General features: G+C 41.6%; 2 protein-coding genes and 3 non-coding genes across 5 annotated transcripts; all 5 read right to left on the reverse strand.

Annotated features, from left to right (window-relative positions):
* Nucleotides 1-265: 265 nt before the first annotated feature.
* Nucleotides 266-26,672, reverse strand: Etf1 (eukaryotic translation termination factor 1). Its single transcript, XM_047555605.1, has 11 exons — nucleotides 26,523-26,672; nucleotides 26,260-26,363; nucleotides 9,611-9,786; nucleotides 9,152-9,291; nucleotides 5,366-5,504; nucleotides 4,965-5,155; nucleotides 3,775-3,904; nucleotides 3,036-3,191; nucleotides 2,505-2,569; nucleotides 1,628-1,775; nucleotides 266-1,201 (listed from the first exon to the last, which is right to left on the reverse strand). The coding sequence occupies exons 2-11, from the start codon at nucleotides 26,343-26,345 to the stop codon at nucleotides 1,119-1,121; spliced, it is 1,314 nt and encodes a 437-aa protein (XP_047411561.1). The 5' UTR covers nucleotides 26,346-26,363; nucleotides 26,523-26,672; the 3' UTR covers nucleotides 266-1,118.
* Nucleotides 26,673-36,554: 9,882 nt separating this feature from the next.
* Hspa9 (heat shock protein family A (Hsp70) member 9) lies at nucleotides 36,555-51,960 on the reverse strand. Its single transcript, XM_047555597.1, has 17 exons — nucleotides 51,765-51,960; nucleotides 50,372-50,430; nucleotides 50,048-50,135; nucleotides 48,879-49,060; nucleotides 47,932-48,056; nucleotides 47,387-47,460; nucleotides 47,193-47,299; nucleotides 46,349-46,511; nucleotides 45,811-45,903; nucleotides 42,083-42,292; nucleotides 40,682-40,909; nucleotides 39,613-39,717; nucleotides 38,926-39,043; nucleotides 38,521-38,615; nucleotides 37,907-37,999; nucleotides 37,595-37,735; nucleotides 36,555-37,316 (listed from the first exon to the last, which is right to left on the reverse strand). The coding sequence occupies exons 1-17, from the start codon at nucleotides 51,843-51,845 to the stop codon at nucleotides 37,239-37,241; spliced, it is 2,040 nt and encodes a 679-aa protein (XP_047411553.1). The 5' UTR covers nucleotides 51,846-51,960; the 3' UTR covers nucleotides 36,555-37,238.
* Nucleotides 40,007-40,076, reverse strand: LOC124987737 (small nucleolar RNA SNORD63). The gene has a single exon (XR_007109253.1). It is a non-coding gene; the product is annotated as a small nucleolar RNA SNORD63 (small nucleolar RNA).
* Nucleotides 41,708-41,782, reverse strand: LOC124987736 (small nucleolar RNA SNORD63). Its single transcript, XR_007109252.1, has one exon. It is a non-coding gene; the product is annotated as a small nucleolar RNA SNORD63 (small nucleolar RNA).
* Nucleotides 51,961-126,846: 74,886 nt separating the features above from the next.
* Nucleotides 126,847-126,950, reverse strand: LOC124987810 (U6 spliceosomal RNA). The gene has a single exon (XR_007109318.1). It is a non-coding gene; the product is annotated as a U6 spliceosomal RNA (small nuclear RNA).
* Nucleotides 126,951-144,179: the final 17,229 nt, after the last annotated feature.

A 144,179-nucleotide genomic window follows, 5' to 3' on the forward strand; every position in this document is an offset into this window, starting at 1 on the left:
TTTCTCATCTGAGAGGTGCTTGTAAGTCCCACATTTGAAACAGATGCTCCAACCCCACCAGGGGTTTATAATAACATGCACAGTCATACATGTCTTGTCTGTTGTTCCTGTGAAAAATCTTGCAGTTCATTAAAAAAAAAAAAAAAAAAAAAAAATCAAAACATTCACATAATCTCATGCCACCCAACACAAGGAAACACGACCACCTCCCTTTTTTATCAAGGATAGACCCAAGCAAAATAAAATAATCTCTAAATTTCTTTGCTTCCACTAAAATTGTATGTTTTATTTCTCCCAATCCCAGCAATAGCACAGAAGCCCCATCATATCCATCCCAAACTGATTTCTAGTAGGCTAAGGGGACCCTTGTTAAAGCAAGTGATACAAAGGGCTCCCAAACGCTGGGCACAAATGCGTCTGCCAAAGAGATGAAAGTAAACAGTGCACTGGCCTCAATGCTTCGTGAGTCAGTTTGACTTTACAATGCAATCTGCATCCTTGAAACTGACAGTCTGGGGAGTGGGTGTGAGGGAGTGAGGTTGAAACTGCCTCCTACTAGCTCACCCTTTCAACATTAAACAGAGACCAAGAAAGAAATGGTTCCAACATTTCACCACATGTATTTCTTCTTATGCAGTCTAAGCTGAGAATGCCATGTAAATGGGTCACTGCGAAATGCAGCAATTTAATTTTTCTCCAATCAAAATAAGAAACAAACCAGTATGATCTCACTTCTATTAACTTTTGAAGGTTTACAGCAGTTAAAGTATTTTTGCTTCTATGTATGAAGGTTAAAAAAATCATTTTTTTTCATAAAATACAAGAGCAACCAATTCCACCATCGAGTAAAAGTAAAAACTGGGATTCTTTTTTAAATTAGTCCAAAGTGGCATTTAGGAACTTAGTTGTAGGCTGCTGCGCTGACACCATGACAAACCAATGTACAGGGTTGGGTCTGGTTTTGTTTCGGTTTTCTTTTCAGTATCCAATGCTCATGGATTAAGTTCTGGAAATGTTCCAATTGTAAGGCAGGGATCTGTTTGGATTCCACCACGGGTATGCTCCTTGGGTTGGATGCTGGAGGGTGAGGCACGTTTTGCCGGACCCATGTCGACTACCTAGTAGTCATCAAGGTCAAAAAATTCATCGTCTCCTCCTTGGTATTCCATTCCCTGGAAATCTACTCGGTACCGCAAGATACCTGGAGAAAGAAACCAAAGGTAAGTACCTGTGTTCATGGAACAGGGAGGGGTCATTCTGTAAGGGAAGTTCATTGTCTTGCAGAATTATAGAAAACAAAGAGTTTCTGATTAAAAATCGTTCTAGTGGGTGTGGTGGGGCACACTTGTATTCCTATTGACTTGGGAGGCTGAGGAAGAACTGCCAAGTTTGAAGTCAGCATCAATAACTTAATGAGACCTCATCTCAAAATAAAAAGGACTGTGTGAGCCTCTAGGTTCATTCCCAGTACAGGAGGTGGGGAAAAAATCCAAATCAAGTTATGCAGTCTCCTGCCTCAAGTAGATTCTGAGGACACCTCACCTGAAATTACTTAATTCAAGTTAGCCAGGAGAGGCCCTGGCCTGAAACCCTTGTTTTAAGTTCTGTTTGCTGATTTGCTACTCACCTCCAATTCCACCAAATCCTTTCACAAATTGGGATCCTTCTTGTGACTTATCTGTGACAATTTCCAATGTAGCTCCAAATTTTTTATAGTTATTAGCAAACCATTCCAAGAGGGGCATGCTCTCAATCAGCTCATGTTCCTGTCCTGTCTACAGATGTGACCATGAGAAACAAACAAAAAGATTATACACAATGAAGTTTATCTCACCTATCTCAATCCCCCTTTCCACCACTCTCATTCTCCTACTCATTATGCATATGCATAAATGTGTGTAAAATGAAGTGAATTCTGGTTTCTGATAACAGAAATGAAACAGCAGAGAAATTCTGATTAACACTTCTCAGGCTCTAGTCTCTAATGAAACATTAGTAGACAGTCTTCAACTTATGATTCCTACTGTTGACTCCAGAAATCAGGTTGTTGTAGAGTCTATATGCAACACTCATTCGACACCCCAGAAGAAGCATGCCACAAATGCTTTTGGGAGCAGCTTCATAAAGGACCAAATCCTCCAACTCACTATTTTAAACTGGTGATGCATTTAGACCAAACACAGAGAAGCCACTGCAGTTGAAGAACTGATAAAAGCAAAGAAAGCAGCACAGGTTCACAGTGTAGGAGAAACACTATTCAAATGATTTCAAAGACAAAAATGTTTTCTTGATTGCTTAATTACTTAAAAAAGATATTCAGTAACTATGACTAGGCCTGCTTCCTTATCAGATCAGCACATGGCAAATGGAAACTGACCCCTTCCTGTTGACTCCATAACTAGTATGAGGTTTGGTTTCCCAAGGCTGATAGTCTATGCTGCCAGTGCTCTAACACATGGACTTGTGCTACCTTGCATTTATCACCAAAGAAAACAATCACGTACCTCTTTGTCTGTGAAATGAGATTTATCCTTCTCTTGTTCTGGAGTTAAATAGAGAATTTTCTCCTCTGTAGTATTAAAAGGAAAAAACAAAAACAAAAAAAAGCAAAAATAAATAGAAACATACAACAACAACAACAACAAAAGAACGTGTTAACCTGGCTCTCAGGTACTAATAGGCATGAGCCCCATGAGGTGAGATGAGAAAAAGTCTACTGGATTCATTGTATGAACTTCCTTTCCTACTGAGCTTAGCATACACTCAGAATCTGCCAGGTACACTACTTCTACCATAAGGAAACATCAAAGACATTTAAGATACAATACTGGTTCTCACCAAATTTAATAACTCTGAGCAGACATTAAACAGTTCAGCACAAAAATCCATGCAGTTATGTGCTACAGACCAAAAGACTGGGGTACAACTGCCTTAAGGTGCTTCTGAAATCAGTCATTTCTCCCAAATGTCCACCCCAGATTTCCAAAACACACAAGAAACTAACAAATAGCAATCTTATTTTCTAATTCTCTTACCTTCTGTGCCTTGGCAATGAAGAACGTATCTCATTATATCCAGATTTTCATAGACTATTAGAATCTCTACAGCGCCCATTTCCAAAGCCTTTAGTGTATCTTCAACACCAAAGCAGTACTTGCCCGTGTCCTGACTAATTTCATCAAAGTATCGTCCTGTGGATTATGGATAGGACAATAAAACATACAGTTGGCTTAACTGTATCCACAAATTCAATGAACTTCAGGTTGAAAACATTCAGGAAAAAAAGTTACATTTTGCTTATGTGTATTAAGTAGTTAGATCTATGAGATGGATCCATCTGTACTGAACACTTTTTCTTGACATTGGTCCCTAAACAATACAGCATAACAATTATTTACATAGCTCTTATGTTGTGTTGGGTATACATAACCTAGAGATAATTTAAAATATACAGGAGAATGTGTGTAGGTTATATGCAAATACTAAATCATTATAAGGAACTTGAGCATTCGAGGATTTTGGTTATCTAGTGTCCTAAAATGAATCTTCTGCAGATACTCAGGGATGATCATATATTACATTTTCTCTTGTTGCTACAAACACACTTATTAGACCTAATAACTAAGGAAGATTGAAAATGATTCCATGAAGGCAGAAATTTTACAAAAATGCTAAATCTTCTATATTTTCAGTGCCGTTTCATACATACAGTTATGTACGTACCTACATTTACACACAAATACAATGAGCAAAATAGTTGCATTTCATTGATACCTATTAATTTCTTCTCTTGAATGAATTTCACGTTGGAGAGGACTTCAGTAGATAACTCAATAGCTTGGTTGAATCCATTTTCACCACCATAGGATATATCAACTAATTTTAAAACTTTTGATTGCAACCTCTGATACAATTAAAAACAAAAACAAAAACATTAGCGCTTCAAAATACCTTTACAAAGACTCTTTTACCAGGGATTGAACCCAGAGGTGCTTAACCTCTGAGTCATATCCCCAGCCCTTTTTATTTTTTGAGACAGGTCTTGCTAAATTGCTTAAGCTACCTTTGAACTTTCAATCTTCCTGCTCAGCCTCCCGAGCTGCTGGGATTACAGGCATGCACCACTGTGCCTGGCTAGCTCTCACTCTAGATGGCAGTCAAGCTCAGCATTATAATTACTTAAGTTTAAATTATGAGGAAAGAGCTCAATTTGAATCCCTATCATTAACCAAAAAATCCTCTGGGTTTAAATGCTTTGGTCTATTTTTTTTTTTTGGGGGGGCGGGGGGGAGAGGATACCAAGGCATTGAACCCAGGGATGCCCAACCACTGAGACACATCCCCAGTTCTTTATATTTTATTTAGAGTCAGATTCTTGCTACGTTATTGAGGCTGGCTGAACTCACAATCTTCCTGCCTCACCCTCCTGAGGCACTGGGATTATAGGTGGGCCACCACAACCGGCCATGCTTTGGTCTCAATATAAAGTTTATCATATTCCTAAATTTCACTGTTTTATTTACATGCAAGAATAACTCAGCAAAACATGGTTAAAAAAAAAAAAAAAAAAAAAAAAAAGAGTTGCTAGTTTCTCTGAAATGGAACCATTTTAAAGCTAATTATGGCAACCTGCCTAAAAATGATTTCAACAGAGAAAGTGCCTAGAAAAGAAGGAGGGAATGTTTCCTAATAAATGCCTATAAATCTGCTACTGTTTAACTCAGAGTTAAGTGTTTTTTGTTTTTTTCTTTGCAGTGCTACTGATTAAACCTAGGGCCACATGCATGCTGTACAAGCACTCTACAACTAAGGTACATCTCCAGCTCTCAAAGCGAGGTTTTTAAAGCCAGGGACTATATTCCTGTAAATTCAAAAAGATATGCATGTCCCAGGGTAAATATAGAGGACTTACCTATTCCTACTTAGAGACTTACATAATAATTGATCATCTACCTCTCACTTACCTGATCAAACATATCAGATTGACTTAGTTCAGTTTTAAAGTCAGCTGATCCAGCTAAAACGAGACCAGCCACATTCACTTTGTCCCCAGAAATAAACAGCTGCACAGCAGTCTCTGCTACTTTCCGAACATAGTTATGTCGTTTTTCCATTCTTAAACGGGCAAAACGCAAGGCTGACTGACCTCCTCTACCTATGACACAAAAAGTGGAAAGGAAAAAAGGCCAATCATTGAGAAGTTATCCAAACACAAGAAGTGAAAGTAAAACAGAAAAACAAACAAAATAATCTACTAAATAAACAGAAATATAAATGTCACTATTCCCTTAACCCACATGTTTAGTAGCATAAAATGCTTCTTGTTTCAGAGACTGACTTTCTTGTTAAAGGGTTCATGTATTACCATGTTTCTTTGGGAGATCCACAGTGAATTTGTGCAAGACTTCTCTTGTGTTTCCTTGGAGTGTGCCAAAAAGTGCACCACTGCCATCTATTACAATGAAGCCAAATTTGCTGTCATCTGAAAGTAGTGCTGTAAGAGCCTGAAAAACAAACATAAGTACCACACAATAAACTCTATAGCTTTGCTAAGGTCAATAAAAAACCCAAAAGGACATATGAGCCCTTTTACCCCACTAGCTTTCATATGAATACTACAGTAAAACCATTTTATGGAATAATTTGTAGACTTTAGCTATAAATCTGTAACTTATGTAAAATGGTGGTTGCCAAGGACTGCAGAGAAGGGGAGAGTCATTTCTTGTTTAATGGTTATAGAGTTTTACAAGATGAAAAGAACTCTAGAGATGGATATAGTAAGGGTTGTACAACATTATGTGTATTTAATACCACTAAACTGTACACTTAAATGGTTATGATAAATTTTATGTGTGCTTTTCCACAATAAAAACATGGAAAGGTGGCACATTCCTGTAATTGCAGCAGCTTGGGAGACTGAGACCCTAAGCAACTCAGTGGGACCCTATCTCTAAATAAAATATAAAAAAGGGCTGGGGATGTGGCTCAGTGGTTAAGCACCCCTGGCTCAATACTTGGTATCAAAAACAAAACAAAACAAAACAAAAACCAAAAAACCCCACACAAACAAAAATGTCATACAAAACCAAAACTCAAGAGTTAATCGACTCAACTTCTTCCTATTCCTTGATTTCATTTAGATAGTTTTTGGAGCATAACATTCAAATCTACCTTCCAAAAGTTGGATTTTTTTCCCCCTGGGAGTAGTGCTAGGGATCAAACCTTACACATGCTACACATGCTAAGCAAGCTATCTACCAGAACCCCAAACCCCAAAAGTTGACTTCTTGTTACCATTAACAATCCCAGCATTACTAGGCAGGATATATCATGACAAATAAGACTATACTGTACAATAACTCTAAAGTAGAAGTAATAAGCACAAAACTCATAAACAGTCTGTAATAATAGTTTCGAAATGTTTAATTCCTATGGTTTTGAGCAACATTAATGTTACTTGGAAAAAATTTAAAAATAGGTTCAAGGCTAACAATTCTGAATTTAATGGGGAAAGCTTCTGGGTTAGTATTAAATCTCCATATCCCTATCTCTCCAAAGAGAAAATGTTTATATAGTCCTAAAACCCACATAAGCCATGTTTGCATGATGGACTGTCCACCTCACCCCTCCAGTACTGGAGACTGAGCCCAGGGGTGTTCTACCACTGAGCTACATCCCTAGTCCTGTTAAAAATGTTTTAAAATTGTTAAAGGTAGGCCTTGAATTTGCAATCCTCCTGCCTCAGCCTCAAGAGTAGCCAGAAATACAGTGGTGTGCCACTGTATCTGGTCTTCACAGTGGATATTTGAATACTACAGGCTTGGCAGATCACTAATTGCCAGGTAGCAATCTATTTAGAACTAAGGAATTATTATCCATTCCATTTTAACTAAGGAAGAAAATAGCTTCTTCAAAGGAATGTCTAGAAAGTGAATTAACCAAGGATCTATCTTCAACCACACCATGCTTAATAATTAGCATTAAGACATGAATACTGCATGCTAAAAATAGGCTAAGGTTGTATCTTAGTGGGAGAGTACATGTATAGCATGCACAATGTCCTGGGTTCAACCCCCAGTACCCAAAACCAAAAATAGCCTTGTATCATAATCATCTGTTAGCTTAATTAAGATTTTCAACAAATCTGCTCATCAGGGAATATACATTTTATTATTTTTTTTTTTTCAGTATGGAAGGGACTGAACTCAGAGCCTTCTGCAAGCTACTTAAAAGAATATATATATATATATAATTACTATATTAAAGAGGACACAAATTGCAACATATAACTTACCTCAATCATTTCTAGTTATGACATCATATCAGTTAGAGCCCAAATATACAAAGCCAGTAAGATTAAACAGTATCTTAAAAGAGGAATTGAGGTTTAGAAAAATTAATGAGAAGACTAACTTGATAAGTGAGCTAAAAGCCAGGCAACATAGGTACCATATACTATTTAAATCAATAACGATCAAAATCCACTTTCATCAACCCAGATACAGGTAAATGGGACAGAGTGGCTAAGAGTTTCTTCAATGAAGCCTCTGTCAGAAGGAGACTGTGGTAGCTAAGGGGAAAAAAAAAAAAAGTCTGGATTATCTATGCAGTCAAACAAGATTCAACTGGAACTGGACTTCCTGTCAAGTCAGCAAAAATCATCTATTGTAAACAGTGCCGACAAATGTCAGTTCTAATTCCTCCACTGTAGAGGTTTTTCCCTAGGTCAATGAAAGGAAAGAGAATAAACTGGGAGCCAGCTGTGAATTCCTGATTGTTCTACTGTTGACTGATTTAGGTCACTCTAATGAGGTTTCTTTTCCACCATTAAAGTTCATCTTACGGGGGCTGGAGTTATGGCTCAGTGGTAGAGCGCTTGCCTGGCATTTGCAAGGCCCTGGGTTCGATACTCAGCACCACATATAAATAAATAAAATAAAAGATCCGTTGACAACTCTTAAAAAAAAAAAAGTTCATCCTTCAGCAGCTCAGTCACTCAAAAGTTTCATAGGGAGAGGAAAAGCAAAAAAACAAACAAAACCCAAAAATAAAACTATAAAAAACTTCTGTTAATAAAAATTATAAAACTTAGCTGGTAAATGCCTATAATCTCAGCAGCTCAGAAGGCTGAGGCAGGAGGATTGTGAACTAGCCTTAACAATTTAGGGAGGTGCTAAGCAACTCAGTGAGACCCTGTCTCTAAATAAAATTCAAAATAGGGCTGGGGGTCTAGGGAGATAGCTCAGTTGGCAGAGTGCTTGCCTGTCAAGCACGAGGCCCTGTGTTCAATCCCCAGCACTGCAAAAAAAAAAAAAACAGGCTGGGGATGTGGCTCAGTGGTTGAGTGTCCTGAGTTCAATCCCAGGTACCCCAAAAAAACAAAACAAACAAAAAACCCCAACAAACAAAACCAAAAAACAAAAACAAAAAAAACCCCAAAATAAACAAACAAAAAACTTGTCAGCGGAAAATTGAGGGTGTAGAGAATATAGGAAAGTATCACTGTAAATAGGAAGATAGAGATTAACTAGCCCATTATTTGTCTCTAATAAAGTTCTCCAAATCCAGTTTAGCACATTCTTTAAACATGAAGAATGACTAGTGTCATAATAAATGTGAGTTATTTTATTTTTTGAAAATAGCCAGCTGTGTAAAATGTACCATTTTCCATCATGGTTTGGAAAACTAACAACTTCTCAAAAGATTAACATAGTTACTATATGACCTAGCAATTTCATTCTTAGATATAAAATGAAGTAAAATGTAACATGATCACACAAAAACAGTAAATGAATTTTCCTAGCAACATACTTATAACAGCCAAACATGGAAAACAACCCAAATGTTCATCAACCGATGAATACATAAAAAAAAATACATAGATTATTTGATAATAAAAAGGAATGAAATAGTATTAATAAATGCTACCAGATGGATAAATCCTGAAAATATAAAGCTAAGTGAAAGATAGTCACTAAAGGGCCCAAGTTGTATGATTCCATTGTATAAAGTGTCTAGCACATGTAATTGTATGAACAGAAAACAGATTAGTGGTTTCCTAGACCTGAGAAAGGTTAGGGGAAGATGGGGTGACTAGTGATTATGAGGTTTCCCTTGTAATGACGAAAATGTTCTGTGCTCAAACTCTTACCTCTGTGTGGAATTTGTTGTCACACAAATACAATGATGTATTAATTGGTTTGAAAGGTTCAAAATCAATGTTGACTTTCTTTTCCTTTCCTTCTTCTGTTACAATTGTTCCACAGTAAACAACCAGACCATTTGGAGGTACTGCAAACAACATAAACAATTTCTCTACTTTAAATGTTCCCAGTCATAAATTTAAATAAAGCAGAAACATTCTTAAATCTCTTAGAATTCTCTCCCTAAATTAAAAACTTCTGAGATGTTTCAGTAGAATTTATTCCTTCAAGTAAAGTTAACTTTCTATAAATAAAAAAGTTAAATATCAATGTTGGTAATACCAATGTGGTAACAATGATGATGGCTGGCTGTAGGAAACCCTAGTGAATAAATCACCATGTCAGGATCTGAGTGGAAAATGTGACCAAGACAAAGTAGAGAACAAAATGATCCACTTCCAGATTACCTTTGTTATAAAGTTTGAGTCTTTGTTGTACAGATGTAATGGCTCCCAGGACTGAAAGGCGGTTTACTCGTGACTTAATGTTAGATGCAGTTCCAAACTCATCTGCTAACATTTTTGCCACTCGTGAAATCTGGTCTTTGGGAGGAATGATCAATGATATCATGCTGGTGCCATTGCTGTGGAAGAAAGAATAACTCATTAGAGGTTCAAAGACCACTAAGCAGAGAGTTTACATGAACTAGGGTAAGCTTATTCTCAAAGTGACAAGGACTACACTAGTAATGTACTGGTTCACTGAACTATACACAGAACTCGAAGTGTTCAATGAATACTGAGTAAGATTAGTCATGTAAAGAAGGTACTTGAAGGAATGCTTGGCAAACAATTCATTCTAAGATGAAGAAAAAAGCTATAAGAAGGGCCAACAGGAAGAAATGTGGCAGTGAGTAGGCCTATACATGGCACAGACTTAGAATGTGGGGGCTCTTCAGGGGGAGATGATATGCCAGAACAGTACAATAAGCCTTTCCAAAGTCTAGACAAAATTCCACTTGTTATCACCCTTTAAATTCCAAATTTCTAAACACTGATTTAGCACCCTAAGTGCTTTGATGACAGCATTAGAATTCACACAAATATCCAAATGATGAGAACAATCTCTCCTCTCTCTCTAAACAGCAATTTATTTTATGTGTTAAGTGCAGTAATGTGATTAAAGAGCTAGGCATCAGTGCCTGATCAACCCTGGGGATGTGGCTCAGTAGTGAAGTGCCAAAGACAAAATACAAAATGGGAGAAAATATTTGCAAACCAAAACAAACCACAAAAGGGCTAGGATGTAGCTTGGTGCTGCTGGGTTACAATCCTTGGTTTAAAAAAAAAAAAAAAAAAAAAAAAAAAAAAAAAAAGCTATGGAGAAACTGAAACCCTTATCACAAATGTAAACTGGTATGATCTTTTTGGAAAACAGCCTGGCAGTTCTTTAAGAGTTTAAACATAGTTAACACATGACCTAGTCATTCCATTCTTAGGTAAATATCCAAGAGAAAAAAAACATGTAACACAATGTGTGCTTGAAAATTCACTGAGGCATTACTCTTAACAGTAAAAAGTAGAAACAACCCATAAATCCGAAGAATGAATGGATAAAAAAAAAAAGTGGTCTAAACATAAAATGGATTATTATTCAGCAGCAAAAAGATCAATATATAATTTTATTTATATTATACTAAGTAAAACCTACCACAAAAGACCACATATTGCACAGTTCTATGTATACACGTAAAGTCCAGAACAGGCAATCTAGATACAAAAAGTAGATTAGTGGTTGCCAAGGGATGGGGAGAGAAAGGAACAGGGAGTGATTATTAAAGGATATATGTATGTGGTTTCTTTCCAGGTCGATGGAAATATTTTTAAATTAATGGTGATAGTTGTACAACTCTGATCAGTGCATTAAAAATTTTAAAGGGGGTAAATTTTATGGCATGTAAATTAAATCTCAATAAAACTACAAAAAAAATATCTATGTACAAACAGTACGTAATAGGACATTCCTCTTAAAAAGTCTTTTAACCTAACCTTACAACTTAGTCTAGAAAAGTCAAAGTTTAGTCTAAAAATGTGTTCTGACTAAATTATCAATACTGTATATAAATAAAACTAGATAACATTGAAAATTAAAAGTCCCAATGCTGCTCTGCCCAGAAAAAAGAGGCTGGCTTTATCACAATAGCTATTAGTATAAATTGAGGTGCTTTACACTTTGACAGCATCAAGTCTGATCTGATATAAACCAAAGCATGTTAAAAAATGTGGCATCATTTTACAAACTGTGATACTAGAGTCTGACTCTATAAGAACGTTACTTCTTAAGATCCTTACAGATCAGGCCCTTAAGGACTATAACAAGTTTTATAGTCATAATTATTTTAGTATCAAGGGAGAATTGGTAGGGTCAAATCAAGACACATTAAATTGGGAAGACTGCCAGAATGTTTAAGCTTTGTCACTAATAACTGAGCTTGTGTATTTTCACAGTGGCCCAACATGCCAGTTTTGACAGAAATTTCACATATCCAGAATCCAATGGAAGCTGGCAAGAAAAAATTTACAAAGTTAGGGCCATCATGTCAAATGGGCTTATGTGTAAAGAGACTACTAATAAAATAAAAGGGAAGAGTGACTGTGAGGAGGGTGGGAAGGGAATAAAAACAAAAAGGAAACACTGGTTCTTTCTCCTTTTTTTTTTTTTTTTTTTTGCTGGGGATTGGACCTAGGGGCGCTCAACCACTGAGCCACACCCCCCTAACCACCCCACCATGTCCCCTTTTCAGATGGTGTCTCACTGAGCTGCTTAGGGCCTACTTAAGTTGCTGAGGCTGAACTTGAAATTATTCTGCCTCAGCCTCCTGAGCAGCTGGGACTACACGGGTGTGCGCCACTGCACAGGGCTCTCTCGCTTTTGCTGAGACTGGCTTTGAATTCCTGATCCTCCTGCCTCAGCCTCCTGAGCTGCTGGGATTATAGGTGTGAGCCACCGCGCCCTGCTTCTCTCTTTTAAATAGTACTCTGGATTGAATCCAGGCACTCTCCCACTGAGCTACAATCCCAGTTCTTTATTTATTTATTCTATTTTGAGACAGGGTCTTGCTAAATTGCCCAGACTGACCTTGAATTTGTGATCTTCCTACTTCAGTCTCTGGAATAGCCATCATGCCTGGCTCCCTTATTTACCTTTGTTACTGCAGTTGTTTGAAACCTAAAAATATCTGAAATCAGGTCCTAGGAAATGGATTTTCATATAATTAAAATTAACTTCATTAATGTGCACCACAGTGCTTTCCCTCAGTAACTGTATTAGAAAAGAAATGCAGCTGGGTGTGGTGGCACATGCCTATAATCCCAGCAGCTCAGGAGGCTGAGGCAGGAGGATCAGGAATTCAAAGCCAGCCTCAGCAAAAGCAAGGTGCTAAAGCAATTCAGTGAGCCTGTCTCTAAATAAAATACAAAATAGGGCTGGGGATGTGACTCAGTGGTTGAGTGCCCCTAAATTCAATCCCTGGTACTCCCTCCCCCCTTTGCCCTCCAAAGGGGGCATTTCCAGAAGACCTTCCCCAGGGTGTTTTTTCCCAGTAGTAAATTCTACAAGTCCTCTAGATAGTTTTCCTTACAACCAGATAGTCTGTTTATCAAATCCTTTTCACTATCAAAAATGGTTACTCCCAGATTGTGAGTTCAAGCTACATCTCCAAAACCAGCAGTTTCTGTTAGTTTGCTTAAAACCAAGAAGGCTTGTTTATAATAAGTTTTGTGAAAAATTTCCCAAGAAGCAAAAGTTGAATAAAAGCCAGTAAATGTGGAGTATGGTGTGTACTTTGCTGCCACCCCTTGGACAGGGGAGCAAGTATTCTAGCCAAATCAGGGAATCAAGGAAATCTATGATAAGTAGCTTCAGCTGTCATCAAAACTTCTAAAACCAAATTGCCAAAAACACTTTCTATAGTTTTATGTCAAACTCCACAGAGTAAGGAGGAGAAAAGGAGTTTGCTGAGAGGCTGGAAATACTGGACAAATTTAACTTCAAAAAGTGGTCTGGGGAGCCAGGTGTGGTGATGTAATTCCCAGTGACTTGGGAGACTGATGCAGGAGAATCAAGTTTAAGATCAGCCTCATAAACTGAGTGAAGCCTAACCTCAAAATAAATAAATAAATAAACAAATAAATAAAAGGAATGTGGATTAGTGCTAAAGTGCCTGGTCCAATTCCCAATACCAAAAAAGTCTGGTCTGGGGGCTGGGGGTGTAAGTAGCTCAGTGGCAGAGTGTATGCTTGGCATGGGTGAAGCTTGGGTTCAATTCTCAACACCAAAATAACAGGAACAACAACCAAACCAGCCTAGGCTGTAAGTGTCACTTATCTTCTGTGGGGGTCAACTTATAAAAATGAAGAACATGAAAATATACAAGATGGGAAAATGAGAGGGCAAAAAAGTTTTAATATCAGTTTTACTAGCTTGTGCTTGTTTTCTGATAAAAGATTCTAAAGGGGGCATACATTTCCACCCTAGGAGCTCTTAGAAACTTTAGGGACCAAGGGGATTCTTAAAAGAAGGGCTCAGGTTTTTTTTTTTTTTTTTAAGCTAACATTCTCTGATTTACAGAGTAGTTTCCTAGGAGATGGAACTGGCAAAGAGGCAATCAATGGGGAATGGAATAAGAAGGGGCTTTAAGAATAGCAGGGGTGAAGGCTCACAGCTGAGGCGAGAACAGGCACCAAAGGATTGGAAACTTTGAGGCTTAAGAGAAGGTTGGGACAAATTAACTGAGTGAACCCAAAATGCCTAGAGGCAATCCTTAAAGCAAGATAAAGATGTGGAGGGCATAGCAATGACCTTAAGATAAGCAGTTATTTACTTCCCACTGCAGATAGGTTAAGAAGATAAACATTCATTAGCAACTTTACTGTATAACATAGTTGGGAGGCCATATATTTACATCCAAAAAACATTTCAGAGAGAACAAAGTAGTGAATACACCTAAGGACATGATCTTGTTATAGATTCCATTTTGAAAAAAATGGATTTGGAAACGTAGCTAATAAGAGAACATTTTTGGTAGGTTTTTACCAAGTTGTTAAACCTGAAACACTACTTAAAAGTCTTGAACTATAACTCCTTTTGAATTTTAGGACAAAATTACCTTTCATTACTTTCCCTACTCTGTGTTGAAAACCTTAAATTTCTGAATTAACTTGTATTATAAGAGGGGAAATGCAGATTATTAAATACATGGTTTCCATTTAAAAATTTAAAGGCAATTTAAATAACATCTAATGTTTATATTTTAGTTTTAATACAAGAAGATTAAAGTTTTCTCAGGAAAGTTTTCAAACAAGATAAACATGCATTATCCTCCAGGCAAGCCAATCAAAGTTGTTAAACCAGTTTGTGTAAACACAAAAATAAAGTCAAGGAAGTTGAATATTTCAGGTTAAAGTAAGTAGAGTCAGTACCTCTCAGGGAGAAATATATAAAGCTCTAAAGAGTTGCTTGCTACAAAGGCAGACTGCAACCATCTTTAAGTTTTCCTCCACTTTTTCCTGTCTTTATTTTCCTTTTCCAAAATCCAAAGACTCTCACCAAGGAGTCAGTTAATCATGAGATATAGCAATGACTCATACACAGGCAGTAAAAACTCTTATGAAACACAACATACAACAACACATCATACACAGCTCCCAGGGGCCCCTGCTCTCAGATTCCTTCTTTTTCTCATTGGTTTAGGGGCACTTTCCCTTATCAAAGAAATTTTCATCAATGCCACAGAGGATTAGCTAAAAAATCAAATAACTGAAAAACAGGAGAAGTATCTGAAAATAAAAACAGAAAGTAATTAGAACGAGACAAAATAAATTAAAACGAAAACCAAAACCTGAAACAAAAGTCAGGAAGGAAAAAAGATTTAAACAGTTGCATTCTCAAGAAGAGGATGCTGATGAAGATAAGTTTCTTTTCCTAAGACAGGAGGATAGGGTAGTACCCGTCTCTAGAATTCATGGTACTTGAGCACTGCAGATAGTCACTAAACTGCCAGGGCCAAAAGATCTCTAAGGGAGAAGAAAACTCAAGGCAAACTGAACAAATCCTGGGTCACGCTGGGCATAGGGATGTGTTTAATTAAGGTCCCAGTCTTTGGATTCAAGAAAACTTCTAATATACATAGTCAAAAGAGCAACAGGCAAACAAAGTCTAGTCACCTTTTGACCTGTAAAGATTTGATCAATGTTCACCACCATTAATATTGCTCAAGAACATTTTAGAAAGGTAAGTAAAAAAATGTTATTCCTACAAACTTAAACACGGAGCAGTTTGTACCAGAACTCCAGAATCTATGAAGAGCTTTCTTAAAAAGCAAAGTGTGGCTGGGTATGCAGCAAAAAAGTAGACTGCTTAACTAGCATGCATGGGGCTGATCCCCAGTACCACATACACAAAACAAAATCAGTAACAAAAAAAAAAGGTAAAATTTGAGTGGAGTGGTAACTGTGGGTAAGACAGTCTCAATTTTCCAAAGAACTAGGATTAAGAATCACTGTTCCCCTGGGTACAGGTGGTATTTACTTATAATCACAGCAGCCCAGGAGGCTAAGGCAGGAGGGTCACAAGTTCAAATCCAGCCTCAGCATCTTGGCAAGATCCTGTCTCATAGTAAAAAATTTCAAGGGCTGGGGATGTGCCTCAGTATTTAAGGGCCTCTTGGTTCAATTCCTGGTACCAAAAAAACAATCACTTTTTGTGGCTTGTTTTCTGTACCTCCAAGAGTCTCCAGAAACACTACTGACTTTTAAGAGGAACCCGAAGAGCTCACTTGCTGCACTTACCCTATGCTATGGTTTGAATATGTGCTCTAAAATTTGTGTGTTGGAAACTTATCCCCAATGATGCCAAGCACCTAAGGCACTACCTTGGGCGACCCTTCCTAGACACCAAAACCAGATGGTACTTTATGAGTTTAGACTTCTTAAATTCCAGAACTATGGGAAACAAGTTTCTCTTCTTTATAATTTACCCAAACTGTGGTATTCTGTTATAGCAACAGATTAAGATATCCTACCTGTAACACAGTGACACTGAGTAACAGTTGAGAGATGCTTGACTTTTACCAGTCAGAATACCCATGCCCCACCAAATATCATACCATTCAGTTCATCAAGTCTAAGTAATAGAATTACTCCCAGATTAGGGACCAGGAACATTTTAGAGAGCCTTACTCAAATCCCAAGTTAAGATTTAGAGTAGATGCATCCTAAGAAACTTTCATCCCAGTGTTCAATAGTTCTGTTGTGCCCAGGATATGGATGAACAAGGTTTTCACCATCCCCCCCTTCCAAACTCACATTTACTCGCCTCACAAAGCTCAACTCAAAACTCAGTGAGCTCTTTTCTGGGAAAGCCACTAAGTGGTATTATATGGATCACCAGGTGAAAATCAATCAATCCTCTCCAATTTCTACTCCATTTTCAAGCTGTCCTTATTTGATTCACTACAGGTTTTCTATCTTTTTTCCTCTTCTCCCAATTGTGCAAAACTAAGTTTAAACTTTTAAACCAAGACAATATTTTTATGTGGTGCTAGATCAAACCCAGTGCCTCACATGTAAGGCAAGTGCTCTACCACTGAGCTACAGTCCTAGCCCAAGACAGTTTTTTTCAATATAGGTTAGATATGGGAACAGACTAGGAATAATACAGGTTTTAGAATCATGAACATTCAGACTCAAGTCCTATTGTTATTCTGTGACTTAAAGCAAATCATAAATCCTATGGGTCTCTACCTACTTATTTCACAGTCATAAAATTCTACATGGTGACCATATTTGCAATCCCAGCTTTGAGGGCAGCTCTAGACAACTTTTTGTTTTGTCTCAAAACAAAACAAAAAAATTAAACAAAATGGCAGGGACAGAGCTTAGTAGCAGAGTGCTTACCTGGGATGTATGAGGTCTTGGTTTCAATCCTCAATAATGCAAAAAAGAAAAACAAGGTTGGGTGCAGTGGTGCATACCTGTAACCCTAATGAGTTGGGAGGCTGAGGCAGGAGGATCACAAGTTCAAGGCTAGCCTCAGCAACTCAGTGAGACCCTGTCTAAAAATAAAAAGGGCTGGGGTATTGCTCAATGGTAGAGCACCCCTCGGTTAAATCCCTAGTACCTCTTCACAAATATGTGTATGTGTTTGTCAATCATGTATCTTGTCTAACAAGCAGATACTAAGTGATCACTAAATGCAACAAGATGGATCTCTAGCTCTTTACCTCCCTTACCCAGCCTGGTAACAAAGTCAAAAAGAAATATCACTACACAACTAGAAATGGAGGAAGAGGAGAATGATGTCAGGTGGTTCTGAAGTCTTATTTGAATTTGAGTAAGCCCAAAGAGGCAAGAGTTGACTTTGTGGTAGACACCCACCTTTATGGGTTGGGATAACAAGAGAGATTTCTTTTCCTTTAAATAGCTATATCATAAAATCTTCAGTGGCTTTATTCTATGTTTATGACCTGGTCTCAGTATTTTAATATAACCAAGGGCCAGTTACTTCTATCTGGGTATCAGTTACTTCAAAGAGGCCTGATAATTGTTTTCTTTTCCATCAAGTACCAAAGAATGAAAAAACATATTGCACCAGACATGTGATGCACTCCTATAATCCCAGTGACTCAGGAGGCTGAGGTAGGAGGATCACAAGTTCAAGGCCAGCTTCTGCAAATTAATGAGGCCCTAAGCAACTTAGTGAGACCCTGTCTCAAAAATGAACATTATCAAGGGCTGGGGATTTGGCTCAGTCGTTAAGAGCCCCTGGGTTCAATTCCCTATACAAACAACATCAATATCAACAACAAAACAAAAGGAACATTGCTCTACTGTATCTATACAAGCTTCTAGAGGGCAGAAATTTTAGGACATAGTGGAGCTCAAACATATGAAGAATAAATAAGTGGTTAATTTCTAACTAGGGTCTTCTCTATATACTCTTTTATAAGCAGACCCCAGAGAATTTACTTTAAACTACCAAACAAATACCAGTTAAAAATTTGCCATTCCATGCTGCGTGTGGTGGCGCATACCTATAATCCCAACTCCTTGGAAGTTGAGAGAGAACTGCAAGTTCAAGACAAACTCAAGCAACACAGTGAGAACAGGACATAAACAAAAACAAACCCCCTTGAAAGGAACACACATGTGTCTTAAAATAACATTGTCAGTGCAGGCCATATAGCCCATCTCGTAGAGTATCTGCCTCTCATGCTGGAGGCACGGGTTCGAGTCCCCGGCACTCTGGGTTTCTGCAAATTACCAACAAAATAACATTGCCTCCAGCTTCACTTTACTAAAAAGCTCAAATCATCACTTCTAATAGTATTTTTTATTTTGCTGATTTTTACTGTAATGTAACCCCACCCCCACTGCTCCTACCATCAATGAAGCAGGTCAGGAGGTGGACGGGGCTACCTTTTATAAAAGAACTTGGTTAAAACAGCAAGTAGGAGGGAGGATTCTGTTCCTGTTCTAGTAAAGTTATCTGAAATTGATTTGACAATTGAGCAGATACTACCACCAGCTGGGAGAAATATCTAAATTGGAACTTCCTGAAACATTAAAGCAGCCTCTGTCCCAGGTACAGAATAGCTCAAATTTCCCAATGTTTCAGCAGAAAGTGTGCAAATGCCATTTTAGTGTTCTATCCCCCCCAAAACAAAGATTACTCAGTCATCTAAAATAAAAATGTAACATCTGGCAGAGTATTACTTTTTATACAGTTATAGGCATTTACTAAAAGAATTTCATAAAACTAACCTAGTGAAATATTCCACCAGGGAGCAGCAGAAGCTGAAAATTTTCTTTAGTTTTCTCACAACAGTGCAAAGCTAGGAGATAGCAATCACAGTGTTAGGGACTTACTACCAGTGTTCTAGGCTGGACCCTATATTAAAGTCATTTTTTTCTTGACAACTACAGAAGTACTTTTCAAATAAACCAAAAATTGTAGTCTTCCCATTAATCACCTTTTTAATACACAAATAAGTTTCCAGGGAAGGATTTAGGAACAAGTTATTTCCCTCACCACCAATGCTCATTAAGAGTAAACATGTTTGGTACTCAAGTTCTTCCTAGGGAAGATGTGCAAATGGCATGCCTGTTTTCCTTTTATCTTTGTTCCTGGATCTCAGTACACCTGCTCCCTCTAGAAAAATACAAATCTCCTTGGACAAGAGTCCTCCTTTCAAAAGAGAATGGGAGATGTTTCTATTCACCAGAAGAAATACTAAACAAAGAACAAGGCAGTGTGGTATAACAGGAGCACAGGTTTTGAAATCAGAAAAGTGGGAACAGAATCTGCTACTGCCTCTTACTAGACTGCGAAATTAGGCAGCTGCTTACTCTCTCCAGTTTCTCCATCCATGAAACAGCAACAGCTTCCCTCATACTCCTCAAGGAGTAAAATTTGCTTATTCCCCCACCCCTGAGAATTGAACCCAGGGGTGCATAATCACTGAGCTACATCCCCAAGCCCAATTTTGAGATGGTCTTAAGTTGCTTAGTTAGGACCTTGCTAAATTGCACAGGTTAGCTCTGAACTTGAAATCCTCCTGCCTCAGCCTCCCAAGCTGCTGGAATCACAGGCGTACACTGTGGCACCTGGCTCATTTACATATCTTTGGGAAACTAGCTTTATTACCTGATTAAAACATATATGAGGGCTGTGGGTATAGCTTAGTGGTACAGTGTACGCTTGGCATGTGCAAGGTTCAATCCCCAGCACAAAAACACATCTCAAGCTAAATATCTAAACCAGTATCTTTCCTCAACCAGAGTTAGAAAGACCCTAAAATACTGCAAATACCAGAATTTGGGTAGCCCAAAGCTCTTCAGTAAAAAACTAAAACATCAGAAACATTAGTGCCAGGCACAGTGGCAATGACTATAATCCTAGCTACTCAGAAGGCTGTGGCAGAAGGATCACAAGTTCATGACCAGCCTGGGCAACTTAGACCCTCTCTCAAAGTAAAAAATAAAAAGGGCTGGGGTGTGCTCAACTGCAGAACATGTGCTTATTAGCAAGCTCTGGGTACACCACCAGGACCAAAAAAAAGAATTACAATTTTAAAGTTGCAAATCAAGTATAGCTCTACTTTACTACTGTTTATCAAAGATACTGTATCAGTCCAGTAATACTAACACCTACGTAACATTCTTTGTCACTTGCTGTACCTAGGAAATTGTTAAATTTTGCCTAAGTAGTTACACAGTCTCTCTTTTCCTCTTTGACAATATCTAATACCTCATTCAAGACCCTAATCATTTGCTTGCACTAAACCCCTTCTCATCATGTACTGTGGTATTCTGCACTTATTAATATGGGGTAGTAAATGGTTATATCATCACTACAGGGATGTGTGGCAAACCATGTTCTCATTTTATTACACATTTCTTCCAAAATGTCTAGCCCAACTCACAGCAGATGTTTGATGAGGCTTGTTGTCTCACTGGTTAGTAGTAAAAATATATTTATGGTGCTGAGCTTGGTGGCACATGCCTGTAATCCCAAAGACTCAGGAGGCTGAGGCAGGAAGATTCCAAGTTCAAAACCAGCCTTAGCAACTTGGTGAGGTCCTGTCTCAAAATCCTGGGTTTGATCCCCAGCACTGTAAAGACAAACCAAGACATAGCAGAAAAAAGAATCTTTTACTTTGACTATGATCATTTTTTCTAAAGGAGAAATTAGAAGATCAAATGAAAATATGAAATGAGTACAGTTCTAACATATAAGTTATTTGCATGATAAGAATCAATTGCCAGGCACCTAAAAATGTCAAGTCTTAAGTATGTCAAATAGCGTAAGATAAAGCTGACATCAGAGGCATCATGCTGAGGACAGGGCCCAACTGAGAAACCTCATGCTCATAATTTCTAACATGCTGAAAAAATCTTAATCTCTTCTTATCCTAAGACAGTAGGCTGAAAAAGGGAGAGACACCTACAGAATGTATCCTAGGAGAAGGTTCTATTCTGAGATCCCTGGAGAATAGGCTGGACTCAGAAAAAACTTCTGTTGTCCAAGTTCTCAGTTGGATAGGTCCAGCAGTGGGAAGGCAATTTTCTCCTTCCTACTCTTCAAATAGGATCTAATATCATTTAGCCTTCAAATGGCTCAAAATTTAAGTTTTTTTCATAACCACATATCTGTGCTGAGCATAACTTGGATCTCAAATTAGGAGAAAAAGAGCATCCCCTGAGAAGCGTCCAACTGGTGGAGGCAGGGGACAGGACAAACCTATAACCTACAATGCACTCTGCTTTAAATGGCATTCTAATTTGTTATTCTTGCTTACCTAGGACTGGGTCCAGAGAAAGTCTTCCTTCCCTGGGAAGGATATGTATATCTGCTATTACAATGAGAAGTTTGTCAAGACTTGAAATTCAAAGAGTGATTGTTCATTAGGACCACAGTGCACAGAACACCATGCCAGACTACAGTTGTTATGACTAGTTCTGAGTTGAGACAGGAAGCCTATGGTACTTGGTGAGGACTGAGGAATATTAACACTTCCTTTTATATATACTCCAATCTCCCTCTTCCCTTAATCACCTCTATTCTCATGGTTCAGATCTGTTGGTGATATAATGATTCTGTCAGAATCTTTTTCTGGTTCTGGGAAATAAATCAAGGGGGTATCTACTATGGGGTTACATCCCTAGTCCTTTTCTTTTTTTTTGGGGGGGGGGGGGGACCAGGGATTGAACCCAGGGGCACTCAACCACTGAGTCACACCCCTAGACCTTTTTGGTATTTTATTCTGAGACAAGGTGTCCATAGTTATATGTGTGGAAACCAAAGCTTTGAGAGAATAATTTGCCATAGGTCAAACAGGTAGTTGCCACTAAGACTTCTGTAGTTAGTTGTTCTATACTTATCACTTCCAGAGAAACTTAAATATTCTAATTATTTAGTTTTCTTTCTCTCAATGGTCTTTTATCATCTTAATCATCAGAGATGGGGGTGGAAAGGGGGGTAGCAAGAACTGAAGATAAAAAAAAGTCTTCTTGCCAGGTTCAGTGGCACATGCCTGCAATCTCAGAGGTTCTAGGACACAGAAGGAAGAGTTGAAATCTTCGTTAAGCCAGGTGTGGTGGTTCATGCCTATAATCACAGCAACTCAAAGAGGCTGAGGTGGGAGGACTGAACCCCTGGGTTCTTCAATCCCCACCACACAACAAAAACTTCTTTAAAAAACTAAACCTTGCTTTGCATAGTGATGCACATGCCTATAATCTAAGCAACTCAGGAGGCTGAGGCAGGAGGATCACAATTTGAGACCAACCTCAGCAACTTAGTGAGGCCCTAAGAACTTAACAAGACCCTGTCTGAAAAAAAAAACTTAAAAGGGCTGGGGATGTGGGTCAGTGGTTAAGCACCCCTGGGTTCAATCCCTGGTACCAAAAAAAATTAAAAACCTGAATTTTGAATAGTTCAGTTATCCATATGAAAGACTACAAGGTATCACTTAAAGGATATAATTTTTGGCAGTGCTGGGACTGTATCAAACTAAGGGCCTTCTGTATGCTCTGCATGTACTCTATTACTAAGCTGCACCCCTAGCCCAAGGTATTGCTTTAGTTAAAATCAGCTCTCCAAGAATATTGAGGAATAAAGAAAAACTAAAGGTACTTGAAATTCAGTTGTTTGGAAATATTCCCTTTATCATAGACTAGGTGATGATGAATCAATAATGCCAAGTTGGAGAAAGTACTAAGACACTTTTAACATGTTATTCAAATTATGCATCAACAAGTTTATACTTGGAATATACAAGAATTCTTAGTGAGGATAAGTGAAAAATATTCTAAGACCTACAGACATAACCCAAACTAACACTGTATTTTCCCTTGTCACATCCATCATGGTCCCTGACTAGACAGGTTTTGGTTATTTTGTTATCTGAAAACTATTAAGCTTCCAACACCATTTCTGGAGCTACCACTTGCTCAGAAAACATTAGGAGAAACAAACAAAAAACAACTAAAAATCCCTACCTAACTTTCTTGTAACATGTTCACCTGCTTTAGAGTTCCTTATTTGAAACCAATGACAGTTCAACTCACATGGCCCTAGTCACAGCTATGTACACAGTTTTCCTCATAAGCCAACTGTGAAGAATACACCAGGAACAATCATAAATAGGGATGAACTACTGTCAAATTTAAGTGAGGCTTATGTTTAGGAAAAGAGCTGGCTAGTTATTTTATTTGCCCATATAGACTAACATTCAACCATACATACACGAAACCAAAATAGCCTATGTTCCACCCAACTTAAAAAAAATTAGAAGATTAAGTATGATATTGGTTAGAATGTTACCAAAGTTCCCCATTTGGAAATGTGGCCTTTATAAATGTTCTTTCACAGGCAAAACACAGTCTATTATATTTCAGATTGTGTTGAATAAATCCAGACTTGCATATTTTGGAAAACACAAAATATATCCAGTAGAGCACAATGGTACAAGTGCTGGATTATTCCACATCATTACTCTATGACATTATGGACAGCAAGTTATCTAACTTCTCAATTACAGTTTTCTTGTCTATCAAATGGCGGCAGTATTTATTATTATGAATGACACACTGTATTGTTTTAAAAAGTAACATACTAAATGTTCAATAAATTATTTTATCTAGATACCTCATTCTGCTCAAATGTATTTTACTATTAAGACCATTTTGCAGGTGGTTCTTTTTAAGCTACACTACATTTGGTTCATGTATCAAAAGATAATCATTTATTATCTAACAGACTAACTCTTATACCTTAGAAAGAAATGTTAAAAATGAAACAATTCTTGATTCTCACATCCAGAATTCTACACTGCTGGAGAAGTCACTTTTTCATTTCTGAAACAATTCTGTTAATCCACCACCAAAATTCACTGTCTTGTACTAATAATCATGCTTTAACACAATCCATTTTCTACTGGAAGCTACATAGCAGCTCCACATATACCAGCACACATGGATTCATTCAGTTTGTCTTTAAAGCTCATTACAATTATCCAAAAAATATTTTAGCTTCAGGTAAAGAAAGAAAAACATTTCTCACTGTACACTATGAAAACCTAGAGTCTGACTTTAATACAACACAGTATTGACAATAAAATCTTGTTGTTTCCCAAAAGAAAATGACGTGTATCAGGAAACTTCTGAGTCACAGAATAAACCTGACTCCCTAACCAACACTAGAAATAGCTAAGATTTTAAGTTTTCATGGAATTGAGATGTAACCAAAGCCTGACCGGAAGCAAACAGGACATGATTATTAACCACATTGTTTAAAGGAGGAGTCCCTACTATTTTAGACAGTTTAATCAGGTCTAAAATGTTCAAACTATCACTTGGAAGACAAGCTATGCCTAATAGCTTCATTTTTTAGCATGCTTAAAACTTTATTAAACAAAGAGATAAAGTCTTCAAAAGCTTTAAAAGGAGAGGCTTATAACTTTCAAGCAGCTAGGTGACATGCCTAGGAACAAATTTAATAAGCTTCCTTCAACAAACAGTAGAAAGGAATATTGTTGCTTATTAAGCACGGTTATCAATGTTACTCAGACAACAGGCAGATTGGAAATAAAATCATATTTTAGACTGCTTCAGAGAATATAATGCGAACTTGCCTCCAAAGAGAACAAATTCACAGATTACATCTAACTTTAAACAACAAATACAAAAGTCAATATACAACTGAAGGCTTCAAGTAACATGACAGAAAATCCTAGTGAAACAAAAGTACCTGGCATCACAATGGTTCATGATCTACCTTACCCTTCCTTTACAGTACTCTCACATTTTGGGTTTTCCCTTCTATTATGTGGCACAAGTTCTTGTAAAATTAATAAGTAGATCTGATATTCACCCTATCACTGCAAGTCCAAAGCCAATGACAACGTGAGCTGAAAACCAGAATGTCCAATTCTTGTGCTGAAATCAACTTTACAAAGTCCTGGGACAAGCCAGTCTGCTAATCTAAGAATGCACAGACATAAGAATATGTAATGTTCCATTTTTGGGGGCCACTTCTGCTAAGTAAAAAGTTTCGATGACTGGAAAGGAGCGAAATTATGTAATAAAGTAAGGAACAGCAATACTCTGGCACACCTTCCTCAAATGAGCAACATTAAAAAGGAGGGGGGGTGCTAATTTAAATCTAGTTTATTCTTCCCAGAATGGATACCCCTACAGTTTCTTATCAAAACTACAACAGGAGACTTGAAGTTCACTTAATTCAGTTCTGAATTTCAACAAGCACCCTCTATAGTGATATCATAAGAAGTTCCACCGGAAGGTCAACAGGAACTCTATTATCATAGTTCATATCAAACAACCCAATTATGCAGATTTCTCCTGGATATACATATAGGTTTGTCAACCAAAAGCAGCCCTCACCCCCCATGTCGCACACGTTGGCATTTTCAGTTTATAGGCGGGTCCTGGAACAGCTAAAAACCAGGAAGCTCCAGGATAATTAGAGAACTTGAGGGAACTCATCCTGGGAGAGGTGGGAGACCCTGAGAAATCACAGGGAGCCAGAATGATAACGTCCCTGTCCACCTCTCCTTCCCGCCCCATCCAAACTTCACCCACCCGGGCCTTAGAACTTCAGAAGGGGGAGGCCATTTTAATAGGGCCTGGTTGAAGAACGTGAAGGGAGGAAACCAAGGAAGGACGTTCAGAAAGGAAAGCCAAGTACTTTTCCCCAAAAGCTGTCGAGTCGGGTGTCAGCACCTGGAGCCCGAAGAGTGAAGAGCAGGACTTAAGGCACTGAGAGGGGTACAAAAGTAGTGGTGGCTTATCACGAGGGGGGTCGCATGGTCTGAGCCCACGAAGCGCAGGCCCCTTACCCCCAAGTGGGGGAAAGACCCCTTCTCCGGCAAACAGCTCCGACCCTCGCCCCTGAGTCAGAAGCTACTACCCAGAGGTCCAGAAGGCGGGAGTTGGCTAGTGCCGGGTTCTCCTCATCCGGCCATGCGGCGCGGGGGCGGCCATCCTGAGGGGTCCGGGATCCAAGAGGGCACGGGGGGGCCGGACGCGGCGCTCACCCGCGGGCCGCCTCCAAGCTCTTAATGAGCTTCTTGATCTTCCAGATCTCCACGTTCCTGTCGGCAGCACTGGGGTCGTCCGCCATCTTCTCGCCTCCTCCTCCCTAGAGCGGCCCGGCGGGGCCCGGAGACACCAAGACCACAGAGTTAGCGCCGCCGCTGGGGCAGAGCGGCCCCCTTCCTTGCCACCCCGAAAGGCCCTCCTCTCCCCGCCCCGCGCGGTCCGCCGGATAGGTCGCTGGCCTTTCCCTCCCATGTCTTACCTAAAGGCCCAGTCCTGGGCGGCAGCGGCTGCTCCTCCCCGGCGGCGGCTCCGCGGCGGCGGCGGCTCTGACGTAGGACACCGGCTCCCTCTCTCCAGGCAGCTGCATGTGTTGCAATCCGCTCACATGGGGCCTGTGATATCACTTCCTCCGCCAGGGGCGGAGTGGAAGGCGGCGGGCGGAAGGGAGGGGGGCTGGTTCTGGTGAAGAGAAGCTCTGCGCGCGCCGCGACTTCCCATTGGCCCTTTGTGCCGCGGCCTACAACGGGCCCGGTGATTGGTCACAGCTGGGGCCTCACTGCCTTGTGAGGTAGAGGCAGGGGGCGGGAAGTACTGCTTTCCTTCCGGCCCGGCAGGCCGAGAGTAGGAAGTAGGCGGAAGCCAGCGGCTCTCGCGACGATTTACACAGAGCTCAATCAGGCTCCGTTGGGGGTGACTCTTAAAGGGCGAGGCACAGGGGTCTCTTTTGCTTTCTCTTGCGTGAACAGATTGGGCACCCGAAGCTCTGAGACACAAGACAGGAGCTCGGGGCTCGACGCGCATGTTCATTGTTGCTTGAGAAGCTTCTGCGAAAGTCTTGGGTTAAGCGACTTCACTGACGAAGTGTTGCGGCCTGTGTGCGTCACTGTTTCGAGGACGAGTGTTCAGAATCCTGGTCAGTGGGCCTGGATCAGGAGCCTGCCCAAGCTGGTCCGGGATCTTCATCCACAGGAGCGAAGGAGGCACGTTCCCTGTCGCTCTGTGCTAGTATGGGTTCGCTCTGGTCTTGGAACTATGTGAGGTTGAAGAAAGCAGGAGTGCTTGAGATTGGAGACCTGCAGTATCTGACTACACGTATATAGTTTGGTCTGAGCTGTTTAGTCTGACTTATGAATGTTTGGTCTGGAGCAAAACTGGTAGCTGTATATGTTAGAACTTTTTTCTATTTGAGCTAAAATTTTTTAGTTGGCCACTTGGTCCCTCTCATCTCAGTTAGGTTCATGCAAATATTTGAGCACAGACCGTGTGCTACATTCTGTTTTCCTGAGGATCCCGGAGTGCATCAGACAGGTAACAGTGCTTACCCTAATGGAACTTACTGTCTAGTTGGGTTTATAATAGTTTGTGATTTTAATACTTGGTATAATAAACTAATTGTACAAAAAAATGTAATTCAGGTTGCTCTAAGTGTGGATGATGGGGGACCCAACTTTGAAATGAGGCGTAAAAGTGAGTAGAAATTGTTCAGTGGGAGCATAGCACATTTGAGGAACTTTGTGTGCTAGAGCAAGGGCATGATTGGGGAGTGTAATTTGAGGAAGCAGCAGGGGAAGAAGTCATGTAGTCGCTTTTTAAGCTATGTTTGGCTTTTAAATACAGTGAGTAAAAGTCTTTAGAGCACTTGCTTGGGTTGGAGAGGGCAAAAGGGGAAACCCTTAAAGACCATTTTGGTCACTTCAGTATGATGTGAAAGATGATTATAGTTTAGAAGAGGGTGGTGGCAGTGCAGACGTAAGTGAATGGATAACTCTGTAGGGATTGGACCCATACGATGATATTTACTGAGGTAGGAAAGATGAGGAACAGGTTTTGGGGGATGATTGAGAAATTCACATTAGCTCTATTAAGTTTAAGATGGTTGGGGCCTGGATTGCAGCTCAATGGCAGAGCATTCGCCTAGCATGTAAGAGAATGTGGGTTCAGTCCCCAGCACCACAAAACAACTATTGGTAAGTTTGAAATTGCTTCTAAGATGTCAATCATGCAGTTGGATTTATTTGGACTTTGCATACTTTTGGCATGTTTTCTTAACTTTGTCTATTCTACACTTTGGAAATGAGAGTATCACACCCATTGCATGCATGGGAAAACTGAGGTAAAGAAAGGTGAAAAGGTCTTGCTCAGTCACACAGCTAGTTTATGCTTTCCCAGCTCCATGTTCATTATCCAGTGCATAATATCAATGAACCCATTACCTACCTACCTCTCAATAGGGTGAGAATACTGACTTCTATGGGCAAGCTCTCTCTTCCCCTAAAACAATCTCTTTAGGTTCCATTTTTTAATTTCCAGCATGTTGTCACTCATTATATAACATTGTACCCCAGCTCTGCCTGTTATTCGTTGTGCTTAGTAGTAAGGTCTTCTTAAATAGTTATTCTGTTTACTGACCAGGAGTCTACTGTGTCCCAAGCTTTTCTCTACTTCATTCCATTTGCCCCACTTTCCACTTTCTATATTAGGTTGTCTTACTTTACCTTCTCTTTGTTATGTTTATACTGTGGCTTTGAAGACTTTCCAAGCTTTCTAGATCAACTCTTGGTTTCATCTGGTCACATCTCATTCAAATATTTGAGCACAGACTGTGTGTTACATTCTGTTTTCCTGAGGATCCCAGAGAGCATCAGATAGGTAACAGTGCCTACCCTAAGGGAACTTACTGTCTAATTGGGTCACTACTGTCTAGTAGTTGTCAACCTTTGAATTCTTGAAATGTGTTTCTTACAATATTACTGACCCAGGCAGTTTAACTGTAGCCCCAAAAGCTCATTTGCCTAGTTGCTGCAAATTCACCATCTCTGCAATTTAAAATTGGTTATCAGTACATTAAAGGCAAAGGCTCTGACAGTTTTCTAGCAGAAGAGATTTGGAAGGCATGGAACAGGAAGCTAGTCCCTTCAGGTTTTTTGTTTTGTTTTGTTTTAGTTGTAGATGGACACAATACCTTTATCTTATTTATTTTTATGGGGTGCTGAGAATCGAACCCAGGGCCTCATGCATGTGAGACAAGCACTCCACTGCTGAGTCCCAGCCCCAGCCCAAAATGAAGGCTTTTTAAATGAAACTATGATCGATCATTCAGGGTTGAGAAGGAACTTTTTGTGATAATGGGTGATGCTGATTTTTCAAACTGCAATAGAGGGAGAAGAATTTTTTTTTTTTTTTTTTTTTTTTTTTTTTTTTTTTGTGGTGCTGGGGATTGAACCCAGGGCCTTGTGCTTGCAATGCAAGCACTCTACCAACTGAGCTATATCCCCAGCCCAGAAGAATATATAACCTCTGATTCTCTGTATAATGAAGGAACTGTTAATGATCAAATCTTGTTCAAGAGCTTTTATAGAGCTTACTATAGATTACTCTCTAGAACCTAGCTGGGTGTGTTGCAGCACTTCTGTAATCCCAGCTACTAAGGATACCGAGATAGGAGGACTGCAAGTTCAAGGCCAGCCTGGGTCACTTAGTGAGACCCAGTCTTAAAATAAAAAGGGCTGGGGATGTAGCACAGTGGTAGAGTGACCCTGGGTTCAATCCCTAATACTCCCTACGCCCCAACTCTTTAGAACCTCTCCTTTCTTCCCAGAGGTCTTTGCACAGGCTGTAAGTTCCAGCTCTCCTAAGTGCCCAAACTCAACATAAATTCAGGTCAGAAGAGGCTCATTATGAATAGCAAATGACACTAGAAAATTCCAAGGATTCAGGAGCTGTCACAGGAACTTAGAACTTCACAGTATACCACAGGTAGGGTATATAAAAACTCAATATTTTAAATGCAATTCTGAAAGACTCTGAATTCCTAGCAGTTATTAACACATCAGTCACTTATGTAGGATGAAAGATCCCACATACCCATTCTACAGACTCCCTCTTTCCACCAGGAGAAACAAATCTCCAGGAAGTGTACTTTGCTCCATCTTAGTATCATAACTGTTTTATGCCACAGATATGATAGTTTCTGAGTCGGTGAAGCTAGTTTGAGCTAGGAAGATTTTGTATCCCAACTCTAAACAAATTACTCAACTAAGGATGCTCCTGAACCTCATTCTGTATACTTCTTCATTCGGCTGTCCTAATATCCTTTGTAATGAATGGCTAAATTGAAGTAAAGTTTCTGTGAATTCTCTGATCCACCATCATAGCAAATTACCCAACCCAAGGAGTAAGGGTTAAAGGATCCTTGATTTTATAGCCAGTTGGTCAAAAGCAGGTCACAATCTGGGACTTGTGATTGGCATCAGAAGTGGGGGTAGTAAGACAGAGCCCTTAATTTGTGGGATCTGATGCAAATTCCAGCTAGATATCAAAAGTTAAATTGAATCATAGGATACCCAGCTGGTGTGCAGAAAATTGGAGAAATGCTTGGTGTGGAAAAAACCCACCATTTGACCATGACCACAAAAGCATTGTGTTGAGAGTGTAGAGAAGTAGTTTGTATTTCTTCATTTATATAAATTAATTAAATGAATGACATTTTCCTAGGTGTCTTAATATTTCCTAGGTGTCTTAATAAGTACATGTCTGTCTTCTCTGCCCCTGATCAGAGAGTTCTATATTAAGGGCTGGGGTATACTCAGTGGTAGAGCACTTGTCTAGCATGCACAAGACCCTGCGTTTGATCCCCAGACCTGCAAAAAAAGGAAACATAGAAAAAATAAAAGTTTCTATATGTAGGGAAAAAAATAGTTTTAAAAGTTTTGGATTAGGTTATCTCTAAGGCACTTACAACTTCATGAAGTAGATAGAAAATTATTAAAAGAGCATCTAGTTGGCCCTCAAGTTCCTTGCTGCATAGTTTTCTTTATAGAGGAGCAAGCATCTTTATATGTGAATTAGTAGTCTTTTTAAATTAAGTAGCTATTGGTCATTAAATGCTTTACTCTGTAATATCTTCCTCTAAGAAAGTTAAGACCCGGGGCTGGGGTTGTGGCTCAGTGGTAGAGCACTTGTCCAGCATGTGTGAGGCACTGGGTTCAATTCTCAGTACCACGTATAAAGAAAGAAAAATAAAGGTCCATTGACAACTTAAAAATTTTTTTAAAAAAAAGAAAGTAAGGCCAGCAGGGTGTGGTGGCACACACTTGTAATCCTAGCAGTTTGGGAGGCTGAGCAGGAAGATCCTAATGTTGACTGTATCCTGGGCAATTTTTGAGACCATATCTCAAAAAACAAAACAACAAAAGGCAATGAATTGAAATGAAAAAGTAAGTCAGAATTTGAGTTCACAAGGACCTCCAAGAAACTTCATTTCCTTAACTTGGATTAATATTAAAAGCCCTTGGTGGTAGTGCTTGCTTAGCATATGCAAGACCCTGGGTTTGGGCCTCAGCACTGCAAAAACACCAAAAGAACAAAACAAAAAAAAGCACCAAAAAAGGAAAAAAAAAAAAAAGCAAAGAAAAAGTCAGTTAATTTCCCTAGAAAAATTAATAATTAGTGCCTTATTGACTGCCTGAGGTTCATCCAGGTGGACTCCAACCCATAGCCCATCACCACAGATGCCAGTCTCTCTCCTGGGTCAGAGATTCCAAGAGCTTCAGTTTAAGAGTATGTGATTTAGGTACAACATTTCCCCACCTTCTGATGAAGTGTTGCTGGTAATTATTAAAGGCTGGTCTGTGTTTAACTGCAATTTTCTGTTCATTGATTTGTTTCCTTAACTTCTATAGCATGAATGGGTTTGTTTATAGCTTATTAGGTTTAACCCTGTGAAATTGCTGATACTAAACTGTTTACTTGACCTATTTCAATGTCTGTTTTAGTCTCTTTTTTTTTGGGTAGTAGGGATTGAACTCAGTGGTGCTTGACCACTGAGCTACATCCCCAGTCCTATTTTTTGACAGGTCTCGCTAAGTTGCTGAGGCTGACCTCCAATTTGGCAGTCCTCCTGCCTCAGCCTCCCAAGTAGGTGTCATTACAGGTTTGTGCCACCAAACCCGGTGCTGTTTTTTTGGTACCCAGCATTGAATCCACAGGCACTTTCCCACTGAGCCACTTTCCCAGCCCTTTTTGAGACTGTCTCGCTAAGTTGTGGAGAGGCTGGCTGAATTTTCTCCTGCCTCAGCCTCCTGAGCTGCTGGGAATACCGGCCTGCACCACTGCGCCAGGCTTTTATTTTTCTGCTAAAATTACCTCCTGCATGCTGTTCAGAGCGATAGGTCATCCTATTTCTCCTGTATGTTTCTAGGACTTTTACTCATTTTGATAGTCTTCTGATGTTAGAAGCCAGAGGAAGGAAGAGACAAAGCCCTTACGATGCAGCTTTGTGACTGGAGAATGTAATGGAGTTGGGAATGGTATATGAAATGGTGAAGGGTCTTTCCATAAAATGATGTTATTTCTAAATTTTGGGTTGAGCCGAGCATGGTGTCACATGCCACCGTTTCCAAATTTCCAGCTATATGGGAGGCTGAGGCAGGAGGACTGCAAGTTTGAGGACAGCCTGGGCAATTTAATGAAGCTGTATCAAAGTAAACAGAAAGGGCTGGGGATTGTAGCTCAGTAGTAGAGCACCCCTGGGTCCATTCCCTAACTCATTAAAAGATACAATTTGGATTGCTGGCTCACACCTGGACTTCTGTACCATCTGTAAGAACTTATTTTTAAATTCTCCTGCTGACATACTGTAGGATCTCTACTATAAATACTATAAAAATTGGGCTGGGGTTGTGGCTCAGTGGTAGAGTGCTTGAGTAGCATGTGTGAAGCACTAGGTTCAACTCTCAGCACCACATATAAATAAAAGTCCATTAACTAAAAAATAAAATTTTAGCCACCCCTACAGATTATCTAAGTGGAACACACCAACATTCTGAGAATTGGTATATGGATAACAACACATCTATGCAGGAGTCTAATATGTGTACTACAAGGAAATAATCAGGTGAATCCAAACCATTGACATTTGTAAAAACTAATGTCTGATGTCAGTGTCACAAAGGGACACGAGGCAAAGGAACGAGTTTTTCTGTGGTACTTGGCTTGAACCAAGGGCCTCACTAGGCAAGCACTCTACCAAGCTACATTCTTTTTAGTTTGAGACAGGATTTTAAGTTGCCTAGGCAGGACTCAAATTTGGGATCCTTGGGTCTCAGCCTCCTGAGTAGGTTTTTGCCACTGCACTCAGCTAAATGACAAATGAATCACAATTGGCCAATCTATGTAAAAGGCATGTGTTCTTTATACTTTTTTTTGGGGGGTGGTGGTAAATGGTACCATTGAGCTACATCCCCAGCCTTTTAAATTTTAAGACAGGGACTCACTAAGTTGCTAAGGCTGGTTTCGAACTTGCAATCCTCCTGCCTCAGCCTCCTGAACCACTGGGACTATAGGTGTGCACCACCGTGCCCAGGCATCACAATCTTTTCCCAAGAATAGGTTTGAAATTTAAAAGAAAAAATCTGCTGAGGCAAGTAAAAATTTTTCAAGATCATGTAAGGGAAGTGCGCATGGCTCCACCCTCATGGACTAATGCTAATTTTAAGAGAATGAAGCTGCAAGTTCAATCTTTTCCTCTCTTGCCTACTGCCCTTCTGTTTGTGATTACACAATGCTTTTTTCTGTTTGGTGATACTGAGGAAAGAACCTAGGGATACTGAGGAAAGAACCTAGATAGGAAAGCACTATATTCCTGAGCTACACCCAGGACACTTTTTAATAATTTAGAACAGGGTTTCACTAAATTGTCCAGGCTGGCCTCAACCTCTCTAGTAGCCAGGATTATAGGCATGCACCATCACACTTGGTGTCAGCAAGAAGGCTATTCTTGGATTTCTCAGCCTGTAGAATTGAGCCAATATATTCATAATTACCCAGTGGCCAAGTATTGTTATAACAGCACAAAATGGACTGAGATAGGATTGACATTTATTCTGGTCATTCCCATTCTGCGTGCTATTCAGGGAAACCTCAGGCCACACATTTGGTTTTAATCAGTTTCTCCTTGACTCCTTGTTTTATCTTGTTGGGCACAGTGACACATGCTTGTAGTTCCAGCTAGAGGCTGGTGTAGGATTACCAAGGCTCATAATTTTGACAACACCCTGGGCAATGTGGGAGACCCCCATTTCATATGAATGCAAATTCATCTTTTATCTTGGCCTGGAGATGCAGGGTATGTCTAGCATATATGAATGCATAAATTTGATCCCCAGCCCATATCAATAGTTTGGTATAAGCTCCCCCCATTGTAAGCTGACAAACAATGATGTAATTTCTATAAAATGTAAATGTCAAACCACCCAGAATTTTAGACAGTAGGGGTGATTTGAAATATTTGTGTTTATGTGGTAGGAATTGTCCTAGGTGTAGAGATTGTCAATGAACAGTTTCTGGGGTTATGGAGCTTACACTTTAGTGGGAAAAGGACAGATTTGAGTAGTAATGATAAGAGGAGGGTAGGAATAGGCAATGATAAGACTTGAAGGGGCTATTTTCCTGTTTAAAAAAAAAAAAGTGATGGGTGAGCCAAATGGAAATTTTGAGAATTGTTCCCAAAACCTCATTAAGATTGAAAGGGGAAAAAGAGTAATCATGTGAAGCCTATAGCAGGGGAGTGCCATCTCATTGCTGTGGGAAAACACCAAGGTAGCAATGGTTTAAGTAGATAGACTGGTCAAAACTTGGAATGATCCAAGTGGTAATTTATAATAAAAATAGTAGAGATGGTGATTCTCTATATACTTTGCTAAAATTTGTTGACTGTAGGTTTTGGTTTGAGCAATTTTAAGAAACAAATACTTGGAACTGCCAAGACCAAATTAAGGAAGGAATGAATAATAGAAAAATTACAAGTTACCCTTGGGATCTAGTCAAATACTTATAACCACAAAAGGGAGACTTTAAAGTAAAACAGTTTGCCCTTTCCAACATGTGTGAAACATCAAAGGGCCCTAATAGGATTTAAAAGGTAGAGGAAAACTGGACTTCTCTACTTGATTTAGCTGATGCATTCATCTTGGAGAAACCATTAGTATTAGTATTCTCCAGTTTGCATATAGCAGACAGGATTTCTGGATATCTGTAATTATGAGCTAATTTATTGTAAACCTCAGTCTACATAATGTCCTAGTGGTTTTGTATCTCTGGGGGAACTCTAATGAAACTTTTGTGTTTTATACTATTACAGCTTTATAAAGGTAGGTAAATGAAATGTGTTACTCCTACCCATAGGGCACCTTAAGACAGGAGCTGTGGGTATCTACCCAAACACCCTTTTCAGTAGAACCCAGATTCTGCTCAGGGGATGCTTCAATCCCAAGGATGAACCTTAATTAATACATGCTAGTAATTATCTATCAAGGTACTTTGGAAATCTTGGAGATAGTATAGCTACCATTCTGATATGGATACAATAGAGGCCAACCAGAAATGCTAAATGTCTTCCAACATACCACAAAACATCTTTTGTGACAGAATCACTATATATTCCTATCAGGTGTTTATGTGGCTGAAAACCTGAGTAGCATCTATTCAAATGAATCCCAATAATTTTTCATTGTGTGTAAATAAGCATTGAATTTTCTAGGAATGTAATTAATGTATACATTATACTTCCTCCACACTAAAGCATTACACTACTTTCTCGTATTAACCTTAAAAAACAGAACTTCTGCCAGGCATGGTGTTACATGCCTGTGTTCCCAGGAAGCCAAGACTCTAAGCAACTCATTGACACCCTATTTTGAAATAAAAACATAAAAACATAGCTCAGTGGTAAAGCATCCCTGGGCTCAACCCACAACCGCCCCCCCAAACCCTACATTTCTAAATACCATTACATAAAATTATAAAGGAAATATGCCACATGGTATAAGTTCTCTCTAGTATCCATGAAATTCAAAGGGAAATATGCTTAAAGATATGGGAAATAATTCTACTTAATGAGACACAAGAACAATGTACTCTTATGGTTTTAAGTCATTGGCATGTGATATTTTAAACTACATCAATATTTGGGACAAGCCAATACACTGAGGATGGTAAAGCAAAACAAAGAATCTGGGTTCCTGTTAATTTTTGAATCACTGAAAAATATACCTTAGGACCTTGTACTTGTACTAGGTATCAATTTTTTTTAATGTAAGCCAGGCTTTGTTGTATATTTTGCTAAAGTAGAGGGCAACCTGAATATAAGTCCTGGTTGTTGTGCCAGATATCTAAAACTTATACCAGTGTTAGAAAAATCCTATTTCCTTCCTTGGGAAATATGGGAAGTATGATCTGTCATAGTTCTGAAGCTAAATTGCAGGTCCTCGCACCTTAAAAACAAGAAATCGAGATGTTTTTCATATTTATTTTTTTAAAAATCCAGAATGGATCAAAAAGAACAATCATTAAGAATGTAGGTGCCAGACGGGCCAGAGGCCAGCTAGAAAAGTATGCCTTAGGAACATCAGGGATTTAAGAACTACCTTATTTAAAAAGCTACCTAACATAAATAGCTTAGTTTTCCATTGACCCAGCTTCCTCTGTCCCACTTACTACAAACACGGTACAGCTAGCTGTCTTGCATTGCAAGGCCTCAGCTGAAGGACCCCATGTTTTATAGCAGTGCTCTTGACCAGACCAACTAGGATCTTCATCCCCATTATGGTCTCATTGCAGGTCATGGTGCATCTCCTTCATCGTGTATGATATAGTTTCACCCCTTGAAAATATTGCCACTTCAGCACGAACCAACAGGAAGTCTTTATAATGATTAGTAAATCAACTACCCCCAACCCTTTCACATGCAGCTGAAAATTAACAGGCTAGGGAGAGAACATTGTGAACTTTGTACTGTGTAGAATTATCGCCCATTAAATGTTCATCAGCTAATGGTCACTAAATTTACATATTAAGGAAATTATATATTGAATACTGCAAAAACACAGTAAAGACTGAAGGTTGCCCATTTCTGCTCAGGAAGTTCCTTCACTCCTAAGCTTCATATAGAATGTGTTTTTTTTGGCTCCAAGTACTATTACTGTTTCTCCTCCTTTTGATCTTCCTTTTGTTCCCCAGTGCCAGAACTTCCAGAGCCTTCTCTCTCAGATGCCATCTGTTAAGAAAACATTTGATACCCACTCAGAATATTAAGCTAACAGTTTGTGCCCTGTTTAACACCAAAACAAAGGAGTCACATACACCTCTCATCCTGTGCACTCCCCTTTCCCATCCCCTAACACTACTGCTTGCCCGTGATTCCTCTGACATTCTCATCAATCCCAAAGTAGAATCAAGAGGGCAGGAGTTATTTCTAAATACCATTTTTCAATTCCATAAATGACAATGGAAGGAGACAGCAATTAGAATCAAAACACCCTTCAGCCCTTGTACCTTTTTGTATGCCATTTCAAAAAGCTTCAGTGATGCCTGCTGAAGGGAGGATGCTGCCTGCCTAATGTTTTCTCCTGTTTCGCTGTCTTTTCGAGCCAGGAGCTCCCTCATTTTGGAAATCTCTTCTTTTAGTTTGTTGCACTTAAAAAAAGACAAAAATTTTCATTTTCCCAGGTCTTCTGTTCCATTATGGTAGCAGTAATATTCAGAACATTTGAAAAACTGAATCCCAATAATCATGATACACAGAAAAACAAACTTCACTCAGTGGCGACAATGCCCAACTTCTTCAGTTGTCTGAAAACAGCTTACCTCATCAGCAGGCAATTGGTCCTTGAATTCTTCCATCTTGGTTTCTGTGTCATGAATGATTCCTTCAGCCATGTTAACTGCTTCAACTCGTTCCTTAGAGAAATTAGAAGTTTAACATAAATGCTTTTCTAATCAAAGCTTTAGAGAGATTTGAGCTGGACTCTTCATGAAAATTTTGATAGGGGAAGACTAAGAAAAACATTTCAAGCAGGGTGTGGTCATGCACACCTGTAATCACAGCTACTCAGGTGCATAAGGTAAGAATATTATGTGACCCCAGGAGTTTGGGACCATCATGGGCAACATAAAAAGATCCTATCTGAAAGCAAAAGACATCTAAGTAGTAAGAAAAGGGGAAGATGGTGGTAAAAGAGGTTAGAAGTTCAGCCACATGTTCACCTTTCATTCCTCAGCTTTACTAGGATTAAGAACTAAGATGATGGGCTGGGGTTGTAGCTCAGGGTGGAATGCTTGCCTAGCATGTATTGGGTTTGATCCTCAGCACCGCATAAAAATAGAATAAAATAAAATAAAGGTATTGTGTTCCATCTATGACTAAAAATATGAAAAAAACAACAAAAAAATACAGCAGCCAAGAGGAAAAACAAAAGTACCTTCTTTCGTCGGTCTTCTTCAGCATACTTCTCTGCATTTTTAACCATATTTTCAATATCATCTTTACTCAATCCACCAGAAGATTGAATTACAACTGTGTGTGGGGGGGAAAAACCAAAAACTATCTAATTAGCTCTTTGGTAAAATTACATACCTCTTCTTCTACCCAAGGTCAACTGATCAACTTTCCTACTTAAAATTCACCAGAGGGTTAACTGCTTACCTGTTTGCCCCCCATTCCCTGAAAAACATTACATTTGTAAAAGCAAAAAAGGTAACTCAAAAGTGACAAAGAGGACTCATTCTCCCCTCAGGACAGAGGAGAAAAGATGCATATGTTACAAAAGGGTGTAATTCCCAACAGAGATCCCTCTCCTCACTCTTATCATTTGATAAGGACTTACTCTGCTGCTCACGTCCAGTGCCCTTATCTTTTGCAGAAACATGTACAATCCCATTGGCATCAATGTCAAATGTAACTTCAATCTGAGGGACTCCACGAGGGGCTGGGGGAATTCCAATCTAAAGTAAGAAATATCCAGAGTTAAGATCCTTTAACAGAGAGGTCCAGTGCTACTATTTTCAAAACTATATGATCATTAGGTAAACAAATTACTTGCTTCCTGGAAGAAAGCAATGCACAAAAAGAGGAGTTTATAAAAGTGAGGGTGTGGCTTTCATTGCTGCCCGTGATCAACAGGGCTTTATATATGTGAAGTTTCGTTATAGCTACAGTGAATAACCATAATGGCTTATTTATCTGAGGACATGGTCAACAAGGGAAACCTCTCCACTATAGTTCATATCACCAAGAACCAACAAACAATGCTGATCAGAAGCCAATAACAAATGACTCTTAAATGATTAGAAGACATAAGGAATTCCTCTGAGTTAGCATTGTTTTGGAACATTTTATAAAGTACTTAATGAAATTTCTAAGGCTCTGATAAACACCAAAGCCATGGGTTGCAGAATTCATCCACACAACTTCTTTGAAGATAATACAGTACATCTGTGTATGTCAGCAGTTACTATCTAACTTTAGAGTGAAGCAACCGTAGAACACAATATTCAGATTTTTCAATACCTACCAAAGTAAACTGTCCAAGAAGTTTGTTGTCTCCAGCCATCTCTCTCTCACCTTGACACACTTTAATTTCCACTTGAGTCTGTCCATCAGCAGCAGTAGAAAACACCTGGGAGCCAAGGTATCAAAGGCTGGGCAATCTGATTAAACCACTCTCCTTATACAGAAAATAAATTCACACACCAATACTGGAAGGATCCCAATGTACACTATCCTCAGAACAAAGGCCTTTGACTTTTTAGGGAATAGGAGTAGGATTAGTATAGCAAAATGGCATAAATAGTGATTGTTCAAATTAAGCAAATGCACTGTACAAAGATACAGCATTAGCAAAGGCAGCATCAAGATGAGGAGCTAAAATGTTGAAGCATGCTAATCTGGGGAAATCAGATGTATTATGTGCTCAGTCATAGGACGTCATCACATACTTTCCTTCAGAATGATGTGTTGACAAAAACATCATTGCACAAATCCAGCAATAGCCAGTTTTTCACAAATACAGAGATAAAGTGAGAAAATAATTGTTAATTTAAGACCAGGCCATACTCAAATAGTCTGGCCTGGTATTTCAGTTGCCCATCATCCTCCTCGGCATTATTTACCCAAAAGACAAACACAGTCTCCTATCCCCAGCCAGGTTATTCTCTCTCTCTTTTTAAATATTTCTATTATTTGTTGATGAACCTTTATTTTTTTTATGTGATGCTGAGGATCGAACCCAGTGCCTCACACATGCTAGGCAAGTGCTCTGCCACTGAGCTACAACCCTAGCCCAGATTATTCTTTTTCTGCCCTCGAGAATATTACAGGTAATTCCATACCAAATGAGGAGACTTTTATTTTTTTATTTTTTTTTTAAGATGAGACTATCATTGTCTTCCCTATAGTCATCAGTACTGTTGTAAGAATTTTCCAGGAACAAGTAAGGATAAAAGATTCTAAGCACCCATCCAATTAATCTATACTGCAAAACAGTTTTTGTTTTTTAGAAAAAGTTCACAAAAAGTGGCTGCAATCACATCACTCACAAAACTTAATACTTGTGATGAAGCAGAGAAAAGGGCAGCTCTTACCTGGCTCTTCTTGGTTGGAATAGTGGTGTTCCTATTAATAAGTTTGGTAAAGACACCTCCCAGAGTCTCAATGCCCAGAGATAAAGGAGTAACATCCAAGAGCAACACATCTGTGACATCACCAGCCAATACACCTCCCTGAATGGCAGCTCCAATGGCCACAGCTTCATCAGGATTAACAGCTTTACTCGGGGCTCGGCCAAAAAGATCTTGCACAGTTTGCTGAACCTGAGCATGGAGAAGGAAAATATCACCCAATATTCAGTGCATGAGTGAGACAGAAAACTTAAGATGGAGAACTTAATTGGAGAACACAATATTCTCCAATTATATTAAAACAAATTTAATTTGGTAGGAACTGAAAATCTGAATATGTTCTCCAGTTAAGCCAATCAGATCTAAAGACAGGTTATTTGGACGCAAGAATGTTACTAAAATTATTTCAAAGTTGAATTCTTGTGTTTTTTTTGTGGTGCTGGGGATTAAACCCAGGGCCTTGTGCATGCAAGGCAAGCACTCTACCCACGAGCTACATCCCCTACATCCCCAGTTCCTTGAATTCTTGTTAATGAGTTCTTTAATCAGAGTCATCTCACTCATTGCCCTTTTACATTTGGGAAGAACTTGCTTTAGTTTTATTACTTGGTCTCTTGAACATTAATGAAATCATTTTAAACTAATGTTTTTATTAAGGCAAGAGGACTTAAAATTTTGTTATCTAAGTCCTACCATCAACTGAAGACCAAATAATGGAAGCAGTAGTAATAATACTGTTGCTAACATGGGGCATATTCTTCCTTTCTGTTTATGAGGACTAACAAAGAGTACAACTAGAAGAGGATCTTGGATAATTTGTTAAAATCTGGGACTCCTCCTGACCCAGAACTCCCCCACCATTAATTCTCTGCTCTTTTCCTGAACTCAAATACTACAACAGAAAAACTAAGAAAATACCAAGATCACCAATTCAGAATCCAGAATAATTCTACTTTAGACTATCGAGGAAGAATGCACCTTTAATAGGTCTGTGCTCAGTCATTATTTTTCCACACATCTATGCTTTCAGATTGATGTGTTGATGAATAAAATGTATCACTGCACAAATCTTTGTAGAAAAGATGCAAAAAACTCTATGCACTAAGCTGTAAAACTATATATTGGCAGGTGTGGTGGTGCATGCCTGTAATTCCAGCCATCTGGGAGGCTGAGGTAGGAGGATTGCTAGTTCAAAGCCAGCCTCAGAACTCAGTGACACCCTGTCTCTAATATTTAAAAAAGGGCTGGGATGTGGTTCAGTAGTTAAGTTCCCCTGGGTTCAATCCCTGGAAAAAAAAACAAAAACAAAAACAAAAGACATATCCGAAAGACCCCCTAGGGACTGGTTAAGGTTAGGGTTCATACCTTGGGCATTCTAGTCATACCACCAACAAGAATCACTTCTCCTATATCACTCTTGCTGACTTCTGCATCCTGCATAGCTTTTTGACATGGAGCAATGGTCCTCTTGATTAAATCAGTGACGATCCCCTCAAATTGAGCCCGGGTCAGCTTCATATTCAAATGTTTGGGTCCAGAAGCATCCATTGTAAGATATGGTAAATTGATGTCAGTCTGCAAAGAATGTTTAATTTGCATGTTATAAGGTTTAATGTTTTCTCGTACGTAGAGGCTAGAGTAAAATAAAGGAGAGGAGGAGGGAATGATAGGAAAAAGAGAGAGATCAGTAATGTAGGAGGAGATCAAGAGGCAGAATGGAAGGATGGGTAAGGAGAGGCGATGCAGAATGAATTCTCAGAAGGTAGCTGGGCACAGTGTGTTGGGAGGCCAAAGCAGGAGGATTGCAAATTCAAAGTTGGTCTCAGCAATTTAGCAAGACCCTGTTTCAAATTTTTAAAAACGGGCTGGGGTGTTGCTCAGTGGTCAAGTGCCCCTGGTTCAATCCCTGCATCCCCCAAATCACATTATGTGCATACATAAATACATGACAGTGAACCTCACTTTTATGTGTAGGTAGAAAGAACCAATCAAATATAAATAGATGAGCAAAAGGAAGTCTATTAGAGGAAGGAGAATGCGAGAGAGGATGGGGCGAAAAAAAAATGGGGGATCATGAACTGAAATTGAATTCCATACATGTATGAGTTTGTTGCGATGAACCCAACTATGTGTAAGTATAAAGCTCCAATAAAAAAAAAAAATGCATGTTAGTGGGGAGATCAATTGTAATTAAGTCTAATACTCTAAGAGAACACAAAACTTGCAATACCACAGAAAGGGTCAAACTCACTTTAAATGATTAGTAAAGGCAATGACTCTTAAGGTGCAACTTCTCTCTGGACACAAATACTACAAAAGTCTTCTTAATGTGGGTCTATACATGTTAACATGAATGGAGTAGACAAGGAAATCCCTGTTCAGAAGAACTGTTCTGCCACTTAATGTTTAAAATCACACTACTTTGTCCCCCCCCCCCTTTTGTAGTATTAGACAGTGAACCTAGGGCACTGAACATTACATTGCCCACAAACCTTTTTTACATTTTCAGACAGGGTCTCACCAGGTTGCCCAGGCTGGTCTCAAAATTGCAATCCTGCTGGCCTCAGTCTCCCACATAACTATGATTACAGATATGTATAGATATGTGCCACTGTGCCCCATTCACAATTTTTTTAAACTAAGTTTTAAAAATATTCCTTTGTACATGAATATCTGAAGTTTGCTCTCAAATAACCTAAGCTTTGTACATTCCAGAAAGTGTATGTTAATACAGCTACAGAAATGCTCTAATTAGATTAACAGGATTGACTTATATTGCCATTACATCCATGCAGAGCAGTGAGTAGTTCCACTGTGTAACGTTCAGTATTTAATAAATCCCAAATCAGGCATGAGATCTTAATAATGTGTTACTAAGAATATTTAGGTTGACAAAATGCAAAAAATTTCCTGTGAAGTATTCCAGAATGAATCCTCAAGAATAAAATTCCCTATGGCCAGGCATAGTGGCACATACCTGTAATCCTAGAGACTCAGAAGGCTAAGGCAGGAGGATTCTAAGTTCAAGACCAACCTCAACAACTTAGTGAGGCCTTAAGCAACCTAGCTAGACCCCATCTTAAAAGGGGCTGGAGATGTAGCTCAGTGGTAGAGCGCTTGCCTTAGCATGTGTGAGGCACTGGGTTTGATCCTCAGCACCACATAAAAATAAATATATAAACATATTTTAAAAATAAGAAGGGGTTGGGGTGTATGTACTCCATCCAATAAAGGCCAGCAGGATATATAACTGAAAGGATCGAGTCCTTATGAGAAAGTGCCCTAGACGTTTAAATAATGAGAATTACACCATCTATAGAAAAAGTGATGTTGAATATTGCTTTAAAGAATACTGTTGATCTTTTTTTTTTTTTTTACAAAATGTTAATAAGTCACTGGGATTATAGGCATGCACTATCATGCCTAGCAATAATAGACTTTTATTACTGAAACCAATGCTACCTGATAGCACTTTGTGATAATGGAAATGTTCTTTAATTAATTCAAGTATACACATGTGGCTACTGTACTACTGTATTAAATTTACATTAATCTACACACGTACAAGGATTCTCAATACATTTTGCTGTAAGAGCTAATTGTTAGAAAATAATTCAAATGACTACCAATGGGCTAGTCACATTAAAACCAGTCTCTTCCAACACTCTGCCGTTCAAAGTGTCCTGGGAAGAATTAGAGGGCAGTATTACATATTTTAACCCTACCTCATATTTAATCATCATATTGTGAAGTTCTGCCATACTACCTGAAGCAGAGATGAAACGACATTTTCAACATTAAGGATGACTGTGCACAACTTTGTTACTCCTTACAGCCACTTAAAAATCCAGATTTGGGTCAGGAGTGGTGGTGCACGCCTGTAATCCCAGTAGCTCCGGAGACTGAGGCAGGAGAACCACGAGTTCAAGGCCAGCCTCAGCAACTTAGCAAAGGCCCTAAGGAACTTGTGAGACCCTGTCTCTAAATAAAATACAAAAAGTGCTGGGGATGTGGCTCAGGGGTTAAGCACCCCTGGATTCACTCCCCAGTACAAAAAAAAAAAAAAAAAAGAAACCACACCAAAAACCAAAACAATAAGAACAACAACAAAAAAAACAGATTTGGGGGGCTACCTTGGTGGTAAAGCACATGCGTAGCATGCACAAGGCTTTGGGTTCAATCTCCAGTGAAGTGAGAATTCAGGTTGGAGTACAGGTTAATGAGCAACAATCATTTTATCAACAGGATGATCAACTAACTAGTCACTGCTCTGCTTTTCCTGCAGTCAATCAAGAACCCAGAAATAGATCACAGGACTTTGATCTTGGTGGGTGTGCAACCCAGATCTAACAGGATAGTAAAGTCAAAGTAAAGTTTCACCTCCCAAAACTAAAGCCAAATGAGCAAACAACTTAAACAGATGCTGAGCAAATTTGATACTCAGAGGGAAATTCATAGATGTATATGCCTCAGACTTGGAACCAGGTTTCTTTCATAGCACATTTTCTAGACTGATGATCCAAATTATTAAATGAGAAGCAATTAGATTCACATAAGAGTTACAAGGACATGTATTCAATTAAGTAAAAACAGCAATTTTTCCAGGCTACTGATTCTAATTCCGCGTACTGCTAGGTTAGCTTTTTAAATCAATGCATTCGACTGGGAAATCACTCAATGGTAGAATACTTGCCCTAGGTTCCACCCCAGCACAAAAAAAACACAAAACAAACAAACAAACAAACAAACAAAAAACCCCAAAACAAACTGCAAAATATCAATTTTGGGAAGGGGAGAGGAAATCAAATTGGGGCTTTGTACATGCTAGGCAAGTGCTCTACCACTGAGCTACATCCCCAGCCCTAAAATAATTTAAAGGTAAATAAATGTATGTGCTGTTATTGTACATACAATCTCTTATTTTGGTGGCTAAAAAATTTTAGCTCATCCATAAAAAAACAGATGATTGCACTGCTACTTTGTCCATGAAGGTTTTACCAATCAGAGAGACTACACCATTATTGGGAAAATTAGAATATGCTCTTCAAATAAATGTAGTCTAATAAACACCACTGGATTTTCCCATGAATCACCTGCACAGATGAGGAGAGTTCACACTTAGCCTTCTCAGCAGCTTCTCGTACCCTCTGAAGTGCCATGTTGTCTTTGGTCAAATCAACCCCTGTCTATAAATTAAAAACACAATTTTCCCATTAGTGAGGTGATGAATGCTATTTAAGTTGCAGTAACAATGTAGAATAACACAAAATGCCACCATCTTTATAAGCAAACATAAATTACTTTTCATTAACCTTAAAAATTTTTAGGGAAAAATAACCTATTCTCAAAAGGGTATCTGCCTAAAGTCAGGAGACTGCAATGAATGATGTTCAGCTCTTTCCGGCTCCAGAATTCTAGTTCAAAGGAGTTCCCTAAATTCCTTTCCAAGAACTCTATACTGAATGACCTTATTCCAGTTCTAAAGTTACAATAACCAGAATAGTTCAATTTGCCCGTGAAAGTGAAATGCAATTATTTCAGTGCTATATTAAGGACAAAAAGTTGTATAAAAAGCCAAGAGCAAATTCTCAACTTCCAAATGTTCACACATTAATCACAATGGTAACCAACCTCTCTCTTGAACTCCTTCACAATGTGTCGTAACAAGGCCTGGTCGAAGTCTTCACCACCTAAGAAAGTGTCCCCATTGGTGGATTTCACCTCAAACACACCCTTCTGTATTTCCAGGATAGAAATATCAAAAGTTCCACCACCTAAATCATACACAGCAATGCTAGAAAGAAAAAGAAAGCCTTAAAGAACAGAACTTATCACAAGGGACTGCTTTAAATGAAGTTAATCTTAGCTATTTTCCTAAGGTGTAATTATGGTAAATGCCTAAGTGACATTTAAGCACACATTAACATAAGGCCCTGATAAATAACATGGAAAGTATACAGGGGTGAAATGAACTCCATTTTTTTTTTTTTGGTACAGGGAATTTAACTTGGGGGCATTCAAACACTGAGCCACATCCCCAGTCCTTTTTTGTACTTTATTAGAGACAGTGTCTCATTGAGTTGCTTAGTGCCTCACTTTGGCTGAGGTTGATTTTGAACTATTGATCCTCCTGCCTCAGTCTCCCGAGCCCCTGGAATTACAGACATTCGCCACCGTGCCCGGCTGAAATGAACTCAATTTTTAACAATAAGACTGACAGCATTCAACCCTGGTTTTGAAGAAATACTTGTCAACATGATACCAACAGAAAGAAAAATTATCAAGGCCCCAACGTAAATAGTAGGATGGTCTTAAAATGAGAAAAAAAACATAAGACTTGAAGGTAAAGGAAGCCCGTTTTTACACTAAATACAAAGCTCAATCAATAAGAAAAAAAAGATGATTCAGAATGAGTCTCATGGCTACATAACCTTAGTTTCACGCATCCAGGCTGGACCTTACAACACAAACTTACATTTTGTCTTCAGATTTGTCTAAACCATAGGCCAGAGCAGCAGCTGTGGGTTCATTAATCACTCGAAGCACATTCAGTCCAGATATCTGGCCAGCATCCTTAGTAGCCTAGAGAAAACAAAGATAAAAGCATTTTCCCCCCCAACTTGTGTCCCAGGCAACATTTTTGTAAATAAGAAAGCTAACTGATCTCACCTGCCTCTGTGAGTCATTGAAATAAGCAGGGACTGTGATTACAGCATTTTTTGCTGTGTGACCCAAGTAATTTTCTGGAAAAGAATCAAAAAAATAAATTCAATCATAGTATTATACCACAAAAAACAGTTAAGAGAATTATTGTAGTCTCACAACTTGTGTTGTTCTTTTATAGCCAAAGACAACAGAGAACACTGGTTAGTAACTTAACATGGAGACTGACCTTGTAGGAAATACTCCAAAATTAAAGATATTGGCTAAAAACTCAATAATCTCACCTTTAGTATGTTAGTGAAGGTTCACCAAATCACAGTGACCTTTAGACTTAAAACAACCACTAGTACTTTCAATATAGAACACTAACCTCTACAACACAAAAGCAGCAAGCCCACATACTATTAGAAAATCTTGAAATTAGAAGATTCGTAAAGTGAATAATCCTTTCCTAGGTTTTATGTACAAAAGGCATGATTCATCTGTAGGAGTGGGTAGTATTTCAGATAAATCATCAAGATATTCAAACTTTTCTAGATGTGAACACTCACCTGCAGTTTCTTTCATCTTCATCAACACAAACGCTCCAATCTGACTTGGAGAGTACAGTTTTCCATAAGCCTCAACCCAAGCATCACCATTGGAGGCACGGACAATTTTGAAGGGAACGTTTTTACTGAAAGTCACAGAAATTATGTGAGAAAACCGTCTAGTGCAACCTACCATTAACAAAGTTATCACAAGCCATGCATATCCACTCTTCACCCCAGAAGAGACCCATGGCCAACAAAGGATAATTTCATTTAATGAAAATCTTTAGATAAGAATCAGTAATAAAAATATGTACACAAATGCTTAAAGTAACATTATGAGAGCCAAAAAGTGGAAATAACACAAATGTCCATTAACTGACAAATGGTTAAACAAAATTGTATATATCCATATAGAATATTATTTGGTCACTAAAAGAAATGAAGACTGATACAAGTCACAAGGTAAGGATGAACCTTCCTTACTGGAAGAAATCAGTCACAGAAACCCAATAATTCCTATGGAAATGACACTCCATGAGTTCATCAATCCAGTTTAAAAGATTATAGGGAAACGGTACCTGTGTGTCTAAAATTTTTAACCTGAAATGAAAGCAAACCCAAGTGTGCCCCCACTGCTGCCCCATGTCTATATATATGTGATAAACACATAATGGAACCTATGCCATTAACTTTCTATGTATTCAACACTGATTCACATAGTTCAGGAATATCACACAAACCTTCATATATAAGATCAAAACATAGCAAAGACCAAATCTGAGAAGGCAAAAATGAAGTTTTTGTTTTAAGAAAGGATATACCCCTTCTTCAGGGGTATAGATTCTCTTCCCATTGCTCAACAACATGTAAAACCACTAAAGAAAGGTGCTTGAGGATCTTGCTCAAAGTGCTAGGAGTCTTCTGTGTGGCCCTTGCAAATAATTGTGCTTTTTGCTATTACTCACATGTCTTTCTGTACTTCAGGGTCATCATAGCGCCGGCCAATGAGACGCTTAGTGGCATAGAATGTATTGTTTGGGTTAGTGACAGCCTGTCGCTTAGCTGGCATCCCAACAAGTCTTTCACCATCGGCTGTAAAGGCAACAACGGAAGGGGTGGTTCTGGCACCTTCAGCATTTTCCAGCACCTAAAATCCCCGAAATAAGAAAGAAAAAGATCCTAGTCACCACCAGCATCTTTTTTTTTTTTTTTTTAAAGTTGCAGATGGACACAATACCTTTATTTTTTAAAATTTATTTTTATGTGGTGCTGATGATTGGACCCCGTGCCTCACGAGTGCTAGGGAAGCACTCTATCACTGAGCCCACCACCAGTATTTTAACAGCAACTGTTTAAAGCAAAAAACAAGTCACAAAACAAAGGCTTAAGTATAGTATTAACTGGCATGCTTTACTACTGTGAATTCTAACTCAGTTAATACTTTCTATTTAAAGCAGCAATATTTAACACAGTTTGGTATCTTTAGTCCTTTATCCTGAAACAACGCACAACTAATATCAAAAAGTGGGACAAAAACTATTCATCAGGTTTTTCAAACTCAGTGCTGAAAAAGAACCTCTCCTTCCACATGGAAGGGATTACCGGTATCAAACAAATGGAGAAATACACCTCTAGATGGTCTGTTTTAAACAAGGAAGGACATGAAGGAAAAAGCGGAAAAGCCCATGTTGGAAGAGGCAAGATTCTAGAATCTCAGGTGCCCTAAATCTTGGTAAGAACCCAGAGGGAATAAAAATGTTACATGCAAAGAGCAGGCTTCAGAGTAACAGCCTCTATGCAGTAAGATCTTGCATGTGCAACTCCATTTGCTTCCAGCCTGCAACCTCTAACTTTGGTTCAAACAGATTTACAAAACTGCTGCACTATTATACTGCAAGCCATTCCACCTCCTTATAAATTAGTCTGGCCTCTATCCCAGGTGAATGTATTTCAATCCCAACCTAGGAAGCCAGTCTCATTCAATTATCAGCATCTCAAAAAGTCTCACCTCACAAATCTTAAGAAACCAAAAGCAGCCTTTAAAATGCACATCAAGTTTCAGAATTCCTATCTAAGCCCAAAAGTACATAATTCTGGAGTGAACACTAACTACAGAGCTTCTAATCATGCTTACCTTTGCTTGTTTACCCTCCATAACTGCCACACAGGAGTTGGTAGTACCCAAATCAATACCAACAACTGCACCCTTGATTGCTTCTGATCTGTAAGACATTTAAAACAATGCCAGTTATTACCTTATTAGCAGTCTCCAAAATAATAGAAGGAAACACAAATATATGATATGGAAGTGAATGGCAGCACACTATATAATCTATAAACAAGTAGGTTTAAGTGGTGGCTTTTCACCAGGATGGGTAATTAAAAAAAGAATAGTTAATCATAAATGTAGAGACCACTAATATGTACCCTCTGTCAAAGGAAATGAAGTTATACTTACGCATAATCCCTCCTTGAAACAAACCTAAAAGCCTCATGGCTAAGGCCATTCCAGCCATCCTAAAAAAGAAAAAAGTTGCACCAGTCATCCACTACATAAGAAAACTTGGGCTTCTAATTATTCTAAGGAAAACAAAGTTTCACCCCGCTGAATAACTATCCTGTATAAAAGCACAAAATGAAAAAGTGCTTAGTACTTAAAGACATTATGCACTAAAAGGGCAACCTAATATTGTGGTTTCCAAATAAGCAAACAAAATTATCCCAAATTAAATTATAATAGGGTTTTTGAACCTTGGCTTTATTGATCTTGAGCCGAATTTTCTTTTCTTTTTTTCTTTTTGGTGGGGGGAACTGTTCTGTGCATTACAGGATGCTTAGGGACTATCCCTGGCATCTGCACGTGAAGAAGCCAATAAGTATCCCTCAGTTGGTTGACAACCCACATCTCCAGGGTCGACAGACCTCCCCTAGGGATAAAGTGCCCCTGGTTGAAAGCCACTGCATGAGGAGACACTACCATTCAACTTTCCTTTAAGAGTTTACACATTAGTCTGAATATCTGTACACTTAAGTGCAGACTTGTACACTTAAGTGTACAAATATCTGTACACTTAAGTGCAGACTTAAGTCAAAGATTTGTGCTAACCTCGTCAGTTATTAATGCTGTGGAGACCTTAAAAAAAAAAAAGGTGGGGGAGTTAGGTAGCAGCATTCCATCAGGATAAAAGATGTTTTATAACTTTGTTAAAACCTAATCTCAGGCTACTTCCAAGCCTTCCATTAAACCCACACCTGAGTGGATAGCTTCGAGTCCCATTCTCCAAATTTGGACACTTTTCATTTTAAATAAAGAGCAACCACATCCTTTTCCCCGTCATTTTCTTAAGTACAAACGAGTAAAATGTCACACATGATTTTGAGGTGTTCCTAAACCCGAAAACTGGAGCTGGAATTTGATTTTGGACTTCTTTAGGCGTTTCTCTTCCTTTATCACACCAACAGGATCCTACACACACTATTTTGCACAAAGCAAAACCTCTCCTTCGACTCGTTGGAAAATGAAACCCATACTAGTGGCTCCCTCCCAACAGGCTGCATCCCTCGCCCCAGAGGCGAAACCTATCCAGGCAGACAAACGGACTGTTAAGACCACTACCTCGTAATTCACGGGATAAGAGACTACATCACGAGTAGTGTGACTCAGCAGGACCACAAGGTCAGAGAAAGAGGACCCTGAACAAGGCCTTAAACCGGCAGCGCTAACTACTGAAAAACCGTTACTTTCTTTCCCTCTTGATTTCCAAGTGAGGAGTCTGACCCTGAAGGGCGCGGCCTGCCCGACTGAGGCCTGAGGCCGTGAGCCACCTCGGGAAGGCCCGGCAGTTTCTTACCTGATGACGGGCGGCCGTGGGGCCCCGGGAAGCGGCGGCGCCCACGAGACGAGCTGCTGCGGCTCTGCTGGCGCTTATCATGGCGGATAAACCTAGGGAGTAATGAGAAGCAAAGAAGCGCCCCGGTGGCAGGGAGCTGCGCTGCGCGGCGCGGCGCGGTGGTGGCAGCGATTCTGGAAACCTCCAACCACGTGGGGTGGTGGGCGGAGATTGGGCACTGAGGCCCAGAAAGCCACTCTCCCACGGAGGCGTCGCCCGCGCCGCCTGACCAGAAACTACCCGACTGCCGCTCCCGGAAAGAGGGCGTGCTCATAACGTGCTCCGAAGCATGACTGTTGAAAAAACTTTGCCCTCTAGTACCGGCCACAGCTGTTGAGAGAATAGTGAGACGCGAAGGGATGGAGAGGGATATTCAGGCAGCGCTTCAGACAGCCCCGGTCCTCAGCTTCAGGAAAGACTCAAGGTCACACGGGATAAATCGCGAACCGATTACAGTCTTCTTGCGTCAGTTGCGCGGAGGGAGGAGCTTTTTGCACCTACGCAGGTAGCCTTCGGCTAAGGGTCGAGAACGCATGTGCGCAGAGACTGGCGGAAAACGGAGCGGGAGATTAACTGTGTTTATTGGACGCACCCGCGCGCGTGCGCGTTTGTCCCGAGTATCGCTGAGGGCGAGCCCTTGCGCGCGCACTGTGCGCGGGAACGTTTTTCCCCCTCCCGCCCCTCTAAGTAGGGCACCATCTTGTTCTGGAGCTTTGTTTTGTTTTTTGGTACTGAGGATGGAACCCAGGGCGCATAACCATTCAGCCACATTCCTGGCCTTTTTTTGTACGTGTTTTGTTTTGAGACAGGGTCGCGCTAAGTTGCTTAGGGCCTTGCCAAGTTGCTGAGGCTGGATTTGAACTCCCTATCGTCCTACCTCAGCCTCCTGAGCCACTGGGAGTACAGGCATGCGCCGCAGATTGTTCATAATTTAAAATACACCTGGGTATGGAGACCGTAGACAAAATTTTTGCTGTATTTTACCACAGGAGTCTGGGGTTTCCAGCCTCTAATGCCAGCGTTTCGTTCAGAGTTTTGGGTTGCCTTAAAACTAATTACCGTGAAACGATCAAGAGAAAAACTACTTGTGCTCAGATTCTTCTCACTGTGCTGTCCGAAGGCCTCCTTTGACCCTTTTCAAACCTTGTGCTGGTTGTAAAATGTCAGGTTGTTTTTGTTTTTTTTTTGTGTGTGTGTGACAAGTTTCACACACAAAAAAGATTTTTTACAAAAGGAATTTGATTCCACAAACCGTCAGGCCCTTTTCTAGGTGGTGGGAATACAATAAAAGCAAAACATGAGCTCGCTGATGAGAGGACAGTGAGATTAAACTTGATTTTGTTGTCTTTGAAGTCCTCTTTCAAAAGAGAAAAATGCCTAAGTTCCCCCCTACTTTAAGGTAAATAAGTACTGTATTATTAAGTGAACATCACTGTGATGAATTGTGAAGGAAACGTGGAAAAACTGGGAAGGAAACAAGATAAATGAATAGTTCACATTCTGAGGGAAAGGAAATGAAGTAAAATAGAAAAGTCAAACATAACTTTGGTCATAGATTATGCAGGTTCTAAGATTTTTTTTAAAAACCTCCCACGCCCTATTTTCTAAATATTAACTATTACTATCCTCACAAGTGTACTTAAAAACTCTCTTTTTAAAAATTCCTTCAGAGGTAGGCTTTCTTCAGACTATCAAAGCTATAGGCTCATAAACTATTTGTAGAGATTTACATTCTAAAACAGTATAACAACGAAAGGGAACATAGGAATGAAATAATACTAAGCATTGAAGCAAAATAGAAACATTACATCTTTATGCTGTATATGACAGGGAGGGAGAGACTGTGTTCTCAGTTCCTTCTGCTGTCAAAGAGTTCTAAAAATTTGCTTTTCTTTTTATTCCATACACTTAAAAGCCACAAAGTATTAATCAAAAGGGTCCTGGAATCAAATTATGTTTTCTAAAGGGTATCTGAGACCGCAATTGTGTGGGTATGACTTTCGTGGTTTCTCCAGGCGTCTTGCAAATATTCTCCATAACCACAAGGGGGATGTTGTAGTGCTATGAACCTGAGAATGAGGGCTTTTAATATTTGCCAGTATGAAAGACAGGCTTCTGCACTGCTTTGCAAATTACCATGGCCTACAGTCTGAAGACTGGAAGAAATGAATCTGAACCTAAGAAAACATAAGTGTTCAAATGAATAGAATCAACAGATCCACAGCCAAGTAGTGTACAGCACAGAACTGTATTGAGATTGGCATCTCACTGTCACATTGGGAAGCGGAAGGAGCTGGTGCATAAATTGCTTGAGTGTAAATGTTTACTAAACAGAACAAGTGGTTGTTCACAATATACTTTTTTTTTTTTTTTTTGGTTCCAGGGTTTGAACCCAGGGACACTTATCTACATCCCCATCCCCAGCCTGTTTCTTTTAATTTTTAATTTTGAGACAGGGTCTCACTAAGTTGCTCAGGGCCTTGCCAATTTGCTGATACTGGCCTTGAACTTGGAATCCTGCCTCAGCCTCCCCAGTCACTGGGATTACAGGCATGCACCACTGCACCCAGCATATTGTACTTTTAATAATATTCTGGGACAACACCCAGCCATTAATAGGAATTGTCACTAGAATAGTAATTAATAGTAGTTGTTGAGTGTTTACTTAAAGTGCCACAAACTGCTCTAGATTCATGTACATTTTATAGTGGTATGTTAACAACATGACCTAAGTAAATATTGATATTCTCATTTTGGAGATGTAGAATCTGAAGCTTAAGAGTGATTAAATATGTTACCTGGAATGTAACATATTTACAGGAATTGAATGGTAAAGCCAGAATTTGAGTCAGTCAGTCTGACTCCAGAATCTACACAACAACCACTAGGTTCTGCTGCCTCATAACCAAACAGGATCTGATCCTTCACTTCCACATTCATGTTTACAGAATATGAGTTTTATAATACTGGCTTAATCCATTATTAACAGCAGTTACTCTGACAGTGGAATAAAAAATTAGAAATACTTTAAATTTCTTTAAATGTAGTTTAGGTTCCAAGACAACCATAAAGAAAATTTGGAGCTAACCAGTTGGGGTAGCTCATGCCTGTGTGAACAATAAAGTAAAAAGATCTGGGCATGTAGCTCAGAGGCCAGCCCCTGGGTTCAATCCCCAGGAACATCGCCCCCCCTACACAAAAGAAAAGAAGAAAGAAAATTCCAGGTTAGGGATGTAGTTCAATGGTGGAATGTCTGCCTAGCCAGTGGGACGCCCTGGTTTGAACCCCAGTATTGTACAAGCAACAATAAAAAAAGGTTGGAAGAAAATTTAGTCTGTAATATAACTCATAGGATCAAATTTGTATTTCTAAAGCAAAGTCTCTAAACTGATGTCTCGAGACATTTTATTCAGTCTCCTCAAAGATGATTGTCATGCTGTGGTAACTTACATCTTCAGAAAATAAGAATGAGGCATGCTGCAAGGATTTGTCACTTGTTCTTGGATTTTTCATACACTGCAGCAGATTTTAGGAAATCGTTCCCACCTTTCTTCTTTGGCATCACTGTGAGAATGTCTTATGCAATGTTGCTCCTCTCAAGCCTGGTTTAGCAGAGCTTATCCCAGTGAAGCGTAGGAAGTATTATGTTGGGTGATGTCTCTGTCCCCAGGGGTGATGACAATTAGTAGGTTTCATTCTCTGCTGAATGCCTAGTAACCACCAACCCACCTGCTTTCTGGTGGGAGAAGGGAAGAAAAAGAATGACCATGAAGGAAAAGTAGGGGAACAATAAATCAAAATAAGATGTCACTTTGATTAGATAGGACATTTATATTCTAGTGACAATTCAGTCACATTGCACAAGGTAGAAAATGATCAGTGTCATTCTGGATATTTATTCAGGTATAGGACAGATCAAGGATCCATGCAAGAAGCCCTACTTGAGGAAAGGGTAGGACTGGCAAAACCAGAGACTTGCTCATCATAAAGATCCATTTAATGTTTAATTTTTAAGACTGCAGGGACATTTTCTAAATTTTTTAATTTAAAGAGCCAGCATGGTATAGTTAAAGAAGTTTTAATAAAAAAAAAAAAAAAAAAAAAAAAAAAAAAAAAGAAGAAGTTTTAAGGTAGGAGTTGAGCCAGAGCTTGGCTTCTAGAAACACCTAAAGGACCTTAAGTAACATATAAATACTAAAGAGAAGCAATGAATTGCAGAGTGTCACACAGCTTCTGCTCTACAACCTCCTTTGTTTCTTGGCATGCTTTTTAGAAATCAATCACGTTATTTCAGATTAAATATTTAATTAGTACAGGACCTTTTCAAATGTTGACAGATAATGTGGTTCACATACCACTTCCTCACTCCTTAAGGCACATTGTTAGTGAAATTAGGTCAACTGTTTTTTTCAATTTGCATGGATTACATGCTCTATGTGAGGGCCTGTTGGTTTCTGTTTTGGATTGAACATTTGTGTCTCCACAAAATTCATATGATAAAACCTTAATCACCAGCATAATATTATTTGGAGGTGTATCCTTTGGAAGGTAATTGGATCATGAGGATGGACCTTCATAATGAATTAGTCCCCTTATAAAAAGAGACGTGAGATTTCCTTTGACCGTGAGGAGAACTCTTAGGAGAACCCAGCCATATGTTATACTGGATGTCCGATTCTGAAACTGTAAGAAGTAAATTTCTGTTGTTTCAGCCACCCAATCTGTAATGTTTTGTTATAACCTGAGTTGACCAAGATAGTTTCTAAGCTTTCCCACCCCTGCTTCTCAACTGTCAGTAGAGCAAATTCTTAGATTTCTATAGGTGACGAGGGTCTAAAGGGAAGACTAGTTGGGAAAGTACAGACATAGTCTCAATACTCATATACCTAGAGTTCTGAAAGAACAGAGAAGGTGACTTCTCCTCCTTGGTGGGACCAGCAGTGGCTATACTGGCCAGTCACCCATTTCCTCTCAGAAATGGGCTCCTGGACTGAGTGTGGTGGTGCACACCTATAATCCCAGCTACTTGGAAGGCTGAAGCAGGGATTGCAAATGTGAGACCAGCCTGGGCAATTAAGTGACAGCCTGTCTTTAAACAAATAAAAAGTGCTAGGGGTGTAGCTTGGTAGTAGAGCACCTCTGAGTTCAATCCCCAATACCAAGAAAAGAAATGGGCTCCTGGTGTTTTGTCAGTACTGACTCAGCATTTTTGGTTTTTTTTTGTTTTGTGGTGCTGCGGTTTAAACCCAGGGCCTTTTGCATACGAGGCAAGCACTCCACCAGGAAATTAGCCCCCACCAGCCCCAGCTCAGCTTCTTCATGTCTTCTCTAATTCTGCTGCAGTCATCCTCAAACTTCAGTAGAAGTCAGAAGCTTGTTAAGTGTGGACAGCACTAGCACCCTACCATTGTCATGGACATTCAGGCACTGTTGGTATGAGATGGATCAAAGAATCTGCATATTTAACAAGTTCCACAGGAAGGAGGGGAGGGGAGGTGAAAATACTGGGGAATGATTGGCCAAATTGTATTGTTATATCATGTGCATGTATGAATATTTAGCAGGGAGTCCCACCATTATGTATAATTATAATGTACCAATAAAAATATGGGGAAAAAAGTTCTTCAGAGGATTTTGATGGAAGTGGATATTAAAGGCCATACCTTATTTAGAAACATCTCAAGCACCATGATATCTTCTCATTTCTAAACTTTTTCATTACATATCCCTAGTAGAAAAATACATATGAAGATGGGAGTGTTGCTCAGTGGTAGAGCACATGCTTAGTATGTGCATAGACCCTGGATTCCATCTCTAGCACCACAAAAAAAAAAAAAAAAAGAGCATTTTTTTTTGTATTTATAAACTTTTTTTGTGTATTTATAAACTACCTACATGGAGACAGACAGTATTACCCTATGTATATGTATGATTATATGAATGGTGTGAATCTACATTGTGTACAACCATAGAAATTAAAAGTTGTACCCTATTTGTGTACAATGAATCAAAATGCAGTCTGTAAAAATAAAAAAAAAAAATTAAATAAAAAAAACTACCTACATGTATATAGAGCCATTATTAAACATACATGAAAATGGAAAATATAAATATAAATATATTTGAACATTTCCTGTACCCCAATGTATCTCCTGGGTTACTTGTGCCACTCTTGCTACACCACCCTTGAATTATACCATCCTGTATGGAATGACTTTATTAGGCAGAGTAGAGACCCAGTTAAGTTCCAAGTTGTTTCAAGGATCCCTGGTTCAACCTTAGCCCAGACTTTGGTTTAAGTGCCAATTTCTTGTTTATATAGGTAGGGGGTGGGGTGAGGAGAGGAGCTGTGTGTGTGCATGCCTGCATGCCATAACCTGAAGGAAGCCAGTTTATCTGGAAGGAACCCTATGACCACTTCTTGGGAGTTGAGGAAGATATGTGAGCATCCTAAGTATCAAGGGTCTCATGAACACCTCTCCTCTATGGGTAATGAACTGATCTATCTTTCTTTCTTTCCCTTTTTTTTTTTTTTTTTTTTAGCAGGGCAGGGATACTGGGAACTGAACCCAGGGGTTCTCTACCACTGAGCTACATCCTCAACCTATTTTACTTTATTTTGAGAAAGAGTCTTGTTAAGTTGCTAAGACTGGCCTTGAATTTGGGATCCTTCTACCTCAGCCTTCCGAGTTTCTGGGATTACAGGCATGTTCCACCACACCCAGGTTTTTTTTTTTTTTTTTTTTCTTCCATTTTTTGAAAGAATAATTTTACTTTGTTGTCCAATAGCTAGGGCACAGGCATGTGCTGTGGCATCCAGCTATTGGCAGAATGAAACTCCACAGAGGTTGTGGATGTGTCTAACTCGCTGCACAATTTCCCAGAAGGAAGCCTCTTCTGCCCTGGCTTGTGTTGAGGAGGCCTGCCTTTGTATGTGTGTATGGTGCTGGCCCACTTCTCTCATTATGGTGTAACTATGACCTGAGCTGAGGAGTTCACTCTCAGAATTAAAGGCAGTCAACAGAACACCAGCACCCAGAATCTTGGAGAATAGCATCTGTGTTTGAGTGGTCAAGTGTCAACAGGGAGCTTAAGAAGTGGTAACTAAGTCCCTGAAGCCAAATGCATCCTCCCCTGGGATCTGTCTGCAGATCTGTTCTGCTCTCAGATGTGCTGCCAATTGTTAAAGGAGCTTCATTTCTCCTGGTGCATAATTTGTGTTTCTTTGATATTGTTCTCTTGTTTTAGGTCACCATTTTGAGAGAGGTACATCATTACCATGAATTAGAGTAACTGCATTGAGACAAGACACAAGGCATTGCTAGAGCACAAAGTCAGACCTGGGCAAATATGATGCATTATTTAAATTTGGAAGTAGGTTCCCTACTTTTTTTTTTTTTTTTTTTCCCACATGCTGGGGATTGAAACCAGGACCTCACACATGCTAAACATGAGCTCTGTTACTGAGCTATTCTCCTAGCCCCACTTTCTCTTTTTTCAAGTAATTTTCCTACTGGAACTTTTGTTTTTTCAGCTTGCTTCTTTGCACTTAGGTATTTGAGTACTGGTGGTTCTATATTCTTGAAGGTCAGAGAGGAAAGAACACTGTTTATATAACCGTGCAAAGGAGGTAGGAATAGGTTGCTTCTTGCATTCAGGACAGTTAGCAACCATGTATACGTGTCTATTTCCTGATTGATCCGGAGGTTTGAAAATAAATACTTTCATTGTTTTCACTTAACTTTATACTATCAAAAATCTCTAGGATGGAAACACTTTTTTCTATCACTTTGTATTCTGCTTTTTTGCTTAACATTATCTTGTCTGAAGATTTCTACATGTCAGCCTGATCCCATATACTTGTCATTTTTAATGGCTATCTATATAATCTTATTCTTTCTTGAGATACATAAGTTTATTTCACTGAATCTCCTGTACTTCCTTATGTTCCCCTCCCCCCAGGGTATAGGGAGAGATCTGCTGCATTTCTTTTCTTTTTCAAACTGCTGTTTGTTATTTATTTATTGTGATTCTGGGGATTGATCCCAGGGGCACTCTACCACTGAGCTACATCCCCAGTCCTTTTTTAATTTTTTTTTTTTTTTTTTTTTTTTTTGGTACTGGTTGAACCCAGGGTGCTTTACCACTAGCTACACCTCTAACCCTTTTATTTATTTTTTATTTTATTTTATTTTTTGGTACCAGGGATTGAACCCAGGGGCACTTAACCACTAAGTCACATCCTCAGGTCTTTTTATGTTTTATTTTGAGACAGGGTCTCACCAAGTTGCTTAGGGCCTTGCTTTTGCTGAGGCTGTCTTTGAACTCATGGTCCTCCTGCCTCAGCCTCCTGAGCCGCTGGGATTACAGGCGTGTTCCACCATGCCTGGCCTTTATTTTTTATTTTGATACAGGGTCTTACTAAGTTGCCAGTGCTGTCTTTGCACTTGTACTACTCCTGCCTCAGTCTCCCAAGTTTCTGGGATAACAGGTATGTGCCACCATACCCAAGGGATCTGCATTTCTAAAATATCTCTGAAAAAAGGCTGCATTCAGAATCCAAATCAGTGTTTGATTTGCTTTTAAGGGTGTACACAGGAAACCATTGTATACAACAAGGTATCGAATTGTCTTCTCTGGAGTCTACCTCTGTGGATCTGGCAGTACCACTTCATGAGAAATCTCAGCAAGAGGGCTCAGACACCATACTGAGGAAAAAATTAAACTGACATAGTGCTTGATATTTTGAAGGAATCACTGAGGTTCTGTCTATTACTGCAGCGTTCAAAACATAGACATAGTTCAATGCTGTGATTAAAGTGACTTTTGCTGTTAGCCTCTTTGTTCATAAGATATAGTGGTGGACTGTAGCCATTTCATCATTCGAGGGTATAATGGTTAGCTAAAGCTATTTTTATCCAAAGGGCAGGTTATTTCTTTAGTTTTTCTCCAAAACTTCAGCTTCAGCAGTAAGTAACCATAAATTCTGTGACATAGCTGCCTTCTTATCTATCTTGGGAGTTATAGACTATATATATAAGACAATTCATGTACCTCTGCATAATGAGGTGAGTTTTATAAATCATAAATCTTCGCTTAACATGCAGGTGGTGTTGGGTGCCAGGTTTAGGAAAACTAATGTAGTTTCCAAGTTCATGAATGTCATAAATCATTCATGCTAAGGTAGCCCAGAATCATGCTGTCCTCTGAGGCAGACTAATTTCAAGGTGGTTGTTAAACACAAAAATGAGAGTCTCCATGATTGTTTTTCAAAATCAAATGCACTTTTTATTTGCAGATTAAAACAAAATTATCTTTCTTTTTTTTAGTTGAAGTCAGTTTTTTGACAGTTTCCTTACTCTCAAATAATCAATAATGTCTTTTCTTCCTTGGTCCCTGAATTCTTTCAGAAATACATCACAAAATACATTACCTGTACATTTGCAATCCAGATCTTTAATGTGCTGCAAATGAGATTTAGACATTTCAATAAATCTTGAGGCACATTATTAGAAAAAACCCTCTGGAGTTTTGGGGGTTATTTTCTTCTTGTTCTATATTTTATATGAAGTTGCCAGAATTAAAGACATACCAAGGAGGTGAGTATAACCTTCTTGACACTACCTGCCTCTCCCAGGCAAAGGAAGGGAAGTAGTAGGACTTAAAGAGATGTGATCCCAAGGACAACATACTCAAGGCTGTGCAGTATGGATGTGTCCCTCTAAGTTCTAGACTTTATCCAGACTCCTGAAACATGCACATTAAAATAAAGTGTATTTTCTTGAAAGTTCCTCACTTGGCAGATGAAAAAAGCTATGAGGTTGGCTATTACTGAGGAAGGAAAACCTTCTAGAACTTTTGTGAGAAGCACTCAATGAGAAAAACAAATAGAAAATTGGTTTTGAATGAGGCTATAAGGTTTTTGTTTGTTCGTTTTTGCAGTACTGGGGAATGAACAAAGGGGCACTCTATGACTGAGTCACATCCTGCTGCAATAATCCCACTTACTTTTTAAATCCCAACTCTGAGGCTTGGAAATAGCTCCTTCCTACTTACGAATTTGCAAAATCATACATGTGATCTTTGTAATTGAATTAACCTTATGAAAACACTGGGAAACTCATTTCTTGCCAACTTCTTCACCCCTCATTTCTCTATTTTCCACTCCAAGCTCACCATTTCTTTATACCTCTATGCTTTTCCCAGCTATCTGGAATGTTCTCTTTCTTATCCAAATGTTGAACTTCTACTCATCCTGTAAAACCCACTTAAATTTCACCTTCTCTGTAAAGTCTTCTCTGGCCTCCTGAGGCAGAGCTTAACACTTGATCTTCTGTGCTCTAGAGCATTTATCCACAGTGTTGTCAGACACATTACAGGGGTTTTAATCCTTTGTTGTCATATCCATCCCCCTCATCAATGATGAGCATTTCAAGGACAGGAACAGAGATTTTAGTAACCTCAGTATTGTCAGTACTCATCTTATATGACATGAAGTGGAAACTCAGCAATTATATTTCCTCTATTTTTGTATTAGTCTGTTTACCTGAGCACTAACATATAGCCTTGGTAGAGAACAAAGCCTTTTAAAGTTACATTTCATAATTTTTAGATGCTAAGACTAAATCATAAAGCATTTACTTGAGTCCCCTATACGAATGCCTACAGGTGGAAAGAACAGAGGCAAGGAGAAACTTCCTGTATTTTCTGTGTGTCTTGGAATTTTCTGTATTCTGGGTAGATCAAGACTTGTTCTTTATTTCTGAATCTTATTAATAGAACTTTATGCCTTTGTTTTCCCATTGCAGTCATTCTTGTCTAAATGTCATTCTTTCACACTTGAACTTTAGCAATTATAGCAGGTATAATTCTTGGTTTATGAATTCATGCATGTAAGAAGTACCACATTTATTTATATTCTTAAATAAAGGTAAATTCCAATTATATGCCCAGATCCCTTCTGAGTGGTGGGAAATTTGACCTCATTTATTTATTTTTTTGGGGGGGTACAGGGAATTGAATGCAGGGGCACTTGACCACTGAGCCACAGCCTCAGCCTTATTTTGTATTTTGTTTAGAGACAAGGTCTCACTGAGTTGCTTAGTGCCTCACTTTTGCTGAGGCTGGCTTTGAACTTGTGATCCTCCTGCCTCAGTCTCCTGAGCCACTGGTGTTATAGGCATGAACCACTGTGCCCAGCTTAACCTTACTTATTTTTGGTCTTCAGGCTTGAATTCCGGGATCTTTTTTTTTTTTTTTTTTTTTGCGGTGCTGGGGATTGAACCCAGGGCTTTGTGTTTGCAAGGCAAGCACTCTACCAACTGAGCTATCTCCCCAGCCCCGAATTCCGGGATCTTATATTTTGCATGAGATTGGAGGAAGCTTTGAGTTGCTGGTTATTGCTGAGACACCTGCTGTCCCATCATTTGTACCATTTCTTCTGGTACAAATGCTCTTCACCCTTGTCTTAAAAGTACCATTTGCAAGGCTGTGAATCCTGCTGCCTGGAGTCTTGTCTCCTAGCAGACCTCTCCAGAGTTGTGTGCTCTCCTCAGGTGCTTCTAGGAAGCAAGACCTGGTTCCCCCTTTCAGGCTCTATGAGCCATCATCATTCCCAGCCCTGGAGAATCTCTTGCTAGTCTGTATTGAGTACCTTCCTGTATCATGGTACTCTGAGATCAATTTCCTAAAGATCTAACTTTTCTCTTATTGTTCTACAGTAGCCTTTGGTGGTCTTTTAGATACTGAAACCCCTATCACTACACTATATAACAGCACTGATTTACTTTCTAATGTCTGTTTTTACCTTCCTCATCTAGATTTGTGAACTTCTCAAGTGCAGAGATCTCCATGTTCTTGTATCCTGAGCCATCACAAGGCCCTTCATAGCATGGAGTACTTATGAAATGCTGGTGAATGATGATGATCACATGGACATGGGAGCCTTCCTGAGAATACCCAGCTCTGTAATACAGTGAAAATTAAGAAAATGAAGGGAGAAGGAGGCCAGGTTTCATTATTGCTTTATAATCATGAGTGTTTCACTGGTTTGTATCATGGAGTGGTAGCCTCCTTGTCCTGCTGCCAGCACAGGAAGAGGCATTTACCCTAATAATGATGTAAAAGTTCCATTTATTAGAGTATATGGACAAGAGCTCCTCTGGGTAGGGGTCACTCTGGTTTTGCTCTCCTTGGTTTATTTGCAGGCTGCTTGACTTGTCCAGCCCTCAACAAAGGTTCTCTGTTACAAATACAAACTAGCCAAACCCCTCTTGAAAAATCAACCTCCTTGATATTTGCTCAAAGTAGTCATTCTTTCAACATGAATGATTGTTATCCACTTTTTGGCAATTCTGAGAGGGTGTCTTCATGCAGATAGTCAGGCTAAACAGAAGACCAGTTTTAACTCACACTCTGGGATCAGAGAAATAGAATCAAAAACGTTTGCTTCAACTCTGAGACTTAATGGGTACTTCACCAGCATCTTTACATCAGTCTCCTATGACCTTATGCCAACCCTTTCTGGCTCCATTTGTATTCATCCAATGGTAGAGAATGGGCAGAGAGGATTCCAGCATCATCTGGACTACTGAATTAGCTTCATATTCAGTGAATCTTTGATCTGTAATTTTCACTTCTTTGTTCTAATCAACATTAAAAATCCCCCAGCCCCAACTCTCTACTGATCCTTTCTAACTCCTCACCTTGATTCTTTATCCCCCTTGATAGACTTACTCCTGTCACCCAGGCCTTCTTTCAGTTCCTTGAATGTGTTACTTTTGCATTCTCAAATGCCCTGTCTTTTCCCTAGATTCCTGCCAGCCAAGTGTCCAACCCTACTTAGGCTTCAGGCCTCTCTCACTCTCTCTTTCTCTTGGGTTTTGGTATTTTGGTGGTGCCTGAAATTGAACTCAGGGCCTTGCCCATGCTAGGCAAGTATTTCTACCACTGAGCTAAAACACCAGGTCTCAGTTTATATGTCACTTGTGTAAGCAAGCTTCTGTGGCACCCTAATGCCTAGACCAGTCCTGCGTATTATCTTTCATCACACTTTCTAAACTTATATTCATTAAAATCATTTTTAGTAAAAAATTGTTTAGTATTTATTTTCTCAGTGTTTTAAATCTCCATTTGTTCAGGGACTATGACTGTTTTGTTAAAAAATCTTATTGGGGGCTGGGGCTGTAGCTCAGTAGTAAAGTGCTTGGCTCACACATGCAAGGCACTGGGTTTAATCCTCAGCACCACATAAAAATAAATAAAGATATTTTGTCCATCTACAACTAAAAAATAATTAAAAAGAAAAACAACTTATTGTGAGAGTAATAAGTGGCACATGCCTATAATCTCAGCTACTTGGGAGACTGAGGTGGGAGGATTATGAATTTGAGGTCAGCCTGGTTAATTTAGGGGAGTCCTGTTCCCGGTCAAAAATTTATTGGCAGTACCTAGCCCAACACTTAACTGTTGTAAGCATTCATTGCCTGACTAACTCTGCTTCTCAATCATGTATTTTCCCTGTTGTTCATTCATAGATTGATTTAATGCTGCTTTCTGCTATTTATGTTTATGCTCATCAATTTAATGGTAGCTGTCTTAAGTTGTACATTCTGGGGGCAGAGAAACCATGTGTATAATTTTCTTTGTACAGTGCTTTGTATGTGGGTGTATGTGTATCACATCCTGTAACTGTAGGGAAGGAATGAGGAGGTACCATTAAAAAAGTGACTGTAAAGTGTTACCATGGAAGAGATTCTGAAAGTCTGTTGGAATAAATTCTGAGTTGCTCTGTCATCCCTGAGGATGGGCAGGATGCAAGGGGCAGCACATAGGGCAAGATTGTGACAGCACAGGAGATTCTAGGACCAAAAAACACTGCTTTTGGAACTGGGTTCATACTGCAGGGTAACAAAAGGAGGGAAGAAAGGAGGCTTCAGTAAGTTAAGAAGGAAGGGAAGAAGTGGGCAGAACTTGAAGCCATAGACCTTATTTTCTACCAGTACATAGAACTCTGTTAAGCCAGGGAGAAACATTAGATCTGACAACAGCTCCTCTCATTAGGACCCATTTAATGGCATATTTATTTATTTATTGCAATACTGGGGATGGAGCCCAGGGGGACACTATCATTGAGTTACATCCCCAGCCCTTTTTATTTTTTATTTTTTATTTTTTTGGTACCAGAGATTGAACCTAAGGGCACTAAACCACTGAGACTCATCCAGAGTCCTTTTTTAAAATTTTGAGAAAGGGTCTCACTAGATTGCTTATAGCCTCACTAAGTTGCTGAGGCTGGCTTCAAACCTGTGATCCTCCTGCCTCAGCTTCCTGAGCTGCTTACAGACAGGTATGTAACACTACACCTGGCCTTATTTTTTTTTTTTTTTTTTTTTGAAATAGGGTCTTGCTAAGTTACTAGGCTAGCCTCAAACTTGAGATCTTCCTGCCTCAGCCTCCCAAGTTGCTGGGTTTACAGGTTGCACCACCATGCCTGGCTATTATTTTTTAAAATAAAGTTTAAAGAACAACTTCTAGAATTATAACTAGAACAATGACAAATAGGACTTATGGGGTGTAATCATAAGGGTTTTGGTTCCTCATCTGTCCTCTTGGTGGTGCTGGGAATTAAACCCAGTTTCCCATGTTAGGTAAGCATTCTTAACATTGAGCTACATCCCTAGTCTGTTGTTTCTTTAAACTGCTCAGTAGTGATGGTCCTAACTTCACTCCTGGTCAAATACTTTTCTGGATCCCTTGTAGGTGTTCAGAAACTTCACTTAGACACTTAAAATGTTCAGCCTGGTATTGGCAATGTTTCTAGTTATTTTATCTATTAAGTTATTTTTCTCCCCCACCTCGAGCCTGCTGCAAGTGAAAAGAGGGGATGTAGTCTTTCTTGACATTTCTGACCCTTTCAGGGAAGGAAATATTGCACTTGTGTCACATTGTCAATACTGGCTTTGCACTCTCCAGGTGTGGCCAGCATTTAAATCTGGTTTTCTCCTGGTGCACTTTTGTGGGTTATTCAGAGATCTGAATATGTACGTATGCATATATGTACAAGCACTAACAGGACTTAGGAGGGTGTGGTGTCCTCTGTTATGCACCTAATAATTCAACAGTTCATTTTTGGTGTCTCTTCTGTAGAGTTCTGTTTGTGCACTGATAGTCATATTGGGCAGGGTCTAAGAGAATCTACAAGCCATTCCCCAAAGTATGTGGGATCAGTCAGAAACAGGTTCTTTGCCCATACAAGCCCTGAGTACATATTCTGGTCCTTAAGTTTCATGGGCTGGAGTCAGAAATTAATCCACTCTTTCTCCATAACTGCAGGAGACACATATCAAGCTCTCTGAGGGATCCCCTTAAGTCTTCACATTAGGCTTGTGGTGAAACACAGGCATCTCTTTCTTTGGAGTGGGGTGTCCATAGCATTCCAATACCTCTAATCAAACAAACCCTTTAAAAATTTTTCTCTTGGTTTCACCTTTATGTATATGTAGAAAGTACCAAACAAATGAAGGAATGAAAGGAAGATAATAGAGGAGGGAGAGGGGACTGGGGTATAACTCAGTTGGTAGAATGCTTGCCTAGCATGAAAAAGGCCCTGGGTTCAATTCCCAGCACCACCACCAAAAAAAAAAAAAAAAATATATATATATATATATAATATATATATATATATAGTATATATTTTTATATATATATTATATATAAATATATACATATACAAGAGAGAGAGGAGGGAGAAAGGAGGAAGGAGGAGGGAAGGAACAGAATGGGGATTGAAATCAAATGTATAATTTTGTCTAAATGAACCCAAACACTATGTATAATTATAATGCTCTAATAAAAAAATATTCTCTTGGGCATGCATATTACTCAGTGGTAGAACACTTGCCTAGCATACACAATTTCTTGGATTCAATTCCTAGCACCACCAAAAGGAAAGGAAAATACTATCTTAATATGCAATAACTTCTTTTTACCCTTAACATGGGTGAATGTTTTAGAGTTTTTTGAGTATTTTCTATGAAATATGCATTTTCGTTGGCACCTCATTTTGTTATGACATAGATAGTGCATATGGGAATCTCTGCAGAAACTTTCAAATAACAGTGTAGTTATTATAGTTAAATAAGGAATTTCAGGTATGAAGTAATTAATTTCTGAGTAGGGGTAGGTAATAACATTGTTCTGTTGAGGAAGTGTAATTATCCTTATCTGTAAAGTACACTTCCCATTCTTTCCTTGCCTCAGTCAAAGTGGATATATAAGAAGTTGTGAGTATAAAGATGACTCTGACTGGGCAACAGGCCCTGTAAAAAGGGAATAGTTAAATAATCTATAGAGGATGTCTTTTTCATAAAGGCAACCAGTGGAGATGAAGGACTTGATGGAACGAAGAAATGCTAACTTTGTCAGTGTTTTTCTAAATTTCATCCTAAACCCTCCCATTTCCACCTTACTTTGGAGCTGTCTACTTCCTGTATGCAGATCTCTATTATAGCCACACAACAATGCTTACCCAAAGCAGGTCCTTCTCCAGGTTCTGTTTATCAGCTATATTTATGTCTGTGATTCTGGGTTTAAGGTAGGAGGGATAGATGTCATCACCTTTGATAAAATGACTGATATTTTTATCATGATAAAAAGACATCTTGATATTCTGTTTCAGAACCAGAAACTGCCTTGCAAGAAATTAAAGACTTCAATCTGAAACTGCTGTCAAGCCAGCAGATGGAGTAGCAGTCCTTTTGTGTGTAGGCCTGGCCCACTTGGGCTGGTATGCTGGGTGATGCTTGGACCAGTTTTGTGGTCAGAGGGAACAGGGAAGTGAATGACAATGATTGTACCACATTGCCACAACTACTGTCCTGTCTGTAAAGGAGTTTGCTAAAATATGATCCTGGGGACGTTGTTTTCATGTGCCTCTATGTAATTACTGCAGAAGCAATTGTAAGGAGTGGGTGCTTGTATGCTTGAGATTATTGTAGGGCATCAAAGAAGGGAATGTATAGAGATGATAGAATCAAGTCCTGGGCAGTGGAAGGACTTGGCATGATTTTCTCTTACCTGGAAAACCTAGGGGGTTATTCAGAAATATGACCAGTGGCCCTTGGTGGGAAAGGGCAGCTGTAATAGGAAAGTTTGGACAATGAAGCTGAATTACCATTATCCAAACTCATTCTTCTCTGACAGGCACTGGAGGACCTCTTATTAAAATCTGTAGACAGCTTAAGAAATTGACTTTGGGGCTAGTAGAATTTAAACTTCCCAGAAATAATTTCTTTCTATTTTCTAAGCATCTACCACATAGATGGATAAATAGCTGCTCTTAATATATATGATAGGTATGAATGGTGTTTTCACTGAAAATTGCCTATCTCTAGCCAAATAGGACATATTTCTATGAATTAGAGAATCCTTTCCCATCCTCATATCTTCATAATGGAGCAGCAGCAGTGAATGTGTTCCTACTCTCTCAGGGTAGGACCTGTGACTCTCCTGTTTGACTTTCTCTATCAAAATAATCCAAATTCAGAAGTCAGGTGGACTGAGGTGATCAGCAGGATCACCTCCATAACCCAGGGCCTAACCCCTGTAGACTGTCCAAGAAGCCAGAGAGAAAATGGGCCTTTTGGCTGGTCCTTGCTCAATCCTGAAGTCTGTGAGTGGAATAAGGGTACTTGGAGTCTCAGCTGAAGAGCAGGTGCCACAACGTTCTCTTCATTGGAAACCTAGAGGTATCTGTCAAAACTCTTGACCACAGGCCTCCCTGGGGTCCAGAGCTCTTTGAAGAGAAGAAAAGGTTCTAGGAACAAGGAAACTGTTGCAGCTGATGAAAAAGTTGCATGGGAAGAAAATGAGACTAACAAGAACTGAAGGGAACTGTCTGTACACTGAAGAGAATGTTAATGGCTTTGCTCTCAAACTTCACAGTCTGAGCTGGGTAGGAGTACATATAGATGCCTCACCTACAGAGTACTTTCCAAGGACTGAGGCTTGCAAATAATCACAGCTCGATTTTCCTGGATCAAGAAGCAGTATCTATTGGGTGTAATGGGGCATACTTGTAATCCCAGCTATTTGAGAGGCTGAGGTAGGAGGATCCCAAATTTTAGGCCAGACTTGGCAACTTAGTGAGACCATGTCTCATAATAAAATTAAAAAGGACTGATGATGTAACTCAGTGGTAGATCATCCTAGGTTCAATCCCCAGTGTCTGTCTGTCTCTGTCTCCATCTCTGTCTCTCTCTCATACACACACACACACACACACACACACACACACACACACACAGTAGGATAGGCTGAGACAGAGGAAAGAAAAATTGTTGGGAGATTCATCCTAGACCTGACCCAGCTCCTGCAAGACTAACTTTTCTGTTCATCTTGACATGGCTCCCCGGTTGCCGCACAGTCAATTTACTGGTCCCTGCTTAAAAGCAGCAGCAGAGGAGTAGAGCAGTAGAACAGTGGAATGGCAGCCTGGGTGGGCTAGGGTGTGAGAGACAAGTGTGAAACCTACCATGCAAAGTGAGCCAAGGTGCGGTAACCTGTCATCCTTCAGCAGCCAGACCTGGGCACTGTCCCGAGCCTGCTGCAGAAACCTACTCCATGAAGCAGTGCAGCCGCATTCAAGGACCTCAACCTGCTTCCTGACCTGCAAGGAGAAAATAAAAGTGAAGAACTGATCAATAATGTTAGTATTTTCCAAACCCTAATTAGAATAAATTTGGACCAATACCAGTGAACCCCTAGATGAGCACACCGTCAGAAAAGCTGGTATTGGTTTCCCTCTTGTCTTGTAAGAGTTCTGATCCTTTTTCTATTCTTCAGAAACTCCTACTGTTTGTTTGTTTGTTTATTGGTACTGGGGTTTAAACCCAGAGGCACTTAACCACTGAGCCACATCCCCAGCCCATTTTATGTTTTATTTTGCAACAGGGTATCACTAAGTTGCTTAGAAACTCTCTAAATTGCTGAGACTGGCTTTGAACTCATGATCTGCCTTGCTGTGATTTTAGGCGTGCACCACCATGCCAGGCTAAATGCTACTCTTATACTCACTGTAATCCTGTAATCCTGTAATCCTGATCTGTGGATTTCATTCTTAAGAACACCGAAGGAAGAAATTGAAGATGAGCTGCTGGGGTCTGTTGCAACGCTGGAAGTCATGGCCTTCCATTAAGAGCTGCAACATGCTGGGTGCAGTGGCGCACACGTGCACTTCCAGTGGCTTGGGAGGCTGAGGCAGGAGGATTGTGAGTGCAAAGCCAGCCTCAGCAAAAGCAAGGCGCTAAGCAACTCAATGAGATTCTGTCTCTAAAATACAAAATAAAATTAAAAAAATAGGGTTGGGATGTGGCCCAGTGGTTGAATGCCCCAGAGTTCAATCCTCAGTAACCCCCCTACACCAAGAAAATAAAAGAGCTGCAACATGCTGGGCGCAGTGGTGCATGTGTGTAATCCCAGCAGCTCGGGAGACTGAGGCAGGAAGATCATGAGTTCAAAGCCATCTTCAGCAATTCAGCAAGGCCCTAAGCAACTCAGTGAGACCCTCTCTAGGCTGCAGAGGCCTGAAGCTTGTACAGACCCCACCTGCCTGCAGAAGCAGTGAAATGAGTTTCATCTCAAAACTCCAGTTTTAATATCAGTCAATAAATGGGATTCCTAAAATTTAGGTGCAAAGAAAATAGTTAGCAAGTTGAAATCACCCTCTCTAAACAAATTTGGCTAATACTTCTGTTTTCCCTGCTTATAAAATGGTAGCTATTATGGACTAAATTTATGTGCTCCAAAATTCATCTGTTGAAACCCTAACCCCCACTTTGATAATATTGGGAGGTGGAGCCCTTGGGAAGAGATTTGACTTTAATCAAGTGAATGTGGGGCTCTCATGATGGGATTAGTGTCCTTATGAGAAGAAACACCAGAGAGTATACACTTGCATGCTCTCTCTCGCTTGTTCTCTAATTGCCCCACACCCTTACATCAGACTTCCACTTTCCTGAACTGTGAGAAAATACATTTCTGTTGTTAAAGTTACCCACTCTGATGTTGTGTTATAATAGCCCAAGCCTAGTAATGCAGTAACTATAGTAGATGCTGTTGGTATTCTGTTCTAATTTCTTTTAACATCCTGACTTCAAGAACACTTGAACCAGGATGAGATGGCAGAGTTAGTTGGGTACCACATCAGTGTATCCCAGGTGCTATGCTGGGTTCCCCACTTCTCCAGATAATTACTCCCAGTGAATGGGAGACCCCTCCACTCCTCCCTTCAACTTCCAGCTAAGGGGGTGCAAATACCAGCCCTTCTTCCTCAAGGAAGGATCAGTTTTTTGGTGACTTCATACTCCTGAGTCCCCTCCTACCCTCATGGGATCAGGTTGAGGCCAGACAGAAAGCTGAAACACATCGTTCTTTCCTACCCTTTTCTGCTTCTTTCCCTCTTCTTAGGTCACACCTCAATAATTATATGACCTGAATTCTGGATTAGGCTCCAATTCTAAGGAATTTGATCTAAGACAATCACTCTCCACATGTTCTGGTGTTCTGGCAATAGATGGCTCTTTCCATAAGCATCTGATAGTTGTGTTAGCAAGGGAGTGAATAGCCTTGTTAGAATAGACTTACAGGCTGAGGCTCCATGGTCTTTACCAGTAAAGGAAGCATCCTGACTTCAAGAACCCTTGAACTTGGGCTGGGGTTGTAGCTCAGTGGTAGAGCATTTGCCTAGCATGTGTGAAGCACTAGGTTTGATCCTTAACACCACTTAAAAATAAATAAAAATAAAGGTATAAAAAAACCCTCCTTGAACCATGATGAGATGGCAGAATCAGTTGGGCAGCTGTTATCTGATTGTGTCCTGAGCTCCATACTCAGGACACATACTCCATACTCAGGACAGGGTACAGAGTTTCCTGAGAGGAGAAGCCCAGCACCTACCTGTCCAGGAAACCACCTGCTCTGATGAGGGACTTCTGGTACATGAGTCCTGTTGCCTGCCTACTATGCTTTGCTCAGCCTATTGCTTCTTTATGATACTGCTTTACTCTTGGAGAATTTAATTTTCACTCATTTTGAAATAGTTCCCTTTGATTTTTCTTCCTTTTCCTTTCTAGCCCTGTTTCCTCTCTGAGTGTGGGCTTCTTCATTAGGGACTGTGAGAGCTGGATCAGGCTCCATCTTGGGAGGATGAGGGTGGATCCTTATCCTTTCATGAAAACCTCTCAAGTCAATCCTTTATTGCTTCTGATCACCTCTCAGACTTTAAATTCAGTGCACTATTATGTTGAAAGATGCCCTTCACACTAGCAGTGAGGAAGGAGAGGAATGGAGTGGGCAAAGGAGTAGGATTCTTTCCTATCACACCCCTAGATTGTACCTTGGTCTACCTATTTTTATAGTGGTCCCCAGGAAAACTATGAGAGAGCATAGTAGATGCTTATCAACTGCTTCAAAGATTTAGGGACATACCTCAAATAGCCCTAATCTCTTCAGCAAGCACTTTAGTTGACTATTTCTAGAATGAGAATAGCTCCTGGTCCTTGTTCTCAAGAGATCTGGAATCTTTTGTTTAGTCCGAGAGGTGAAAGAGATAATTTTAAACAACTCTTACCCATTTCTATAACATTTCTCCCACGTATTTTGTGGGGGAAAATAAAATAGCAATAGTAGAAGGACCTTACCCCAGAAAGAACTGAAAGGTAGGTATCTGTTTTCTTCCAAAACCTCTCCAACAAAGGCAGACTTGCTTTGGGAAGAACAAATCCATGAGTTTAAACAATGCATCAGGGAATAGACTACCTGTATTAGTTGGTTTTGCCTCCTTCTCAGACAGTATATCTACCCATGGCAGCCAGATTGCCATCAGCAGCCCCAAACCAGTGCTATTCTTAGAACACATCATTCCAAAGGGAGAGAATATGTATTTTCCCCCATAGTTCCGGTAAAAGTCCAGAGAGGAGACCATAATTGATCTGGTTTGAGTTGTATGTCTTTCTCTGAACCAGTTGCAGTGCCCAGAGGTGTTGAGTAATCTAATGGGCTAGGCCTGGCTCATGTCTTTACCCTTGAAGTAGCTGGGGGATGGCGGCCGGGGTGGGAGGTGGGGGCGAGGGGGGAGGATCTTGCTGCTCCAGAACCATATGGTATTGGGATAATTAGAGACTGATTCCCTAAGGAAGTGATGCTTGGGAGGAATATGTGTCCATAACAGCATGCATTGTCTATTCATTGTTTTGACTGTAGCTCATTCAAATGAAATTGCTTAAGAAACACAAATTATGGGTTCAGTAGTCAATTATGAATAGTACTTTCTAGACTGGGATATGAAGAAAGGCAAGTCCAATATAAGAAAGTATTAAGTCACTCCAGCTATTTTGGGGAGTCTTCTGGTCCTATGGCTCAGGGAACAAGCTAGGAATGTTGGAAAACCACAAGGATCTGGCAATCTTACCATGAACCCAAGGGATGGGTAACCTGGCACATGGTAGTACTCAGTTAATGTTTATGGAATAGTGTCTCAGAGAATCAGAGATCAAAGAGAAAACTGGAAGAGGCAGGAAGATCCAAGAATTAAATACAGGTTCCTGTGCTCATGCTGTTTATTTTTTGACCAAGCCATGTTCCCACATTTTACTAGTTTGTACACAGACCATAAACTACGATTTTCCAATACTGTCATTAAAATTGTTTTGTCGTCTTCATCCTAAAAAATTAGTAAACATGATTTTCTAACTCATGATGGAGGAAAAAGCAGGCAAATGACAGGCAGGTACTGGTCCCAGGACCAGAGTCTTCAGAAACAGACAATCTTCTTCCTAAAAGGGGCTTTTAGATTTTGTGTCCTTGTAGTAAACTGTCAAAATTATAACCAATCGTCACAGAGAAAGATTTCACAATCACAGCTTTTGTTTTCTTTTTCCTGTGGTGCTGGGGATCAAACCCAGGGCTTCATGCATGCTAGGCAAGAGCTCTACCACTGAACTACATTCCCTAGTGCAATCAGGGTTTTTAAAGTAGCAGTTTCTTGGACTTTGGAATATGTGTGCTGATTTACCCTCCCCACCATCTTTCCTCCTATGTTTCCAAGCACTGCCTTTGTGGCTGGTAGACAGGCAGACATCAGTGTGGACTGCAGGGAAGCATATGGGTTCTCAGACCAGGAGTTGCCATTCAGTGACCTGGTCCAAGCACAATGTGAAATGAAAAGATAAAAACCTTAGATATGTGATGGGGGCTGCAGTTTGGAATAAATGGGTTCAGGCCCTCTGCCCAGTCAGCCTAATGCTCTGGCAGCTGCTGTAGTTAATGGCCAACTCCATTAACTTCTCCCTCGATGACTCCATTAGCATCTCCCTTAAGGCGGGGGAGGAGTAGATATAGAGGAGTGTGTGTGTGTGTGTGTGTGTGTGTGTGTGTGTGTAGAAACTAAAAAGTGTTTGGAGCTTTCCTCTGCATTCTCTTTGAGTCTCTATTTACAATTCTAAATCTGTTGAGTTGGCTCTTTTTGTTCCCTGAGGGAATTTTGTGGTTCCCTTAGTTTGTGTGCTATCACTGGCTTTGGCAGCTGAGGTGGAGCTGGGAAGGGTAACAATTTAGATAGGGTAGAAAGGGGACTCAGATAACTTGCCTTCTAGCCCCATGGGCTAGAGAGGATGAGAAGTTTATTCTTTCCTCTTGTACTAAAGAAATTGTTGGTCCTAGAATCTGGAAGATAAAAACATGAGCGACGTGCTGGGGATGTAGTTCAGTGGTATGGTGTTCGCCTAGCATGTATGAGACTCTGGATTGAATCAGCGTATGTGAGATGCTGGGTGTCATCCCTAGCACTGCAAAACAAATAAACAAACATGGGGAACTTTGAGGTGTTCTCAGAGATTCTGTGACAATGCAGGTGGTTGAGGAGAGGTAGCCCAGTCCCAGGATTCAGAAAGGGGGTTGTGAGTGAGAAGAAACTGGTTGAAAAAAACAATGCAGACAGATCAATTACCTGAGAGTACTTAGGTTTAAGCCCTCTCTGGAGGCAAGGAGGCTAATGAATTAAACTCAAAGCCTTATCAGATAACTGTGATGCCTGAGACTCTCCAAGTCCCGGGTATGAAGAGAACTCACAAGGTAGTAACTAGAAGCCACATTTCCACTGAGGGATTTTCAGTTGTAGTATCTTCCCACTCCAGCCTTTTAGCTTCTGTCAAACCACATTAGGGCAGAATAGTGAATCCGACCCATATCACAGCTGCTAGGGATTTCCCCAGAGGAGAGTGTGTGACAAGAACAGGCAGAGCCACTCTGATCCAAGACTTTGCTCCTGGCATAGCTGAATGCCCTCCCTAGCTCTCCACCTCTCAAAAGTCACTTCTAGACTCTAAGCTAGGTACCAGAACTAAGTATGACCTGCTTAGAGACAAGTTCTTAGTTAAGAGTATGATTCTTGGGTATACTGGCCTGACCTTATATAAGTCCCAGGTTGAGGAGGCCAGGGTGGAGAGTACAGTGGACAGTTAGGCCCTTCGCTTAGAGGTGAAAAGGGCAGGATTCAGGTCCTGATTCTCTACCTCACAGCTATGTGATCTTGAACTATTTCTAAAGTCCTCTAAGCTTTAGGGTTTTTTATCTCTAAAATGAGAATAATAATGATGTCTTTCTCAGAGTGTTGTTTTCAAAATCAGATGAGAGAATACTTTGTAGAATGCTGTATTGGTGGAAGGAATTATTTCCTTCATTCCTTCATTCTATCTCTTGAATCCAAAGTCCTATCTTTGGAATGTTGTGAATATTCTTGGATTACATACTCTGAATCCCATCTTGGTTCAGCATAAGCATCTGGAAAAGTTTTTTTTTTTTTTTTTTTTTTTTTTTGTGCTGAGAACAAGGAGAGAGGAAGGGAGAGTAGAAGATATGGGGAAGTGGTATTCTCTGCCATCATGGAGGACAGGGCATATACTTCTTACTCATATAATAAGAGTCTATAGACACTCACTGAGTTGGTACCACAACCGGAAAGCTACTAGCTTGAAATATCTGAGGAACTGAGGCTGCTCTGATAAAGGGAGAGCAAATAGGGTGCTATGGTTTGAATGTGCATTCCCCTGGCAAAAACATGTGATGGAAACTTTTTTTTTTTGCAGTGCTGGGGATTGAACCCAGGGCCTTGTACTTGTGAGGCAAGCACTCTACCAACTGAGCTATATCCCCAGCCCATGTGGTGGGAACTTAATCTCCAATGAAACAGTATTGGGCAGTGAGGCCTAATGGAAGGTGTTTAGGTCATGAGGTCCTCACCCTCATGATTGGATTACTACCGATTACAAAAGGACTTGATGTTACAAATTCAATCTCTCCCTCTCTTATGTATACTGTCTTATACTTCTGCCTTCTGCCATGAGATGATGCAGCAAGAAGGCCCTCCGCAGATGTATGCCTCTTGATCATGGATTTTCCAGCCTCCAAACTGTAAGAAATAAATCTTTTTTTTTTTTTTTAAACCCAGTCTCAGGTATTCTGTTATAGCAGCACAAAATGGAAAAAGACACCAGGATGGCCAGAAAATGGAACTCTGGGCGTGGAGAAAGAGGGGTGGGTTATGGACTAAATTGCTCATTATGACTCTGCATATCTTCAATCATGTATTCCAGCACCTCATTCTATACATCTTTATAGCTTTCATTCCCACCACTAGTCATTTGGCCCTGGGTTCCATTCTTAATTCACCAAAGAGAATCTGAGTCTCCTCATATTTTCATACCAGCCCTCACCAGGTTGCCCTGGTTCAGAGCTCAGGCTGGAGGGCTTGGGCTTTTATCATAGAACACATAGGTGCATCAGATAAAAATAGTAGCTCACCTTCACTGAGGAATTCCTATGCACCAGGTACACTGTAAAATGCTCTTCATGGCTTAACTCACTAATATAATCCTCTCAATGAATCCTATTGAAGTAGGCTCTAATATTTTTCCTTTTGTGTAGATAAGCAAACTGAAGCACAGTCTTCGTAACTATTAAGTAGTAGAGCTAGGATTTGAATGCAGGCAGACTGGCTTTAGAGCTGGGGCTCATAAGTAGCTTCCATACTGCTTCTGAGTAGTGTTGTGAGTGAAACTACTCCTCTAAGCAAGAGTGGGAGGCATGTAGGCAGTGTACTTGACATATGTAGTCCAGATGTAACCGGCAGGAGGCAAGGCAAACAAACTTGATTCCAGAATCTTCCAGCTGTTTTGTAGGTGCTCTTTTTGGAACTGCAAATGGGTGTGGCATGAAAAAGACTCCATCTCCATTTGAAGGTGATAACTACTGAGGGGAAGCATATATGACCCTTTCGATATATTCTAATCAAGAACATTTTCCCCTCCCACTTTACACCACTCAGCTCTTGAGTAATGACAGCACCCTGGATAATAGCTTTCTGCAAAGCACAAAGAACTCTGTGGCCAGTCAGTTCAGATGGCACCCACTGGATGCTAATTAAACAAGGTTGGGCAGCAGCTGACATTCCTAGTCTGCTTGAAGAGGCCATCCAACAGAGTTGGGTGGTTTACTTCTTGCATTCATTTACCCCATCATTGTTCTTGTCTAGACCCTTTACATGTCAAGTTTGGGCTGTCAAAACAGTCTCCTGACTAATCTCCCTGCCTGCTGGTTTTCCCTTAGTCCATCCTGCACACCTGGCCAGATCTGTCTTCCTAAAGCTGTGCTTTGAATATGCCACACTCTTGGCTCAAATGTATTAATTCAGCTTTTGAGACTGTCCTGGATGGCACTGGCCTACCTTTTGTGATTCCTCTATATGCCCTACATTGTAGATGAAACTGAATCATCCCAGAGTCTCTCTGTGCTCTACACATGCTCTTCCTCCAGCCAGTGCTTAAAAAGCTCTCTCCTGCTACCATTTCCTCCTGTGACAGTTTCCTGTTCTCATTTGTTCTCTTATCCATTCAACAAGCATTTAGGTTATGCCTATGTGTCAGGTCCTAGGCTGAAATAAGATACTCTCCTTAACCTCAAGGAGCTAATACAAACAGATGAATCTACAACTGGAATGATATAGTGTTTTGTTGTTGCTGCTGTTTTCGTTGTTGTTGTTTGTTTTTGCAGTGCTGGCAACTGAACCCAGGCCTTGCACATTCTAGGAGGAGTGATATTATTATGCTAGAGTGACACAGGGTTTCAAGGCAGGGGCGCTTATCCCTTCCTAGAGCACAATGGGCAAGTTGGGATAGGTAGGCATTCTGGGGAAAGAGTGTTGAAGCCTACAAGATGGAATGGTATTAGTCATTTGAGAGCATATGATGTGCCAAGAACAGGCCGAGGATGTGAAGGGGGTATGGATATTTGCTGTAGGCTAAACAGAACAGGTTCTCCCCAGCCTCACTCCTCAGAGAGAATCCCCAGAGAATGCTGTTGACCTGGAGAAGTCAGGTGAGGTGACAACACTTGTACTCATCAGGAGAGTAGGGTCTAGGTCTGGGAAGAAGAAACGAGCACAAGGACTGCTCCTGCCTCTAGTTCAGGGATTGCTCCCCTTCTCTCCAGCTTCCAGGCTCCTCTAAGAGATACAGACATTCAGGCAGTTTGGTTGCCAGGGGCAACCCCAGAAGGCAAGTATCATTCCAAAGGCAGACACTGAAGCCCCCTACCTGTGACCTCACAGTCTGTCTCTGCTAGACAACAGGTAGGTGGCTGAACCCAGACAGTTCCCTCTGGGAAGCAACAGAGCAGAGCCAACATGCTCAGGTGGGTTTGAGTAGAGGGAAGAAAAGAGAACACTTTCATTCAGCAGGGTCCTGGGAAAAGAAAGGAGACCTGCAAAACAGTAGATGGCATTTTTAATCCACACGAATACTTAATACTTAATATGAGTAACATGACCTTGTTTTTCTGAGATACCGCCTAATTTATTTCAGGCCTCAGGCTTAGTAACTTACCAATGACAACCTGCAGGTCTGATGTATGTGTATGTGGATCTGCAGTGCTAATGAATTTAGAAGTGGTGGATTTCTCTTGCTCACTGCTTTCCTACTCTGTTGAGGTTGTCAACCAATAAGTTTCTCCTTTTCCTGAGCTAGGACCTATGATCTGGGAATATGGGCACTAACTAGAGAAGGCAGAGTACAGGCTCCTTTCAAGAGAGAGTGTTCCCGGTGCCACTGAGATGTAATTGGATTTTCCAAGGCTCCCAGCTTCTTTTCTCTTATTCCTACTGTTCTGTCTACTTGAATTGCCTACTGCTTCCCCACAAAAAGGGAAGCCTATGCTATGTACATTCAGAACACCTAGGTTTCATTTTTTGCCCTGTAACTTTGCCATTGTACTTAATCATTCTGAGCCTCAATTTCTTTACTTATGAAATGGAAACAGTACCATCTGCCCTGCCCAGGCAGGATTATCGTACATATCAAATGAGAGAATTTATGAGAAAGAGTTTTGTAAACTGTAACACAAAAAGGAAGAGGAGAAGCTACAACTGCAACCTGTTGAGTGGTTACTGTGTCAATTGCTGTCTTCTTTATTTGTATGACCTCTTTCTAATGGAGATATCATTACTTTTATTAGACCTTTCCTACCCTTAAGGTAGTTCACTATTCACCTTCCTATGAACTCTTCTTTGAGCTCTTGATCATGTTGATTCCCATCTTCCCTGAACTAGTTTGCCCCTTTTAGGTTAACTCACCATTATTTCACAAGTTCAAGTTCTCTTTCTTCAGCTGAATTATAAACTCTTTCAGGATAGGGACTAGGTGCTCTGTTTCACTTGATTTCTCCAACATACTAAACACATATTTGGTATAATAGAAAACTTGAGGTTGGAAATGTCTAGCCACATAATTATTGCATAAATTGAGACTATCCCACACTTTTCTAAGCAAAGCCCTGAGTGGAGAGCTAATTATGCCTCTTGGTTTTTGCTGTTAGGCATGTACCCATCTGCTCGATTTGGGTTGATGATTTGTATCTTTGCAAAGCCTTTACCAGGTTCCTGGATTGGTAATTCTGATTGTAGGACCTGCCTCTAGAAGTGCTAATCACGTTACCCCTAAGCCCCCTTCTAGCTCTTGTCCTGCCCCATACCTTTTCTGTATTCACACAAATATATACAGATATACAGATAAATGGTATCTTTAAAAGATAGAGTGGCCCCTACTTAAGACTAAAAAGGAATAGCAGGGAAAACTAGTGTTAGATGTCAGGAATGACTTCCCTTCCACCGCAGAGTCCTCAGGAGCAGGGATAAATAAGCACAATGAAGCCTCTAAGGGGAGAATCTTACTGCTTCCTAATTGATCTCCAATCTCTGTTTTCTGGCCTAGTGTGCCCCAAAACACGGATCTCTTTTCTCATCTCTGGACCTGCTAAATCAAGACCAGCTTAGGGCCTTTCTTTACACTGACTGTTTCCACAGCCTAGAAGCTGCTGCTCGGAGATCTTTGCCTGACTGGCACCTTCTTATCATTCAAATTTTTAGCCAAAATCACAAGTCTTCCCTGATCTCCCAATTTTAAATAGTTTTCTTGGGAACAAAGTGTATACTACACACAAGTACTGCTTTTGAATGAATAAATTTCTCTGGAAAAATGTACAAGAAATTCATGTTTGTTGAATATAGGAAAGGAAATTTGATAGCTGGGAAATAGAGCCTGGAGAGACACTTCTTTGCCAATCCTTTGCTACTTAAAAAAAAAAAATATTCAAAAATTAATTTAAAAATATATACTCAAAAATTAATTTAAAAAATAAAGTAGACCCCTGCTAAGCATTCTTCATTTACTTTATAAATTTTATTTACAAAACAGGTGATGGACCAATTTGGCCCATGGGCCATAGTTTGCTGATCTGATCCCTGCTCTAGCATATCATCTTGGATTCATCCTGGCACTGATTTTTGTTTACTTGTTTCTCATCTGCCCTCCAGCACTACAATGCAAGCTCCATGAGTATAGTGTGATTTTCTGTCTTGTTACCACCGCATCCTTGCACCTGGCTCAGTTTCTGGTTCATAAAAACTCAATAAATGTGTGAATATCTTAATGAATTGTGTTTGGGATAAAGGGAAGAGCAGCCCTATATAGGAGATAAGATAAGGTATATTTTGGTGGCAGTCCCTCTGGGAAGAATAACCTCTACTTTGGTCATTTTTAAGCAAGTTTTACCCTTAGTTCTTGCCTCAGGAGAAATTGCTCATATTTGCTTCATGAGAGCAGACATGGAACTGAGTACCTAATCTCATAAGATACATTCCAGAAGGTAAAGAAATCAATGGATTTGTGTGTGTGTGTGTGTGTGTGTGTGTTGCTTGCACATGCTAGGCAAATGTTTACCATCAGGCTATATCCTCAGTTCCATCTTTGGTTTAAGAAGAACTGCTCCCTCCCTCCCACCTGCTCCTTACGCACGTGGCCTAGGAGAGACCTCTGAGCCCGGAGAATCTGTTCAGTTGGCAAGTTGAACTTTGCAGACTAATAGTAACCTAGCCTGAGGGAATGAGGGAATGGACTCTTGCTGCCAGAATGACATGGGTAACAGCCAAGACCCGGGAAAGGAGAGGAGCTGTGGGGAGTGGGAGGGGAGAGTTTGGCAATTCTAACACAGGCAGCACATTGCCCTGAACAAACAACATACATCACCATGTGCTTATTAATTTAAAAAATGTTTCTGAATCAATACATTCTTTGTATATCCGGGACTGGGCTTTTTACAATGACCAAGAAAGTGTGGGGTCCTGAAGGAAAAACAGAAGCATGACCCTTACCACTGGGCACAGCTTACCTAGGCCAGAGGGCAGTCCCATCACACAATGCTTGGAAGATGAGCAGAATCCAGAGACCTAGGCGGTGCTACTTTCTCCCTTGGAAGAAGGTCAACAGACAGGTGTCTCCTCCTTTGCCTCCCCCAACACTATCTTCACCACCAGATACATTCTTCTGCTTGCTCAGAGCAAGGAAAGAGGGCTACCACTGGCATGGAAAGGGCAAAGATTCCACATTACCCACAACATTTTCTTTTTGCCACACTGGAGATTGAACCTGTGGCTTCAGGACCTTTTGCGTGTTAGGCAAGTGTTCTGCCACTGAGCTACATTCCCAGCACTTTTCTTAAAATCTTATTTTGAAACAGAGTTCATTAAGTTATCCAGGATGGCCTCAAACTTGTGATCCTCTTGCCTCAGCGTCCTAAGTAGTTGGGATTACAGGCATGCACCACAGTCCCTTGCTCTAGTTTTATAATCTTGATCGAGTCATGTAAAATCCCTGAACCATGAACTTCTCTCTTCAACAATACCTTGTGGAATTATTTAAATTAAAATAATAAACATAAAGTACAAGGACTAGTGTATATTCCTGATAAAGAAAAGGACTTAGGGAAGTAGGGAATGTCTTTAGACTTTCCTGACCCCGTTCCAGTTTGGTAATGTTGGATCCTCTTATATTCAGGTATATCCCCTGGCTTTCATTCACTGCTTCTCCTGGAGCTTTATGAGATCATTGAATCCTTCCTCTTTCCTTCATGAGGCCTTTCCCTCAGACAATCTGTGATCACTCTGCCATCTGCTGAGCCTGAGGGGAGTGAGGCCACAGTCTATGGGCCCTTCCTCTGTCCCTTGACTGGGCCTTGTGTCTGTGCTTTGCAAGGCATGCTGCTGGAGCATTTGGTGGGAGCCCTAGAGTCCTCTGTGCAAAGGCTACTGTGAAGGGGATTGGGCAGTCTACTGGTGCTGCCCCTGGTGTCCTCTGCTTGATGTGCCAGGTGATAATGGAATCCAGGCACTCAACATTCACTGTTCTCTTAAGTGGCAAGAACGCCCAGCACCCAATGGCATTCTCTGGCTCATCAGAAGGGAAAGAGATCAGAGGAGGCAGGTTTTGGACATCAGTTCCCTGGGCAGATTCATGCCAGTGTGATATGAGATTTCCTGCCTAAGTGTTATTGTCTGCAGGGCTGTGTCTGCCCAGCTCCAGTCCTGCATGTGTGTACATGTGTCCACGTGGGCAGGTGTGGGGGCAGTGCAATGATCCATGTGTATACACATGCTGTGAGTATGTAGGAGGGTCATCAGTAGGGGGCTTCCAGAGTTTGTCTATAGCCTCATCTTGCCTCTTGCTGCTCCTGGAGGGGGAGCTATAACTCAGCTCTGAGGCTACCTAGCTGCATTCTCCACCCCCAACCACCAGCCTCTCACTCTGTCACAACAAGGAGCTTTGGCAGAAAGGGAGGGAGCGTGGGTGCCGTAGAGAGAAAAACACCCCAAAGTTTCAGTAAAATGGCAGGAGAGATGCCAGCACACAGGGAGCAGGAGCCTTCTGCTTCTCACAGCCTGCACTACTGGCCGGGGGTATATACCATAATTTCCTTTCTTTCCTTCCTTCTCTCCCTTCCGGCCACACCCTGTGACATTCAGGAAATGGAAACCTACAGTGAGGGGAACAAAGAGATGCTATTCTGAGAAACTACTGGATTTTTCTGCAATTACCAGGACAGGCAATTCTGGGTTCTGTTTGCTTTGGGCAAAGTGGTGTGTTTGTGTGTGGTGGTGTGTGTGTGGTGGGGAGGGATGTGGATGTGAGTGTGAGTGGTGAGTGTGTCTGGGAGTGTGTCATTATATATGAGTACCTATTAATATTTGAATATGGGGCTGGGGTTGTGGCTCAGTGGTAGAGCGCTTGCCTAGTACTTGTGAGGCACTGGGTTCGACCCTCAGCACCACATAAAAATAAATAGAAAAAACCTATTGTGTCCATCTACAGCTAAAAATATATTTTTTAAAATATTTAAATATGTGTGCATCTATGTGAGTGTGTGTGGTGTGTATTGGGGAGCAGTAAAGGTTAAAGGATGGATAGAACAGAAAGAAGCGAACACAGGATTGGTTAGATATCTGCCATGGATAATCCACACATGAATAATTGAAAATTAACTATATTTGTGCAATAAATTAACCATTACTCAATATTTTGCAACATTGGAATAAAGATGGGCAAAATGAAAAACCTCATTTTTTTTCCTTGTGCTTTTGAAATTAGGGAATGTTATGGGCCATAGCTCCTTGTCTAAATGTTACAAGCCTCAATTATTCAAAGCTCAAAATATAGTTTTGTGATCATTTCACCTAAATAAAGTCTGGAGTTTATCATAGTTCTATTTGCTTACAAAATATTTGAGTTTGTAAACAAGATCCCAAGGGGAGTGTTTATCTCACTCAAGAAAACAAGTTACTTTTCACCTCTTTGAAGTATCTATTTGCGTTCCAACAATATGGTAATTATAAATTACTTCTTTCTAGCAATTCATTAAAGCAACTCCTAGAGGCAATGCTTTTAAATAGGTTATATTTCTTTATTTAAAATTTATAATGAATTTTAAAAGTTTATCTGACTTACTAAAGTTTATTCATATATGATCCTAATTTCCAGCATTTATTGTATCTTCATCATGTAGCAAGCATTGCATTAAATGTTTTATATACATGTTTGCAGTTGGTCCTTCAAACCAGAGAGGTATTGTTATTTTACAACTAAGTTGTGGATAGGTTAAGTAGTCTAACCAAGGTCATGTAGGCAAATAAGTGTCAGAGCAGACTTAAATTCTGATTTTGACACCAAAGGCTCATCCCACATGCTCAGTTGCATTCCTTTATATTTTATTGCCCAAGGATGTCAAAGCATTCAGCAAGAGGAATGACTACTCAGATGCATATAGAGAGTTGTCTCTACAAAAATCTTGGCTCCTATTCTAGAACCTTGGCATTAAGGGTCAGTTCAGATCTGAAACTGTAATTGCTGTTGTTGGGATAGGGGAAGATAACAGATGTTACAGTAACTGAATCTCCTTTGGATTTTAAAATTTTCTTTGGGACAGCAGATTTTTGTAGGGTTATCCCTGATAGAAATACACCTGAAACATGGGCATGAGGAAATCTGGGAGTACAAAGCATTTCATGAAGTATTTATTTAGCACTATGATGAACAGATCAGCTAAAAATGAGCTCAGAAGGTTCTTGGAAGAGTGTAGGACTCTGAAAAAGGGCAGTGACCTTGAACTTGCTGTGGAAGGGGTGAGGGAGAGGAGGCAGAGGGAGAAAAGGAAGGTGATTGGAAGAGGTTGAGGAAGGGGCATGCAGGCTGTGTGTAACTGGGAGGAAGCATGCAACTGGATGAGTAATGAAGAACAGTTTTATTACTTGGGCTTTTTTGAAATAAGAACTAGCTTATGAAGATGGGAAGGGAGCAGCCTGGGAATAAATTAAATGAGAAAGGAAATTGAAGCCATCATTTCTGGCCTGCTGATGAGCAGATGTCAGCATGCCCCTTGCTGTATTCAGTACTTTCCTAGAGATAAATGGTGGAGCTCAAAGAGGTTCCAACAAGGCTGTACTGAAAACTCAGAAGCCCTCGGGTATTTTAGTCACAAGAAAAGAGGAGGGGAAGTTGGGGACCAAGCTTCTAGTTTCTGAGAATTTTTTTTTTATATGAGCTACTTTACTATTACCACAGGATTTAACTACAAAACTGAAAGGAGATCAGGTAAGAATTTATAAAAGAGAAAATTATAAGATTCTGGGATCCCTACCAAGGTGACTCTAAGGATTTGTTGAGGGTTCTAGAAGGGAAATACCCTCACCAAGCCATTGAAAAACTTTGCAGAATGCTTGAAGCATTCCTGCCTTAGAGCTCTTCCTTAAAAGAAGCCAGGCCAGAGGGCAGGGGAGACAGGCGGTTAGGTCAATAGCTGACTGAAGAGGATAAACGGAGCCTGGTTCAGGGACCTAACCTGGGAAAGCAGGCTCCTGCTGAATGTAAAAGTTCTCTGTGAAAGCTCACTTCATGCAAGAAGGGACAGGCAGGGTGTAGGGCAAACACCAGACACCTGGCATCCTCATCATGAACTCTTTGGAATCTCTTCTGCATCCAACCAAAGGGAGTTATTTGCTAACAGTTGGAAGAAAGGGGCAGAAATCAAAACATGATGGCTTTACCAGGCATGGTGGGGCACACCTGTAATTCCAGTGACTTGGGAGACTGAGGCAGGAGGATCACAAGTTCAAATCCAGCCTCAGCAACTTAGCAAGGCCCTAGGTAACTTATTGAGACCCTGTCTCACAGTAAAAAACAAAAAGGGCTTGGGCTGTGGCTCAGTGGTTAAGTGTCCCTGGGTTCAATCCCCAGTACCAAAACAAACAAACAAAAAACCCCAGAAACTCAAAAAACCATGATGGGCTAACCAAAGTCTGTGTTTTCCTTTTGGGTGTACAGACATAGTTCAGGAAGTAGTTTTGCCTGTAAGAGCTGATTCTGCTGACTCAAAGCCTACACAGCCTGAAATCCTGACTCTAAAAGATAAGGTGGAGAGCCTGGGATGGAAAGAGAACTTGGAGGATGCCATGAAAGTCGGAATCCCAGTCCTAGGATTCTGGTCCATAAATAGCACCGGAATCAACAAATACTTACTGAACACTTTGGGGCGTAACATGGGGGATGCAAAAATAAACAAATGAATACATAAATAAATGTAAAAGACGACTACTATTCTTGAGGAAATGAATGTGTCTTCTAATGGGATTGACCCCTTCATTATGCTTCTTTGCTTCTTCATTGTTTTCACATGTGTAATCATTTACCTCTACATGTTTCCTCCTCTTTTCTTGCCATCTTCCTTCTTTGGCCCTTTCCTGTTTCCTTTGGTCATTTTCCTCTCTAAATATTTTTTCTTTTCTCTCTCCTATTTGGTCTTCTCTAACCTCCATGTACTTTATCTCATGGTTTTCCTGACTCCTTTCCTGCCCTAGGCTGATAATAACTAGCTACACCACAGGCTCCAGGGAAGGTTAAAATTCAATTGATGAATGGATAAAGAAACTGTGATATATATATATATATATATACAATGGAATATTACTCAGCCATAAAGAATGATAAAATTATGGCATTTGCAGGCAAATGGATGAAATTGGAGAATATCATGCTAAGTGAGATAAGCCAATCTCAAAAAACCAAAGGACAAATGACCTCGCTGATAAGCGGATGATGACACATAATGGGGGGTGAGAGGGGGGCAAGAATGGAGGAAGGAGGGACCGTATAGAGGGAAAAGAGGGGTGGGAATGGTGGAGGGGAAGGGAAAAATAACAGAAAGAATCAAACACCATTACCCTATGTAAATGTATGATTACACAAATGGTATGCCTTTACTTCATGTACAAACAGAGAAACAACATGTATCCCATTTGTTTACAATAAAAATAAATTTTAAAAAATTCTGTGACCCTGGACTTGGATGGTCACAGGTATCTCTGATGTCCTAGAACTTGGAAAGTGTTCAGATGAGCAATTCATAAGGGAAGAGACACTTTCCCTCTATTCTTTGAGGATTCAGTGATTGAATCTATGAAATAAAATGGCAGAAGGCAGACTGATAAGGGAAAATGTTTACAAATTTATAAGGGCATCACATGAAGGAAAAGTAAATGCCCCAAAACCCCATGAGATCTAGAAGCATATATACCCTCTTCACAGGGGACATAGAGGCAACTTAGGGGAGAACAAGTGATTTTGGGCAAAGATGAATGGATCTTCAGAATACCTGGTTGGGGGGAAGGGGTTAGTGTTAGGGTTAGAGTTAGGGTTAGGGAGGGGGGCAAGAATGGAGAAAGAAAGGACTGTATAGAGGGAAAAGAGGGGTGGGAGGGGTGGGGGGAAGGGAAAAAATAACAAAATGAATCAAACAGCATTACCCTATGTAAATTTATGATTGTACAAACAGAGAAACAACATGTATCCCATTTGTTTATAATAAAAAAAAAAAGAAATGGGTTAAATAAATTACCTAGCTTGTGTCTGAAATGTCAGTTAATTTAAATAAAAGACTGACATCTTTGATGCAAAAAAAAAAAAAAAAAAAAAAAAAGAAGAATACCTGGTAGCTTATAACATCTCTGTCTGGGTGTGGTGTCAACCTCTAGTATCCTCTCCTGTGATATGACTTTAATCTCTGGTTGATGAGGTTCCTGGAGAGGGGATTCATGGCAATGAAAACCCTTCTCTACTTTTGCTATTCTCTAATTACCCTCAGTTTAAAGTCCAAAGTAGCATATTTTTGGGTGGTGCTATGGTTTGTTTGTTGATTTATTTATTTATTTTGCTGTGCTGGGATCGAGTTCAGGGCCTCACAAATGCTAGGCAGATATTCTACCACTGAGCTACATCTCCAGTCCAGTGCTATGGTTTGTCCCCACCAAAACTCAATGTGGAAGCATGCATGAGAATCTGAATTTGATCTCAAACACCACAAAACAAAACAAAAACAAATAAACAAAACCCTTCAATGTTGAGGGATATTGGGGTCTTTAAGAGGTGATTAGGTGTTGAGAGGAATTGATCCTTTTTTCCAGGGAAGGAATGAGTTCTGACTCACCAGGACTACATTGGTTACTAAGAGAGTGGGTTGTTATAAAGGGCTCACATGGACTTGGCCCTTCTGCACACAGTCATTTTCCCTTCTGATTTTCTGCCATTGAGCAGCACAAGGCCATATCCAGAAACCAAGCAGATTCTGGCTCCATATTTTTGGACCTCTGAACTATAAACTAAACAAATGTCTTTTCTTTATCAATCATCCAGCCTCAGACATTTTGTTATAGTAACAGAAAACAGAATAAGACAGGTAGCATTTCTTGCTATCAGAAATCTGTCAGAAAGCAGGTGGAGGGCTAGGGAGATAGCTCAGTTGGTAGAGTGCTTGCCTTGCAAGCACAACGCCCTGGGTTCAATCCCCAGCACCGCAGAAAAAAAAAAAAAAAAAGAAAAGAAAAAAAAGAAAGAAAGCAGGTGGAACCTGAATCAGGGAGTCTTAGCCATGCTCAAGTTATATTAAAGTAGTGAGTCAAGAAGCACAACCTGCCCCACTTCTAGTATAATGGCTCAAAGATATGGAAAAACTAATGTGGAACTGATGGGGGAGGACTCATTAAAATGATAATAATAATTAGAAAAAAGCAGAAAAAAAAACATAGGAAAATATAGTTTCATGGGCAAGCAGATATTGTGTTTTCCTACGTTTTATATTTGGCGAGCATGTAGGAATTATCAGCACACCCAGACTCTGCTTACTCTTTTTTTAAATTATTTAAAAATTTTTTATTTTAGTTGTAGGTGAACACAATACCTTTATTTTATGTATTTGTTTTTTATGTGATGTTGAGATTCAAACCCAGTGCCTCACACGTGCTAGGCGAGTGCTCTATCACTGAGCTACAACTCCAGTCTTCCACTTACTTTTTAACTACATTTCTTTTTCAACAAAAACTTAATCTGAAGCCCTCAAACCAGCCTCTTTACTTTCACTGAGTGCTAAGATTCCCCTTTGTACTCTAGGCATTTGTTGCTTCAAGACAGAAGCAATGGGTTAGTACAAGTGATTCTGGGTGAAATGGCACCTGGATTTTCTTTGGCCTCAGCAATGCCTCAGGCATTAAAAATAATGAAGGCAACCTTAGGATTTTGATCAGGGAGTAAAGTTGTCTCAGTCTTCCTTTTATACTCTATGAGAGAAAGAGCATAATTTTATTCCCTTAATCCACAGTTGCCTATTAACTCTAGACTTCTCAGAAAGGAGGTTAGATAGTTGGTCACTTCATTGTTTTTTTTTTTTTTTTTTTTTTTTCCGGTGGTGCTGGGAATCGAACCTGCAGCCTTATGCTTGCAAGGCAAGCACTTTACCAACTGAGCTATCTCCCCAGCCCACTTCATTGGTTTTTGATTGTCTTTTTAGTCATTTATTCACAAACAATGCCAAACACTGGTGATAGGAGAATGGAAAAAGTCATGGTACTCACCCTTCAAGAGCCACAGTCTTGGCTGAGTTTGGTGGCACACACCTGCAATCCCAGTGATTCAGGGGGCTGAGGCAGAAGGATCACAAATTCCAAGCCAGCCTGAGAAAATGAGACACACCCTTTTACAAAACAAAAAATAAAACCAGTACAAAAAGAAAAAAAAAAAAAGAAGCCACCGTCTTGTAGAAGAGACCTGTAGGAAATCACAGTACAGGATGATAATTGCTTTTGTATAGGTATACAGGTACTATTGGATCTTGGAGGGGGAACACTAGCTAAGATTAAGGAAGGAGGGAAAGAAGCACTTAAAATAGATCTTTAAAGGATGAGCTGGGAGTTAACCAATTCAAAAGGAGCAATAAAGCAGTTTCCAGGCAGGGGCAAAGGACACAAAGACCCTGGGGGAACAGGGAGAATGGGGAGTTTTACTTGAGCAGAGGTAAGGAGAATCTTGAGGGAGAATCTGAAAAGGAAACTAGAAAGGTAGGCAGGAGATCAATTGGGAAAGGAGTAGTTGTGTACTCTGCTAAGAAATATGGGCTGGGAGCACAGCTCAGGGGTAGAGCTCATGCCTGGCATGCCCTTGGCTCTCAGTTTCATCCCCAGCGGCAGGATTAGGGTAGGGGCACTGGCTTGTATTGTGTAGGCAGTGGGTAACTATTGAAGAGTGAGCAGGAGTATCAGATCTTTATAAAGAGGTCACACTGTAGAATTCAATGGAGACAATTTGTTCCAGGGTCCCAAGTACAACAGGGCTTGATCTGTTTCTATCCTGGTCTTCAAAAGGAGATTCTTTTTATCCTTCCTTCTCCCTTCTCCTCCTTTTTCCACAAATTAAAGTAATAAGCACTTAGTCTCTGTGTTAGGCCCGGGAACACATAAATAAATACCACTCACTGACGAGAGGAGCTCACAGGCTAGTTTTGTGCTTCGCAAACTCCACATTAAAAGCATTCATTGGTCTATATCCCTATTCCCATGAAATGAGAGAAATAAGAACAATGTAGTGAGTGTTTAATTAAATAAATTTTAATATATTCAACATTGTAGTATTTAAATAAAGTTTAGTATATTCAACATAAAACTTTTCCTCTTCAGTTTACATATATATATATATATATATATATATATATATATATATATATATATTTTTTTTTTTTTTTTTTTTTTTTTTTATTGAGACAGGGTCTTGGTGGAGGTTGACCTCAACTTGTGACCCTCCTGCCTCGACCTCCTAAATAGCTGGAATTATAGGTATTTGCCACCAGACCCGGCTTACTTTATATTCTCATATGTGTTCTTTCCTCAAAAGATGTTGATAGCAGCTGGTCATGGTGATGCACTCCTGTAATCCCAGTTACTCAGGAGGTTGAGGCAGGAAGATTGCAAGTTTGAGGACAGCTTCTGCCACTTAGTGAGATCTTATCTCACAAAGAAAAAAAAAAAGAAAAGAAAAAGAAGAAGGGATGTTGACAGTAGATGATAGTTGTCATTTTTTAAAATATCCTTGGTAAAATGAGAATTAAATAATCCTTTATCATATCCCAAAATGTGTGTGTGTGTGTGTGTGTGTGTGCGTGTGTGTGTGTGTGTGTGTGTTTTAACTGGTTATTTATTTCTTCATTCCAAAGGCAGAACTAAGAGCAGGCCTTTCTCATTCAACATAACTGAGACTAAGGCAGGATCTCTTGCTATATCCTACCCTCCCTCTATTCAGAGGGGCACTAAGGGAGATTTCTAGGCCCAAGAGAATTAGGATTCAGCAATCCCTTTGCTTGACAAGGGCAGCTCCTCCTGACAACACACAGGAGATGGCTGGTGTTTCAGGAGTCTATAGGTCCAGAAGCCCTGGGCTCATCTCATCTGATTGGGGAAAGAACAGCAATTCTACAGAGGGATGCAGCAGGCATAACAGGAAAGGCTGGTGAAACAGGAACAGCAGGAACAGGCTGCCTCAGAGAGAAGAGCCTCAGGGTCTGTCTTTTATGGCATAATAATTGGTCACCAGCTTTTACCAAAATTAGTCTTGCACTCAGAATTTCCATGACTCAGGCACAAATAACCTACCCACCAGTACCTTCAAATTATCAATAATAGCTGCTATCAATAGCTTCAATAGCTGCTATCAACATCTTTTGAGGAAAGAACATATATTGGCCAGTCACAGGCCTGTTCCATACATTAGCACCAAAACTCAGACTACAATAACAAGACTGTACCATCCTGCTTATCACTGAAGACTTGTGGGCTTAAACTAATTTAGGAGTCCATATGGGAACCAAAGGGAGAAAGTATTATAAAGTGGCAACTTGCTTAAGGAAGAGGACGCATATGAAATCCTAAGGTTGAGGAAGCACTATTCTCATGGAAGAGATAAACATGTAAAATGTTTACAAAATGTAAGCAATTTCTTTCAATTCAGTATAATAAATGTAGGTACAAAGATACAAAGAATGATGGAGTAGGGAAAGAATGGGGATTTCAGTATGAGTAGTGATAAGACACATTTATCTGGTGTAAGTGTCTGAAAAGGACTAGAAAGGGAGGGTGGGGGTGCTGGGAATAGAGCTCAGTAGTAGAGGGCTTCCTCGAACACATGAGACCCTGGGTTTGATTCCCCAGTACTAAAAAAGAAAGAAAAAAAGAAAGGGAGGTTGGGGCCAAGCCAGGAGTGGATTCTTAGGAAGCAGAGGGGAGAGCTGCTGACCAACACACTAGGGAAACTGGGAGAGGTTTTCCCAAGGAGCTGACACCTGAAATGGGTCTCTTACCCCATCCCCTACTTTATGGCTCTCCTTTCTCCTTTCTTTCCCCCTGCCCCACATTTCCTTTGCACGCTGGCCCGGAACATCCTCACAGGCTGCTGCTCTAATTACTTCATCCCATTTTAATTCTGCTGAGTTAGGAGCCTGTGAACTCAAGAGGAAATTCATGCAAAATACCCAACAAATTGAATGTGCTGGCGTTTCAGGAACAAGTCTGACCCTAACTGCCCCCTTCATCCTCCCTTCCTTTAGCACTGCTTCTGACCCATCTCAACTTGAAAAATCCAGGGGCGAATGTGTTTATGGGAATAGAGTGTGGTTTTGATGGAGTGAGATCTTGGATTTAACTGAATCGTTTGAACCATATCTGGGGAGAAGAGAGGATAGGCTGTGGCTTTCTGGTAGAGGAGCTTCTGTGACCCTTTTTGGAACTGATGGAGTCCATTTCTGCAGCTCCAAAATGTTGTATTTTGTGAGTTGTGAGTTTCTTCATCCCTTGAGATATTTACAAATTAAGAAAGGTTTCTTATTCTAAGCTTTCTGTCCATGGTGGAGAGAATAACCTCTCAAAATGAAGGGATTTAAAAATTTTTTTGTACTGACGATTGAACCCAGGGCCCCATGCATACTGGAAAAGTGTTCTAATACTGAGCTATATCATCAGTCCTTTTTATTTTATTTTGAGATGGAGTATCATTAAGTTGCCCAGGCTGGCCTTGAACTTTCAGCCTCCAAAGTAACTGTGATTATAGGTATGTACCACCACACCCAGATGGGATGGCAGAATTTTTTTTAATTTTTAATTTTTTACTGCATTATATATATGATATATATATATATATCATATAGATAATAGCAGGGTTCATTTTGACATATTTGGGATGACAGTTTTTAAATCAGCAGTTCTCAATTTTTTTTTGGTTCCAAGATTCTTTTACACTCTTAAAAATTATTGAGGACTTGTAAGAGTTTTTGTTTATGTGGTTATATCTATTGGTATTTACTGTATTAAGAATGAAAACTGGGCTGGGGTTGTGGCTCAGTGGTAGAGCACTTGCCTAGCACATGTGAGGCACTTGGTTCGGTCCTAAGCACCACATAAAAATAAATAAAGGTTTTGGGCCCATCTACAACTGAAAAAAAGTTTAAAAAAAAGAATGAAAACTAAGAAGTTTAAAGAACATTTATTAATCTACTTAAAATGAAAGTAATAAATCACTGTATGTTAACATAAGTAGCCCATTTTGATGAAAAAGAGAACTGTGCTCACCCCCACAAACAGTGATAAGATTGGCATGTTTTACAGTTTTATAAATCTCTTTAATATTTGACTTAATAGAAGATACCTGAATTCTCATTTCTACTTCTACACTCAATCAGTTACAATATATTGTTTTGGTTGAGGTATATGAAGAAAGTCTGGTCTCACAGAGTTGGAAAAGTAGGCAGTATTTTAGTTTTCAGATAATTGTGATAAGAATTTGGTACACAGTTTGATAAGAATTTGACACACTGTTTTGTAAAGGACAATTGCAATGTGGATTCTAAAGCCCTATCAACTAATTCCTCTTCAATTACATTAAAATCTCTTGGTTTCTCTTGAATTTTGAAGAGATTTTGTAACAGGATGCAATGGTCATTTGGAAAATACAGGTCAGTCGAATTATACAGATCTTCCAAATGTTGATGCATTTCATTACACAGTTATTTTAAAAAACATTCAGGATATCACCATCAGTTTCATCAGAAAAGTTTTTAAGTATTAGGAAGCTTTCAAGTTCATGTTGGCAGATACAAATGTTCCAAAATTCTAATTTTTCACTTGAAAGTTTGAATTTTATCATTGGCAACAAATACTGTCAGTTGTCTTCACTGAAGTGGCAGGCTCTCTTTGTTCATTTTGGGAAACTATCTGCCAAACATTCAAATCTGAATAATCAAAGTTTGTCTCTCAGTCTTCCTTTCAAGTAAAAATGGTGCTCCACGAAAAAAAAAGAGACTAGTGCAGCTTGAGATTAAAAGTGCAGAAGAACCTATCCTGGAGACAATCATTGTACTTTGGGATATAGCAGAAATGCTTTATGTGTGCTTCCTGTTTTGTCAGACAAACTATTGAAAAGATGTAGTCAGGGTAGAGATTTAGTAGACAGCAATAATTTTTACTGTTTCATCAAGGATATTTCTAAATGAACTTGAAATATTTTTTAGTGTACACACATAACTGTGAAGAGTCCCATGATTACGAGGACAGTTTAGCACCACTGCTTTGATCCATGCTTAGGTACAGGCTTTTTTTTTTTTTTAACTCACAATTGCATTTGCACCATCAGTGCAAATGTCAGCATAATGAAAAAGGCAAATAATATACATTATGAAAATAGTTTTAACCTTACCGGACTCTTGAGAATGTCTTAGAGACACCTGAGGGTTCCACACTTTGAGAACTATGGCCCTCAGTGACATGTCTGAATTTCTCAGGGATTGGCACTAGGCCCTCTTTTCATGTGCCCATTTATTAAATGGGTTATTTGGTGTTAAGTTTTTTGAGTTCTTTATATATTCTGAATATTAATTCTCTGTCAGAAGAGTAGCTGGCAAAGATTTTCTTCTACTTTGCAGGTTCTCTCTTCACATCATTAACTATTTCCTTTGCTGTGCAGAAACTTTTTAATTTGATGTCATCCCATTTATCAATTCTAGTTTTTATTTTCCTGTGCTTAGGAGACTTATTGAGGAAGTCTATGACTGCACCTATAGGTTAGAGTGTTGACCCTAAATTTTCTTCTAGTAGTTGCAAATATTCTTGTCTAATTCTTAGGTCTTTGATTCACTTCAAGTTGACTTTTGCTCAGGGTGAGAGAGGGGGATCTGGCTGGGCATGCTGGCATATACTATAAACCCAACAATCTGAGAGGCTGAGGCCACAAGATCGCAAGACCCTGTCTCAAAATAAAAAAATAAAAAATAAAAAGGGATGAGGATGTACTTCAGTGACAGAGGGCCCTGGGTTCAATCCCCAGTACTGCAAAAAAATTTTAATTTAATTTAAAGATAAATAAAGTATTCAATTCATACCTCTACATATGGATATCCAGCTTCCCAGCACCATTTTGTAAAAAAGTCTGTTTTTTCTCCAACATGTTTTCAGATGACTGTATTTGTGTAAGTTTGTGTCTGGGTCTTCTAATATATCCCATTGATCTATGTGTCTGTTTTTATGCCAGTGCCATACTGCTTTTGTTACCATAGCTTTAGAGTGTAATTTGAAATCAGGTATTGTTATGTCTCCAGTATTGCTCTTTTCGCTTAGAATTTCTTTGGCTATTATAAGTCTTTTGTTCTTCCATAAAAATTTTAGGATTTTTTTTTTTTGGTTTTGTGAAAATTGTCCTTAGTATTTTGGTGGGGATCACATTAGATGTGTAGATTGCTTTTGAAAACACACAGGCCCTCTTTTCTTTGCACTCTCTATTCTCTCTTTAGATAAACTCATTTACTGCCTTTGAACTACCTGGGAGCAAATGACACACATATTTATCATTTCCATTCTGACCTCTCCCTGGAGCTCCAGACCATTGTATCAAGTTGCCAATTCAATTTTGGCACTTGCATGTCTCAGAAGCACCTTGAGGGCAACATGTTTAAGACTTCACCTGTGGTCTTCCATCCAGATATACAAGCCATAATTATTGTTATCATCAAGATCCTCCTCACCCCATATCCAGTCAATCATCAAGTACTATAAATGTTGTTTCTTTAATCCATAACTCTCTCTCTGTCTCTCTACTACCACCACAGTTACCAAAGCCAGACACAATTACCTCTGACCAAATGATCACAATGTCTCCCTTCAATTTTTTCTCATTGTAGCGGGACTAATATTTGCAAAAGACAAATCTGATCATTCCCAAACCTTGTTTATGCCCTTCAATAACCTCCCATTGCTCTCAAGATGAAGGTCAAAACTCTTTGACATGGTCTGTCTCCCCAGTCTGGATCAGATATTTTGTTAAAAATTCTGGAACTGGGATGTAACTCTGTTATGGAGAACTGTCCTAGCATGTGCAAGGCCCTGGGTTTAATCCTTAGCACTGCAAAAAAAAAAAGGTTTTACATAGTCATGCTCTTTTTCTTCATAACACTCATCATAGGTTTGTACTTATAGTATATTTATTAGCAGGACTATTTGATTACTATTTCTCCCTGATAAGATTATAAGTTCCATGAGAGCAGAGACAACCACATAGTAAACATTTTACAAATATTTGTTGAGTCAATGATTGAATGAGGCCTAGGACAATGCCTCTGAGCATGGATTAATGGTTGAAAATAAGTCTTCTGCCCTAGGCCCTCAAGTTGGGGGAAGACCTATTTTTATTTTTTATTGTGTCATAGCTTTTCAAAGAAAAATGCTGCCTTGTCCTAGGCATTCCATCAAAGTGTCCTCCTAAGCATGAGGGCACATTTATCTTCCTTTCGACATAGGAGTCTCTTTGCTCCCCATCACTCATTCTGGCAGTAGCTCTTGAAGAGGGTTAGCTAGTAATACTGGCCCTTAAGGATTGTGAGAGAAGACCTCATCTTTCTCTCCAGCTAGGTGCTTGGCCAGGAGGCCCATTTCAGCAAGACAGAACAAAATATATAAGACAGAAGTGTGAACAAGAGAAAATCAAATATGGCCTTTCATTAAAGAAGGGAAAGGAAACCAATGTTTATTCATCATCAGGGGTGCCAGACACTTTGACTTTTCTTCTCTCATTTAACCTTTACAACAACTTTATAAAGTAGGAATTATTATCCCATTTGTATAGATGAGAAAACAACTGAGGCCCAGAAAGTTCAAGTAATTTGCATAAAGCAATGCATTATAGTACAATAGATCTGTTTTCTTACCCACCTCACAGACCCCTCAAATGGATTTGATATTTGTCAAAACTTTGTAGCAGGCCATATAATATATCATATGACACCAGCCCATCCCCCCCCCCCCTTTTTTTTTTCCAGGTACCTGGGATTGAACTCAGGGGCACTCAACCACTGAGCCACATCCCTGCCTCCTTTTGTATTTAATTAGAGACAGGGTCTCACTGAGTTGCTTAGGTCTTTGCTAAGTTGCTGAGGTTGACTTTGAACTCATGATCCTCCTGCCTCACCTTCTCAAACCACTGGGATTACAGGTGTGCACCGCTGTGCTGGGGTCCCATCCCATTTTTCTTTTAAACCACCACTTATCTCCCCCTACTCTCTTTTGCTGAGGTGATTAAACCAGAGGGAGGTTCTGACCTATGGCCTCTTAGTCCATGAGATGGCCAGTCATCTCTAACTAATGACTCTTATGACTTGGTACATAAAAGATAAGCGGGCCAATAGGATTCCTTCTCTTAGAAACCTCAACCTAGACTAAGAGTTCCCCAGCATAGAGCAGAGTAGACACCTAGAAGAGAAGCTGGCATCTTGAGTGTGGTTAATTCATGTTAAGGGCAGATGGAGCCAGAGGAGGAAGAGTCAAGACTTCTAGTCATTGAGCACTGAAGAGTCTTTTGTGTGTGTGTGTGTGTGTATGTGGGGTAGGGGAGTGTACTAGGGATTGAACACAGGGGTATTCTACCACTGAGGTCCATCTTCAGTTCTTTTTTTTTTTTTTTTTTTTTTTAATTTTTAAATCTTAAAACAGGGTCCTGCTTAGTTGCCCAGGCTGGTCTGGAACTTGTGATCCTTCTGCCTCTGCCTCCCAAAAAGCTGATATTAAAGGCATGTGACATCACACATGCCCACTGAGGAGTCTTAAATCCAGATAACTCCCCAGCTTTAGCACCTTCCCTGGAGTCTTCTGAGAGGCCCCATGTGGTTCCTCATGTATTTTATACTAACCTTCTGTGCTTGAGCTAACCTGAAGGGCCTCCTGTCTCACAAGCATCAGACTCAAATGTTTATGGAATGATGGAGTCAGTATTCAAACCCAAGCCTGTCTGATTGCATGGCCCATGTTCCTTTGATTACTCCATGCCACAGAAGGTGAGTCCCTGAGCAATGTCAAGGACCCATTACCCTGGGAATGAACACAGTTTTGGAGAGAGTACCAATATAAAGCAGGATGTACAAGAAACGCTCTCCTCCAGGCTGCTGTGAGATGGTCAAAAGACTGGCTAATAGTGCTTGGTCTTGCTTTGGGAAGCAGCAAACTATTTTGTGTACCCTCCCACTTTAGGCCACAGTTTGATGTGTGACATCACTAGTCATAAGTGATATCACTCTGGGCTATTTCCATAATGGCCCTAACCTTGTGTAGATCAGGGTGGTGAAATATGAATATGAGAATAAAGGAAAAGATACTGAGTCTCAAAGGAAACACCATTGAACCACTGAGATGCAAAAAGCACCCATAAATAATTGTAACTCTTGAGCAACGTGCGTGCCCTTGGCCCTTGCCCATAACTCATGCCCTTCTAACAAGAGTAATGTGCAATTACAGGGAAAACTGGTACAAAATTGTGTAACTCCACCCTGCTTCTGCCTCTAATCCAGCTCCTAGCAACTGTCCCTCTATAAATATCAACACCCTACACCAACAGGTTGCTGCCTCTTCCTCTGGAGATAGCCCACATTCTCCTTTGAATTCATATTCCTTGCTTTATCCCAAAGGCGTCTCTCTTGAGATTGCCCCTTTTCTCTCTTGACTGTGTATCTACTTTCCGTGTATATCTTTGGCAAATGCTGAAATTCTTTTCCTTCATGTACGCTAAGAACCCTGCTGATCCTGAGTCAAGTTCCCCTTTTTCTTTGGGAACTCCTGGGATGCTTCTTCAGAGGCATGTCTCCCACGACAGTAGGAAACTACGAAGAGCACAAACTTAGGAATCAGGTAAACTGGTTTGAATTCTTCTTCCTGATTGTCCTTGAGAAGTGCAGAACTGCTTTCTCTATCTGCTCCTCAAGTGTTCTCAGCTATAAAGATAGGGATAACTTCTACCTCACAGTAAGGATTGAAAGAGATAATATATACAAGACCCTATATTGAGGGGAGTTAATGGATACACAGTTTTAGCAGGGGAAGATGAAAAATTCTGGAGATGCCATGCAGTATGGTACATACCTGTAATCCCAGCAATTTGGGAGGCTGACGCAGGAGGATCACAAGCTTGAGGCCAGCCTGGGCAACTCAGCAAGACCCTCAGCTACATAGTGAGATCCTGTCTCAAAATAAAAAGGACTAGAGATGTAGTTCAGTGGTAAAGTGCCCCTAGGTTCAATCCTCACTAGCGAAAAACAAAACATGTTCTGGAGGTGAATGGTGATGATGGTTATACAACATTATGAATATATTTAATGCCACAGAACTGTACACTAAAAACGGCTAAAATGATAAATGTGTGTGTGTGTGTGTGTGTGTGTGTGTGTGTGTGTGTATTTTTTTAACAACATCAGCAACTAAAAAATCTTACCTTGGGCCTCCTATGTAGCATGTTTCTTATAAATGCTGATTTTCTATCTTTATCCCCTGTAGCAGAAGCCAAGGTCAAGTAATTCTGGGTTTCCTAAATATAAGACGACAATCTGATCTCTCCTCCAAGACCCTAAGGCATAGTGTCTCCCATCGCTCCCTGCCCCAGAGAACTGAAGGCTCATCCAGACAATAAGATTATGTTCCCAGATCTGGAAGAACAAGCATTTTCCAGGCAAGAGGCCAGGACTTGGGGCTGTTTGGATAGAGGAGAGCTGAGCCCAAGTCTTGACCAGGCCCAGCCCCACGATGCCGGGCCATGGGGCAGTGTCTAAGGGCTTTGCTGCTGAGGCTCCCTCATCTGGAGACAAGCACACTAGGCAGGTGTGCCTTATTGCAGAAGAGTGGATGATTGAGCCACATCTCCGCTGGAAATTCCAGAGCTTGTCTGGGAGGGTTCCTTACTCTCCAGTCATCAGTTTTCTGATTGCACTGCTAGCATGCTTGTGTACAGTGTGGAGCTGACCTGTTTTCCCCATCTCTTCCTCACAGAATGTGCCCCCATCCACTGCTGCCAGTGCCTGTGTTAATATGATAATGTTCAGGAGATGTCTTCAGCTAACTGATTAGGCCTTCTGGAGTGGCGTCTGAGACCCAGGCTTATTTCTCTCTGGCAAGGAGGCAGTACACCAGTGGCCCAGGGCTGGAGTACAAGGTACTGGCTGGGAAATTGCATCTGGGAAAGCACTGAGGGGGAAAATTGGAAGCTTCAGAATTTCCCAGGTTGCTATTCCAGAGGGACAAAACATCGTAAGTAGCAACACTAATTATGATCCAGGAGAGTCAGACCTGGCTGCCTAGCCTGCCAAGGCAGTCCTTGAGAGTGGCTTGGGAGCTACTAGGGCAGAAGAAGATCCACAGGGAGTCCAGGACTATAGCAGGGAGATTTGGGGCAGGAGAGACTGCAGGGTCATTCAGATATATGGGAAAGGGGAGCTGGATAGGTTTAGTTGCTGGGTATCCTCAAGTTCTTTAGAAAGTTCGGAACTGTCATAAGAAGGGTAGAAGTTTTAATGATTTCTAGCTGCCAGGATTTCAGAGTTGTCTCTATGTTTTTCTCCTTTCTCTCTTCCCATTCTTTCTTGTACTCAATACTACATGAAAAGTTTGTCAGTATCACCAGTGACATTCATTTTGCTAATCTCAGATTTCTTAGTCCTCACCTTACTTATCCTAGCAGCGGGATTTGACATGGATGCTCACTTATTCCTTCTTAAAACACTTTCTTCATTTGACCTCCATGACACTCCTTTCTCCCTTCTCCTTCGTCCATAGTCTTCTTGGCTAGCTCCTTGTCTTCTGTATCTCTTGGATGCTCCAAGACTATCCTCACACTGTTCTTTTTTATCCATTCCTATTCCCTAAATATCCCAACTATCTCAAGAATTTAAAGTCAGCAATGGGGAATGGGGTTGTAGCTCAATGGGAGAGAATGTCTTACTGTGCACAAGACTCTGGGCTCAATCCCCATCACCAAAAAATGAATGAATTAATTAAAATGAAAATGAAAAAATAAAGCCATCTCTGTTCTTTTTTTTTTAATATTTTTTTTTAGTTGTAGATGGACACAAGACCTTTGTTTTATTTATTTATTTTTATGTGGTGCTGAGGGTTAAACCCAGTGCCACATGTGCTAGGCGCACGCTCTACCGCTGAGCCACAACAGCAGCCCCACCATCTCTGTTCTTAAATCTCAGCTTCTACTTGCCATCTGTATGTGAATATCTCCCATAGTACTCTTAAATTCAATGTTCCCCAATCTTCCCCATTGCAATAAATGCCACTCTATTCTAGGCCCCAAACCTTGGAGTCCTTCCTGGTTCTTTTTTTTTCACATCCCCTTATCCAATTCCTCAGAAAATGCTGCCAATTCTACCCTTTACAGAATCTGGCGTTTTATCTCCAGTTACACCACTACCTCTCTCATCAGAGCTATCCACCAACATTGCTTGCTTGAGTATTTGCAGTAGTTTCTGAATTAGTTAAAATACACATTAAAATTTTTTTTTCAAGGATTAATTGACTGAAAATTGGAAAAAAAAAAATACACCTTAGGTTGTGCTACCAGAGCCCCCCAAACACAGTGTTGTACACAAAATGAAAGATCACTTTTTCCTCATGTATGAGCCTGTGTAGAAGCAGTCCGGGGTGAATGCAATCACTCCACAATGTCATAGACCCTGGTTCCCTCTGGCTTACTGCTCATCTTCAATATGTAACTTCCATGTTCTGGCCTAAGATGACTGCTTTTGCTGCCACCATCATGCCGTGAGATACCACCCTGAAGAAAGGAAAGAAGGAAGATGTTGAGGGAAGGTTTGCTTTTTTTTTGGTCTGGGGCTGGCACCCAGAGGTACTCTACCACTGAGTTATATCTCCCAGTCCTTTTATTTTTTATCTTGTAACAGGGTGTCCTGAAATTGCCCAGGATGACTTCCGACTTGCCATCCTTCTGCCTCAGTCTCCTGAGTCCCTAGGATTACAGGTGATGGATCCTGTGCCTAGCAATTTTTTTTTTAATTTTTTAATTTTTTTTTTTTAGTTTTAGGAACATGACCTGAAAAAGATAACTGTGTGATGGACATGTTAATTAGTTCATGGTAATCATTTCATAATTTATATGAATACCAAACATTATACTTTACATATATATGTGTTTTTTTTTTCACTGATTATACCTCAATAAAGCTGGGGGTGGAGACCGAAAGCAGAGTCCCCGGCTGTCCTGAGCCCTCAAGAACAAGATTTGAAAGTTGAGGATACTGTCTTTGCTCACATTCTATTGGCTGGCCTTTTGTCACATGGCTGGCCTTAGCTGTAAGCAAGGCAGGGAAACGTCCTTTTTCTGAGTGACCATCCTCTCAGCTAAAACACATTTTAAAATAGTGAATTTGAGGAGAAATCCTGGCTCTGCTATTGTCTCCTAAGTGGTTTTTCTGCTTCTGCTCTGCCCTCTGTGAGTTATTCTCAACATAGCAGTCAGAGTGGTTTTGTCAAACCAGAACATCACTCCTCTGTGCACAACCTTCTGCTCAGAGAGAAATCTAAAATTACAATGTCTACAAGGCCCTGCATAATTTCAGCACCAGTTTCTCTCTGATCTTAACTCCTACTCATCTCCCACTTTCTCACTCTACTCTAGACTGGCTGGACTCCTTGCAAAATGCCCCACTTCAGGACTTGAGCAGTTGCTACTCCCTCTCCCTGAAACACTGTTCCTCCGGGTAGCTGCAAGTCTAATTCCCTCACTTCCTTCAGGTATCTTCTCCAAAGCCATCGCCTCAGAGGGCTTTTCTGGACCCCTAGTCCAACCATCCCTGGCTCCCTTACTGTACCTTGTTTTCTCCACAGTAGCTAATACCACCTGAAATATTATGTTTACCTGAAATGAAATAGAATCATAGTAACGCCATTTTGTTCTGACCTGACTCCATTTTATACTTGATTATAATGTTTTCTTTTCAGCCTCCACAGTTGTGTCTATGTTGACAGTACAGTAGGACCTTCCCACGTCCCTGACTGTGGTCCTGATGTATAACAAAATGACTCTGAAATGTATAATTAAACAATTATTTCATATAATCAAAATATCTGTCTCAACAGGGTCTGTCTTTCTGACCTACATGTGCCTCAATTGTTCTTCTTTATAAAGGTTTTTGCCTTTATAAACTCTGTACTTCCAAAATTCAGGTGCTCAGAGTTTTCTGAGGTGTTAGCCTGTTCCCAGCTGCTTGCCTGGCATGCTCATTAAAAGACCTTTTTCCCCTTTTGATTTGGCTCAGTATGCATGGTGGTTTGTAATTCTTGTGCACTCCATAATAACTTACATTATATTTGTTATTATTATTTTGGTACTGGGGATTGAACTCTGGGGCACTTTACTACTGAGCGGTCCCTCAAGCACTTTTTAAAAAATATTTTGAGACAGGGCCTCACTAAGTTTCTAAGGCTGGCCTCAAACTTTTGGCCCTTCTGACAGTTTCCTGAGTCACTGGGATTATAGTGCTACACCTGGCATGTTTACTTACTTTATATCTGTTTCTCCCCACAGGAATGCATGATCATGGGTTCACATGTAGCAAGTATTCTATACTTGTTGAATGAAGGAATGAAGATGGCATACATGGTACAAAGGCTTCTTTAATCATTTCAGGAGGACCCATTTCTTGATTTCTGTTGTGGTTCCAGTTTGGAAACAGACTTCTTAGTTTCTTGCTTCTGGAGTCTCCCTTTCATTCATTTTATCAAAGATTCATTAGGCATCTACTATGCTAATATGATAGATATAGAATAAAAATTAACTATAGGCCAGTAATGACTCTCAGGAAATGTATGGATTTGTCAGAAGCATAGATTTTATTTATTTATTTATTTTTTCTTTTCACATATGACCAGACGTGATATAAAAAATCAGGGAAAGAACAGAGAGTGGTGGCCTATGCTTATAATCCCAGCTATTTGGGAAACTGAGGCAGGAGGGTGGCAAATTTGAAGTCAATCTGGGCAAGACTTTGTCTCAAAATAAAAATTTGAAAAACAGGTGGGAATATAGCTCAGTGGTAGAGCATCCCTGGGTTCAATCCCCAGTAGCACTCAGTCATCCCCACACACGCAGACACAAAAGATTAGGGAAAGTGGCTACTCTTTATGGTAGCACCACCAACTGGTGTGGCCTGGGTGTGAGGGAGAGGATAGCATATGAAGAGAGGCTGCCCTGTTAAAAGTGATAGTCCTGGGGGGTGTAGGTCAGTGCTAGAGTGCTTGCCTAACATATGTGAGGCCCCTGAGTTGGATCCCCAGCATTGCAGAAAAACAAAAGAAGGGATAAAGGTTATAGTTCTAGCTTATAGTGGACTTCTTTCTCTTATTCTCTCTCGAGTAGGACCTCACTCACTGCTGGACTGCTTAAGAACCTCATTCTTGTTCAATGAATGAGGGGGGAAAATTAAGATGGGTAGCATGGCCAGAGGGCCAGGAGAAATGAAGGATAGAGATAAAGGGGAGAGCAAGGAGTGTCAGGGGGATCCAGCTGGAGGGAAAGGTAGTTGAGAAAAGCTGGGACTGAACAGAAGATAAATTTCCCGAAAGATTGTTCCATTATCCTTCCTGCTCTGGGCAAAATGCAAAAGGTCACAGTGGTTGTTCTCTCCAGACTTCTCCTCACCGGGCCACTTAGACACTGCTCTGTCATTTACACCTAGAGAAGATCAAAGGCCTTCTCTGAGGCCTGGTTCTCCATTTCCACATGGGAAAAGTTACACACACACACATCCTGCCCCCACTTTGGATGTGGTTGCTTGTTGCATCCCCTCCTAATTCTTCCTTCTCTTGATATTCCCCTTCCATTTGGAAGGTAGAGCCAAAGTTCTCAAACTTTAAAGTGCATGTGAACTATTTGGAGAACTTGTCAAAACAGGCCTGCCTGTTTCCACCCTGTTTCTGATTTAGTATGTCTAGGGTGGGACCTTGGAGTTTACTTTCCTGGCAAGTTCCCAACTGATGCTGATACTGCTTGCCACATTGGGATAATCACTGGCCTAGGGCAAATAATCTGAGTCCCATCCTGATCTTTGGTCCTTTCTCTTCACTCCCCGACCAAGGAGCAGTAGGCTTGGATTATCAAAGACTCATTTAAATTACATGTCGAATGCTTCCTGCCATCAGGATTATTGATGAAGGCAATTCCTGAACTCCCCCTTCCTGTAAATCTCTTCCATTCCCATATGTATGGATGAGTAAAGACCTGTCCCTTCTCTGGTCAGGGAATCCCTAGACCTAAGAAGTTTAAAAACTGTTGCAGTTGGAGGAGAGAACAATAGATGCAGAGTAAGCAGAGGAAACTCCCTGCGCTCCTACACTTCTATTTCTTTGAGATTAAAATATTTGTGTCTTCCTAACTGATGTCTGGGAAACCATTTATGCTTAATGTCCCCAACCCATTAGCAGCCCCGCATGGGGGCTCTGCTAATCAGGCTCCTTAATAGCAGCCCTGTGAAGAGTGAGGTTGTGAATGTTTGTACCAGCATTCCAGCCTCAGCTGGAGAGGAAGTGTCTAGACAAAGATCAGGGTGCAGCTAGGCTCAGAGGTGGCCTGAGAATGATTCACGCCTGTTTAGGGACCATGTAATGATACTTGTCCACTACTGCATTTTGGTAGTGATGCCAAACTAGGTTCTCTGGTCTCTTTGGCTGAAGTAACAAACCACCACCACCACCACCACAACAACACACACACACACACACACACACACACAGAAAGGTTTTTTCCCCTCTCTCTTTACATTACAGAACATCGGCCTTCTTTGGAGCATATTCCTATTCCAGTGGTCCTCATTCAGCATTTATCAAGCACCTCTATGTTCAAAAAATCTCTCTGCATCACTGGTTTCCCCCTTCAAAATCCAAAAGCCCACACATTAGCCGGTCAGCAGATAGGTGGTGAGGGCCTTAGGCCTGGAATCTAGGGGATGCTTATAGATCCTTTATCTCTAAGATTTTGTGATTCTGTGTTGGCTACTACTTGTGCAGACACTCTTGAAGACTTTGGGTTCTGTTCCTCTACAGAGTATATGAATGTACCCAGAGGAAGTATTCCTACTCCCTTATGTAAGAGTGATCGGAGACAAGGTCAATACTGAGGTATTTGTCTCTTGCTTCTTTTGACATTTCATCATGTATTTGGTCCCTGTTGTGGACTAAAGGTTAATGTTCTCTCAAAATTCAAGTGTTGAAACTCTACCCTCAATGTGATATTAGGAGGTGGGGCCTGTCAAAAGACAAAATGACAACAAATTTACACACATCTTAATTGGCTTTTATTGGAAATTCTAGACTTGGGCAATAATTCATTCCATAATATAGAGTGTTTTGATGAGCTGAGCAGAGGAGGTTGGTTTTATAGACATAGAAAGCTGAGGAAAGCAGAAACAGAACAAAAGCAGATTGGTTGTTTCAAAGTTACTTTCTTTTGTAAAGGTTGAAATAGAGGCATTTCCATGTCATGTCAATCAGAACTGGCTTGTTTGGGGAATTGGTTATTATCTTTTACTCCTAATTTCTTGGAAGGTCAAGATAACAACTTAGTTTTGGTGTGGTGATAACTTAGTTTTGGCATGGTGACTTGGAAGTATGGCATGAGGGACTCCCATTTTGGTTTGGCTGGCTGGTCCCGTGGCAAGAGATCACTCCAAACCAGTCATCTCCTATAAATTTTATTTAACAGACCTTTGGGAATTAGTTAGGATTCAATGAGGTCATAAGTATAGAACCCTCATGAAGGTGGGAGAAGGAAAAATAACAGAATGAATCAAACACCATTACCCTATGTAAATGTATGATTACACAAATGGTACACCTCTACTTCATGTACAACCAGAGAAAGAAGTTGTACCCCATTTGTTTACAATAAAAAAAGGAAAAGAAAAAAAAAAAAAAGAACCCTCATGAATGGGATTAGTCCCTTGTATGAGTCATGAGAGAGAGCTTACTTCTCTATGCTCATTCACATGAGAATACAATAAAAGGTTGGCCATCTGCATCCCAGAAAAGGGATCGCACCAGAATTTGACCATGCTGCTGGCCTTCTGATCTTGGACTTCCAGAATATTAGAAATAGATTTATTCATTCAGTTCTTCCTCCCTCCTTTCTTTTCTTTTTCTTTCTTTCTTTTCTTTTTTTTTTTTTTTTTCCTGGCACTAGCGATATAACCCAGGGGCACTTTACCACTAAGCTAATCCCAGCCCTTTTTATTTTGAGACAGGGTTTCACTAAGTTGCTGAGGCTGGCCTCAAACTTGCAATCTTCCTGCCTTAGCCTCCCAAGTCACTGTGATTACAGGTGTGCACACTGCACTTGGCTTCCCCTTCCCCTTCCTCTCTCTCTCTTTCCCCAAGTACTAGGGAATGAACTCAGGGGGTGTTCTACCACTGAGCTATATCCTCAACCCTCCACCATTAAAAAATTTTATTTCGAGACAGGGTGTCACTGAATTGACAAGGCTGTCCTCCAACTTGTGATCTTCTTGCCTCTGCCTTCCAAGTAGTTGAGATTAGGGCATGCGTCAGTGTACCTGGCTGAGCAATAGATTTCTGTTGTTATAAGCTACCCAGCTTGTTGTTATAGCAGGCTGACTGACTGAGACAGTTCCACTACACAAATCCAACCACCAGCAAATGTGCAAGATACTCTGCCCTCACCCCCAACTCAGTGAACACTTGAGAGAGAAGGTGAGTCTCTTTTACTTATAGACTTGGAGGCCAGAAGAAATCCATAAAGGCCAGTGACTGGTTCCTACTCACCTTCTGCACATTTCTAGGAACTTCAGGGCCTGAAAGAGGCAGAGCCTGGCAGCCATCAGAATCACTGGATAATACTGACTTTTCTCTTTCCAGGCAGGGAGAGTTCATTTGGACATCTGAATTCCAGGCTACCCACAAGCCAACTGGTTGGCCAAGAGCTCAGGGCCCTCCTCTTTTCTGCTATTCCATTCTGGCTCCTTAGTCTCAGGCCTGAGCCATGGGGAGCCCTCTCCAATCTGCTAAACTAGAACATCACAAACTGCTCTTTTTGTGGTCTGACCACCAGCTCCTCAGCCTGCTGCTGCTTGAAGAAGGCCATGATGCCTATAATCAGATCACAGCATCCCTCCACATGCCAGTCCCTTTATGGAAGGAGGGTGCCCATTTGGAAAGAATCACATCTGAAGCAGGCAATTTGGAGAAAGATGGGGAGAAAGGAGGAAGTGAGATGGGTTTAGATGGCCAATTAGACAAAGCCAGACCACATTATGCCTCACGCTTTTTCCCTCGCCCAGCCTTTCCACATGGCCAGCTCAGGCCCATCTGCCCAGCTTCCTTCCCCTCAACTGCTCCCAGGCCCTGCAGAAATGCCAGCTCCTCCCTCTTCTGTCCCTTCTGTCTTCTAGGCCTCACCTAGCCCATTCCCAAGATGTATAAACCTCCCAACTGGAGACTGACTTGGTGGCAAGCAGCAGGGGCAGGACAAGAGATAGAATTTTAAATTTGAGCTGATGAACATGTATCCTAGAGTTAAGTGTAGGTGGGCACACTTAGCAACTGGAATGTCACCTGCTTCCTGGCCCCCTCCCCACTAGTATGTGATCACCCAGAAAGCAGACTTTGGGAGTGGAAGAACTGTGCTTAACTCTGATCTGTCCCTTTCTAGTTAGTACCTTTAGGCTTGTCAGCCCCTTTGAGTCTCCACTCCCTCATCTGTAAAATGAGAGCAGTAATTAGGGTAATTTAAAAAGGAATGAGTAAACCTGAACTGCATACAGATTATGGTTACCTTTCTCTTGCCTGCCCCTGGGTCCTCCTGGGTGCTGGTCCCCAGGAGATGCTCTCTTGGCTGCCAGAAGGGTCAGGATACTCCTAGGAGGCAGCCCCACCCTGCTTAGGAGCAGCCAGGGCCCCCAAACCAGGAAGAACGGATGAACCCATAACTCTGCTTTTTTTTTTTTTTTCTTTTTTTTTCCAACCCAAGGAAGTGGGTGGATTAGGTCAGAGGAAGCACTGGGGGATGGTAGCTGGAGTGAGACCTGTTACTATGGCTTTGCCCAGAAATCCCCCTTGTACTGGATGTTTCTCTTGCCTGGCACTGGCCAAGCTTGAAGTAGGAATCCCTGCTGGAGATTGATGCCACAGACTTGCCTTCCCCTCCCCAACCTCATCCTTGGTGATTTACAGGAATTATTTGAACATAGGAGTTAATGAAAGTAGGCTGCCAGTGTGTGGGCGAATTCATCACTGTCTCTCTGTATTCCAAGAGTGAATCTGTCTTTCAGGGTGAGATATCCTGGAGTGACTTCCTGAGGCCTGAAAAATATCTCTGGAGGGCATGGCTGGGAACAGCCTGGGCAGGGATTTTAAAAGCTTGTGTGACTGCGAAGTGGCTATAGGGATTGGCTGGGAGGGCTTTCCCTTCTGTTTCTTTAATTATGGGGGAAGGGAGGCAGAGGGTATCAGCATCTATGGAGCTGCTGCTACTCAAGGCCTCCCTCCTCCCCTACCACCAAACTGTCTCCTGGGAAAAAGGGACGTCCCTGCAACCCACTGCTCAGGGTGGGGAGAGCTCTTTTGCAGCAGTCAGTGGCAATGAAGAAAGAGGGGCTGTTTGATGTGATGAGGTAGTGATCTGGAGGAAAGAAGACTAGCTCCCCTGGGCTCCAGTCCCCCGTTCTATCAGTTTTGCATGTTCTGGAGGTGGCGCTCAGGGAAGGAAGGAACTGGTTCGAAAACACAAAGACCTAGTATTAGAAGGTTTGGAGGCAGGGTTAGGGGAGGTGTGACAAGAAGACAATAATTTTGCATATGGGTGTGGAACTCATTGAGGCAAGAGAGGACAGCTGCCCCCTTCAATCTCACACATGCCAGGCCTTCTCCACAGTCTTAAGTATGTGGTGTGTGTGTGTGTGTCTGTGTGTGTGTGTGTGTGTGTGTCCATACAACCAAAAACTGCTAAGGGAGAGAATGACCAGCAACAATGCTGAAGCCTGTTCCCCTCCTCTCCAGCCAGTCAGAGGCTTTCTCTAAGATTTTTACTTAGGTCTTATCTCTTGAAACCCCTCCCTCCCCATCTCTTTTTGGCAGTACTGGAGATTGAACTGAGGGGTATTCTACCACTGAGCTACATCTCAGACGTTTTTATTTTTAATTTGAGATGGAGTCTTGCTAAGTTGCTGAGGTTGACCACAAACTTGTGGTCCTGCTGCCTCAGTTTCCTGAGTTGCTGGGATTATAGGTTTGCGCCACCATGCCGGCTCCAAACCTCATTCTTGCTTCTTCTTTCTCTTATCTTAGTTTCTCAGCATCCTCTATTTTTCCCTCTTCCTCCCTCCCTCTCTCTTTCTCTGATCTTGGAAATGGAGTTTGTTAGAAGACCCTCCCCTCTAGCTGCCATTATTTAAGATGCAGCAAGATGGATTGAAATCAGATTGATATTGGGCATGGTAGCACATGCCTGTAATCCCAGGGACTCGGGAGGCTGAGACAGAAGGATCACAAGTTCAAGGCCAGCTTCAGCGATTTAGCAAGGCCTTAAGCAACTTAATGAGACCCTACTTTAAAACAAAAATTAAAAAGGACTGGGGGATGTAGCTCTGTGGTAAAGCACTCCTGGGTTAAGTCCTCAACACACCCCTTTAAAAAAAAAAAAAAAATCAGATTGATGAAAGAACAAGGATTGGAAGAGAGTAGGTCCTGAAGAGAAGGTAGGCAACCCCAGGGGTGGAATGTGGAATCCCATAAACTCAAAGAACGTAAAAACTAAAGACCTTAGGAATCTACGATCTTTCCTGGGCTTACAGACAAGGACTCTGGAGGTCTTTTTGCAAATAAATATTATTATCTACCAGTGTAACTGTGGACGCGTCCCACTGGCTCCTGAGGGAGTTGCTGGGGAGAAGCAGGGTCTCTTCTCCTGTGCTACCCTATGCAGATGCCCCACCACATATTCATAGCTCTGAGATCATCACTAAGTGTCTCAGCTTCTACTTTCTTAGGCCTAGAAGACACAGTTTTGCCAAATAGACTATGGTATTTCTTCTGAAGTTGGAAACATCTGCTAGTTGGACAGCCCTCCTCAGAGATCTGAGCCTGTGCCCAGAGACCAGGCTGCGGGGCCTGGGGTGTGACAATCTAGGCATCCTTCTCTCATGTCCACTGTACTCTCCATATTTCTCTTCCTTATCCCTGTCTGCCCTGGGGAAGTCTAGCTCAGACTCAGAATCTGGCAGTATATAGAGGGGCAGCCCAAAGCCAGGTCCTTTCTGGTGGGGCCTCATGCAGAAGTAGCACTACAACTAGAACCTACTCCAACAGTCCTTCCTTCCCCACCCCCCAACTGGCTTCAATCAAGTCAGTCAGCAGGGGGCGCTCCTTGGTCACCCCAGGAGAGAATTCTGGCCTGTTTTTACCCTGAAGCAGAGAAAGTAAGAAATTTTGTCTGTACATATATCAATGTGAAGGTAAGCAGGATAGACCATTGAAGAACTGGACTGGAGCTGGGTGCCATGGTGCACCTGTAACTCAAACAACTGGGGAAACTGGCAGGAGGATTTCAAGATCAAGGTCAGCCTCTGCAACTTGGCAAGACCCTGTCTTGAAATAAAATTAAAAGGGATAGGGATATAGCTTAGTGAGAGAGCTTCCCTGAGTTCCCAGTCTGGGCAGGGTCAGTGAGGGCAGGGATGGGGTGGCATGCAGAGGTGGGGGTTGGGGAGGGGAAAAGATGCAAAAAACTGGCATGCAGAGACAGATACTTGAGAGAAAACTGGCTTTTCTAACTTGTCTGGCGTCTCCTTGGACTGGAACCTGACATCTACCTCTGGGAGATCAGCTTTGGGGCAAGTTTCCATGTATGAGGCATGGCCAAGTCTGGTTCTGTCCTACTTTGTTGACAGTGTAACTCCTGACCCTTTGCCAGTCCCTAGCAGCTGATCCTATCTCAATTTTCTTCAGAATTTCATATTAATCTGTGTGGTGATTACCCATGTCCTGCCCACTAGATTCTCCTTCTGAACCACTATATTCTTGGTGGGTAGGGAATGACTTTTTCTCTCCCAGACCCAACACAAGCCTCTGTGACCTTGTTTGGACTTATCTGGGAGTCCGGTGGTGATGGGCTGAGGCAGGGCGTGCTGAGAAGGTCCATAAGGGTGGCACTTTTCTGAGCTGGAGTCCACACACCTGGGGATTTTTTTTCCCTCCCCTTCCCTCCCCTCCCTTCCTTTTCTTTTCTTTAGTATTGGGGAATTAGAGATTGAATCCAGGGGTGCTCTACCACTGAGCAACACCCTCAGCCCTTTTTATTTTTATTTTGAAACAGGGTCTCTCTAAGTTGTCTAGGCTGACCTCAAACTTGTGATTCTCCTGCCTCAGCCTCCCAAGTAACTGGAATTACAGATGTGTGCTACCACTCCTGTGGGCTGGGGCTTTCTGGGCAGCAGCTTTCAGTGAAGGAAAGCCCAGAAGGGGAAGGCTTCCCAAGGCCCTCTCCTGTTTTCTTTCCAGTTGTCTTCCTCAGCTTCTTCACCACTTACCCCATCACTCCTCAAAGCCACTTGACCCTCAGAATGCCTCTTTTCCAGTAAAAGGGTCTGTGTGTGCATTTATTTATGAGTGTATAAAGGATAAGAAGCTTCTGTCATGTTACATAGCAAAAGAAGAAAAGACTGGCCTTTTGACTTTTAGTACCTCCAAATTCCCCTTCTATGGTGACTGGTGTGGAAAAGGAACCTCTGGGCCAGAGAAAAAGGCTTTGTTGCTCACAGACTTGAGTGCACAGGACTGAGCCTGTGAATTTGTTCTAGGGAAGTCATCCTCAAATCTGATCCCTTCCATCCAACCCCAGTCACCAGTCACCCACTCTCCCAAGTCTGGCTTTGCAGGAACTCCCAGGCCTTCAGGAATTTATCTCACCCCACAGGGTCACAGGGTTGAATGGGGTTGGGGTGGGGTTACCCACCCTCCTCAAAAGCCCTAGGGTCCCAACAACACCGAGGCATTGATTCTTAAGCTCTCTCAGGCAGGAGGGAGGAAGAATGAGTGCTCATTTGGAGGCAAACCTGAAGAGAAACAAATTCCATAGGCCTATAAGCCTGTAGCATTTCCCTTGTGTCTCTCAGCTCTTTCAACCAGAACATTTTCCCTGAAGTTTCATCCATGTTCTTCCAGCTGAAGTTTTAGTCCACACTGTAGTGTATGGCGCACACAGCAAATCCTGGGACACCTACTTGTGCAATTGGACTAGTGAGATACAGAGCCATGGAAAGGGCCAAGGATGAGGGAGACAGCATTAGTTCCAAAGCCCAAAATTGGTCTCAAAAGTCTAAAGTGTGACTGGAACTAGAGGGAGAAAGTGAGGATTTGAGAGCAGTCTCTCTGAAATGATCAGCCATGTCTGAAATGGGGCCTCAACTGAATCGACAAAAGACAAGGACCTTATGCATCTTTCAGAGGTGCTAGACCTTATCCATTCCCTTGTGTCCCCTCCCCTAGTCTGACCCTCTGTATAGTGACAAAACCTTTTTCCATTCTAAATAGCCACTTACCCCTTTTCTCCAGGCTGCTTAGCATTAGTTGGACATCAACCTGCTTAAGAACTTCAGGCTCCTGAAAAGGAAGTGAGGGAAGGCAGAGAAGTTCATTCCTGGTCTGGAAGCGAGGTGGAAGTTCACTGACGCTGCACTGCACTCACTACCCCTTAAGCTTCAGAAGTCTCACTTCTCTCTCTCTCTCTCTCTCTCTCTCTCTCTCTCTCTCTCTCTCTCTCTGTGTGTGTCTCTTGTGTGTGTGTGTGTGTGCGTGTGTGTGTGTGTGCTGGGAATTACATGCATGCTATGCACATGCTCTACCACTAAACTATAGTCCCAGTCCCAGAAGCCACTTAGGAAGCTGGGAATTTGGGTCAAATTTGTGATGGCTCCCCAGTACATAATCTTAAGACCTGAGGATAAGGGCAGAGAGGAATGAAATACAGAGATGGCTTCCATTCATTGAGCATTTCAGACAGCTAAGTGTTGGTCTAAGCATTTTACAAGTTTTCTCTCATGTCAACTGCAAACCACTTTGAATTAGATCTAATTGTGATTTTTTTTTTGTACATTTTCTTTGTACTAAGGTTTGAACCACTCCGGGTTGTAGCTTAGCTGAGCTACGTCCTCAGCTCTTTTGATTTTTGATCTTGACACAGGGTCTTACTGCATACGCTGACCTTGAACTTGAAATCCTCCTTCTGGGGGCTGGGGATATAGCTCAGTTGGTAGAGTGCCTGCCTCGCAAGCACAAGACCCTGGGTTCAATCCTCAGCACCGCCCAAAAAAAAAAAGAAATCCTCCTTCTGCAGCCTCCTGAACATCTGGGCCTAGAGGCCTGTGCCACTGCCCATCTTGTGATTCCTATCTTATGGAGAATAAGTGGTGATACACACTTAGTGATAATAAAAATCAAAATGGAAATGATGATGATAAAATTTAAAATAATACTGAAGCCCTGTGCAAACACATTTTATATGTGTGGTATTATTAAATGCTGGGAATTTATCATATTATCCCCATTTTCAGCTAAGAAAACTGATACCGAGAGAGAAGTAACTTCCCCAAGCTCATGGAGTCTTAGCACAAGGCCCTGGGTTCGATCCCTAGCACCGAAAAAAAAAAAAAAAAAAAAAAAAGAAAACGACCAACCCACAAGCCAAGTCCACTTCTGTCTGATTTCACCACAGCCAGTGTTCATGATCCCTTAGCATCACAACCTCTGAGGGGGCCATCATGGAGAGCAGGTAGAAGAAAATCCCGCTGCCCTTTAAAAGCAAGAGCAGCCTTGGCCGGCAGGCTGAACCAGAAGTTGAATGTCTGCCATGCTGGGAGGCTGTAGAGGAGCCCTCCCCTGCACCAACCCCACTCCACCTGACTGGGAAGGAAGATTTGTTGCTGTCTTTACACCCACATGGGACTGGGCATGTGAAACAAGCTTACAGTTTGCAGGAAAATAGAGCCTTGACTGAACAGGGAGGGGTTACTACTTGGTCTGGCCCCAAACCTCTGCCTGCCTTTTACCCTTGGTTGTGTATCCCCACCCTGGCATCCTGTCTGGGGCTCCTGTCAGTCTCTGCTCTCTCCAATATCACTGTGAAGCTTGCAGGGTTGTGGTTGCCTTGGTAACTTGATGGGAAGCTCTTGAGGTTTTCTGGCAAAAGAGAGAGCTGTGGGGGGTGAGACCAGATTCTGTTGGGCTGCTGGTCACAAAAGGGAAGGAACCACTCCAGTGCTCACTGCTCCTATAAGCCAGCCAGTCCTTCCCTGGGTCTGATCTCAGTCTCTTCTCTTGCATCTGCAGTAGCTTTTGTTGTTGTTGATGGTGGTGGTGGGGTGTCTCTGCGGTTAGGCCTTGGAGGAGGGAGCTGTCAGGTATTGCTCTGTCCTTGGCGTTGGCTCCCACGGTCTCCAGAGCTGCTGGACTCCTGCTTGCTCCTATGCCCTGGCCCTGCAGTCTTAATTGGTTTTATGAAGTTCAATGCCTGTTTTTTATGGGACAGATAATTACAGTGAGGGGAGGTCAGGCCCTCCTCTGCTGGACTTGGCCTGGTCTCCAGAATTGCTGACTCTCCAATCAGCACCAAACAGATGGGATCAGGTTGGGCAGGGTCAGTCAGACCTGTGGGATACTCTCCATGGGAGGAGGGCTGAGTCTCCAACTTCCAGTTTTTCTGATGGGATCAGGGAGGAAAATGTGTATCCTCTGCCTCTTGAAGGAACCTTCACCTGCGAGGGGAGCCCCTGCAGATTCTGCCCCTCTCGGGGTGAGGAAGAGAAGGTGGCAGGGTTAGGAGGTGGGGTTCTCTTTCTAGGGTCTGGGGCAGCTCTCTCAGGTCTCCTGGGGGAATCCTCCTTGTGGTTTGACTGTATCACAGGGAGACATCCTTAATCTTTGACATGGCTGGCACCCTGTGGAGCTGTTTCTTCCTCCCTCTCTCCTTCTAGCCTACCTCCTTTCCTTTCTCAAACAGTCTCAGTCAAAATACAGTTTATTTTCTCCCTCTGTCAGTTCTCCATACCCAGTCTGCTTTTCTCTTGGTCTTTCTTCTCAGTCCCAGGCCTGGAAGGATCGCTCTCTCCCTCCCTGCTCCCCAGGTGGGAATTGACTTGCTGCCTGCCTGCTGGAGTGCAGTTCCTCTCGCTGTATCACCACTGGCAGCCGCAGAGTCTGAGGATAGTGGGGATAGACTTGGGGGATGAGGAATACACAGACATTCAGCTGAAGCTGGCATGGCTTCCCTCCCACCCTCATGGGTGGGAGGAGCATAGGGTATAGAGGATTTCATGCTCCTCTCCAGACTGGGAGCTACTGTCCAGGATTGTGACTTTCAGGCAAAGTGAGAGGTAGGTTGGTCCCAGTCCCTAGACCAGGCTGAACAACTGTGTGCCCTGGTCCCTCTAGTCCTCTGGGAAGAAACCTTGACATCTGCCCTGATTCTAGTTACTGTCTGTCCTCATCTTCTCCAAAGGAAGCGAAGGTCAATGACCCATTCACGGCAGACACAAAACTATATTTTCAAACTGAGCCTAGTTGTTGGGTATGGCTGGCTATGGGATAGAATGGTCCTTACCTACTCTGCATATTAACAAACTCCTCCCTTCCCCTGCTTTCTGACTCAGTGGTCAACTCTCCAGGAGTTGCTTGTTTAGAGCAAGTCCAGTCTTGCAGGAAAAAAGGGAGAAGTGAGATGAGCTGCCCAGGCCAGAAGCCCGTAGTCCCTCACTATCCCAACCAGACCCCTGTCGTCATCATCCTCCTCCTCCTCCTCCATTTAATTAGCTAATGTCTGTAAAGGGCCGGTGGTGGAAAAGCCCTATACAAATGTTGAACACAATTTCATTTCCAAGACTAGCCAAGAATATATTTGCAGACTTGAGCAAAAGGTCACTAAGCCTGCTTGGGACAAAGAGAAGATTCCCTGCAGGGCCCAGAGGGAGGATGACCCTGGGATCTTGGGATAAGGGAAAAAGAGGCCATGTGAGAACCACAGTGGGGACTAGGGTACCTGCCTCCTTAATCTTCAAGCTGAGCATTTTGACATCATGCCTACTTCACACTGTTCCTCACTCCCCAATTCCCAAGGTCCTAGAAGCTGAGCCCTTTCTTCAGGGACTACCCTCAGAGACCTTCCACCAGGGATTATGCTAATATTCACAACAGCTAATATTTATTGAACTCTTACTGTGTGCCAGGCTGTGCTAAGGAACCAGAGCTCTCCAGTTTGTGGGGAGGTAGCTGCCCTGCCGTGGGGCACAGGAGCTTTTCCTCTGCACAAAAATCTCTTTGAACTCCTGGAGAGGAGTCTATCACTAAGCTTCACTGATCAATGATGGGTTCCTGCTTTGTGATCTCCAAGTCCTTCTAGTGACAAAGTTTCCTGAGCTTCTGAAATCTCCTCTCCTTTCCCTAGTGACCACTCACCTAAATCCAGTGTGAAAAAACCTCGAGGCCCAGCTAGGGGTGTAGCTTAGTGGTGGAATACCCTAGCACCACAAAAAAAAAAAAAAAAAAAAAAACCTAAAGAAAAGAAAAAACAATTAACCTTTCCAAAGGGCAGCTTTTCAGTTTTTGGTGCTCCAAGACCTTCTCCAGTCACCTATATATCCCTGCCTGGTCAGAATTCTATGTTATTTGCCAGGCAATGTGGCACACACCTATAATCTCAACTACTTGGGAGGCTGGGGCAGGAGGATCCCAAGTTTGAGGCCAGTGAGAACTTGCTTCAAAATAAAATTAAAAAAGAAAAGGGCTGGAGTTGAAGTCCAGTGGTATAGTATTTGCCTAATATGTGCAAGGTCCTGGGTTTAATCCACAGTACTGCAAAACACACACACACACACAATTTTGTTATGGAACACCTAGGAGCAAGCCTCCCTAACATCTCTGAAGGACCTGGCTTTGGGTCAGGGCCAGGGTGAAGGAGGCTGAGAGAGTGGAATAGCCAGCCTTGACCCTCACAGATCCTCAGTCAAGGGGAGTGTTTTAGGGCAAGAGAGGCAGGAAAGCAGGCAATGGAGGGCTCAGGAAGAGGCAGGCAGAATAGGTGCAGGAGCTGAAAGTTTCCAACATCCCCTGGGCCTGTCTCCATTCCCCTAGTTCTCTAAAAGCTAAGCAGCTGGAATAGGCCTTCTGAGCCCCCAAGCCCTGAGAGCCTTCACTGTCCCCAATCCTTCCTTCCCTGGCTTCTCTCCAGAGCCCAGGGGCCTCACTGTGTCATCAGTTCATTATCATTCTGATAAAAGTCATCTGTCCTTGAAAAAGCATGACTCCCCAGCTAAGGCCAGTCCCCAACAACCTGAGAGGAATATAAATGTATGGCTATATGGGGCAGGCACACACACAGGCACACAGACATAAACAATACAAAGGCACTTGTTCCCAGGGTGTACCTGAATGGACACAAACCCACCAGTAAGCATAGCCACATGCCTTCACACAGGCACTGGGATGCTGTTATGTCATCACCAGAAAGCCCACAGAGCCACATCACTGCAGGCACACTCAATGGCTCATAATCCTGAGATTCACTTGATGCTGAGACGCACACTGCAGCCTCTCACAAACATAGAGGCCAGGTTCCCCAGGCTCCCCAGGCCCAGTGTGTGGGGGTGAGTAGTCGAATATAGAGGCCAAGGTTAGAGATCTCTGAATTCCATTAGCCACAAGAAGCATGTCCTGAATCTAAAAGCACAGGGACAAGGGCGCTGCCTAGCTGGTTCCTGACAAATATGTCCCACTCCCCTCCCCCACATCAGGAAGTTCCTTGCTGTCAGCAAAGCCATTTAGGGATTAGAGCAGCTCCCTCAATAAAAGCTGCTTATTCAGAAGGTGCTTTCAGTTCATTTTGATTTACTTAGTGGATATTTTAATGAATGGAGGAGCTTCCTCCTCAGTCCCCCTTTACCATGCCTAACTGGAGTCCCTGACCCACACAAGGTATTAGTTAGGTCTGAACCAAGCTCCCCGCTCCCACACCCCCCATACCCCCCCCCCACTCCGGGCAATTCTGACACCTCAAGAGGAAGTGGGAAGTGGTAAACTCTGACTGCTGACCCTCAGTCCTCAGAGGGTAGCTCCAGGGATGGTTGGAAGAGGTCACAGGTGAAGGAATATTCCAAAGGAGAGGAAACTGGACCAGAGCAGTGGAGAGCCTTCCCAGTTCCCCAAGGAGGGTGCAAACCTCCTGGGGAAGTATGAATCTGATTGGCTGCAAGTGGGGATGTGGTGGGGGAGTAGGTAAAGTCAGCTTCAGCTTTGAAGACTGACTCTTGACAGGCACCACCCATGCATTCAGTTCATTCAGAGTATTAAATTAACACCCAGTACGTATGAGGTTAATACCTGCAATACAATTTTGTATCCTGCAATACAAGCCCAGCTATTCTGGAGGCTGAGGCAGGAGGATCCAAGTTTGAGAGCTGCCTGAGTGATTTAGCAAGACCCTGTGCCCTGCCCCCACAAATATATAAATTTGGTATTGGGAATTGAACCCAGGGGCTCTTTACTACTAAACTACATCCCCTGAGGGCCTTGCTAAATTGCTGTGGGTGGTCTTAAACTTTCCATCCTCCTGCCACAGTCTCCTAAATCCTTGGGACGATAGGCATGTGCCACCATGCCCAGCAAAATAAACTGATTTTTAAAAGAGGCTGAGGGGCTGGATGTGATGGCACACACCTATAATTCCAGTGATTTGAGAGGCTGAGGCAGGAGGATCCCAAGTTCAAAATGAGCCTCAGCAATTTAGCAAGGCCCAGTCTCAAAAAAAAAAAAAAAAAAAAAAAAAAATGGCGGGGCTGGGGATGTGACTCAGTGATTAAGCACCCCTGTGTTCAAGCCTCAGTACAAAAAAAAAAAGGGGAGGGTTCTTGGGGCAGAGCTGAGTGTGAGAGGATAGTCCCTGGCATCTACCTACTACTAAGGGGGAAATTTGCATCCTGTCTCATTTCACTGGCACTGTGACCCAGTAAGTGCTATTATTTCTGTTTTATAGATGAAGACAAAGATTTGGAGAAGCAAAATGACTGGAGCGATATCATAAGTGTAAGGAATCCCAAGAAAACCACGCCGGACACAGGAAATCATATAAGGGAGTTTATTAAGCAAACAAAGTGTCTCCCTGCAGGGTAAGAGAGAAAATGAGAGGAAAAGAAAGGGAACGAGAAAGGGCCGCTAGAGAGAGTGGAAATGCGAGGATAGAGAAAAGATGGGGGGTCGCTACCGTGAAGCAGTTGAATTCTGCCAGGTTAACGGGACCAATAACTGAGAAGGATACTTGCAAGCTGACGGATGAACCAATAGCTAACTAGGATGTTCAGACTGACAGTAGTTGGGAGGCGGGGAAATGGCTGCAACGGAAAGTGCGGGGGGGAGCAGCTTTGTACATTACAATAAGTAGAGGGGAAAAGTATCTGATGGGAGAGCCTGCAATCTTTCTCCCACACTATGTGATCTTGAAGTATTCAGTGCTATTTCCCACTATACTGAAATTCTAATGTTCCTGTCATGAGTGCAACACAGACATAAGGAGAAAGAAACACTGGTAATACCTAATATTGCACATGATTGCCATTAGCAATATGTCATTTCTTCTCTTGACACAAGTGCTGTGTAAGTCAGTCAGGTGTAGTAAAAAGTGAGTAATATTTTACAGGTGTCTTTCTCTCCGAATCCTTTTTTTTTTTTTTCTCCGAATCCTTGATGGTAGTGTACTGTAAGTTCTATGGAAGTAAAATCTTTGGAATCTAATTGCAATAAGGCATCTCCTTATTTGGTATAGTAAAACTTTTCTTTAGTAAGTCCACAGAAATATGAATGATGGCAAAATCCAACAAAGCATTAATATCTGCATACCTGCTTACTTAATTTCTTCTTTAATAAAGTCACGTGTTAGAAAAAAAAGACAATGTGGCTACTGCCCTCACAGAAATTCCAGGATAGTGGCAAAAATCCATACAAAAAACGAGAAAACCAGACAATAGAATGGAATTACTAATTACAGCAAATACTATAAAGTGAACAACAGGGTGCTAATGTTACTGGAGTCATTGGTGAAGGACCAGGCTCCGGAGGTCCCAACAGACCAGGTCCCCTGTCCCATTATGATAGTCGAAGAGAGGAGCAGTGGTGAAGGACAGGAAAGAAACTTTAATCAGTGTGGTCACGCCAGGAAGAACAGATATAGGGGTATGGTGACTTAAAATCTGCCTTCAAGGTACTGATGGAAATGTTGAGGTTTTATAGAAAAGGGGAACAAAGGCTGTGTTTGGAGGCTTCCATGGCTGGGGGTTTTGTATAGCTGGCACATCAGGTCATTTTGATCATAGTCTGGTTGATCATTATCTCACGACTGGTTCTGTAAAGCTCTTCAAAAAGCCATCATGAGATTGAGCAGGTGATTTGGTTCCCATATGAGAGAATTGCTCCTGCTTGGGGGGGGGCAGCCTTATTTCCCTCATGGAGTAATTGCTCCCACTTAGGGGGGCGAGCTCATCATGCGTGATCTGTTCTGTGAGGCTGGTCGTTGCTAGCGGGTAATTTTGGTCCCTTGTCATAAAAATGCTTGTCAAACAGTCTCATTGTTCCTGAAATCCAAAGTAACTGTAGAAGAAAGTGGCTCAGAAGTGTGTGGGGGAAGACTAAAAAGGCAAATTGAGTTAGAGAAGGACAAAATGGAGTTGGTTAGGTCAGTGACTGGGCCCTCGGTCACTAAGATAGAAAGCAGTAGAGAGGGCCAGGGCTCCTCCTCAGATGGGCTAATCAGCAAAAGTGTGGTGACATATGAGCAGGCCTCAGGCCTCTAAGAGCAGGAACCAGAAGAAAAGCATTTCAGCTGTGAGGACTGCCAGTCTGAAGGCCCTGCAGGGGTGCTGGAGAAACAAAGCAGAGTGACAAGAGTGAGGTTTTGAGGAAAAGAGCGGTAACAAGGAGGTTGATATGGCTAAAATGGGCAGGGCAGCCTTTGAGAGCCATAGAAAGGAATTTGGTGTTATCCTAAAAGAGGAGGAAAGATCATGAGGTTTAATTAGGGGAGGGAGAGGCATAGCCTGACTTCCATTCAGCAGGAGGACGTATCAGAGAGTAAGACCAACAAGGAGCTACTGTAGTCATTCTAGCAAGTAGTGTACAGGAAGAGAAGGAGAACATCAAACTTTTTTAAAAAAGAGGATCAATGTCCACAAGGCATATGTTAGGTTTGAATAAAAAATTCTTACCTTGCCAGGCGTGGTGGTACATACCAGTAATCCAGTGACTCAGAAGGCTGAGGCAGGAGGATTGCAAGTTCAATTTAGTGAGGCCCTGTCTCAAAGTAAAAATAAAAAGGGCTGAAAGGGTTGTGGCTCAGTGGTTGAATGCCTCTGGGTTCAATTTCTAGTACCAAAAAAACAAAACAAAAGAAAACTTATCTTGAGGCTACAGGTATAGTTCAGTGGTAGAGAGTAGTAGAGAGCTTGTCTTGCAGATGCTTAAGGTCCTGAGTTCCATTCCCAGCACAACAAAAAGAAAAAGGAAAAGAAAACAAATTCCTATTTTGATTTGTCCTTTTATTACCCCTAAAGTACACGATGGGGTTTCCCCTCGTGACTGGGGAACAGTCATGGCTGGTACTTCCTCATTGCTGGATTGACCCATGAGGAAGACACTGTTTTCTGGAGATGCTACAGGGGAGATGCCCACCTGCTTCTTCTGGCACTTCCAGCAGGACTGGGAAGAGGTTGCCATTCCAGGAAGGGCTTAGTTTCTGTGTTTTCCTGCCCAACCTATTCAGAAGATGTCAACAGTGCTACATGCTGGCCAGTCCAGCTCAGGCCTGACAGAGACAGGTAGACCCAGTGGTACCCACCCCCACTGCCCAAAGCAGGGCCCCAGGAAATTCCAGGTTCCCAGTGTCTCTCCCATCATAAATCAGGAGATAGACAAAAATCAGAATCAGGACTTGGGGAAGGGGGACCACTCAGAGCTTGAACCACCCTCTAGAGACACAGGAATATGAGGTGAGGATCTTGAGCTCAAACATTTACAGGTAGCACTCAGGATTGAAAACTGATATATAGTCCGAAGGCTGGCAGGAGGGAGCAGGAGGAAGGTGGGGAGCTGTGTACAGTGCAGCCTTGTGGGGCGGTGGTAATTATATATTACATTGAACTGTCCTTGCAGCATGCTGAAGGGCAGTAGGAATGAGACTCTTAAATCACACTTCCCTGATGCTCCCCATAGCTCACCTGTGATGTGGCCCCAGAGCCCAGGCTGACACTTCTCCCAGCCATAAGCTCACTCTTTGTCTCTCTCTCTCTCTCTCTCTCTCTCTCTCTCTCTCTCTCTCTCACACACACACACACACACACACACACACAGCCTGCCTGACTGAAGGGGACCCAGAAAGCAGGTAGAGGGGATGTTATCAATTCTGGCAGCTTCCAGGGGCTGCTCATCCTACAGGCCTCATTGTTTATCCTCCTCCTCCCCCAGCGTTTCCCACTCTCTACCCCGCTTTTTCCACTGGGGTCTGAATGAGGCTGTCATTTGCAGAAGACATCCCTGTCCTCTATTTGTTCACCCTTGCAGTCACAGTCTTGGTTCATTTGAGGCCTCATCACTCCCCAGGACATCGCCATCTTGCTGCTAGGGATGGAACCTAGGGTCTCAGGAATGCTAAGCAAGTGCTCTGTCACTGGACAACAGCCCCAGCCTGCTTTATCCCTTTTCACCTGCATTTTTGTCACCATCTTCTATCTAACCGGTCTCCCTCTAACTCACCCTTACCCCTAATCCATCATCCTTTATATTGTTGCCATAGCAATATCTCTAAACACACCTCTGACCACAATCTTATTCTTATTTGTGTGGGAATTCCAGGAGGGGCAAGAGATGATCAAACTTTGGCCCTTGAGTCCCTAGAGGTGACTTAAATTCCAGCTTCTCCTGGAAGTCTCCTCAGGCTCTTTGCAGGTTGGTGATTAGTGACTTACCTCCTGCCCTGAGCTAGATTCCTGGGAGGAACTCTGATATTCATCTTTCCTGAGTGGTCCTTTCTACCGCCAGACCCTGGTCCTTCAGACCAATCACCTGGACTTCCCACAATCCCCTTTTCCTCCCTCCAGATGGAAGCGATTAGTGCTTAGTGGTGATGAGAAAGGGCTCCAGGGTCAGAGAGATGTGGATTTGAATTCTGGCCCATGAATAGTGTGCTAAGAGTCTGCAGTCAAACTGTATGAATTCAGATCTTGGCTGTGCTACTCTTTAGTTTGGTTAGGGAAAGTGACTTAACCTCTATGAGGTTTTACCATTTCTTTTACCTTTTTTTTGGCGGGGGGGCAGTGCTGAGGTACTCTACCACTGAGATACATCCTCAGCCCTTTTAATTTTTTTATTTTTTCACCCAGTTTTATTTTCTTATGTTCAAATCAGCAATAATGAAATAATCAAGTTATCTACAAGTTGAAATTGTTGCATTAAGGTCAAGTTTTTCTTGCACAAAAAACAATACATTTATTTTGGCCTTGAATAAACAGAGATCTTCAGAATTTTTGTCAGTCTCTAACACCAGGCTGTAAGGCCCCAACAGATCTGGAGAGAAAGTCCAATTTGCTGGCCACTGATTCTTTTTTTTTTTTTTTTTTTTCCTTTCTTTCCTTTCTTTTTTAATTGTTCTATTTAGTTATACATGATAGCAGAATGCATTTTGATTCATTGTAAACAAATGGAGTATAATTTTTCATTTCTCTGGTTGTACATGATGTAGAGTCACACCATTGGGTAATCATTCACATACCTAGGGTAATGATGTTTGTCTCATTCCACCATCTTTCCTCCCACTTCCCCTCCCCTCCCCTCATTTCCCTCTACATAATCCAATGTTCTTCCATTCTTACCTCCCCACCCCCCATTATGTATCAGCAACCACTTATCAGAGAAAACATTCGGCCTTTGGTTTTTTGGGATTGGCTTATTTCACTTAGCATGACATTCTCCAACTCCATCCATTTCCCTGCAAATGCCATATTTTATTCTTCTTTATGACTGAGTAATATTCCATTATGTATATATACCACAGTTTCTTTATTCATTCATCTATTGAAGGGCATCTAGGTTGGTTACACAATCTAGCTATCGTGAATTGAGTTGCTATAAACATTGATGTGGCTATGTCCCTCTAGTATGCAGATTTTAAGTCCTTTGGGTATAAGGCAAGAGTGGGATAGCTGGGTTAAATGGTGGATCCATTCCAAGTTTTCTGAGGAATTTCCATACTGCTTTCCAGAGTGGTTGCACCAATTTGCAATCCCACCAGCAACCTGAGAGCTACTTTTTTCCCCACAGACTTGCCAGCACCTATTGTTGCTTGTATTCTTGATAATAGCTATTCTAATTGGAGTGAGATGAAGTCTTACAAATACAGAACGTTTCACAAATTTGTGAGTCATACTTATGCAGGGGCCATGCTCATCTCTGTATCGTTCCAATTTTAGTATATGTGCTGCTGGAGTGAGCACATTTTTATTTTTTTATTTTAAGGCAGGGTCTTGTTAAGTTGCCCAGGCTGGCCTCAAACTTGCTATCCTTCTGCCTCAGACTTGTGGATAGCTGGAATTACAGACATGTACCACCACACCTGACTTTTTTTTTTTTTTTTCAGTATTAGGGTTCAAACCCAGTGCCTCACACATGTTAAGAAAGCGTTCTACCACTAAGCCACACCCTGACCACAGTTTCCCCATTTTTAAAATGAGGCTAACAATAGTACTTAACCTTCTAGAGCTGTTGAGCAAATTCAGTGAGTGAATATGAGTAATTATCTCTGCCCATACAATACCTTTGTGTTTCTGAGCTATTATTATTTTTGTAATTCAACCTCTGAACCTTAGTTTCATCCCCTTAATACTGCCTCAGAGTTGTTGGGAAGATAAAGTGATTCATTCCCTTTGAAAACTCAAAGGCCAAATGGAATTTATTGTTGTTATTGTTGTGGTGCTGGGGAATCCAACACAGGGACACTTGCATACTAGAAAGCTTCTCTACCACTAAACTACACCCCCAGCCTTATTGTTTATTATTTGGTTCTTGCTCCCTGGGATTCTCAGGGTTTGGACAGGAAGTCACATTCCTTTTACAACACAGGAGCTACTTTCATTCTCCTCCACCAGTTGCAAGGCAGAAAATTATGGAGAACTGGAGATAGAACAGCTTTGGAGGTCCTGGGTTCCTCTTCTACCCAGAGTAAAGGGTGTAAAAGGCTGCTCATACAGACACATCTCTTATAGAGATGATTTCAAAGGAGGGCTGCTAATGAAACTAAGAACAGAGAGCTTGTCAGCATCTTACACAATTATCTCCTTCACTTTAGAGGTGGACCCAAGTTTCGTGGAGCCCAAAGATCATACAATTTAGGGAACCCTCTTTAAGAAAAAGAACACAAGATTATGAACATGAGATTAAGTGCAGGCTTTGGAAGGGGCAAATTAAGAGTGTTATGAAGTTTCATTATCTTCTTAGAAAATCTACTTTTGCCACTGTGCCAGGTGGGCATTTGATAAAGACTTGCCAATAGTTGCTTATGGCTGAAACGAACCATTTCCACCTAGCTATAGATAGGCTAAGATTTCCACAGGACTGGAGTGGGCTACAGCCTGTACTCAAACTTTGGAAGTCACCTCATTACTAACTTCACCTCACCCTCCACTGGTTTCACCTTAGGCTAATTGTTCATTTTCAAGACTCACCAGCTTTTTATTTTTGCTCTCAATAAATTTGCATGTAATTTACATAGTATTAATATTCACACTCATGTTTGGGAACCTTTCCTTTGTCCCAGCTTAAGTTGGATTCCTGAGACTTAGTTACCAAGTGAGATCTAGCTTTTTCACTTCCTGAAATATAGAGAGAAACAAAGATACATTTGAGGGGATGATGGTGACATTTGTCTTGGAGTCATTTTCTAAAGTCTCTGGTCCTACTCAAATTATTCTGCTCCACATATTCCTCTGCCCCATCCCCAACCTCATCCTGTCCCAGTTTTCCTCTACTTATGAAATTGGAAAGACACACATGCCTACCCAAATGCTGGACTTTCTTGGGCTAAAGGGAGGGGCTCCTGAAGTCAGGAGGCACATCATCAAGATGCTAGCAGATAAGAACACACAGGGGTTCTTCCTCAGATCATTCCCAGGGAGAATCACCCCCCCCCCTCCACCCCCAAGTCTCCTAGCACAGTTTGGAGGTCCCATTTATATGATTCCCCTAACTAGCAGAAACAGATGGCTGGTGGGAGTATGTGTGAGTGTGTGTGTGTGAGTGTGTGTGTGTGCATACACGTGAGCCATACACACGTATAAGAAGTGTGCACATATGTGTGAGACAGTGAATGCCCACATGCACATTAGTACACCCACCAAGACAGGCAGAGGAGGTGGAGGTGAGGATGTGGGCAGGAAGGTCTCAGTCTAAGAAAAGCATGTTATGGATCTAAATGTCACCAAAGGTGAAATTTTCTTCCCCAGCCTGTCCTATAATGGGGAGGAGAAAGAAGCTAGCAAAGCAAGAAAAGGTCTTAGGGCAGGCATGGGGTGCAGCTGCCAGGGTCAGCAACAGCTCCAGCAATGACCTCACTCTCACAGATCCCTCCCCTGAGGTGGTGAGTCACCAGAGCCCAATCAATACCGCATTCCATTTGTCTCTGCTGTCTTTATGAGCCAATTTCTGCTTTCCTCTTCTATGTGGCCCCTGCCCCATGTGCCCCTAAGGAGCCTGAGCTACTCCAGCCTCAGGCTAAGCTTTCCTTTAAGCCTCTATCAGAGAAGCCAGGAACCTCTGCTTCTGTGTGAGGCAGAGACACAAATGAGAAGAGAGAGAAAACAGAAAGAGACTCTCCTGAAAAATGAGAATGAAAAGAGTGAGTGAGGAGAGAAAAAAGAACCAGGAAGGATTTGGAGAGGAGAGGTGGGGTGAGGTGAAGCTGATAGCTGGGACTTTCCCTTCTCAGGATCTTAGAATTGTTACCCCATTTTCTTGTTCCTCCAATTTCATTCGGGTTCTTGAGAACTAGTGATGTAGAAGGAGGCTTAATAACCCAAACCAGCTGCCTCTGAAAGGACCCACAGTATCTCTGCTGTCATCTACCTACCATACAATGTCTGGGCTTGATCCCACCCTCCTTGTCAGTGCTGAGGTTTGGAGGGATTAGAAAGGGGGTGGGGAGGGCATGGGTAAAGAGCAAGAGGCACAAAGGGGAAGGCAGTATTCACAGGCACAGCTTTTTTCTTGGAACCTCAGTTTTTCCGAAGACCTTGGCACCTGCCCAACCATTGTTCCTTCTGGCGTGGTGCTTGTGCTCAGTGGCAGCCTGAACGTCATTCCTTACCACTGACAGGAATCAGAACAGGGGCCCCTTTATCTGATAGTGAGAGGGATTCTGCCCAGTTTCTGTGACTCTAATTTCCCAAGATGCTGTTTGTTCCCAGTATAAAGTGAGCTGCCCCGAGTAAATGAAAGCCTTTATTTCTATGTCTGAGTCAACAAGATGGCACCAGAGTGGGAAGGTTAGGCTCTCATGAGACTGAGACAGCTTCTAGTGGAGACCCTGCCTGGGAATTTTCTCCTCTACTGTCTGTGACTGAATGCCTCTACAAACAGGAAAGTCTGGTCTCCAATGCCTACTTCATAATTCCCCCATTAGCATTAACATCCATAATGGTGATACTGATAATAGTAACAGTAACCATTTACTGAGTGCCTAACATGCCAGACACCTTGGTAAGTGTCTTACGTTCTTTCTTTCTTTCTTTGGGGGAGGAGTGGTGCTGGGGATCAAACCTAGAGCCTCCTGCACACTAAGTAAGTGCTCTAACTGAGCCACATCCCCAGCCCCCTGTACTTTATTTAATTCTGCAACAACACTATGGGATAATCACCATTGGGGAAATTGGAGGAGGAAATTGAGGATTCCAGAAATTGCCCCAAATTTCCCAGCTTGAGATGCACCTGAGCCAGGTGCCTGTAATCCTAGCAACAGGGGAGGCTGAGACAGGGGGAATCACAAGTTCCAGGCCAACCTCAGCAACTTAGCAAGACCCTGTCGCATAAATAAAAAAATAAAAAAGAACTGGGGGTGTGGCTCCATGGTAAAGTGTCCCTGGGTTCAATCCTTAGCACCACCAAAAATACAAAATACAAAGGACTGGGGAGGTAGCTCACTGGTAAAGCATGCATGGGTTCAATCCCCAGTACCAAAAAATAAAATAAAATAATAATAATAAAGGAGTAGAGGAAAGTGGAAAACTACCAGGTCCACAAGGGAACTGGCAATAGAAACAAAGATGGAACAAAATCTCCTTTTCCACCAGTCCATGTGTGCCTGGCAGGCTGGTGCTTTTGTTTACCCACAGGGTAGTCACAACTTCTAATTCTTGAGACAGACACAGCCTTTATTTTTACATCCTGTGTCCCCCAGTGAAGGGAATCTGTTCCAGACCTTGGAAGTCCCCCAGGCACTTCTCAATAAGCTCAGTAAAAATGATATGCTGTTATGGCTTTGAGACCATACAAGAGCCACCTCATACCAGGCTGCCACCTAAGGTCATTTTCAAAGGGAATGTTCAGGAACTCTACTGGAAGATCCCCACATGGACCAGATTTACCTCTGAAAGTTTGTGAACAAATTGAGGAGAAATCTGCATAGGGAAAAGAGGAACAGGGTAATGACAAATGAATGTGCTTGCACAGGGAGGGACAGTGGCCACCGAAGGCAGGCAGTGAGAAACATGGAGATGAACAAAGTAACAGAGAGTAATAGCCTTCCTTTCCCCTGGAGTCTGGGCACAAGCACAAGAAGGTGGCTTTAGGCCTAATCTAGGACAGCTCTTCTCTTTTAAATATAAGGAAGTTGGGCCTCTAAGAGTAGATAGAAACTGCCCTAGAATGCACTGCTCCTGAGGAGTCTCCATTCAGTGTCTGGGATCAAGGAGAAGAGGTCCTGCCCTGCTGTCTGCTTAGAGCAAGGGGACAGAAGGGAAGGGTCACAACTTCGACCATTCCCACCCACTATCCATCCCCCCACCAGGGACCTTCCATCTCTCATCTGTGAAATATGTCAGGCCCTTGGTGCCCTCATCAGTAAAATGAGGAGGAGGATACCTGCTTTCCTTCCTTGCAGAGCTCTTGTGAGGATCAGCATGGGTAAGAGCTTCATAAGCACAGAGTGTTATTAACTTTGTGATTAGGCCAGGTCAGTGAGGCCTGCAGGAATAATGGGAGGATTAATGCCCTTGACCCTTGCAGTGGGAAGGAGGGAGGTTAAAATCTGCCCTGTCCTCTTCTTTCGGTCACTTGCCCTGGGAGAAGGCATTCGGTGTTTCCAAATTGACTTAAATAAGAAATGTGTGGTGGCAGCAGCCGTCCCTCACTCAGCCTTCACTTGCCCAAGGCAGAGAGATTTTAATTTTCAAGCCATAATGAGAAAATGAAACTCAAAATTAAAAAAATTCCAGTGAAGCAGTCAAAATAGCTGCCCAGACTCTGAATCAAAGGGAGAAATATAAATTAAAATTTCCCTCTCACTCTCTGCCACCAACTGAGCTTGAGGAATCAGGGCTGAGCAACTGGCAGAGAACTTTGGGAACCTGGCCCTGAGGTCAGATGGGCAAGTAGGCCCACTACCCACCCCAGACGGCTCACAGGACAAGAAACAGACTCATTCACCTATTCACAGGAGAGCTTTATCTCCATCAAGGTTGGCATCCCTGGACCACGACCCTCCTGAGTGAGATCAGACCCTGAAGGTTGAATTCAGGGAGGGGGTGACTCCCTGGTTCCCTCTTCCCCTCTGTTTGGTCTCCTGAGGCAGAGATACTGCTGCCTACTAATTTTGTTTCCTTTCTGTCAGTCAGGTACCATCTCCCCTAACTCAGGCTAGGGGTGTTGGGAGCTGGGGGAAACTGTCTGAGAAAAAGGAAGCACATGCAACCTCACATTCTTCTGAGTTAGTCTGTTCCCAAGGAAACACCCTTGCACCCTTGGGTTTTCTTTTTTTCTTTTTTGGGCAGTGGGGGTTAGGTACTGGGTATTGAATCCAAGGACACTTTACCTCTGAGCTACACCCTCAGTCCTTTTAAAATTTTTTAAATATTTTTTTTTAGTTGTAGATGGACACAATACCTTTATTATATTTATTTATTTTCATGTGGTGCTGAGGATTGAAACCAGTGCCTCACACGTGCCAGGCAAGAACTCTACCATTGAGCTACACCCGCAGCCCCCTTTTTAAAAATATTGAGACAGGACCTTGCTAAGTGGCTGAGGGTCTCACTAATTTGCTAAGGCTGGTCACAGACTTGTAATCCTCCTTCCTGAGGCTTCTGAGTAGTCGGGATTTCATCCACCTTCACTTCTCTTCCTCCTCCTCCTGCTTCTTCTACTTCTCCCTGCCCCACCCCTCTTCCCGTTTTATAGTTGTAGAGGTTGAACCCACTGAGCTACATCCCCAGCCCTTTTATTTTGAAATTTGATCTCACTGTGTTGCTCAGGTTGATCTTAAACTTGTTATCCTCCTGCCCCAGTCTCCCCAGAAACTGGGATTGCAGGCTTGTACCACTCCTCACTTTTTATAGTGTAACTAACAGTCAAATTGTCTAGGCTCAGTAAGTTTCAGTTTGCTCATCTGCAAAATGGGGATGATAGGACTGTTGTGAAGATTAAGTAAGATAATCATGGTCAACTGCTTAGAACAGTGCCTGGCATATGGTTAACACTCATTAAAGACCAGTTAATATTATTTGAAGTGTCCTAATGATGATATTGACATTTATTACCCTGTTTTGGGTACTTACCGAGCCAGGTAGGATACTATACATATAGCAACGACTCAACTGTAACCCTTGTCTTCAGGAGTCCACAATCTATTACAATCTAATACATCCACAATGTATTAACAGACCACTGAAAAAGTGCGATTACTGCCATTGTCACTCTAAGAGCTGTCATTTTCTGAGCCCTGACCACGTGCCAGCTACAACATGACGTGTTTCGTTTGTTTGTATTTTGGTACTGGGGATGGAACCCAAGGGTGCTTTACCACTAAAATACATATTCAGCCCTTTTTACATTTATTTTGAGACAGAGTTTCACTAAGTTACTTAGGGCCTTGCGAAGTTGCTGAGACTGGCCTCGAACTTGCAGTCCTCCTGCCTCAGCGTCCCCAGTTGCTGAGATTACAGGCGTGCCCCATCACACCCAACATCAGTGAGGTCATTTGGATTTGAATTTGTTTTATGGGAGATATTTCACTACTGAAATGATCTGCTAGGCCTGAAGAGGGAGAGGGAAGTCTTCAGAAAAGAAATGATCTTCGATCAGGATTTTGTAGAATAGTAGTTTTCCAGGAGTCAATACTGGGGAGGAAATGACACGGCACAGTACTTCTGTGGGCCTGCAGGAGGACTGGAGCTATGAGCAGCATCCACAGGAGTTCTCAGGCTTGGAGGTCCCTAAACAGAGTAGTGGTTCCCTATACTTACCTTGACAGCCAATCCCTCAGGTCCCTCAGTGCTATATCATAACCTAAATGAAGGGTGATTATTTTAGAAAGAAGATCCTAACATAGATGAAGGATAATTATTTTAGGGAGAATATAGTCAACAGGCCTGTAATTCCAGAGAATTTCAGCTGAATCACAGAGCTGAAGTAATTGCAGGGAGATGGATCCTGTCTTTTCTCATGTCCACTGGCCTGGCCAAAGGCACTAGGCCCTCAGCAAATCAGAGGCATGGTCTAGGTCCCCAGGGAGGCCAGGAAGTTCTGGCTGGCCTGGAGTCAGGGAGACAGTTCAGGGACTTTAAGAAGATTTGGGGCAGATAAAAATGAAACCTCTCCATTGGGTTCAGTCATTTCCCTCCCTCCTTTCTCTCCGCCTCTCATTCCCTGACAACAGCCACAGAGGAGGTGGCCATATTGGTACAGCCACAGGTCTGATGGACAGGACCAGGATGTGGCATTAGGATTCATCTAACTGGTTCCATGCTGGGGAAAATCTGAACTCATCATCATTAGCATTCTGTTTCTCTACCAGGAGCAGGGAGAAGCAGGCATCCTGTGCTAAGCACAGCAGCAAGGGGAGACTCCTAGAGCAAAGCAGCCTTCAGAGCTCAGGGACACCTGCCCTCAGCCAGTGCAGCCAAGTGCTACCAGCACAGGCAGTGCAGGGTGTGAGAGAAGCCTTGGGAAAACAATGACCATAAGGTGGTGAAACTTTGGTGCTTGTGACAGATTGCAGGTGCTCTCCAAACACCAGCCTGAATAACGAGGTTTGGGAGAGAAGAAAATGCACAAGGTCCCACCCACCCTCCGCCTCTCCTCTACCTCTCCTCCTGGTGGGGGTGAAGCAGGACTAATTCATTTCTCACATTAAGAAGTGGCCCTGGGAGGGACCAGCCCCCACAGAGGCAGGAAACACGTGCACATTCCAATAAAGCACTCAAAGAGGCAATTATTTCTGGGCTGCCTATCCCAGCACAGAGTACAGGCAGCCAGATTTCCAGAGCTGCTGTCATTGCCTCTGGCTATTGGCAAAATTAAACTTCTTGAGAAATCAGAATAAGCTGGCCCTCAGCGGAAGGGGGTTGGAATCGTTTGCCTGCCTGGGGCCATCAGTGTGGAGCTGGGTGAGGGGAGCAGGGTGTGCGGATGGGGACAAAGGGAGATTATGGAGGAAGTGAAGTGGCATTATAGGACCCTACAAGGTAGCACATGCCCATTCCATGTACACATTGAAACACACATGGAATATTCCCCTTGGTGAGGGCAGGACTATGGTGTACTTGTTTAGTGCTATTCTTAGGAGAGCGACTAGCACTTAGTAGATGTTCAGTAAATATTGATTGTTGAATGGATGTTCACATTTTGGCATCTGGCCAAATTCCCCTGACAAACACAGAGAATCCTCCCCAGCCTTTCATCCAATACAGCTTACACACAGATACCTTGCTTCCACATCCTTTCCTGGAATGATGTCATGAGATATTTGGTAAATTCCCCCAAAAATGAGAAGTAGGAATTGGGAATGTAGCTCAGTTGGTAGAGCACTTGCCTAGCATGTGCAAAGCCCTGGAATCAACCCCCAGTACCATCAAAATAAATAAATAAATAAATAAATAAATAAGTGAGAAATGACTTCCTTGGGACATGAAGGAGTGGGCAGTGGCCTACTTGACCACCCCACAAACACACAAGGAGAAGATCTGTCCAGTTCTCAGATTATGATTCCCTCTTCCACTGATTTGGAAACATTTGCCTGCCTACTTCTGTCCTCCTCTCTCCAGCAAGCCTCTCCAGCTTCATGCTATGTCCCTCTCCCTCTTCAGATACCTCTTGTGTACCACTTCAAATTTCAGCCACTGCTGTGACAACCAGCTCCATGCTGGTGCCAACCACTTCAATCCTCGTGACCTGGCAGCACAGCACCCTCAAGCCCTTGACCCTCCCTCTTGCTTTTGCCTGAGGGCTTTTCTGTTGCCAGGGAACTGCTCCCTTTCCTGCCTGGGAGACCTAGAAGTTCAGGGTAGTTAATGGGGGAAAGGGGGGACTTTTGACAGTGTAGGTGGAAACCTGTGCCTTCCTGTTTGTTGCCCTTGGTGGAAGGTTCTGAGATTCATCAGAAAGCTTTTCGGATTGCTCTCTAGGTGCTTAAAGCTGCAATACTGTCCTATAGCTTCTCCTTCTCTGACTCTCCTCAACCCTCAGTCCTGCTCCTTTGATCATAGCCTCTGTCCCAGACTCAGTTTTTAGGAGAGCTCAGGCTACCCTCTCTCCCTCGTCACACTGTTTCCTTTCATTTCTCCATTCTTTCCTACCTCAGGACCTTCCAATAAGACTTTCCCATTGCCTGTAGTGCTTTGTTCTCTGTTCAGTAAGTCCCTGGGCTGAGGCTGACCCAAAGTAGGCAGCCACGAGAAGATCTGGGAAGACAATGCTCCAGGTAGAGGGGACAGCCAACACAAGAGCCCTAGGGCAGTAATGAAGAATTCGGTGTGCTGAGGGTAAAGCAAGAATGACTTTTGGTTAGAGCAGAGCAAGATGGAGTGGGAGAGGACAGGGACCAGACCATGTGCAGTATCTTAGGCCACAGCAGGGAGTTTGCACTTATAATGCATTAAGAAAGGAGCTTCCTAAAGGCAGGAGGTGCCCTGTATGTAGTAGGCACTTAATGTTTTAAATTTTTTTTATTTGTTCTAGTTAGTTGTACATGACAGCAGAATGCACTTATACATTTTGAAAAATCATATATAAGTGGAGTATAATTTCTCATTTTTCTGATTGTACATATTGTAGGATCGCATCGGTTATGCGGTCACCTACGTTCATGAGATAATAATGTCTGTTTCACTCTACTGTCTTTAAGTGAATAAATAACCCTCATCTACATCCATGTCCCAGTCACCCCTCCCCCACACAAGGTGACAAAATAATCCTGTTTTCTAAGATGACAGTTCCACCCAGCAGAGAGAGGATCAGGCTGTGGGAGGAGGGTGATTTGGTTTTATCCTAAAAGAATCCTTTGGGAGTGAGAGCCCTACCAGCTCTGGGCACTGACTCCTGTCTTCTCCTCTTTTCTCCCACAGTGGATTCTGATCTTGTTGCTCACTTCTCTGCTCCCGCTGGGCTCTGTTCCTGACACCATTAGTCACCTCCCTCAGTTCTCAGCTTCCTTAATGAGCAGCTGTCTTTTCTGTCTGAGGTAGGCCTGCCCCTGTCTGCTGCTTCTCAGGGAAACCAAGGTCAGGGTGGGAGTACAGGACTCAGAGAAGGTTCCTAGTGTTTCTTTCTGCTCCCTACCAGCTCTGAAGGCAGGGGGAGGGAAGTAGAGGGGCAGGAAAAAGGATTCCCTCTGTGTAAAGGAAGAGAAGTGGAAAACAGCTAAAATTTAGGGGTATATTGTAAAGGGGATCCCAGGTTTCACACTAGAAGGAGTTCATGGAAAACAGAGTTGTCTGCTTTTCACTGAGGGACAAGGAACAAGCTGATATAAGCAGAAGACACTGGGGTTGGCTAAAGGGTAGAGACTCATCCTGGTAGGTGACTGAGGCATGAGGCTGAAGGCTTTTCCTGGACTGTCCATTATTATACTCCAAGTGTGGAGGAAGAACCCTCCTGAAAAAGAGCATGGAATTGAGATTCCTTGATTGTGGTTGGTTGTTCTGAGGCATTTCTGGGCAGGGATATCCAAGAAGGGTCCAAAGTGACGGGGGATTTCTAGGCTGCTGTGCCAAGTAAGAGACTTGACACAGGGGCCTGCAGAAAAGAGCTGACACAGAGGATAAGCTGAAGAGGTTAGTGAAGGGGACTATTCATGGGTGCAAATGACAAAGTACATTGAAGCATCCAGGACCTAACCACAGAAGAAAACCTTTACCAGTGCTAAACCTGAAGGAGAAAAAGGAGGGACTGGGGTTACGAAAACCTGGTGAGAGCTATAACTGTCAGGGAGCTGTTGTTCCACAGGAGCTAGGGCCTCTACAGAGGAATTCATCAGCTGCCAATAAGGAAATCCAGCAGCAACCTCCTCCTTAGTTTCTCAAAAGATTATTACATGTTGCCTTCTGGGTGCAGTGGGCGCATGCCTATAATCCCAGTGACTCCAAAGATGAAGGCAAATTTTAATCCAGCCTCAACAATTTAGCAAGACTCTAGATCAAAATAAAGAATAAAAAGGGGTGAGGGAGTAGCTCTGTAGCAAACTATCCCTAGGTTCAATTCCTAATATCACACACACACCAAAGAAGCTTACAGATCCCTGTGCCACCTGTGCTCAGAACCATTCCATCTCTCAGACTGAGCTGGGTCAGCTCAGGGAAGACTCCAGCCACGTAGGGAGGATTTCAGTTGCTCTGAATCGGTCTCTAACCCAGCTGTTCAGTATCGGGGGTTCCCAAATGGTCCCATTCTCCCTGCTCCAGGCTTTAGGAACGAGCAGGCTGGGTAATTATATTTTCCTAACAAACCATTTCCCCCACTTGACTCTTTCAACTGGGTAAAGTGGGATGTTTCTCCTTGCTTCTCCCCTGCACGGGCACTGCTCTTTACCTCTTATCTTCTGAAATTCCATTTTTTATATCTGAGGCACCTGAGGAAGCTGGGGGAGCCCCTAACACTATCAGCTACTTAGATACTGAAAAAGGGTCCGCTGGTCCTGCCTGACATATCCCCAGAAATACCAAATCCTTCCCTCCCGCTCCTTGGTACTATGAAATTATTAAGTTCCATATGTTTACTTCTCAACCCTGTCCTGGAGTTCCAACCTTGGACCTTATTAAGCCCCTTTCTTCATACTAGTTCATTTCTCATCCTAGTCCCTCTGGAGCCCCCTAAGGAAATGATCTCTGAGCTCTGACCTAGGGGTCCTATCATAAATGATAGGTCTTGAACCTATCAGTTCAGGTAATGGTTCCATCCTTCCCCTATCCCCAACTTCCAAGACCAACTGGGCCCTTGGTTTTCCCAGTGTACACACCCTCTAGTAGGCCTGCTTACTATCCACTTTCCCTGACACAAACTTTGGGGGGTCTGGCTTGGGGGTACTGTTTTAGCAGTCATAATGTTTTTGGTGGTTGTTGTTTGTTTGGTGCTGGGCATTGAGCCTGGGCCTCAGGCACTAAGCATGTACTCTCCCACTGAGCTATATCCCCAGCCATAGCAGTCATAATTTTGGTGTACTGTCAATGAGGATGTCTCCATTTCTTTGCCAAAAGATTGTCATGTGACCCAAACCAGGTCACTTAGATGGTCTTTCCTGCTGGAATCTTGCATGGAATGATATGAAAATGAAATTAATCTATCTCCTAGGCAACACCATGAAGAAAGTACTTCTTGGCCTTAGTTCCTTTGATTTCACTGTCCTAGTTCCTCATTTTCCTAGGATAGGCTCTTTATGTTAATTCTGTAACACCTCTATTTTCTTGTTTTCTTTTTAGTACTGGGGATTGAACCCAGAGACATTTTACCACTGAGTCACAGTCCCAGCTTTTTATTTTGAGACAGGATCTCACTAAGTTGCTTAGGGCCTCTCTAAGTTGCTAAGACTGTCCTCAAACTTGTGATCCTCCTGCCTTAGCCTCCTAAGTTACTGGGATGATAGGCATGTGTCATCATGCCTGGCCTATTTCTTTCTAATATTAAAAATTTTTGGCTTGTTAGCTAGAGTTTTCTGTTGTTTGCAACCAAAGAATCTTCACCAATACAAATTCCCTATTCTTAGAGGAACCAGGGGGTATGTGCCTTTGGTGGGCTTTTGTTTAGAGCCTCTGGCTTAAATTCAAATTTCTTCTGGTCCTGGGATAAAATTTGGAAAGGAGCCCCTATGCAGGTCAATTTGTGTCATACCTTGTCTCAGGAACCCTGTCTTTGTTGGATACAGGTCTCTCTACTGAGGTCACAGCCTGAAATAACTAAGTTAACCTCCTATGACTCCCTATCACAAGTCCTACAGCAGGTCAGGTGGGTCTACTTGTTATTTTCCACAAATAGCAAACTTATTCCTGCCTGAGTCTTTTCTCGTGATGTTCTCAGACACCTGATAAGCCTGTGCACACCCCATCACCCCAAATGTCAGAGCCCTCCCAGACCTCCAGACCTTAGGTCACCTCCTGCCTCTCCTTCCCCAGAACCTTTTGTGCCTCATCCAGCCCTTAGTTACTTTTGAGCTACATACTTCACTGAGCTCTCTCTGATGTGGGACAGAGGGAGTGATTATGTAGTTTGGCTTTGTTTCCTTTGTAGACTTAAAACTTTGAGGGAGGGGAGGAGGCAGAGGGAAGGAAAGATGGTGGAATGAGACAAACATCATTACCCTATGTACATGTATGATTACACGAATGGTGTGACCCTACATCACATACAACCAAAGGAATGAAAAGTTGTACTCCATTTGTGTACAATGAATCAAAATGCATTCTACTGTCATGTATAACTAAATAGAACAAACAATTTAAAAAATGGAAAACAAAAAAGCAAAAATCTTTGAGGACTTGAGTACAGGCTCAAGTGCCTTGGTCCTTTTCCTGACCAGGCCTTGGTGCTGAACACGAGGCCCAGCACACAGTGGCTAATCATGTTTGGCCCTCCCTGGTTTGGAAATTGTCCTGGCCCTGCGATCCATAGTCTTCATTCATTTATCTACCATTTACCAAGCACCTACTAAGTGGGGGTTCTGGCCTAAGCTCTAGAGATACACAAAAAATAAAGCAGTTAAGGAATTCAGTCTAGTAGCAAAGATTTATTGAAAATTAAAGGTAGCAGAATGACCTTTTGAGAAAAGAACCATGTCTAGTTTTGCTTAGCTGCAGGCTCACCTCAAAAGAATGAAAGGCATTCTATCCCTCCTGAGGGAGAGCAGGACTTTGTGTCCTTGAGGTTTGGACTTTCTAAACTCCCATGGGGATTGGTTTGTTTCAGAGTAAAAAGGAAAAACTGCAAGAAGCAGGCCACCCAGAAGAAACTTACTTTTTTTTTTTTTTTTTTTTCCTTTTTCAGCACTAGGGTTTGAACCTCACACAGGCTAGGCAAACACTCTACCACTGAGCTATACCCCAAACCATCCAAACAGGCTTTTTAAACAAAGATTAGGGTTGGAGACTAAATGCTTCCCTGACTGAAGATTGGTTCCAACTTGAGAGGGTAAATGGGAATTCTCAACACTAGAAAGAAAATGAAGGTATGAATTCCCTTAGTGGCAGAGATCTGAGCCCCCCACCTAATGCAGGTCCTCTGAGATGGGAGGACATAAGACGAAGAATAATTGGGTGAACAAATTCATGACAATAATACTAGTCAGCATTTATGATGCACTTACTGTGTACCAGGCACTATGTTAAGTACTTAGTGAGTATTCACTTATTTTTCACAAGAACTCCAAGAAGTATGTACTGTTATTGTTTTCAGATGAAGCAAAGAAAGATTAAATGAATTGTCCAAGGATTTTGGATCTGAGAATCAAACCCAGGCAATCAGACTTCACTGAGAGCTATGGGTGCTTGTGTGGACTGAATACAAAGGACCACAGGGTCGGGGGCATTTGCTCTCAAAGGTCACAAGGGCTGGACTTGTTCAGAGGAGATGGGGCTCTCAGCACTCCCACGTTCAGATGTGCTTCACAACCAGGCAGGGAGCCTTAGTTGTGGTTACTGGCATTAGCTGAGGACCTAGCAATCTTGTTAAGAAGGGGTTTACACCCGTTATTCCTATTGCCACAGGAATGCTATATAACAATCACAAATTTTCAGTGGCATACAACAGTACGTATTTACTTGGTTTGTGTGTTTGGGGGTTTGCTGCTATAGGCTGACTTTGGCTACACTGGTTTGGTTCCACTCGATATGTTTCTCCAATCCTCCTTTCAGGACCAGCAAGCCTGCCAGGGAATGTTCATGGACATGGCAGAAGCACCCGAGCAACAGTTCCAACGTGCAAATTCATTTTAAGCCTCTGTTTATGTCACATCTGTTAAGGTACTATTGGTCAAAAGTTACATGGCTGAGGCCAGAGTCAAGGTATGGAGAAATACACACCACTCCCCGCCCCCCCATCCTTCTAGTGCAAGGAAGAGTGTGGCAGGCAGTGTGGAAGTATAATTCTACTAGTGTCCCACAGAATTTAAACTGAATTTAGTTCTGGTATATAGAGAGAATGAAATGCTACATTATGTCATGGAGCCATTCACGCCTGTTATAAAGAGAGACTCTATCTTCAGGAGACACAAAGTGTGCTAAGAATATTTAAAATTTTAGTTTTTATTTTAGTAAAAATCTTAAAATGCCTTTTAACAAGAATATACTCTGGATGGTCTAGAAGACTATGATAGCTGCTTTGCAGTTTTCAGAGCCCCAGTGATGAGCTTGAGTGCCAGCATTAACTTTCTAATTTGGCTTTCTCAAATTGGGGCCCATATTCTCAGGGAGTCATGCATTTGCAAGGTTAGAAAACAGTGGTGAGACTAATACACAGCAAAGGCCCAGATAAACAGAAAATGCCCAAAGACAGTTCTGTGGACATCCAAGAAGAGGGGAGGTTGGGGAACCTATGGGACTTAAAACAGAGTTTATGGTGCTCTATAGAGAAGCTGTGACAGCATTTGAATAGTTCTTGCAAAACCATGTGACAGAATTCTGGGGATTATCTCCAGGCCCCATCTGAGTGAACATGATCAGATTCCCTGTTCTAGGCCTTTTGGCCCAGGGCCAATTCCTTCACCCTCACATATATGCTACTGGTTATAGTATTTGGAGAGGAGTAAGGAGAGTGAAATGACTAAATTCCTTTGCTGTGGAGACAAACCAAACAAGGTTCAAATATTGGTGTTGACATTTACTAGATCTGGGCCCAAAGCAGGTTGTTTGAATTCGCTGGATTCATTTCCCCATCCGAAGAAGGGAATCATAATACTCTCACAGGATGTTTTAAGATTTAGAAATTGCAGCTGGGTGTGGTGGTGGTGCATTCCTGTAATCCCAGAAACTGGGAAGGTTGAAGTAGGAGGATCACAAGATGGAGGCCAGCCTCAGCAATTTAGTGAAAGCCTCAGCAACTTAGCAGGACTCTGTCTCAAATTTTTTAAAAAAGTTAAAAGGGCTGGGATGTAGCTCAATGGTGAGCACCCCTGGGTTAGAATTAGAACTTGCCAGCAAAGTCTAAAGTTTTCTGTTTTTGTGTTTTAGATAAGGTCAATACTATGATGCCCAGGCTGGTTTCAGACTCTGGGCTCCATATAGTCCTCCTGCCTTAGCCTCAAAAATAGCTGGAACTTTAGGGTCGCAGTCCCATGCCCAGCTTACCTGAGGTTTTATTAATGGGAATATTTTGATTTCTGATTCAATTATAGAAACGTTATGGGATTATCCAGATTTTCTGTTTCAAGGTGTGTCAGTTTTGTTAAATTATATATGTCAAGCAATTTTTCTATTTCACATCTATGTTCAAGTTTATTGTCACAAAATTATTCATAATATTCTCTTATTTTCTAATGCCCGAAGCATTCATAGTGATATCTTTCTTTTAATTCCTGACATTGATTATTTTCATCTTTTTGCAACTTGTCTTGATCATTACCACCAGAGATTTTTCGGTTTTCACAGAATTGGCTGATTCTCCGTTACACATTTGTTTTCTATTTCTTCTATTTCTGTTCTTCACTTTATTTCCTTACTTCTACTTTGAGTTTATGTTGCTGTGGGGTTTTTTTCACTAACTTATTGAGATAAATTCTTAGGTCATTAATTTTCAATCTGTTTTCTTTTCTAACATGTACATTTCCTTTTAGAGGCTTAAATGAAAAAAAAAATAATAATGTGCCTGGTCCTAAACAGACCCTCTATAAATATCTTTTTTTTTTTTTTTTGGTGCTGCAGGGGATTGAAACCAGGGCCTCCTACTACTAGGCAAGAGCTCTACCACTGAGCTACACCTTCAGTCACATGTCTAAATTCTTTTTTTTCTTCCACTTTTTAAAAAAAGTGTTCTTTTTAGATATTCATGACAGTAGAATGTATTTTGACATATTATACATACATGGGGTGTAACTTCCCATTCTTGTGGTCATACATGATGTGGAGTTACACTGGTCAGAATTCATAGGAAAGTTATGTCTGATTCATTCTACAGCCTTTCCTGTTTCCATTCCCCCTCCCTTCCCTTCATTTCCTTTTGTCTAATACAATGAACTTCTTTTCTTCCCTCCCCCCACATGT

This window comes from Sciurus carolinensis, chromosome 6 (genome assembly GCF_902686445.1).
Source record: "Sciurus carolinensis chromosome 6, mSciCar1.2, whole genome shotgun sequence".
NCBI lineage: Eukaryota > Metazoa > Chordata > Mammalia > Rodentia > Sciuridae > Sciurus > Sciurus carolinensis.

Bases quoted from the DNA above. Each gene is read 5' to 3' on its own strand.
- Hspa9 (XM_047555597.1), bottom strand. From the start codon at position 51,845: ATGATAAGCGCCAGCAGAGCCGCAGCAGCTCGTCTCGTGGGCGCCGCC. The intron at 46,512-47,192 runs GTAAGTTTGTGT...TTTTCTTTCTAG, and splicing joins GACAAATCTGAAGACAAAAT to CATTGCTGTGTATGATTTAG. The intron at 45,904-46,348 runs GTTGGTTACCAT...TTTAATTTATAG, and splicing joins TGAAGGAGTTCAAGAGAGAG to ACAGGGGTTGATTTGACCAA.
- Etf1 (XM_047555605.1), bottom strand. From the start codon at position 26,345: ATGGCGGACGACCCCAGTGCTGCCGACAGGAACGTGGAGATCTGGAAG. The intron at 9,787-26,259 runs GTGAGCGCCGCG...TTTCTTCCACAG, and splicing joins AGCTTGGAGGCGGCCCGCGG to CAATGGCACCAGCATGATAT. The intron at 9,292-9,610 runs GTAATCTGGAAG...TGTTGTTTGCAG, and splicing joins ACTCAAACTTTATAACAAAG to TACCTCCAAATGGTCTGGTT.